At 41.7% G+C, this 121,896-nt stretch overlaps 5 protein-coding genes and 2 long non-coding RNA genes across 14 annotated transcripts; 3 read left to right on the top strand and 4 right to left on the bottom strand.

Moving 5' to 3' along the window:
* The first annotated feature begins 8,090 nt into the window (after positions 1 to 8,090).
* zgc:114130 (uncharacterized protein LOC570332 homolog) lies at positions 8,091 to 13,376 on the top strand. Of its 2 annotated transcripts, none has more exons than XM_037082628.1 (2): positions 8,091 to 8,405; positions 10,386 to 13,376. In XM_037082628.1, the coding sequence occupies exons 1-2, from the start codon at positions 8,352 to 8,354 to the stop codon at positions 11,628 to 11,630; spliced, it is 1,299 nt and encodes a 432-aa protein (XP_036938523.1). In that variant the 5' UTR covers positions 8,091 to 8,351; the 3' UTR covers positions 11,631 to 13,376. The 2 variants fall into 2 exon arrangements, with proteins under 2 accessions (XP_036938523.1, XP_036938524.1); XM_037082629.1 differs by lacking the exon at positions 8,091 to 8,405 and adding an exon at positions 8,526 to 8,791.
* A 4,841-nt stretch (positions 13,377 to 18,217) lies between these two features.
* trappc6bl (trafficking protein particle complex 6b-like) lies at positions 18,218 to 22,295 on the bottom strand. 2 transcript variants are annotated; one of them, XR_005071772.1, is made up of 8 exons: positions 22,134 to 22,295; positions 21,736 to 21,833; positions 21,438 to 21,505; positions 21,236 to 21,353; positions 20,857 to 20,940; positions 20,589 to 20,682; positions 20,043 to 20,240; positions 18,218 to 19,869 (listed from the first exon to the last, which is right to left on the bottom strand). XR_005071772.1 is itself a non-coding variant. In XM_037081042.1 (7 exons), exons 2-7 carry the CDS (start codon positions 21,829 to 21,831, stop codon positions 20,209 to 20,211), a joined length of 492 nt encoding a protein of 163 aa, XP_036936937.1. In that variant the 5' UTR covers positions 21,832 to 21,833; positions 22,134 to 22,295; the 3' UTR covers positions 18,218 to 20,208. The 2 variants fall into 2 exon arrangements, 1 of the variants encoding a protein (XP_036936937.1); XM_037081042.1 differs by having other exon boundaries at positions 18,218 to 20,240.
* Positions 22,296 to 22,454: 159 nt separating this feature from the next.
* On the top strand, positions 22,455 to 24,916 carry bloc1s3 (biogenesis of lysosomal organelles complex-1, subunit 3). The gene is made up of 5 exons (XM_037081028.1): positions 22,455 to 22,584; positions 22,780 to 22,895; positions 23,066 to 23,252; positions 23,433 to 23,533; positions 24,084 to 24,916. The coding sequence occupies exons 2-5, from the start codon at positions 22,782 to 22,784 to the stop codon at positions 24,267 to 24,269; spliced, it is 588 nt and encodes a 195-aa protein (XP_036936923.1). The 5' UTR covers positions 22,455 to 22,584; positions 22,780 to 22,781; the 3' UTR covers positions 24,270 to 24,916.
* An 18,358-nt stretch (positions 24,917 to 43,274) lies between these two features.
* Positions 43,275 to 91,836, top strand: LOC119007300. Of its 4 annotated transcripts, XR_005071091.1 has the most exons (8): positions 43,275 to 43,564; positions 60,783 to 60,850; positions 85,252 to 85,385; positions 87,517 to 87,703; positions 87,856 to 87,959; positions 89,319 to 89,391; positions 90,529 to 90,601; positions 91,022 to 91,836. It is a non-coding gene; the product is annotated as an uncharacterized LOC119007300 (long non-coding RNA). The 4 variants fall into 4 exon arrangements; XR_005071090.1 differs by lacking the exon at positions 89,319 to 89,391 and having other exon boundaries at positions 85,252 to 85,479; XR_005071092.1 differs by lacking the exon at positions 89,319 to 89,391 and having other exon boundaries at positions 90,483 to 90,601.
* si:ch211-136a13.1 (HHIP-like protein 1) lies at positions 66,019 to 86,400 on the bottom strand. Its single transcript, XM_037076843.1, has 14 exons — positions 85,137 to 86,400; positions 77,896 to 78,160; positions 76,909 to 77,188; positions 76,695 to 76,820; positions 76,469 to 76,612; positions 74,341 to 74,453; positions 73,727 to 73,867; positions 73,231 to 73,305; positions 72,895 to 73,021; positions 72,151 to 72,296; positions 71,333 to 71,414; positions 70,445 to 70,527; positions 69,835 to 70,203; positions 66,019 to 67,990 (listed from the first exon to the last, which is right to left on the bottom strand). The coding sequence occupies exons 1-14, from the start codon at positions 85,419 to 85,421 to the stop codon at positions 67,323 to 67,325; spliced, it is 2,904 nt and encodes a 967-aa protein (XP_036932738.1). The 5' UTR covers positions 85,422 to 86,400; the 3' UTR covers positions 66,019 to 67,322.
* A 1,406-nt stretch (positions 91,837 to 93,242) lies between the features above and the next one.
* On the bottom strand, positions 93,243 to 97,178 carry LOC119007309. 2 transcript variants are annotated; one of them, XR_005071093.1, is made up of 2 exons: positions 95,514 to 97,178; positions 93,243 to 93,643 (listed from the first exon to the last, which is right to left on the bottom strand). It is a non-coding gene; the product is annotated as an uncharacterized LOC119007309 (long non-coding RNA). The 2 variants fall into 2 exon arrangements; XR_005071094.1 differs by lacking the exon at positions 95,514 to 97,178 and adding an exon at positions 95,104 to 95,323.
* A 2,617-nt stretch (positions 97,179 to 99,795) lies between these two features.
* Positions 99,796 to 121,390, bottom strand: LOC119007291 (uncharacterized protein C14orf132). 2 transcript variants are annotated; one of them, XM_037076854.1, is made up of 2 exons: positions 121,312 to 121,390; positions 99,796 to 100,875 (listed from the first exon to the last, which is right to left on the bottom strand). In XM_037076854.1, exons 1-2 carry the CDS (start codon positions 121,336 to 121,338, stop codon positions 100,657 to 100,659), a joined length of 246 nt encoding a protein of 81 aa, XP_036932749.1. In that variant the 5' UTR covers positions 121,339 to 121,390; the 3' UTR covers positions 99,796 to 100,656. The 2 variants fall into 2 exon arrangements, 1 of the variants encoding a protein (XP_036932749.1); XR_005071087.1 differs by lacking the exon at positions 121,312 to 121,390 and adding an exon at positions 108,348 to 108,436 and having other exon boundaries at positions 100,744 to 100,875.
* Positions 121,391 to 121,896: the final 506 nt, after the last annotated feature.

A 121,896-nucleotide genomic window follows, 5' to 3' on the forward strand; every position in this document is an offset into this window, starting at 1 on the left:
GACTGAGGAGCAGATTAAGGGTAATCAGCTCCAATTATTTTTGACATTTGACTTAAGTAAAGTCCCTTATGATCAGGATTTTCTGCTCAGATAAGCCATGAGGAAACAAGGTCAGACCGTTCTAATGACAAATTCATTCTCCTAATTTATTCCAAGGTGCAATATCGGGAAGGAAAACAGCCCACTCCTCTGTCGGGACACTTTTTCCTGCTTTTTCCTCACCTCTGCCCTCTCTCTGTCCTGCAAGCTCAGCATTTGAAACATCAAAACTTAATATTTTCCTCTCATAAAAATTAATTACCCATTACCCATTTCTTTAGAACTCATCACACGCTGGAAAAACCTCAGTTTGAGGTTGGTGATCTTTCAGTGGAAATCTTTGATCCCATTCCTTGGATGTGTGAGTGTATTTTTGTCCTGTTTCCTGAATCAAATACACACTGAAGCTTTGCTGTTCCTTCTGGTTAGCATGTGTCCTATCTCTTATCTGAGGCTGTCAAAAAACACTAAGCGATAAAGTTTTTTGTCATTGGGACAAAGATTTGGGGGTTTGTTTTGGGTTCAGGAGGATCTCCAGGAACTGTTGCTTAACACACACACACGCACACACACAAACACACACACACACACTGTTTTGGGCTCTCTTCCAGGGACTGGGGTTGTGTAAGTTCCCCTGCCTACCAGGCTCTGTGTTTGCTCACAGGCTCTGGCTCCCTGCCTTTGCCTCTTCCTCTTAAAATGTGTTTAATGCGCAGACATGAAAAATAAATAAATACACATATACAGCGTAAGGTAGCGGATCCGGTTGGTGTTTCTAATTTCTTTATACATAAACTGAAATTCATTTCATCCTCTCAGTGAAGTCTACCAAAACACTGTGGAAGTGGTGCTACAGCTCCCCCTGCTGGTGGATCAGTCGCACAGAACAATTGAAAATGATGGCGAGTTTGTTTTGCATACATGTCTACAAAATTCATTCTAAGGCACTGTTAGGAATCACTTCTCATGTTCATGTAAACAGTCGCAAGCCTCATATGAGACCGTTCTCGCGTGTGATTTGTGAAAAGTTGGCTGTGCTGTAAAACAACCTGTCACATGGATGTTTAAAGGAGCAATATGTAAAAAGTTGCCACCAGTTGAATTCATAATCCAAACAGATGGGGGGCAGCAGACCACCAGAATGACAGCTAACTGTTGCTAACTGTAATCTCTTCATACATCCATGAGTGTTGCTGCCCAGTTAGCAAAACAAACTCATGGCAAGCACAGAAACGTTGGGACTGCCAGGAGGAGGTTTTCCGGCCCGTGGCATGGGGGACCCAGCAGGGAATGCCAGCGAGGAGCAGCAGCGTTGGAATGGAGACCAGAATCAGAACTGGAGACAAACCGGGCTCAGCAGAGATCGAGACGCCAGTTTGACGACAGGGAATTCAGCACCAAGGTGATTCACAGTGGCTCTGACCAGAGCTCTGACTCCTCGGATGAGTAAGACGCAGCAGGCTGAGGCGTTGAGAGGAGAGACAGGAGGTGGGAGAGAAGCGAGAGGGAGGTTGGTCATCACAGAGGCAGGCAGCAGGGAAACAGTGTGTGCAGCCAAAAAGTTTTCACTGTGGGTTACGGTTTCATTTTGACCAAAGTTGGAGATTGTCGGAACAGTGCTGAACATCGCAAAGGTGGTGCTGTGTGATTACAGTGGATTAACAAGGCAATTAAACTCGTATTAGTTTGGTTAAAAAAAAAATTTTAAAAAAAAACAAAAACATCAATTTTAATTCAAACAGTTCACTTAGGAAAGGAGACCTGAGCTACACAATCGCCTCCTGAGGGGCAAAGCAGTGAATTTAAAACTGTCATCTCTTCACAGTCTGTTGATAATCTGGGTCTTTTTACTGAATTTGTGAATATGTCATGTCATGGTCCGTAACCGCTTATCCCTTTCCATGGGGTCACGGGGTGTTGCTGCTGGAGCCAATCCCAGCCTTGTCTCAGGGCGAGGGCAGGGTGCTCCCTGGATAAGTCGCCAGCTCATCGCAGGGCCCTCACTGATGAGCAATGTGGGGTTCAGTATCTTGCTCAAGGACACTTCGACATGCAGCTCAGCCTTGCCCGGTGCCGGGATTTGAACTAGAGACCTTTCGATCACTAGTCGACCTGCTCTACCCGCTGAGCTACAGCTGCCCCGAATTTGTGAATGTTTTAAACAAAAATTCTTACATTCTAACATTGCATTAAAACTATCAACACAGTAGCCTCACTGCGATTATCACACATCAAAAGCAGCCTTTATTTCTTAACCCATATAATCTGATTTTTGAAAAAGCTGAGCTCAGGGGCTCACGCTTCTGATTTGTAATCATACTTCAATCCAGCAGATGGCAGCAGAATAGAGCAAATCCCAGCAACATCCAGGATGTAAATATTCAGCTCCTCTTCCGTCACACACTTTTAAAGAAACTGTATGTAGTTATTTTAGTCTTTTCTATTAAATTACACAACAAAGCGGCTATACATCTGAACATTTAGGTCTACATGTGATTGCTGGACATCTTATTTCCTAACCACGGGCATTACTATGTTACTATAACCATCATTACCATCTGAGAAGACTTTAATGTTGGATGATATAGTCGGTGTTAAAATGCATCCCAGTGACGATGAATAGGTGTGAAATCAGGACAGTAAAGTCCTTCCACACCAAACTCAAGATGCTGTCATGTTGAGACAGAAAAAAATGAATTCTCATCTCTGAGTATGAAGCGTGCTTTTGTCGAAAAATATCAAGGCAAGACAAAGTCCTTCCCAAAAGACACAGAAGGCGTACCAAGTAAAAAGATTTCAAGAATAAACAAAATATGATAATAAGAGTTCCTTATTTTGGAACTAAAGGAACACACATTGTCACTATGGGCCACATACGGTAGCTCAGTATGTCTATTGTACACAGCTGGTTCCTTCTTGGCCAAAACGAATGGTTTAAAGGAACTGATGCCTCAACTCTCCCATCACCCTCACACTCTGAATCATTGTCTCTTTTCTTCATGCTCAATCCTCTGCAGACATTTGTCACTGTTATCTTGTTTTTAAACCCTTCCATGCCCTCCTTCTCTCTCACTCTCCTGCTCTCCTTTCTAATTGAATCCACAGGAGTGAATTCCAGTGGGCAGGAGGGGAGGAGAGGGGAGGGAGAGTGATGTCAGAGGTCAAAGGTTGGGTTGTGACCTTTGGCCTGTGAGTAGAACCCTACTGTGCAACGTTTCTGGATGTGTGTTCGTGGGAGGGGTGTGTGTGTGTGTGTGTGTGTGTGTGTTGATACGAGAGTAAGAGTCATATACTTGTTATGTATATATGCATAAACGAACATTCCAGTGTAGTCACTCTGGTTATCATGTCTATTCATGAGATAGCCGCCGTGCCTTTTTGCTAATGCTAAATTAAATTTTTGTATCCTCTCTGCAGTGGTGGAATGTAACTGAGTACATTGACTCAAATACTGTACTGTTTGAGGTACTTCCAATATGTATGCTGCTTTATACTCTCACTCCACTACACCTCAAAGGGAAATATTGCATCGATAATTATAATCCCCTGATATAATGGCCTATATATAATTCTAACGCTAATACTTTTGTACGTAAAGGTGCAGTATGTAAGAAACTCATACCCCAAACAAACAAAGAGTGACCGCAAACTGCTGCTTACTGTAGCTGCTATAAGCTCATCTAACTGTGCAGCCAGCGTTAGGGTATTAGCTGATTCTTTCCTCACTGGGAGCTCAGAGCACCGGGTGATTGTTTGTGTTGTTTACCATCAGACTGCCATCTCTTGAGGTAAAATGTGGCTAGGAGCTAGCTGATTAGCACGCTAACTTCAGTAGATAGATGTAAAAACTGTGATTTCTTCACATTCTGATGATTATATTAGTGTTTTGTTTTGATGTTTTAGACCCTAATCTTTAAATAGAGTATTTCTACAATGTGGTATTACTACTTTTACATGACAAAGAGATGATAAATAATCTGTTAAAATCAGAAAAAAATGTTTGATTTTACAAAAAAAAAAATTTTACTTTTTCTTCTCATTGACTAACATTTAACGTTCATTTTTGGATCACAGTGTCACAAAGATTGTGAGAAGCAGTGGCGTTAGCTCACTAATGATAAGCTCCCATAGTAATTACACTGATGGTTAACAACTGTGGCTTTCCTAAAGTTTCCCTATCAAGGAATCTCCCTTCGTAATTCCCAAACTCTCTCTGTAAGCACAAGCCAATGGAGGGGGGGCGGTGGGCTTACATTGTGAAAGAAGGAAGGTTGTGAGGGGCATCAGAGGTGGGAGGAGGTTTAAGAAAGGGGAGGAAAAGAGGAGCAGATGTTCATCAGGTCTACAGACCCCTCCTCCCCTCTCTTTAATATGTCACTGGCAAAAGTAGCCTCTTATCTGGAGACGCCCGCGTGGGGCTGTGGAGGAATGACTTCACTTAATCATGAGTGCTTCAATAGGCTGAGTGTGCAACAAATGAGGCTGCAACACAATTGTTTCACTGTTGACAGTGTCGATGATCGTTGTGTGGATTAGCGAGCTCTCCTTACACATCCCTGCTGTTCTCCCTGATGGTGGAAACACGCCGCAGTGTTTGTTCACCAGGAATTCTGTTAAATATGTCTCAGAATAAAAACAACTTTCATCCCATTTCTTCACAACCACCATGTCAGATCAGGCAACGCCTACTGCCAGCCAGCCATCCATGGCAACCCCACTGTGCAGTGTCACCTCTGTGAATCTCTTGTTACATCAAACAGATGTTGGATGGGCGAATTCCAATTAAACGGCTAATTATTTTAGCTGCGGGAGGATGATGCGACGAAGCAAGGGGATGCGTCCCGTGACACACATCATTTTGCGTCTGGTTGATTAATCCCAAATCTATAGTTAAACCATGTTGCAGATCAAAAGAGTCTGTTGCCTGTTATCTTCTTTTTAATGCCTTCCTCTCATCCTCCCTGTTTCTTCTTAATAACCCCCAATCCTGCCCCTTCATCCCTCTCCTCTTTCCTCCCTAACAAGCCCTCCGATCCCACCCATTCACCATCCTCAGTTATTCCCATCGCCTGTGCGTATGTGTGTGCGTGTGTGTGTGTGTGTGTGTGTATGGGGGTAGAGTCGCAGAGGGCGGGCCATTAGTTTGTTAGTTGGTTCTGCAGCTCATTGAGCTCATTGTGCTCATTGTGGCCCTCGAGCCCAGCTGGACTCAACAAGAAGCAAGAACTCTCTTTCAAATCCCTCTCCACCTTTCTCCTCCCTTTCTCCCCTCCCCCCTTTCCTCCAGAAGACTCCCCCACCCCCCCTCCACTCTCGCTAATCCCCACCTCACCCAAAAGGGATTTGTTTATAGAAGTAAACTCTAACCTCGCCAAACCCGACAGCTTGTTTATAGATAACACTTCTTTACTCAACCAAATTAGCAGCAGAGGCCTGCCTACCTCAACGCGCTCGCGTTGTTGACGTCTTGCTAATGGCTTGTTGTTTTGCAGCGGTGGGCTTCGTCTCAGGGTAGCAAACAAACACGAAACCTCTTAAGACGATGAACTAATTAGGGCAGTGTCTCACGTCTGGGTTAGCACCCGAGGGGTCAGTCGCAGCATAATTAGGCCTTGTTCACACTTGGCATTAAATGAACCTTGGGTCATATGATCAGTTAAATACAGGAGAGAACGCAGCCCCAAAAAAATGCACACGGGGATCCTCAGAGCTGTTGGAGGCGGCCTGGAAAGTTGGCCACAAGTGTGAGGGGGTTGCGGACCGGTCCGATTTTCTGACCTGCCTGGCACCATTGACGCATGTCATTCCTCCCCTCTCGTCATTCATTTTTTTGTAGCAGCCCAGGCACACCGAACAGAGGACATCAGACAACTAGTGGCAACCAAAGCCATCTGTTGCTTCACCTCCACTCACCTGAGCCCAAAAGCTGCACTTAAACACAACGCGGGGGCCTACAGCCAGTGGCCAACTCCTGTGCCTGTATTCTGTTTTCTTTTTTTTTTCACACCCCTCAAGCTCCCTCTCGAAGGTCCACATTTGAGGGTAAAGCGCCTCCAAAGGAATGACCAAGATAGCCAAGCAGATGGAAACCACCGAGAGTGAAGGAGCAGGGAAGAGAGCTGCAGCGGAGATTGCCGCAGGGTTCGAGCCTGCGAGACCCCAGCTCAGCTTCATATACACACCACACAAGTCAAAACACAGCTGGCCGAGGCAAACCTTCAGGCTGTGTGGAGTGGACCTTGTGCCATTACATCATCAGTGCTGGGGTGAGGGGGAGACCCTCTGTCAAACACACACAAGCACATATGTACACACACACACACACACACACACACACACACACACACACACACACACACACACACTCTTAATGGTGACCACTTGGCCGGACCAAGACAAAGCTTTTTCGGCAGGCTTTGTTCTCGGCTGAGCTCATCTTTCTAAAGGGGCTCAGAGCCAAGGAGCTGGTTTCAAGAACTTTCCGACGTTTTCTTGGACGTACCAGAACTTCATTTATGTACAGCCGACTTCTTTCACGTTGTAACATACTCATCAGATATGTTAAATGAACAGGAACATTGAGAGGGATAAATAACTAACTTGCAGACATGCTTTGAAGCCATAAAAGCCCCCGGGGGGAAGAAAAGGTGTAAATTGTCATCTTTAAGTGAATTTGCTTGTTGCTTTTAACCTCAGCAGACATGTTTATCCTCTCCTCTTCCCTACACGTGGTGGTATTCAAATCTCTTCATCCAAGCCACTAGAAGCACTAAACTGTACGGAACAAATTGAAAGCTGTTTTATTTCCCTGTAGTTGCAGCCAGCTGTTTGCCAAGTCGTCAGGCTACTGGGCACGCTGTCACAATCCTCTTTACAATCCCAGAGGTGTGACAACGTCACTCAGACCTGTGCGGGTGTGCTCTTTCACTTCTATCTTTGTGAGGACCAAATGTCTTAACGATGATGGTCTGAGAACGAGGCCTTTAATGTTGGTCGCTATTTTCCAGTTTCGGGGTTCACAGGTTAAGTCGCGATCAGTCTTAGATTTCAGTTTGAGGACACATGATGACATGACGTGTGTGTGTGTGTGTGTGTGTGTGTGTGTGTGTGTGTGTGTGTGTGTGTGTGTGTGTGCGTGTGTGTGTGTGTGTGAGACGAACTGTCAGATATTCTCAGGGCTCTGCAGTGGAATTTTTCACACTTCCGCCTTTGAAATCAAAGACTTCGCTCCTCCTTGTCTGTCTCACAGGGCTCGACTGTCTCCGTGCTGTTTTTTCATCCCCTGCGTTCACTGCTCCTGTTTTCTGTCTGTGCTTTTCCGTTTGTGTTTGTCTGCTCCCTGATTCTTGTTTTAGCAACTTCAGTGGCACCTCCTCTGTCCCCTCTGATGAGTTAACATTAACCGTCTTAAAATCATTTGGAACAAGCACATTTGTGCTCCAGGGGGAGTTTCATACGAAGGAGCAGATGTAATCCCAAGATATAAGGAGAATGACCTTAAAGTACAAACTGCATTAAGTCTAATCAGACTAATACAAGGAAGTATTGGCATTAGCTAAGTTGGTGTGCTGAAAAAGTTGGAAATGCAAGAAAAAAAAGCCAACTATTATGACAATCAGTTGATTATTTCAGTAATCTTTGAAGCAAAATGTCATCATATGCTGGTTCCAGCCTCTACTTCCTGTTGGACAGAAAGACGTCCCTTTGGAAATTGTGATAGGCATTTGTTTTTACAATGTTATAGACTTAATAAAAATATTATTGTGCAAATAATTGTCAGATGAATAGATAATGAAAACTGTTTGCTCAGTAAATGATCTTGGCTTAACTTGCATCCACTCATTCTTAGCATTACAAAAACAATGGCGTTAATATTGTTTGAAGATGGTCAATATTCCACTTACATCTCACTCAAACGCCATATAGTCACACAAATGTATTTTAGATGTCCTATCTTTAAGCTAACCTTTAAACACAGGATTTCTACCGTGACCTACCATCTACCTTTAACTTTTTTAAGGAGTTGAACAATACTCTCTATTAAGTTGGGTCTCCTCCTGTGGATTTGGGTCTGGAGAGAGAAGCTGAAAACAACTTGTGTCTGACTCGGAGGCGTGGGAGTGGCTAACAGCGGTGTTAGGTTTTAAATCCACACGTGGTCTGACTCTGCGGCTTGTTTAGCACCGCACTCAAAACTAGAAACTTCTGACCGACTCATGCCAGCGAGTTGCCCACGTCTATCTCTGCGGGGGCGGACGTGATCGGACGAAGACTGTTTTTGATAACACGGCTAAGAAGAAGAAGAAAAAAAAATGCCTTCTTACCCCCTCAGCCAGTTCATGGACCTGGAAGAGATGATGTGCAAGGTAAAAACGGAGCGCGACGAAAAGCTGAGCAGAAAAAAAGTTTGCTAGGTCAGGAGGCTGATGTTAGCCTGCTAGCTTAGCTAGCTAGCTGCTCTGCTAACTTTCTGGCTAACTTTGTTCGCTGTATCTTTTCTAAGTCTGTGTTAGCGGGTGCCGTTGCTGTGCCGTTTGAACAGTTTAGCTGTAAACGGTGACTTTGTCGAGCGTGTGTCTGTTTTGTATGATAAGTTAGTTGGCATGGACCTGGAAGCTAACAAGTTATCAGTAAAGTTGACACAAAGTTGTAGCGTTGTAGGGGGTTACGATTCAATGCAACGGGGGCCCATTAAACTGTCCACTAACTAGCTAACTTGAAGATTTGGTCGCAGTTGAGGTTGGATAACATGGTAAATATACGTTTCACACATATGTGAATCATCTGCCTGGCTTTTATTAGCGATAAATGACGACAGCAAGTCCAGTCACGACTTAAACTTTTTAAAAAATCTGAGCTAACTAGCTAACATAAATTAGCTCATCAAAAGTTGCTAGTTAACGTGTTAATTGTTAACTGTTAACGCGGAGAACTGTTTAAAGTGTACGTTTGTGCTCTACGTCTTACTGTAGCACACTGCACGATCTGCATAGCACCACACTGTCGCCTGTTGCAGCCTATTATCATCACAATAGTACATACAGTGTTTTGTGTGTGTGTGTGTGTGTGGGATGCCAGGTTGAATCTCTAAAAGTGGGGATGGAAAGGGGGGGAAAGACTGCTGCTCTGTTTTTACTCTGTTTATGTGAGTAATGTCAAGAAGTGGCCACCTGCTGTAAACCCACCCAGCTATCTAAAAATTGTATTCAGATGGCAGCTATTTAAATGAATGTTGGTTTTAATGTATCATGCTGTGGTCAGTCTATATTTTGTCATATATGGAAGCACATCAGAGTTTTAACAGTCGTTCGAGCCCACCACCCTGCCTCAAATGTTGCGTCACGAATCACTCTTCACCATCTCTTCAGGTTCTTAATGTTCACTTTCATTTTCGCACTTTTCGAGAGAGGAAATCTGTATCACACAAAGTAAAAATGGACTGATTGTAAAATACCCTGGAAGAGGGTGACTCATTGCTTACTGAAGAACTGCATAGCACAACAAAAACATCAATGTGCACAGTTTAACAGAAGTTTAAAAAAGTTTTGTTGGAATTTAAACATGTATGCAGTGTTGTATAAAGTACCCAGAAGTCATAGCTCAGTAAAAGTAAAGACACCGTGTTGGAATACCATTTTGGTAAAAGTAACTCTTACAAGTAGTGCTGGAGTAAAAGTCATATAGTATCATAACTAGTTGTTTAGCAAAAATGGAATATAACTGTCAAAAGTACAAGTTAAACTAAATTTTATGTATATTTACATCTTTGCATATACTGTATACTTGGGGTTTATTAATTACCGGCTGGACCAATTATCAGATCAGATATTGGGACCTTGCTGTTTATTGGAATCAGTGTTTTGTTGTTTTTTTGTTTGTTTTTTTTAAATTGATTTAAATATGCACTCATTTCATTTACTTGTAGCATTTAATCTGGAAAGTAACTGCTGATGAAGTTATAAATGTAGTCAGTAAAAAGTACATTATTTGCCTTCAGATTTTCATAGTGTAGTGTAAAGTACCAGGAAATAGAAATAAGAAAATGCACTTAGTAACATTCCATCATTGCTTGTATGTCAGTATTTAGTACCCATCACCCATGAGACTATTATTTTACTGAGTCTGAGAGACGGACAATTTTCCATTAAAACAGAAGTCTCACTTTCGGGAACCTGGTTGTTCTCATATTGTTTAGTAGCTCGCATGTGAAATGTCAACAGATGTCTGTGTATTTAAATTTTATCGAAATCACTAAAACCAAGAACCACACAACAGGGTTGTCATTACTTGATTTCAGTTGTAAAATGCATGGGCTAATGTTGTGTTCTTCTGTGATCTCTCTACAGCAGTTACTGAATCTGGATTTGAGGGAGCAGAACAGACCACCGCCTCCCCTCAGCCTGGCAATGAGAACACCAGGTTATCTCGGCCAGCCACGTAACAACACATCATTCTCCCTCTCGTCTCTCTCCTGCCTCCCTGCTGATCCTTCAGACGGCTTATTCCAGACCTCCAGCCAGTGGGGGCAGCAGCCAGAAAGCCCTCAGCCCTCTCAGCTCGCCAATTCCACCCAGTGGGGCAAGGCGGGCTTCCTGGCCCAGCGCTCCATCAGCATGGTAGAGACCGGCAGCACCACAGCAGCAAGTCTAGGCTGGCCCGGGGCTGACATGAAGCACTCCCAATGTGACATCAGCCCCACTGCACTGACCACCAGCTCCTCCTCATCCACCTCCTCTGTTTCCTCTTCCTCATCACGTTATAAGACTGAACTTTGTCGATCTTTCACTGAGAGCGGCCTCTGCAAGTATGGGGGGAAGTGTCAGTTTGCTCATGGGATGGACGAGCTGCGGGATCTCAACCGGCATCCGAAATACAAAACTGAGCCGTGTCGCACGTTTCACACCATCGGCTTCTGCCCATACGGTATGCGCTGCCACTTTGTCCATAACAATGAGGAGGAAAAGAAGCACGCCTCCTTCTCTCGTTCCTCCTCGTCCTCTTCCTCCTCCTCAAGCATTAGTCAGCAGCCACCTTCCTCCTCTCGCCTGCACAGACCTCCTCTTGTCAGACAGAGCTTCAGCTTCGCTGGGTTTCCCTCTTCTATCCAGCAGCCCATTCAGCCTGCCCTTACTGCTCATCTTCCTCCTGCCAGTGCTTCTTTCACATGTGCTCCACCAGCTTCTCCTCCTTCCTGCGCTGACATTACCGACCTCCTGTCTCATGCCTTCCTGGAGATGGACTTCGAGGCCTCCCCTGCCTACCAGCCACCCATGGGCCAGGCCGCTACAGCAGATACCCGCTCTCCATTCCTGCCCTCTCCAGACTCCGGCTGTTCTCCATGTGGGCCATCTCCGAATGCCTCCCCTTCTCTGAGACAGAGTCCCAGTGCCATCGGAGTCTTCCCAGGACCGTTAGGTGCAAGATCCCTGTCTTACACTTCTCTGTCAGATCAGGATCAGGATGGAAGCAGCTCTGCCAGCTCGCTCAGTGGCTCTGATTCCTGCGGAGGCATCATCGATGCCAGCAGCAGACGTCTGGCAGTATTCAGTCAGCTCTCCGTGCCTGAGGATGCTACTGGGTTCTGCCTTTAGACTGGAACACAGACACACACATTCGACATGCAGACCCTGAATACTCTGTCGAGACTCAATATATGCTGCACCACACAATGCTCGCACACACACGACCCTTATAAATGCACAGCTACTACACACAGCTACTGGACTGAGACCTCACACGTTCCTTGCACCTGTGTGGCGTCGAAGGAAACAAAGACTTTGTGATTGACTGTTAACGCTCAGAGAGATTGGCCTGTTAGATTCATGTGGTTAAAATGTCACTGGCATACATGCGTAAGGGAAGCCACAGTGATACCGAAACTAAAATGTGTGTTGCCACCAAAACGGCGTTCATATCAAGAGAGAAGTTTAATAGCGTTGGAAGTTATTGATGCATTATCACAACTCTACGTTGAGATGGCAAAGATAATGTAATCAGTGTGATTGGCCGATGAGTGCCTCTTGTTTTTGAAGTCCAACCACACCATTTTTATGACATCATCTTGTGACTGATCTAAAGAATGTGACAAAGCCAAAGACATCTGTTTTGTAGCTCAGTGGTACAAACACACAATGTGACCTTTTTGTTTATGAACTGTTGTTTTGCCACTAACTGTCCACAGTATTGTCTTCATAAGCTGGTGAAGTATGTCTCCCCCCCCCCTCACAACTGTACAGTCTTGAGGTCATGTTTAGATCACTGGCCTCGTACCTGAATGTTTTAAACAATTGCCCGTAGCGTTATTGAACAGGCCGTGTTACTTTGTTGAAGCTGGTTTGTTAGGAGAGATGTGACAAGGGGTGAGAGTCTGTTTTTGTTTTTTTTTGTTTTTCAAATCAAGCAAGTTAGTGTGAGTTCTCTGTTCTTTGTCTCGTGTGCCAAACGACCAAAGGTAAGCTACGATTACTCAGATTGAACCGAACAACAAAGCCCAAGTGTGCCTGATCAGACTTTTACAAATCTGATGTCCATGACATATCTCTAATTTATTAGTGTCGATATGTGTTAGCACAAACAGTTAGCATTGCGGAAAAGCGATAAAGATGGACCAAAAACGCCCTAAGTGAGATGCCGTCACGTTCTTCTGCATCTTGTTTTGTTAAACTGATTTAATTTGAACATGGCTTGAATTACAAATCACCTTATTGTGTCATGCACCTGTTTGGTGAAAGTCCTGTTTACCTCTGGCATGCTACCTAAAAACAACTTTGTGTTTGTTGTATTGTACCTTAAACATTCCCAGGAGTGGCTCCCTCCCCCCCTCATCGACAGGCAGCACCAATGTTCCATTTTTGATAATATTCATGGTTCCATGCCTCTCACCCCACTCACCTTATTTCATATCTCCTTCAGTATTGACTCCTGTTACAGTTTTGTACTGTTAGGAATGTGTAGCGTCCTGGTCACACATGAGTGAACTGTGCGCCCAGTTCTGTTGCCCTATGGAGCTAGGTCCAGCGCTCTGTAGGGTTAAGGGTATGTATGCTTAGCGTTATAGAAGTTTTACTGGGCTGTTTTGTGTGTTTATGATGTAGTCGGTTAGGAGAACAGACACCATGCTGTTACTGGTCTATTTAAAAATTGCCTTTTCATCAACATGTTTGAGGCCTGTTTAGTGTTAAAGGTGATAATCTTTAGTAAATTAATTTCTTTAATTTATTTTAACGTATTTATAGAGGACTGAGTTGTTAATGCTTGTATCAAGTTTAATATATTTGTTTTGCTTTTTGCTTTTTTTTTGTACTGGAAATAAAATTGTTGTTTTTTTTTTTACTGACTTTGTTTACTCTCAGCGTGTTTATCTTTGATCACCTTCAGGGTTTCACTCAATCTTCCACAGGTAACCGAAACCTTGTGTGGAGGTGCTGATGCAACATAAGTTACGGGACTCATGCGCATTTCCTTGAAATTTCTGCGTAGTCGTATGTATGTATTATGCTGTCTGTAGTATATTTGCAACAAAGTAGACACATGAGTGACGTTTTCAGTGCAAGGTGCAGGAAGGGAGGAAGCAAGCAGGAAACCAGTGAACTGTCATTATGGTTTTCATTGTAGATCACATTCCCCCAGTGGGCCTGCACTGTTGAGGTTAACTCGGTCTGCACGCGATGTCAAAAGTGATGATGAGCCTGGTGAATTTACTGTGAAGTTGATCATCTCAGACTGAGTGATGCTAAGATCATGTTTTCCTGGAAAGTAACAGAGCAGCTGGGGACAAAAATATATTTCGTACACCTCTTGTTTTAAGACCTGTGAAAATGAATTTTGCTCATTTCACTTAAAGGTAGGGAAGGTGATTGTTGAGAAAGATGGTGGACTGCTGAGTGTCATTTCTGGATAGTCAAATAATGACATTTTGGGTTACAACTTAACACCATATACTGACCTAAAAACGTTGGTACTGACTTTGGAGGGACACTCCGTTATTTGGTGAAGACATGCATTTACTTAGGATAAAACTGGACACGATGGGTAATTACACACATAATTGCTATGGAGCACACAATCAATAATTTAACATCTTATACATTTTATTTGTATAGTGCTTTACATAATTCTCAAAGACACCTATATGCTTCACTTTATCTGCAAACTTGAAACATCACTGCCACTCTTGGAAGAGTGATGAGAATATAATGCTTCATGCTTCTGAAAAATACAGTAAATAAAGCTTTAAAGGATACTGTATGCATTCATTCACATCATTCAGTCTAAGAGTATTTATAGACTAGAATTCACATTTCCATCCACAAGTGACACTATGCAAGAGTCAACCACCAACACAACCTTCATACTTCCTGGTGAAATTGCACCTGGGGAGCCGGAAATGAATCATACTGACAGTGAGGTGCAGCTTCTGCTTGAACAATGTGCGTACAGACCAGCGCCGCTGTTTATTTCTCAATACTGGGCTTCTTCTTTCTTTTCACCTAGAAGGAACTCTGCAGTTCTTTTTTTGTAAACTTTAAAGCATCAATAACATATGAACTGTTTCTTTATACACATTTCCATGAAGAAAATCAATTTAAGCTTCTACTGTTCTGTCATTCTGTTACAGCCAGTCTACTGTAGGACAGAAAGACACTTGAGTGTGTGTGTGTGTGTGTGTCAGTGTGTAGTCATGCCATTGAGATTTCATGTGGAGATAAGAAGTCTTTTGTTTGGGGTTTAATCTGACCAATCCTCGGCTCCCACCCATTTCCCTTATCCCTCGCTGCCTCCACTGAATCCATCCTTCCTCCCTCACTTTGTTCCTCTCCTTTCCTTAAATTAACATCCCCTCACCTCTCCGCTTTCTCCACTCCGCCCAGCAGCTGTGCAGTGGTTTAATTTGCTATAACTAAAGGGGCGAGCAACAGGCGTTTGACGCTGCTTTACGAGACTATGTTTGGTGCCACGTTCAGGGAAGTACGCTCATAACTCACTTGAAAGTTAAATTATGAAAGTGGTCTTGTACTTTAAACAAAAGTGTGTCCCAAACTACCTTAATGATTTAGAGCGGACAAATAAAGCATCATTACTTTATGAAAAGAAATGATCACAAGAAGTTTTTGTTTTTTTTCACCACCATTCAGGATGTCCAACAAAACAAGGGCCTACATGTGCGCGCTCATGGCCGACCCTCCAGGAATCCCTCTTTCATGCACACGCACACACAAGAGCTATTATCTTGTCACTGTTAACATGAGATGGGCTGGCTGCCTGGGAGTGATTAGTTGCCGTGAAGGGGTTAAAGGCATGTGTGTGCTCGTATGGTTCCTCACTGTGTGTATGTGTGTGTGTGTGCTGTATTGTATCAGATAGACATTCTCCCACACTCTTGCCCTGTGGGACATAGTAAAGGCAGGCAGATGGCTGTATTCAGGTCCACCACGGGTCAACATATGGCCCCAAGAGACAAAGTTTGTGTGTGTGTGTGTGTGTGTGTGTGTGTGTGAGAGAGAGAAAGACAGAGAATCGCACTCTTACTATGCATGAGTGGAGGAGGCTGAATGAGTGGGCAGGGAGGGAAAAAAAAGGTAATGGGTGGGGGGGCAGAAGAGAAGCTGTGAAAAAGAAGCTGTGACATAAAGACCAGTGGGAGAATTTGAGAGGATGAAAGTGGGCAGCATCCTGTGCGATCATACAGGTTGTTCAATACGGCAACTCAGCCGTCTGCAGCGATGTTAGAGGAAATTAAGATGGGCGTATTAAGTCAGTGAGACTTCAGTACACTACACCTCACTTCATTCAATAAACACCAAAGTAGATATCGTCCTTCTGTTACCATCAAGGTGGCATCAAATATTGATTCTCAGAGTACGAACAGTTACGCCAGCTTTGTTTTGACCCATTTATAAAGATGTATCCATTTATTCCTCTATATGCATCGTTTTGGATTGAAATGTAGTAATTGATGTTTATTTTGAAGGTGCAACATGTGGTTTTGGGGTAGACATTTTTAATCAGAAGAGATGTCGCTTTACAGATGTACTGCTCGAGAAAAAAAAGACAATGAAAAGAACTCCGTCAAGAACTTTTCAACAGTATTTTAGGTAAAGATTAACTATGTTTGAGTCATTATTTCTCTATTCTAGAAAATGGAGTGTTGATGAATTGGGGAGCTCCGTCATCTGGTGTCAGTTTTATGTTCAGTGTTACTGATATTGGAATTGAACATTGGGATTTGGTTAGTTTGTTTCTGTCTTCAAACCAAAGTGGGCTGCTGTGAGCTGCCTTGAGGAAACCTAACCCGGGAGCCTCTGTCAGACAACAAAAGACTTCAGCCAGCCTGTGGACACTGTTACAGAATTTTAGCAAGTCATCAATTTGAGAGAATGAATGTCGGTTTTACTTATACGCCCCCCCCAACACCTTCTTTTCTTTCTTCTATAACCCCTGAACATCCCCCTCCTCCCCCTCCTCCTCCCTCCCTCCCTCCCTCCATTCACCGCTCCTCTTTGTGAGTGTACCGGTGATATTGTGATGCAGGGTGGAGGCAGGAAGAAGGGGAGCGAAGCTGTGCAGAGAGAGGCAGCACAAGAACAGCTGTTGCTGCACTTTCTCCGTCCGAAGAGCTCCAGATTACTCCACAATGTTTCTGAGACTTGTAGGCACAGGTACAGGAGGCCCCTCACATCCTCACCCTTTCTTCTCCTTTTTCATCTTCCTCTTCTCCTACACCGCTTCCTCTCCAGCCCCCACCGCTAATAAACTTCTCTTGTCTGCCATTCTCTCCCCCCCCCCACCCCCGTCTCCTGTAGAGGCTCTCCATCTCATTTTCCTCTGGCCCGCTCTCTCCTCCTCCACTCCACCTACTTTCTACAATCCTGCCCCCCTCCCAAGGCTTTCCACTCTAATCCCTCCTTCTGTTTTTTTTCCTCCATTCTTTCCAGAGGGGATTTGGGCAAAGTGTTTAATGGGTTGCAACAAATGGGCAAAGGGGTGAGCTGTAGTCAGGTGCTACACATCTAGGCAGACGCCAAACTCAATTTTACAGACTGTTCATTTCTTTCCTGGTATTCCTATAACTGTACAGATGTTCAAAATGCACTATGCAGATCAGCAGGGGTCCAGTGGCAGTCTACTTACAGCCAGGAATCTAATTTAACTTTTTTTAAACTCTTAAGCTTGTTCAAGAACTCTTGTCTCAAGGGCTGCCATACTGAGGTAAGGACATATCTCAGCTCGAGTGCAAACATCTCAGACAAAGGGGTTCAGAATATATTAAAGGATGCTGCACTGCCATGGAGTTGGGGGTTTAGATGGTCGAATTGAATGCAGCAAACGCCAAGGTGTACTGACTTTTAGTCGTTATCATGGGTCAAGCTCCAAAAACAATGGGGCTCACACTTCCCATGATGCAACAAACGCCAACCCACTCCCCCCTACAAAACCAAGCCAAAATAACCCAGATGACCTCACGGGGGTTCTTTTCCTAGACTTTAACGCATCCCTCGAGAGCCACAGTAGCAATTTTACAAGTGTTTTCACAGTCCAACTGGACCTCCCCATGACGCGTAAGTTCTGTAAAGTTGGTGGAGTGCCTCTTTAAGGTGCAGTCCAGGTCATTCTCTTTCTCTTCTCACCTCCTCCTCTATTGTATGGCAACTATTTATGTCTCATGGTGGCTTTTGTGAACAAACACAGTAGGGTGGCTGTTGTTTCCACCTAAGTGGAAAAAAACTATACGCCTCTGAACAGATGTTGTAACAGTGTTTGAAGCAAAGAGGAATGAAGCAATCAGTGCTGAGTTTATGAACTGATACTCTGCCAGAATGTTTTTGCAGGAGTGAAAAACTTTTAAATCACATTTTATTTGCCATTTTCTAGTATATATGAATTTCAGTTACTTCTGCCAAACTTTCCAGGATGTCGGCCTGTGTATTAAAGGGGGATTATGTAGTGCATCTTTAACTGATGTTTTGTAAGTAAAAATAGCCAGTTGGCTCAATGTGTAACAGCCGTTATGTCATATGTTTGATGAAATATCAATGCTGTGGTTTCTCCTTGCATGACAATGAACAACTTCAGTGTTGTGTATAATATGGACAGTTGTCAACTGCAGCAGTAGGAGCAAATATGAAAAGAAGAAGCCACATGACCGTTGACCACTGACAGAGACACAGGGAGCACATGATATGAATAAAGTTACCTGTAACAACCTTTATTGTGTAAAACTATTACACTGATGGCAGTGGAACACTGGAACACAGTCAGGGGTACTTTATTAGAGCACAGACACAAATAAAAGCAGAGTGGGAACCATTACACATCAACTAGCGCCATGCTGTCAATGTGGTGCCAAATGTAACTACGATGAAAATACAGAGGGTTACTAACCTAAAAATATTGTGCCAGGTCTGATGGTGGATTTCACTGAACCTGGGTAAGCGTCTTGTAAAAACCAACCTATGATTTTCTTGACTTTACAGTTAAGCCTTCTGGGACAAAACACTGATACAGAGTATCTCAGGAGTGAAGTACACTCACATCCAGCACAACCTCTTAATACCAAGCTCATGATATGGATCAACAACTTGAAAGAAATATTAATAACTTAAGCAGGGGTGATGGGAAGTGGACAAGCTGTTGGCCAGTGCACACAGCGAAACGTGTTCTCAAGTAAAAGGGAGAACAACAAAAGAAAAAAGGAAACATTTAATTTACATGAGACAGCTATGACTAAAGTTTTCTTATGATGAGGGGAAACTGCTGAGGGTATGCATGCATTTTGTGTAGTCACATATTAGTTCTATCAGTAACAAAAACAACATAGGCTTTTGAATAAGGTGGAACACTTGATGAAGTGACAGACATTAAAATAATGACAGCTTTCTGTGTCCCTCTAGTGGCACAAAGAGGCAACAATATCTACCAGAGAGGTGAACTGCTTTATCACAATGTCACTATGCTGGCGTCTCTTGTTCAGCTGGCCTTGTTTTAGTGCTGCTCTTGACACAACATTATTATTCCAATTTGAGGCAATACGCTGTCGACAGTATGGAATAAATAAAACAGCACATACTTATGGCCTTGGTGTTTTCAGCTGTTATACGGCTCATATTTGAGGAGACCCAAGGCGTCATTTAAAGAAATCCACATAAAGAGATTTCAAATGCCTCGATCAGACTTGCAAAGTAAACCTAGTACTATATGTTTACATATCAATGCTGTACAAAGGACAACAAATGTACACGTTGGCACATAAAAACAATAGCCTAGTTTAAAAAAAATGATCGCCAACTCTGAAATGTGACATCGCTTCACAGAAACTGAGTGATGCTCACCAAGAAAATGTCTTTCCACTTTTAAACTGTGGAAAAGCCAAGAATTATATTATTCCTTTACCCAATGACCACCTGCACACACTGAACACTCAGCTCCTACAGCAATCTGCTACGAGGCAGAGCAAAGCACCAAGAGCTGGTTACAGCTACTCAGCGAATCTGCAGAGTAAGTGTTGAATAATGAATCTGACGTGTCAGGTGTTGTGATTTTTAAATGCTCTCTGGCTGTTATTTAGATGGAGGCTAGAAGAGCTTCATAGATCTGTGATAGCAACTAAAATGATGTCATTTATCCTAAATTCTGCTGATTTCCTTTACGATTTGCAATTATTTCCAAGTAACCACTCAGTATTTTCAATTTGAAGACTCAAAATTGCAACACATTACAAATAATTTTACATTACCATGTGTTTACTTTACATTCACATTATTGCCATTGACAGTTCAATTTTTTTCAAGCTTGGCCATGTGGGGTGAGTCAGGGCCAGGCACCACTTATTTACTGAAAACATAAGTTGAGAACATCATTCATTACTTCGCTCAAAAGCCAAAATAACCAAAATAATAATGTTAACATCAAGACACAAAAAGGAATCCAACAAATCTTGTTCTGTATCAGAGTACCAGAAGTAAAAGGTAAGCCCCAGCTAAACCTTGTCAATCTGTCAGGCGTACCTGGTTGTCATCAGAACCTGGCTTAGTCCGGTTTGACCCAGTTGTAGAAATCAGGGTGGTGTCTGATTGTCTCTGTGGTTGGACAGGGAGTACTGTCCTCTTTTAGGATTAACAGAACCCCCACAGGGCCCTGGTCATCACCATCAGGGTAGCAAAAAGGGTCAGGTCACAACTTCTGGATCACCACCTGGAACTTGCCTGGCAAAACAAAGAATAGGAGAGGTGACCACTTGTTTAGAGCTTGATAGAGACATCATTTTTAAGAAAATGTTACTCATGGATGCCTCATGAATCTGACCAATAAATCCAGACTTAACTGACCACATAATCAGTATGACTCCACGCATGGGAAAGAAACATTGTGCGATTATTGACAGCCAATGAGCATGTGACCCTTTCACATTGGACAAAAACCCACTGACACATACGAGCATCTGGCTTTTGTCAATCACCTATTCTAGTGGGCTTGCCTGTTTAAAAAAAAAAAAAAACGTGTGCTAATTTTGGTGTACAATTGTAATAGATTGGTATTCGGAGTGTACTTACAGGACGGCATAACAGAGACCTCTGCTGTCACCACGCTGTCCATACCTAGGTTAGATAGCGCTCCTCTCACCACACCGCACGAAAAAGCAAGGTACTAAAAGGAAATACACACATACACACAGAGAAATTAATTGTAGCAACAATGCAATTGATTCTGATTAAAAAAGGGGGGGAAATGCCTTGAGGGCCTCCCTCTAGTTGATTCCCATGTCATGGCATTAAGAATACATCATGGTGTGTGAGAGAGAACGGGAGAAATAATGCACACCTTAGGAGCCTGATCCAGGTACTGTTTCCCATTCGATAGTTGAGTTAGCAGAGAAAACTTGTTGTCCTGCAGAACATAGGTACCCTATGGTAGAGAATAAACAAATGTATAGTATCAATCGCTGAAAAACAGGTTTACAGTCAAGCCTTTTCTTCCATGATTTATGTGCATAACCATGTAACAGGTGATTTATAAATATATATTTTAATATATTTATTGTAACATATACACTCCAGTCAGTCAGCAGAAATGTCAGTGACTGGAGATATAGTTGTAGCTGACCAAGAGCCCCCTAAACACTACACACCCGGCCCAAAGCGTGGTGTTCCATTTTTCGTTGTACCCTGGCTAGTTCACACCCTCAATATTTTGATTGTACCTGGTGGTTTGTTCTGAGGTTGTCAACCTGCCTCCTGAACACCTTCGTCCAGAAGTCTTTACAGACAAACTTCATTACATCTAACTCGTCCTTGAAGCTGGGAGAGTCCCGGGTCAACCTGGAGAGAGCACAACAAACATTTAACAGGATGCATGTCACACAGCATTTACTGCTGCACATACAGTGTGAGGGCTTTCCCTACCTTTCAATGAGTCCTTGTCCCACCCTGAAGCCCATACTTTCAAGGACAGAAACACAGACAGCTCTGTCCTGTGAAGACATTCAAGAGGTTTAATTAGTAAGTGGGCAACAATTCGTTGTGTGTGTTTATTTTTAAGAGCTGTCCTGTAAATGGTCATGCTGAGACTGCCATGTTATAATCAGATATAATCAGTGATTATCACGGTGCAAGGTGAATCCAGACCACAGTGTAACTCATGGTTAAATCTCTCGTGTATATTATGTGTCAACTGATTGATTCATGTCTTGACTGAACACACCTTGTTGTCCATCTCTCCTTTACCGGCTTGCTGCTCCTTGTAAACATGAGACACGATCTCCATATGGAGAAAGTCAAACAGAGATTCGTCTGCCATTCCTGACAGACACACAAAGGGGATAATATAACCCAGTACAATGTTACAATGAAAAGGTTTCACTTTATCAAGCTAGCTGTGCTCAAAAACACAAAACAGAACGGCGTTGCAGGTAGCTTAGCGTTAGCTAAACAGCTAGCAGCTAACTAGTGTTTGCTAGCAACGTTCTCCGGGCGGTGATAAACATTTTTTTCTTATCTCGACATAAGAGAGGTAGTGAGGAAAAGGTATGATACATGTAACGTTGTGTATGTCATAGATTGCAGTTAATATGAAATAATAAAACGTTAACGCTACTGTACCTGTAATGACTGTTGGCTACACGACGTAAACGAGTCAGCTTCCTTGGTTGCACTTGGTATTAATGCCAGGGTACTCCTCAGGACTCATTTAGGGGGAGTTACGAGAAGTCAACCCCCTTAAATACCATGAAAAGTTCCCGTTAATGCCAGGAAATGTGTTCATTTAAAAACTTATGTCATGCAAAAAATGATTCCTCCAGTAATAAAACACATGTTCCCGAGTGGTGCCTGAAACACATTAGAAAATCACGCACAAGTTCACATCCGGCGTACGCCGATTTCATTATGAAACGAGCTCTTGTGTACATGACGCGTTTCTTCCAATCGCGTTATGAGACGTCACATCTCACATGACCGGATATGTCTGATCGGATTGGGTTGCGGGACAACAAGCTAGTTCCTTATTGCTCATGTGACTTGTGTGTTTGACATCTCAGAGGAGGTTTGACAGGTTTGTCCTTTTTAACTGTATTTTTTAGAAACTGAGCTTTAAGCAAATATTAATTTATCTTGTACTGAGAGCAGAATTGGGGCAACATTTTGTTTTCGGTGTCATTTCCGGTTGTTTACATACAGCAATAACACATATTTGTTGTGTAGCTAACGACATTTCGTTTTGTGTGTCTCTGTACGTGTGTTTGTGCAGTCATGTCAAACAGGTACCAGATAGTGGTGCAGGGCGAGGCCTCAGAGACAGACTCTGATGATGAGGTCTACATCACCTCAATGCCTGCTCCCCAGACTGCCACAGCTGGAACCAAGGTTGTCTTGCAGGCATTGCCTGTGTGTGTGTGTGTGTGTGTGTGTGTGTGTGTGTGTGTGTGTGTGTGTGTGTGATGGCAAGTGAATTAATAATAAGTAAACAATGTCTATATCTCTACTGTCATCACGGAGCTGCAATGTGCTTTGTTTGTGGTTTTGGATGCCTTCAGGTTCCTGGGGAGGCGTCTGAAACAGACAGTGAGGGTGAAGAGGAGCAGGCAGACCGAACCTCTACAGTGAGCCAGGAGAGCACTCAGATACTAAGGAGAGACCTGCCTCCACTTATAGTGGTTAGGGACCATCCTGATATACAGTCAGTAGTGGAGGACCGGCCGAGCCCGACACACAAGTCACACGGTGAGGACACAAAATTGCACGATATTTTAAAGAATATGTGACAGAATACCCTGAGCTAAATTGGCAATTTTATTATGAATGGACCTATTATGAAAGGTAAGTGGACCTTTGAGTCCACACACTGAACTGTAGGAAGGCAGTTTGGATCTCAGTCATTTCAGTATGTAACTTTGTTTCCAGGTGACACCCTCTTACAGCAGAAGCTGCAGGAGTCTAACATGCGGCTGTATACTGACGTGGGACAGACGGTACGGCAGGTTTATGGCAGTGCCAGTAAAGAGGTACGCAGATATGCTTAACGCACGACACTTCATATCACAGATGCCCTTTATACATCATATTTACTACAAAGACCACTGCACTGATTAAGAATATTTGTAACTTTCTGCTTAATAAAGCAAAAGTAATCAGACACATGAAAAAGTAGAAAAGAGAAAAAATGTATTGATCCATGAGGTAGGTAATTGAGTTATGTTACAGTTGCTCCTGTCAGAAAAGAATTGTTGATGTGTGGATCGATTTTTTAAAAAGTGTAAAACAGAGAGTAGATAACAAGAATTGAGAGTATTTTGAAACAAAAACCTATAAAATGTAAGATATGTACGTGAAACTGATATATGGTAGCTATTTAGAGATAGAAATCTAAGGATATGTGCCTCCTACTACACTACCTAGATCATTTTGAGTAATAGAAATAGTTAATACAGTAGGCCAGAATTAACAACAATCCTGTGATAAGTATCTTGTAACAGCTAATTGAATGTGAGCAGCGTTCCCTCTTTCAGTAGTTTGGATGCTGTGGTTGTTTGACTCTGACTGTTTGTGCGAAAGGTGCAAAGTGCGACAGCTCAGCTGAACGCTTCGCAGAGCGCCATCATCAACGCCTCGCACAGCATCCGATTAATCCTTGACGACCTGAAGGCCGTGTCCGAGAAGATCGACATCATCACCAGCTGTCAGATTCTGCCTGATATAAATCTCAATAATCCAAATAATAACACTGCCCCTGTACCTTAAAGAAACAAACCAGTATATGTTTTTAAATATATGTTATGGATGGATGTATTTTCTCTGAACTTTAGAGTAGGATTCAAGCTGGAAAGAACAGCATGTTGGCTTTACTTCATTGTTTACAAGCAGTGCCTTCACAAATGAACAGACATGTATATTTAACAGTCACACAATATGTATTTATTTATCTATGAGGATTCTTTGTCCTGTGTGTAAAGCTTCGGGGATATTTCTGCAAAAGAGTAGGATTCTAGGAAAAGACTGCTTCTATCATTTCATGTTTTGAGATACATTTAACATAGGAATGTGTATGTGCTGTAAATATTAATATAACTCAACACAACCTCTTAAACCACTGTACACTGTTTCACTATTTTTAAGTCACAACATTTGCTGTGTGTTGTATGCTCCTCTGTGACAGGTCAAGGAGGCAGTTCCTTTTTTTTCAGCCTTTTGTGAAATTAATTTGTCTCAGTCATATAACATTTTTTTGTCAAGAGTCTGTAAATGTGTGTGTGCTGGGACACCCTGATAGCTCACCTGGTAGAGTGGACAGCTCCTGCACTAACAACATGTCTTCCATCACCCTTTCAGCTATTTCCTGTCACTCAGCTGTCTTATCGAATAAATGCTAAAGAAGCCCCCCAAAAAAGTGTGTGCTACTGCCCTGGTGGTTATTTCACAGATGTTGCTTTGAATGATGGTAAAGGTGAAGATACTCGAAACAACTGGAAAGAACATTCTCGCTTTAAATTAATCGGTTAGAAATATACATTTATTTAAAAAAAACACAATGTAAAAAAGAAAACAAATACATACAGAAAACAAAGAGTATGAAAATAAATTCCTGTGATTGTGTATATTTTGCCACTACATCTTTGATTGTATCAAACTGAATACCAGTAAATTAACCTCAACACTAACAATATCATAGACTGCTACTGATACAATAGGCCTGATATGTTTGTATTCGTGCCCTGTAGTGCTTCAACTCTCTTCTGTGTGCAAAGCACGTTGTCTCATCCTTCTACTTGTCCTTTCCATTCATCTATCAATTAGATGATTTCCCATTTCTACATCTGTCTGTACCGTCCAACAAGCTTCATGTCCATCCATGACCGGTGTGTGTGCAGGCGTGTCATATAGGTGTGTAGATGTACACTAACACCACAACCAGCAGGTTGAGAAATGTGCCCACAATACCCACAATGCCAAGTATGTTTTCGAGGTCACCCTTGCATCTGCACGACTCAGGGGGCGTGCTGACAGGTTCGGCCACCTGGAAGAAAGAGACAGGGAGGGAGACGATCAGCTTAAGGCCGGCACTCACTCAAAGCAGGATGGTTTAGATTCAGTGTCTTGATGTGTTTCAACCACACGATGGCGCCATCGACGCAATCATGACAACACACAAAACATGACTGGAGACTATCTGCAAGCTGTTTATTCAGTGATGGAATGGAACTGAGAACATTCGCTCAATTACTGAACATTGTGCATGTGCCACTACATTTGGAGGTGCATATATTTTTTATCATGTGTATGTGTTTTATGATGCAGTGAAAGAAGTACGCTAATCTTTAACTTCAGTGAACTATCTCAGGGTAGCAATACTGTTTCAATGTCATGGCATGCATATACTCATTATGCAAAATGGCCCATATCAGAATAAAAAAGTAAGAGAATTCAATATATCATTTGTAATAATATTAGTAATATATAATATTACTTTATCAGGTTATAATATTAGTAATATATTCTTATTACTGATGCACTGATGTGTAAATCACTTTAATGCTGCTGTTTCTCAGTTAGAGCTCATTTTGATGTTTTTATAGACGAGTGTGTGATGGGTCAATAAAGCTTTTATTGAAGTCTGTAATAAAGAAACATCATGTATCTGCTTATTAATATCATATTAATCATCTGCAAAGCAATGAGTACCCAGAAGTTATACTTGAGTAAAAGTAAAGAAAAGATGTTAAAACATTACTTTGGTAGAAGAGAAAGTCATCCATACTTGTTTATAAAATTATTCAATTATCTGATATTAAATGTAATCATTAAGTCATTATCTGGTACTTAAAGCTCTGAAGTATAAAAAGTAAAAGTAAATCATGCATATTTGCATGTATGTATATACTGTATACTATTCTTCAACCAATTATTGGATCCAATATTCTGAATTTTATCATTTTTTTGTTTTCTTATCCGATTACGAACAAAGGAGGTTATTTAAAAAATGTGCTACTTTAGCTCTGATGCAGCAGGCAATCTGCAGAGTAACTTGTAACTTCAATTATCAAATAAAAGTAGTGAGTAGTAAAAAAGTACAATATTTGTCTACAACATGTGGTGGAGTAGAAGTAGCAGAAAACCTTTGTTGCTTTCCTGTACTGCTGAACGTAACCTAAATGATTGATAAATGTAGTAGAGTAAAAGAAAATACAGTACTCATATTGTGGTAGAGTTGAAGTATTATGTAGCAGAACTGAGAGAGGCTGCTAGAGTACCTCAAAATTAAGTTCCTTTCCACCTCTGATATTACTCTGATGTGATATGCAGTTAACGTTATATGTCCTTCTTTTTTAGACAGGTCTGTTATAATCATATAGCCACCATGTGCCTTGGCAGGAAGTAAAATTAAATACAAATAAATAAAACTTTCCTCTGAATTTTACCTCTCTGATGTGTCTCTTTCCTCCACCATTCCTCGCCTCAGTTGGTGCCATGGGCAGCAAGTCTCACCCTTCCAACTGGCTCAGCGCACTGAAAACTCCTCCAACCTCAATCCAACACAAAGAGTTCCAAATGTTCACGGCGCTGACGACTGGCAGTGCTTTTGCGCACCACTCGAGGATGTTGGAGTCGAAGTCTTCTTCACTCTCTCCTCCCAGGGCTCCGGAGACCCACAGGTCTGTGATAAATGAGAGGATAAATAAGAGGATAAAGGGGCGCTGTGTTGTTTGGCTAATGGCACAGACCGTCACAAAAGGCCAAGAAGCTGCTCAGCTGCCAAGCCACTCTTTCTGTGTCAGGTCATGATGAAGTTGGCTCATAGCTGCCTCTGTGTGTGTGAGTGTGTGAGTGTGTGTGTATGCGTTCATGTGTTTGTATGCTGATTCTCATCCATCATGCTTAAAGCAGACAGAGGAGCAGAGTGTTTGCTATTAGAGAACATTGATATTAGAGATCCACTGAGGCACCATTACAGGCAAAGTGCAGGGTGTTAGGTGAGGTGTCAATGAGGGTCGTATGGTGCTCCTGCAGGCCATTTGTCATCTAATACTGCAGTTGTAGTCTATAAAAAGGATGATTTGACTTAATTACTACGTGAAATGTTTAGAAAATGTAGATTTGAGGAAGAAATATCCACCCAACATTGTGGGAGACAGTGTTTGATTACTGCGACCTGAAACTGGAACATGCTGAGAGTATGTCCGCGATGACACATGTCAGATTTATATCCTTTGTGCCTGCTGCAAACAATATTAGATCCGTGAGGGTGAACATGCATACGTGTGTGTAATTGTGCTGTTTACTGCCTCTCAGCATACCCTCCCTCCCTCTGCAATGCTCTCATAACCTTGACTAAAGAGTTGACAATTACATGGACTAATAACCGTTCAGGCATCGACCTGATCTTTGCCCCTCACCGCCCACCCTGGGACAGAGGCAGCAGAGAAAAGTGGCAGAAAAAGAAGCGATTAATCAATTGATCAGGATCTCACAGGGCTGCAGAGAAGTATAGATCAGTATAATGAGACCCCAGAGACGCGAGAATCTGCTATCTTCATTTGAGGAGAACAGATTTTCAGCAAAAGAAGCATTTCTGGCATCCTCAGATATCTATTATCTTCGCACCAGTGTGTGTGTGTCTGTGAGTGTGTGTGTGTGTGTGTGTGTGTGTGTGTGTGTGTGTGTGTGTGTGTGTGTGTGTGTGTGTGTGTGTGTGTGTGTGTGTGTGTGTGTGTGTGTGTGCATGTCCCTCAGTCCCAGCTGTGCTGACTGAGCTCCAGGCTTTGTGGCCTGCATGAGTGATAAATAATTTGGAACCCTGAAAACACCATCAGGACTAAAACATCACATCAGCATTGTCACATGTTGCCAGTGACAAAGAAAAACAATCAAACAAACAAAAACACACACACAAACAAACAAACAAACCATCCCACTGATGATGATGATGATGATGATGATGATGATGATGATGATGATGATGATGATGACGATGTCTGCCTGCGTTTGCTGATAGATGAGAGAAAGTATACACCTATTGATACTGATGTCATGCAGAGTGTTGGGGAGCAGTGAACCACACAGGACCGTCTGCAGTCGCTTGCTAGTGGTCCAGCTACACTCATAATTGCATGTTGATGACTTTTTTTTTTACATTAATTTCTTTTTGGTCATTTTTGTGTGTTGATAACTAATAAAACTACAAACAACAGACTGGGTCCTAAATTCACATGTTGGCTTCACATTTCATCTCAAGTGTCAATGCTTTTTTTAAAAAAAAAAATGTATGTGTTTTCAGTGAGATAACTGAAATAAGATCTGTGGTTGACAGGCTTAAGAGACTTTCATACCCCATGTTTGAATTATACAGCGCTTACATGGCTTAAAAAAGGTTATCAGGGCCATTAAATGTCATCATGCCAAACAGAGACACTCATCTACTCACTTGTGAGTCTTTACAGGCGGACTTTAGTTGCAAACTTTTCTGAACCCTAACAACTTGCAGCCTGATCAGTAGTAGTGTGTACAGTATAGTGTAGTAAGCAGCTTACTGGTGGTGACACTGAAGCCATGCAAACGACCGCCTCAGAAATCATAGTGGCATCTTTTGGCAATCAAGTGGCATCTTTTTGTGACGTGTCGGAAACTTGTGTTTGCCACAGGCTCCCTGTCACAACAATGCTAAGCTGCCGTATTTTTGCTACTAAGCTTCCCTAACACTACATGTAAATGTAAACGTTGCCCCCCATCACTTTTTTGTTTCACGTAAAGACACTTGTGTTGTCTCGCTATTCAATAAATACCTTGTAAATATGGATACTCCATTCAATACAGGGGGGGAAAATGGAAACAACATTGAAGGTATGAATATTAGATTTTCATGCGAAGATAAATATAACAAGGCTTGCGCATCGTGTGTTTAACACAACAGCATCATGGGTGTCGTGTGTCTACCGGCTGTTTGAGAGGCCAAAGAGTATGAACATGCAGCATGTTCTGGTCTGCTGATAGTGCAGAAAATGAGAACTGGAAACATCTCCAGGAATTCAGATTTGATATGTATTGATAAATTGATATTTCTGACAACACTAAACGACACAAATATAAGTAACATCTATCGGCGTAGTTTGCAGGGAGGCAGGAGACCATTGCCCCCACCCAGTGTTATTATAAAATGTAAATGATGAATGTAAACTGAATATCTGAGATCATTTTATGTCTTGTTCACAAAATCTATTTACAATTGCATTTTACCTGAATACTGTTTTAGCTGTCAGTTACTTAGGAACATTAACTATTAGAGTATACATTATTATTACAATTTATTACCAATTTTGTCTTTGACAGTCTTTATATATTCAATCACAGGCTTACCAAACTTGTGTGATGTCTTAAGATTAGTTCCCTGATGTCTCCCTTTGGGCATGTGATTCAGTTTGAAGGTGAATTGTAACATAAATGACTTAAATCTTCCCGGACACGTTGTAGCTTGTACATTTAACAGAGACCTGGGTGCATCGGAAGTCACAGAGAAACAATAAACATGAGCAAAAAACTATGTGACTCAGTGGGTATTCTCCTTCAAGGCTGGGTGAACTTCGGAAGGGAATTGTTACACTCAACAGGCAAGTAGGACATTATATTACTGTTTACATAAAACATCTTTCCTTGTTCCAGTGACAGTGGCTCGAGGCTCCGAGCCAAGGATTGGGTTCATGCTTGAGCTGGCAAACTAACTAAAGACTAAAATAGGAGCAGAGCAAATAATGGGCCGAGGCAGTGGGGAGAGATCGTAAATGGTTGTGGTACAGGGAGTGCAGAGGGTAAGGCAGAACAGGAAGAGAGATTATTAAATCACACTGGATTATATATTTGAGCTGTGGTCAGATTTATGCTGGAGACTATAGGCTGGTGTGTATGTGTGTTTGCATTAGCGTGCACAGAGGGCAGCCTCTCATATTAGCCAGGTCAGTGGCTGTCTCATGGGGCGCCTGAGGACACACTGTTAAGTTTATCTGGCTGGCTGAACATAGTTGCACACAATAGCACAGGTCTGCCAAAGCAACTATACTACTTAAAAGAGCTCTGCTCTGTGGGTGATAACCCTGTTTTCATACTGCTTGTGCGTTCGAGACAATACGGAATTAGGATGCATCCCGGCGACAAGCCAGAAGGATAAACAAGAGCAAAAACCCCTCAGAGGAGCTAAAGGGGCCGACAGCACCAAGCACTCACGCTGATAAAAAGTGAAAGTGTGAATACACAACAAGACTAGATTTTAGCCTTAATTTAGTTATTCCAACTCATTTCAAAGATCCTCCATAAATAAGAGAACATGATTTGGGCGGGTTAGGATGGCCAGCTTGATCATCTTGTCAGCTTAAAAGACTTGCAGCGTTCAAGGCAAGAGAAATCAGGGCAGAAGGATGAAATTCTCAGCAAGTGTGAAAGTGGAGACTGGGAATATGATCTCTTTATTAAGAAAGGTGAAAGAAGCACTCATCTTTACTTAACTCATCTCTACTTAAAACCAATATCGCAGTGTAGTAATACTATTAATGTCCTGCATTTAAAATCCGACTGAAGTAAAAGCACAAAAGTATTGACATTCAGAATGGTCAATTTCTGAGAAATTGATATTATAAACATTACTTTAAAGGTGCAAAAAGCAATTCTGGTGAAAAATAGTTGAAAGGGTCTGTATTTGACTACCTGGGAATGAGGCTCTCGACATTCAAACTATCTTACAAAACATACACTTGGTTAGTGTCAGGAAAAGATCCTGTTTAGGCTTAAAACACGTTTTGGTCACCACAAACATGGCTGAAATGATGTCCAGTGTCACACTTACAAATGAGGAAACACAAATGTTGAAACGCAGTCTTGAACTCTGGTCAGAGGCTTGGCAGCCTCCTTGCCTACCGGCTCCTCCACCTCCTAATAGGAGAGTTTGGTCATAAACATGTAATGGCAATGCAATGTGACACATAGGAACGTGAACTTACGTGTTCTGGGGTCTGCAGAAACATTAGCTGCTGCCATGTTATCCTGTAATACCAACAGTTTAAGTTTTTGATTAAGTGAGAGATTTTCCAAGAGTTATACAGAGAAAACACATTGAAACTCTTTGAAATTGGTGTTTTACATTTTTATTGGCATTACTACAACTATACATCATATATATAAACAATACATGAAAGTACACCAGATCTCACAGCATTTGTTCAACAGTATCTCTCAAAGATCGCAACAAACCATTTAATTGTCAGCTTCATCAGAAATGGACGTAATGTTGATACACCATTCTAGAAGATGCAGTTCCTTTTATTTGACAAAATAACATCATCAAACATTGTTTATTAGTGGGGGAGTCTTCCCGGGATTCTCTAACATCGGATCTACAGTTTGTCTCAACTATTGCAGCTGTTGTCCTGGAATGTGTTTGTCAGTAAATCAGCCTGTGGCACAAAACTTTGGTTAAAGGATCATTTCCCCTGGCAGTTACCTGAATCATTGCTCCCGCCTGCTCAGGAAATCATTTGCAGTTTAAAGTAGAGTGAACTGCGAAACAAAACAAACAGAATGTTCTGCAGCGGTGCAGAAAATACTGGAATCCGTTATGCCCAAATTTGTGCAAAACATGGCACTAACAACTCAGCGTTCCCATGCAAACTTTTCTTTTTTTCTCCAAAGATAACTCAATATTCTTCAGCTCTGTTGCTCCGAAATAACATTAAAATATCTGAGTGATCCTCTTGTCCACATTATTTTCTTTTGTCTAGTCTCACACAGACAGTCATTTGTGTCCAGTGTGCCCTCTCAGGCTCAAAATCAATTCAGCTCATGCGCCATGAAAAAACATGAGAATCCGTCTTAGCTTTGGCTGAAGATAACACAGTCGCCGGCTGGCTCCGGCTCAGGATGAACATTAGCCTGTCTTTAAACGCTGTTGTCTTGTTTTCTGTGTTTTTTCTCCAAGCCTGGGGCAGTGGATGGAGGTCCCAGGTGTACCCAGATACACCTGTTTTTCCTCTGGCACTGAAGACTGTTTCCATAGCATACTGTTTGTGCACACGTTAGCTTATTTCCCTTGTAAAAGGATAAACCACAATACAGGCATTACATGAAACAAGTCATTTAAAATTCTGTTCTTTGAGACATATGAGGAGCACTGTTAAAGTCAGTGCTGCGTGTGTGTGTGTGTGTGTGTGTGCGCGCACGTGTGTGTATGTATGTGTGTGTGTGTGTGTACATTGAGGAGGTGACTGAATGTCTGTTGGGACAGCAGATGGCCAGGACTTGCCCTCTAGGCTCTCTCCAGTCATTGGTCAGCTTGGCAGTGAGTTTCTCATGTCAAAACGTGTCTCGACCAAAAACTTGAGCTGCATGCAGAACACACAACAACATATCTCCCGGGTTTCATCTGGTCTTTTAATATATACTGACTTTTTAATTCTAAGTTAGAAAGATTTAATATTTGTACAAAATAAATGTCTTCCAGTTGATTCAGTCTAAAAATATTAGCTTTACCACTGGCCTTTGAAACCCTCACACTGGTTAGCTTGGTACAAATGTGCCCGTGGAAAGGGTTTATAGGCCGAGTAGTTACCAACTGTGTCAGCAGTTGTTTATAAATAATTTGCTTTCTAGAAGAATAAGAAATCTTTATGAGGAAGTTTAATATCTAAATGGTAAAAGTACAGTTATTGATGTTGGTAATTACTTGAAGAATAAGTTCAACCAGTTGAAAGCTCAGTTATTGTCTACTTGCCGCCCACAATTGGTTTGAAAGATGTTGTTTAGTTTTTAAAGCAGAAATATTCACTGTAGCAGCTAAGCTAAAAGAGCGCTACCCATCTCAAATGGATGCACAAGCTTGGCCGTGCATCAAGGGAGTAAAAATCTTCTATTAGATAAGTTCAGGTCTCCTGGAGATTGGGATAAGAGTCATGGAACCATTTCAAGTTTTTCTTTCAGCTCCAGGAATGTTTTGTGGACTACGAAACTTCATCCAACTTTCCATTAGCGCGGGGATGGGTAGATAATGACTGAATTTTTGGGTGAACTTGTCCTTTAATAAATGATAATACATGATAGTAGATTGTTTGCTACATCATTATCTATGTCATCAGTGACAACCCATAAAACCTTTATAAACGTGTGCCTCATAACAAAGTGGATAAGCATCATTCAAAGGGGAACCCAGAGTTTGTTTGTATAAATGGCTTCTAAATGATCTATAGAGCATTTGTCAAGAATTTAACAACCACTGATAAAGCTGTTAGTAACAGCTTATAAACCCTTTATAAAGGGGGCTTTAGTAGAAAATGCTACCCTAAAACCCATATTAGGGAAGCACGATATAGGATTTTTTTGCTGATATTTTGGTCGATTGCTGTTATACGCATATATTTCTTCTACCTAGCTGCAGAGACTGTAGTGGAATCAATATCTAATATGCCTACTCTTATCATGATGGCTGACTGGTAGATGCTTTTCAAATATATATAAATCCTGGACAAAACAGAAAAAGTACCTTGCCAAAAATTTGCATTGCATATGCATAATTGAAGGACCATTTTATTGACCTGAATATTAGCAGAAGTGTTTATTTTGGGCCCATTTTATCGTATCCCTAACCAGTATCTAAGTAAACCTGAGCTTAACAGTTGCTTGGTCATTTTGTTAGTGGCCCTTTCAAAGGCAGCACAAAATGAACCGATAATATCTCCACTACTTTAAGGTATTTCAGTCTTTTCGAGTGCGTTTCTGCACAGCTGTGGCTTCGACTGTCACGGTCTGACAGCAGACATCTGGCAAACCAAAGGTGGCTTATTGGTGCACACTTAAAACAGATTTAGCTCTACAAACTCAACTGTACCATTATAAGATGTGACAGGAAGTAAATGTGCGAGTCACATCGATCTCAGCACGTTGACGGTCAAATCTCCTGGTGTGCGCTGAAAGATGGTGTAAAATTAAACTTATGAGGACAGAGCCAAGTAGCATGTGTGTGTGTGTGTGTGTGTGTGTGTGTGTGTGTGTGTGTGTGTGTGTGTGTGTGTGTGTGTGTGGGCCTTTTATATCTGTCTCTGCGAGGACAGTTTTAAGCATCAGCAGAGTGCTTCTTCAAAGGGCTTTTCCAGGTCATAAGTCTGGTTTTAAAGTCTTTAAAGTTAAAGGAATCATTTAGTCAAATTTTCATAGATGAGTTATTCTGAATGAAATGCTGAAAATCTCAGAACATGGCAACGCTATGCATAAGGAGAAGGAAGCAGCTATGGTCAAATTAGCATAAAAGTTGTTTAACATTTTTGCTCCTGCATCACCAGATCTCAGAATTTTCTTCGTTGAGTACAATGTTGATTGAATCGATGGGCTGAGCAATGAAAACGAACCCTCCACAGTTAGGTTCAGGTTCATCTTAATGTTACAAAAGGTTTTGGGACTAAGCATGTTGTTTCAAGGTTGTTGTTATTTGGTCTTTTTCTTCTGCCGCGCAGGTAGTTAAAATGATCAATTCAAAGGACGGAAGACTTTTTTTAAAAAGTCAGAACTTGGGAAAATGATGTGTCCATACACTGTTGTCCAAGTTTCTGTGCAATCTTTGTGCCCTGAAGCCACAACTCCACCAACTGGTCACTGCTTGTATCATCAAGCACATTGTATGTCATCCCCGACTAGAGGACGACAGGACGCCGTGAGTCTCGAGCTCTGCAGTGCACACCCTGTTGTAGCGGTAGAGTAACTGACTCACAATTGTCTGATTGACACTCATAACCGGTTGATAAATATATAAAGAACACTAAATGAAGTTATTTTCCCCATCTGTTGTGATGCGATATACTGTTCAGAGTGTGCACCGGCTGTTTTATTTTGAAAACTGACTGGATGCTGCGTACCCTTGGTGCTGACTGACTCCCTGCCCTGCTCAATCTGTTACAGCTTGATCCGGCTTCTATCAAAAATAGACCTGGCGGGTTATTCTAAGTGGAGCAGGGGAGCTGGGATGCTGCAGCACGTCTGGTGGAATCACAAAGCGCGGGCTAGAGTGACTGTGATCAACTCCGGCGTCTGTGTCGCAGCCAGAACACAGCACGGCCCTCGCCTGTTGGAATCGAGCTTTAAGGCATGTTGCATATGCATTACAGGTAATTGAAATATGAACCGTGCTGATTCGTCCCCATTGCTATTTTGTAGCCCAGCGAGGCAACAGATAGAAATTGTGGAAATGCTTGAACACTCTGAACCTCCTGAGCGTTCTGAAAATAAAGTGTGGCCATCGCAACCAGAGATATTGGTCGAACGTTTTCCAGCAGGTTTGTCCAACAGTCACCCGTCTAAACAAAACGCTCGATGATAAGTCGGCACTAAAACTAAGAGCATACACACACAATGTAACAAGGGGTATTATATGCAATGATTATCAAAATTTCAACACTTCTTCATACAAGCCAACATGTAAAATTGCGAAAGGTTAAGTGAGCAGTCAGAGTTTCTGGGGTCCTGAAGGTCTGACTGACTGTGTATGACGTATGAAATAAAGTCTGCTTCAGCTCACAGGTGTATGTGTGTGTTCGTGTGTACAGTATATATATATTTATATAAATGCATTGTGCCATGTGAAAGGACAACAGAGAGTCGCGTGGGTCCTCTCAGTACTATGTCTTCTCTGGCGTTAGCTTGTTGGTGGAGAAGAGGATGACGAGGATTAAGTGAAGATTCAGGCCAGTCCTCGCTGCTCGCACGTCAGCTGCGTTTAGGCTCGCTCCGCCGTTAGAGTGCTTCAACCTAAAATCACATCCACAGTGACGTGCAGCCTCGTCGGAAGGGCTGTAACCCAATCCCGGGGAGTTTTTTGTGTCGCCTTCACGACCTCCGAGACAGATGGCGAGGCCTCGCGCGGAGGTTTTGTGCCCTCTTTTTTCACACCTGATTCTTGTGTTCCTGTTGCGTGCCTTTGTGTGCGATCGAAGGCTGTCTTGATTTATGTGACACTGTCTCAGTCCCACGCTCTGCCCTCTCCGGTGCTGCTCCGTGCCTGGCTTACAGATCCAATCACAGAAACATGACAGCAGAAAATAGACCATTATTCTGCAGCAGCGACCTTCCACAAAGGGATCTCTGACGGCGCGCAGAGCTGCCGCACAGACTGAAACACTAATACCTTCTGGTTCCATGTTTAGTTGTTTTTAACATCAATAAGCATGTAGAACAGACAGGATTACTGTTAGAAACGACAGTCCTTACAGCAGGTATTGTGGTCGAAAGCGTGGTAAAGATTATAGGAATGCAAGATTTAACATGTCGACATGCACAAAAACACTAACCGCAGGGCACAAATTCATACAAAAAAATGTAAAGTGTATTTCTATTATTAATGAGTGTGAGCAAATCTCCTTCTCTCAAGCTCTAAATTCTCTTGTATTAGGCACAGAAACCCACCTAGAGTATCATATAATCCCCAGGATCTGCTTATGCGTGTGTGAGGAGCAGGATATGATTACTGCTCCGCCTGGCTGTTAGGCATAGGTGTCCTCAGACGTCATCTCATAGCCAACACCGTGTTCAGGTGGAGGTGTATATGTACACAAAGACGAGCAGAAGGAGGTTGAGCACAATGCCGATGACCCCCAGCACGGCCAGGAACCTCTCCTCTGGTGTGCTCAGGTGTGGACACGTGAGGTCCATGAAAAACCTTGTCAGTGACTCGACTAACTTCAAAAAAGAGTGATTATTATTCGTATCGAGGGTGCTCAGGAGTTCATAGGCCTGCAAGTTTTTTTTCCTACTACTAGCAAGTTAACTCAAAGGTGCCTTTTTTTAGATTTAACTGGCAGTGACAATATCTTCAGTCTCACTGAAGGAGCTCAATTGCTGAGGGAAAGAGAAACCACACACGTCAAACACGATTAAAGTCAGATCAGAGAGCTATGCCATCGTGGATCAGTGTAAATACACAGATACATCGGCGTTACCAGACAGGAAACAGCAGTCTTTTGCGAGTGAAAATGTCTTGAAAAAAAGAGTAGACACAGTTTAAAAGTGAACAACTCCACCTGTAGTTTCCTCTCTGTGATTGGCAGCAGTCTTTGGCCAACAGAGTGAAGCTGTCTCATGGTATAAGCGGTCGAAGCGGGAGGAGATATACATTGGCCACCATCCAGCTGAACACGCTGCCAATGGTCCTCACATCTCACTTGCAATACACAAACCCTCTCAGTGCTTGAATACTTAAAGGGAAGAGTCCGTGACAGTCGCCAATGTCTCTCGCTCACAGCAGAGCCCTTAGGTGACGGAGGTGTAGATGTAGACAAATATGACCACTAAAAGATTGAGGATGGTTCCGATGATGCCAAGCACGGCTAGAATCCGCTCCTCGCGGTCATTCCCAGAGTCGTCCTCTCTCGCATGAGCGCTGCAGACATAGCGGCCGCCGGGGACCATGGTTACCATCACAGAACCCCACCCCCACAGGGCGCGACGCCTGGATGTGAAGTGGGGGTGGGGTGGGGTGGGGGGGTGTTGGAGGACAGAGTTGAAATTAAATAGAGGAGAGGGGCAAATGGAGATAAGAGGGAGAAAGAAAAGAAACTGGTTAATTGTTTCTGACACAGAGTAGCTGAAAATTGTCGCTCTCGTTCCCTAGAATATGAGCACACACGCACACACACAGACACTCTTTCTTATGACTGAAAACCTTTTCCTGCATGCATTTGGGTATTGAATATTAATCACATAACTGCAAGAACTTTAAAACCAGTGAAGAATGAAATGAGATTTTGTCTTTGTTTGTCCTCCATTTTCCTCATTGTTCCAGAACTTTTTGTCCTCTTTTCCCCTCTTCTTGGCAAACATCCTGTTTACTTTCGCTCTTTGCCTCCACTTCTCACCCATGTTCACTACTTGTTTCTACTTTCACGTCTCATTGACTCAAGACGAGGCCAACTTGAAAAGGCAGCATCCTACACAATGCCAACAGCCTGCGCTGTTTTTACATTCACACTCATCAGAGTGTGACCTGCAGGCCAATGGCTGTGCTCAGATAGGCTTTGTGCAGCCCCCAAACTGAAGAAAACAAGAGACATGAAAAGCATGAAGTACATCTTACAGTAATCATTCCATTTCAGCACTTTCCCTTTGAAAAACCTCCATTCACTACTCTACTAATTCATCAAACAAGCAACGATATACAAAATCAGGGAAGTAGCTAACGAAGAGAAGTTACCATTGCTGTGGTGGCATCTCTTGCAAGCTGTGCAAAAAAGTGAACAGTGTTCTGCTTTTTTATTTATGTGTCCAGTTACTTTTGAGAAAAATGCCATTCCGGAAGGACCCGTGCAGTTCCCAGCTTCTCCAGAAGTCGTTGCAAACTTTAATTTGAGGACTATCTTGCAGAAAACTGTAAGTTACTTCAGAACAGTAGAAGAGATACCGCATCAATGAGGGAGTGATCTGTTCATAAATTTCTGGGAATCACCATTAGAGGTAAGATCTTAAGCCCAAGCCCGAGTCTGAGCCCGACCCGACCCGAATTTCGGGCCGGGTCGGGCCTAAAATGTCAATCATTATGTTCGGGTCGGGTCGGGCCGGGCTCTCTCGCTGACTTTTTTTTAAAATAAATATATGTTTATAAAAATGTATACTAAAACGATGTGTAGATACTAAACTAAGGAATACTTGTTATAAAATAAATAATTTGGATAAAACAGAGAAGGCGCTGTAAGGTAATTGCTATTTAACTACTAAACAGGAGCTGCAGAGCCAGAGCATGCTCCGCGTACGTGAACGCCGCCCTCTTAATAATCTTCCCCTCCGCAAGTCTGCATCTATTTTGACCTGGTATCCCCGATATGGAGCAGCAAGAAGTCAAGGAAAAACTAAAGACAGGGGAACTGAAAAGGCAAACACGCACCGGTAAGAGTGAGGTGTGGAAAAGCTTCAAATTGATTGTTGAAAATGCTACAGAAACTTGCATTGGCTTCGCTGAATGTAGTCAATGTGGCGCTTTGCTTTCATTCGAGAGCAAAAAGACTGGCACCTCGACGCTGAGCAGTCAACTCTTAAAAAAATCCGTCAATGATGGAAAATTGTCGGTTAATGTAACCTCTGCAGACACAGAAATATAAAAGATGTCAATGTTTATACAGTCTTGTTTAATTTAGATTTCGTTACAAAAGACAGGCTTTAATTTGTTATCATAAATCACCCCTCCTCCTCCCGAGTCCTCACAAATAAAATATGAAATTTCGGGTTTGCTTCGGGCTCGGGCCTGCAAATTGGTCGGGCTCGGGCTGGGTCGGGCTTTAATACCCGCGGGCCTGGGTCGGGTCGGGCTGGATTTTTTAGGCCCGATCTTACCTCTAATCACCATACTGACCACTGCTCTCATGAGTTATTGATATTGACTTTGTGTGCACCTTCAGGTCAAGTGAAACATAATACTGAGTAGTTACCAAGTAAACAAATTACTGAATCCGTAGTCCTCAATCACAGTTATTCAATTATTACTCATTAACAAAACATGAATCATCAAGTCATTCCTGATTAATTCCTTACCTGCTCATCAATAACTACTCACATTTTGTGTTCCTAAAGCATTGTCAATAATCTTAATTTAAAAAATAGTATGATAATCATTTTGTATGTTTAAAATGTTTTATTAATGTAACTGCTCTGTGATGATCAAAGCAACTTTTGATTGATGATGCTAACTGGCTAGTGCACTTACACTGAAAACTTGAATTGTGGCAGAAGGTCAAGTTCTTTTTCTCTCTTTCTCAATTATCTATTCTATATTATTGCATAACCAATACCCACTCTGTGAAATCCAAAATGTTAACATCGCCATCCACAAAAGGCACCATCATTAGTTATTGGGGGCCACTGCCTAACATTGTCAATCCAGCTACCCATGCTGTTGTCACTGTCAGTAGATAGCAGCAGAGTCACTACACCTTGCCATCTCAGGCATCTCTAGATGTGACTAACCAGCTTACAGTCCTTAGGGTATGAGGATGGTTGGGGAAAATGGATCCGTGCTTAATTTCAACGGATCTGAGGTGAGAGATAACATGAGCTTCCTGTGAATTCAGTGCTCAAAGAATTTAATGTCAAAGCATGAGATCGATAATGAATTATATGACAAGTTGATGGGTTTTCCTGTGCGGCCCTCAATCATATTCTGGCTACTTCAGTTGACACTCAGTCATCAAAACTCTTAGACCCGCTGCTCTTGTGTCATATTTCCAGCTGTCACTTCTTCTCTCGTTCCTTTAAGAACGGTGCTAAAATCATATTTTATGATCAACTGATATCCCCTGAACAATCAATACACTGGATGAAGTAATTTGGCACAACATTTCACAAAATTCAATCTGGTGTTAAAATCCCTCAGGGTCCTTCGTCTGCCGCCCCCCCCTGCCCTTCACTGAGCATTAGCGCTGATGTGGGATCAATGGTGTCCGTTAAAAATGAATGAGGTCGAACACTGATGAGGGAATTATCTGCAGTCCTCCGAGACAGTTTAGCAGCACAGAGAGACAGGGGGCTGGGATGAGGACAGTGTGTGTGTGCGTGTGTGCGTGTGTGCGTGCGCGCTGAAATGAAAATGACTCCTAGGCTTAACACAGGAAGTGCGATTTCCACTACATTGAACTGTCCACAATTAGGTTCACTGGTCAGTTATATCAGCCAATACAAATAAGAACAAGTAGCTTCAATCAATTAAATAATTAAATGTTTTTCTTATGGTTTTCTTATCACAACTTGTTGACATCAAAGAATCTACTGTAAGTACAGACAGAAACGAGATGAAGATGGATTCTGAAAACTTTCTCTCCTCTTGTTTCCTCTTCTTTACCCTCCACTTGTTCCATCTTTTTTTGTTGGTGCGCTAAGGAAACCTCTCCACATCCAGCAGCTGTTCTGGCAGCCCACGGGTGTGTGTATGTGTGTGTGTGTGTGTGTGTGTGTGGTTGTGCACGTGCGCTTAAGCATGTGCACGTGAATGTAAAGTAAGGACAGGGACGAGGCACTATCTTTTGATGCAGCTTAGCCATTCAGCAGTGTAATGTCATTATTTCCAGCCCAATTAGAGGGAATGCATGGCACACCTCAGGGCCATAAAGCACACGGATAAAAGAGAAAGAAAAACGGGAAATGACAAAAAACGGGGAAGCCAAGATTAGGAAGTATAATAGATGAAAGGAAACACAAATCAGTGATCATTTGTTACACCAACACAGATGAGTTTTCTTTTCTGACAACATCCAGACATTTTGGCCTTGATTTGCTCATACACGTGTCAACTTGAACAGGTGGTGTTGTTGTTTAAAGTGACAACAAAGCACTGAAATGAGTAAACTGTAAACTGCAAAAACATTGAAATGTATATGTCCACTTCATGGAGCTGTGAGAGAGAACTGGCCACCTGGCAGAGTGTCTAAATTTTTTTAACCTGAATTATCAGTCTACACAAACTGTGTTTATGCAGGTTTTATGTCACATAATTATACTGTAATAGTGTATGTGCAGTGCATTACATAGAAATACTCTCCCATGGTTTTGGTAAATGAAATACATGCTATTAAAGCAATGTGTTGTATTTTACTGCAAGTTAGGGCAGCTGCTCTAAATGTGCTAGTGATGTGGGTGTACATGTCTGTCTCACTGTCCTCTTGTTTTCTTACATTTGATTTGCAGATGATGTATTGCAGTTTAGTGCTCTAAGTTGTCAGCGTTACGCAAAAGGGAACCCAAACATAGAGGAGGAGTTGGTGGGGTGGGAAAACAGACAAAGAGAGGAAGTAGAAATTGAAATATGACAAATGGATGTCCCTACAAAATAAAACAGGAAATCAACAAACCAAAACAGCCCAAACCATGATGTAAGTTATCCTGTACTTCTTTGATAAGGTTTGGATTTTACTTGATTTTACACATCCTATTTAGTTTTTATCTATAATTTATTACAACTATTATTAAAGGGTTTTATTTCCCATCTGTTGTGTGCCTGTGTGTCTGTGTGAGTGTGTCATGGCAATTTTGAGTATTTTGCTTGTTGGTAACATGTCTGTCCCACATTTGTTTTTATTTGCAGATACAGTGTAAACCAGTTCTGGATCATTACTGTTCACTCTGGCACCACAACCATGCAAGACCCCGTCAGGAAACTCTTCAGCCATGCAGCTGTGACCGAAATGAAGGCTGAATTTGAAAATGGAGGTGGTCTCGTATAATAACATAGTAATCTCTACTGAATAATCAAGGGTCAGAACTGGAACATGCTGATGGGCACTGCAGCTGGTCTGATTCCACTCCAAGATGGTCTCTAGTTTTTAGTATTATTAACAGGTTTTTATTCTCCATCTTATTTACAGTAATTATTGCAAGCCATCCTTATTGGTATGATTATTATTTTTGTTGTTGTTGTTGTTGTTGTTGTGCAAAGCATATGTGTTTTGTTATAATGCACTTTGTGTTGAATTTCATATATGATAGGTGCTATATCATTTTTAATAGCATCATTAGTAGTAGTTTTTTTAGTAATAGTTTTTTTTTCTTTTTTCTTCTTCTCTAAATTCCTTCCAATCGACCGGCCAATCGGCTACAGAGGGCTAGCAGTGTCTTGCCAGCATCGCCACATATAATTGGTCTATTGTCTGTCATTGTCAATCAATCCTGGGCTGACAGGCTCAGAGAGCCCTGACAGTGCTGTCAATCACTACACGAACCAGGGTGGGGCCGGGGCGGGACCTTGATGGGCGGGCGGGACGGGCTGCTGCTGAGCCAGTAGTAATGCTAGTGAGTAGTAGTGTTGAGCGTCTTCGAAACTGTCCTGTCCGCAATTGAAAATGGATAAGAGGAAGAAATGCCCGGGTGGTGCTGAGAAACAGCTATTAAAAAAGTTGAAGTCTCTGGAGGTGGAGGCTTCTAAATGTGCGAAGTTGACGGACCTTTTTGGTGTCGAGACCACCAACCCGCCAGCAGCCACAGGTGCTGCTGCACCGGGAGACGAGGGAGGAGGACCTATTGATGATGAGCGAGTGGAGGCAGACATGGTAAGTAACGTTAGCCTGGGGCTGGCTGGGGTAACTTTTTGAGACATGTCCAAAACAAAGTAAAACACGTTTTTACATTGAATGTGATGTGACCTAAATAACTGCATACTGATGAATGCAGCTGCTGCTAATGCTAACGTAGCTCCTCAGGGATTGAAGCCGCTATTTTTCTGACTTTGACAATCTAACATGTGACAGCATATTAGCCCAGTGTTGAAGGGCTGTGACTGTTGGAAGTTGTGGTTGATTTTGTTCAAATATGCCAAATTGTGATATTATGGGTTTTTATTGTTCAGATGATTTAACTAAGCTAGCTAACAGACGCTAACATCAGCGGTCTCTTGTTGCCATAGCAACAGTAAACATTCACGTGAACTGATGAGCTGTAACTAGCGATGCAGAATCAAGTTGAGATACTTTGAATTTTAGCACAAAATACAAGTAAACCTATAGGAAATAATAAGTTTAATTTCCAATATTTACCATTGAATTTATTGTAATCTTTTAATTCATTTATTGTTTACTTAGGTGATAACTATTTAATAGGTATAATTTATGTGTAACTTTAATCTATGTGTAAATGTGTTACTTTTACTGTAGTTTTCAAATGGCTGTGTATAGTGTTGTCTTGAGCAGTTTCAGGTCATAAAGATCTGGCTTTTTTGCATTGGAAAACACAAGTAAAGTTACCTAATGAAAAGACAACAAAGCCATTTAACTATCTTGTTCATAAATGATGGTGTCAGGCCTTTGTTTTTATGACACACACACTTTCAGTGTTATGAATACTTGGTTTTGAGGAATGACCTCTATTTTGAGCATGTGACATGCTTTTGTTTGTGTTGATTGCTATAGCTGTCAGTTTTAGTCCTTGTGTTCATAGCTACGTGCTTTATTTGTTAACTGCTATCAAGGAATATGACTCTCCTTTGTACTATGTGTGAGAGAAGACGCCGCGAGATGTGTGGACTTCTACGTGGTGTCTGCTGATAATGTAGTGGGCTGGTCTGGACGGAAAATGCCAGGGCTGAATTTTTGTCCCAGTCCATCCCTGGTCTCCATATATGTGAGGGCATTAAAGTTAGACAGCGATGTGAGAGGACACTTGTTTGTGCTAGCGAGCACCTCTTTTTCCTCCTTCTTTTATTATTATTTTTATTTTTATTTTTTTCTTGGTGATAAAGTTTCCAAACCAAGTCAGTGTCCAGAGGGAGTGATTGTAGTGATATACAGTGAGTATCCAGTGTGTGTTTAAGTATGTTTGGGTATGAGTGGCAGTGTCATGTATTAGTAGGTGCAGTCAGGAGTATGGCTTCTGAGTGGTGGGAAGAATGAAGGAGAAAAGGGATGAGAGAGAAAGAGAGAGAGAGAGAGCGAGAGAAGGGAGAGTGGGAGAAAAAAGTGAAAAAAAATACACACATATATATGTATACATATACACATACATACATACATGGATGCACAAAAACACATATATAAAGCCTGGGGTGATTATAGTCATATTCAGTCATACTGCTATAGCATAATAATGATCACAATAATACTACAGATGATATAATAGTGTATCCTTCTGTTGGTATTCACAGGATTCAGATCTGTCACAGTGTATGTGTTCATTGTGAATGTGCATACAAGCAAGCAGTCAGAGTGAGTCAGTGCTTGGCTCGCAGCCCCCCTCCACAGATAAAGAATAATCATGATTTATCACACATACATATGCTGCATATTTAAGCATGCACATTATTATGCCATTATGCATATTCTCCTTCACCTCAGCTCCCTCCTTCCCCTCCCTTCAGGAGCACGGAGTCTTAATGAGGCGCAGCAGCTCAAGCATTTAGTCATTCAAATTTAGTCATCCAAATTAATATTTGAATATACCCATTGTGTTTCAGCCACTCAATCCTCTGCATGACTGTAACAAAGCAGGAGGAGTAATCAGATGTGATTGTCTGACTTTTTAACCTTATCAATGATACCAAAAAGCTAATATAAACTACTAAAATATGATTTGATATTCCTCACAAGTCTCCGTCACAGTTAGTTTTTAAATTAAAGCTTGTGTTTGTCAATTCCAGCCTGAGGGATTAGTTCAAAAAGTTCTCCCTGCTGTGTCGGGCAGCTGTGTAATTAAACCTGCGCATTGCAAAAGCTGCACAAATATGATAGTCAACTTGTTTTGGAAGCGAAACATTGAGGACACCGTGCTGCACAGGGACAAATGGCAAGCAACACTGGGGAATTCACCGACGGCTTTCCCCGCCGAATGAGCAATGCACGGCAGTCTGCCCTGCGAAACTCATACATAATATTCCCAACAATTGGTGCAGATAGATGCTCTGCTTATTTCAATGTCAAATTAATTCATGTAGGGTCTGATATGAATTCCCAGCAGACGGTCCATCTGCGGTGCAGCGTGCATTACCGTGGGAGTCTTACATTGCAATCCACAACCAAGGTAATCTTGTGGAATCATCTAGAAGGGAAAGAGACGGTGAGATGCGTATTCTAAATTACTCCAGGAGAGAAAAAAGAGATTGCTTTAGTAGAAGTAGTCTCTAATAAAGTAAAATAGTCCTGAAATAGCCTGTAACCACCTCTGTGTGCAGACATAACCACGAGGTGCTCTTGAAGGAATGTTTTCCCCGTCATTACACAGGTAGTGTTTCCTCTTCACGAGCTTCAGGGACCAAATGTTCCCTTCGAGGCTTTTTAGAAAGCTTTCAATAGGTGGAGTCTGTTGAGGATGAGGCACGATTGTATCTGACATGTGCTCATCACTTAGGATTTGAACTGCATTATTACGTGAGGAAAATTGTTTTCCAGCAGCATTGCAGAGATGGAGCATAATTACAGTCTCTTACTGATGATATGGGGATTGGTTTAATCACAGGACTGAAGATTTGTGGAGGGACTGATAAAAATAGTTTTGCCTCGAGCCTTCATAAGTCTTTTTATGTGGCTTGATTACAGCTTGAGTCGGATAGGTGTTCCCATGTTCTTATAGAAAGTGAGCTGTGATGTGTTCCAAGTTGGCATGCTTTCTGTCAAATGATCCATACGACATTAATGTCCACAGTAAAATGTATAAAATGTAAAGTATAATTGTGCTGTTATTTGCACTCATTTTTGTTTTGATTTTTCAAGAAATTCAGAACACATCGGGCATGATAAATACGTGTAATCAAACATTTTCAATTTGCTGTGTGCAGCCGTGTGTCTTTCCACAAGCAAATTTTATGTTTCCACCTCTAACAGAAAAAAAAAAGTTCTGTGGAGCTTACCCTTATCATACTAAAACCAATTGTTAGTCATTAAAAATGCCTGAAAGGACCAGAGTGAGAGTGAGAGGTAAGGAGACAAAGACAGAGAGACTGAGCAGCAAGGTGACAAAGGGTATTAAGTGTTATGTGAGATGACAACCTTCAAAAATGTTCAGGCGGAAATCAAACTGTAACATTAACAAGGTTCAGTATAAAATAAGAGGGAAAGCGTACAAGCAGACATACAGACATTCAGGTGAAGTTATACTACTGCACTCTCTCTGAGTTCATCTCACTGACAAAAGGAATATACATTATGAAAATACACATGCACTTGTGTGAACCTAGTTTGGCAACTGCTACAGTTATAGTACAGTAGAGCCAGCACTGAGCTCTCGAAAGTTTTTACTTGGACTGATTGGCACTGACTCCAATGCTGTTAATGAGCAACTGAGAATGCATGAAGAGCTTTATCGTCTTCATCATCTCTGGTTCCCATTGGACACTAATGATTCAGAGACCTTTAGTCTTACTAATGTATGTGCCCGCTGTCCAGACTCAGCAACACGTCCCGGGAAGGTATGTGATCGACAATCTTTTTGCGTTATTGTCAAACGATTTAACATAAAATGAACATCAAACATGCTGGATGGTTCAATTACTTTCTCAGTGTAGGGCTGATGGTAGTTCTGATAAAAGCAAATTTCATTCTGTTTCCCCCTGGAGAGGACGTTTTGATGGCAGTGAATCTCATTTCCTTTCCCACAGCCACCGGCTCGTCACCTGTGCCACACGGCCGGCAGCTGTTAGTTATCATCGAGCAAGCAGAAAGAGAGCATTTGAATGAATGTTTCATTGCTCGTCCCCACATGTTCTTTCAGGAACATGATAACTAATTTGACTCACTGTCAGTTGTGTCTGCGTGTAAACAGCAGTTAAAGGGTATAAAAATCATGATGTCCCTAACGTGGGCCCGAAAAGTTGCAGACAAATATTTGTACCTTTATCATTGAAGATATGGTTTGTAGCATGTTAGTTTTATAGCCAGCATTTGGCCAACAATTTCGCCGTGTTGTCAAAATCCCTGTCTCTATGGAAAACAACAACTACAACCTCCAGGCGATTTTAATGCCAGGACTCCCCTCTCCACGTGCAAAACAAGCTCCTATCATGGGTATATTTTTTCATAGCGGTGCAATATGTCACAATTTTTGTCCACACTATTGAAACGTTATTAACCTACATGTATCAGGCAGCCATCGGGACGTCCACACTTAAACCTCAGTCACAAAATCATATTTGTTACCATCTCTTCGGTAATGTGCACCCATGATCTTCTCTGACTCCCAAGCCTGTAATTTCTTGTTTGTTCTGACACCTCTGCACTTGTTTCTCAAGGTCCACCCTCAGCTCGATATTTATTCTAATGAAGACATTCAGCTCCTGGCTTTTCTTCTCCATGTCCTTAAGCTCCATATTCAAGCTTGTGTGTTTCTGGGCACAAAAGCTCTATGCGTTGGAGACAGCACTCTCTGTCTCCCTTGCAGGACGCAATTATTCTGTCCTTTTGTTCCTCCAGATCACCTAAAGATTCTGTTAGCACTTATGTCTGCCTTGTTGATGACACTGTCTCAATGACTGTGTGCTCTGTGTATCACTTCTTTGGTGCAAGTCACTGTTTTCACTATTTTTTTTTTTTTCACTATTTTCTTGTAAGGGAGTAGGTCAAAATCACCTCCGAGCGGTAACATCTAGCAACTGTGTCCAACCCGTAACAAAGACCCTTCAAATATTCAACTCATGTCTGTGCAGGAGACCTGAGATGTTTTAAAAGTCAGTGTGTTCGGCTCTCTGTGCTTTTGTAGCTTTTAATTGAATCTCTTTAGTTTCTCTGGTCCTGTTTGTACTTACATCTACTTTGTTTCGCTGTTTCATCGTGTTCACTTTCAGCTGTTTCTGGAGTGAGGCTTAGGTGCTGCTGGTGAAAAACAATGTCTCCTGTGATGCTGCCTCATAAGAAAAGTGGTTGATTGATGTAGGCACCTTCATTTTTCAGCAGTTGGACCTCTACTTTCAGCTGTGGAGGCTTTAAAGAGAAAAGAGGTCCAGCCAACTCGTTCATGAGCACCGATGTTATTGTTGAGCCTAAAAGAGCAGATAGTCAGTTTTGTAAATCGCCTTCATTTGCTCATTTGTGACACTACAAAAATAGAATAGACGTGTACTCGTCTGGCTACACATATTTTACATACGCAATGGCAGTAAAAAATAGCAGTCATTTTCCTGCTTTTTTAAGCTCTCCCCCCAATTCTCTCTCAGTGATACAGCAATTTCAAGAGTTAGACTGATCCTCCTATCAGAGCATTCCTCTCTCTGATTGGTCGACTGATGTTATGCTCTTTCTGTTCGGTTCAACTGTTAATTAATTCAAACCTTCATCTGCTCCAGGTTCAAACTCTCTCTGTTTGTCTGACACAGCACTTTCAAGTGATAAACTGATCCTCCAATCATGTTGTTCCTTGGTTCTGATTGGTGGACTGATTAACTGCTTATAAAGTCAAACCTTGATCTGTTTCAGGTTGAATTTACATTTCAGTCATTTCTTCATCTGTCCTTTTTTTTCTCTTTCTGACTTTCTTTCTCTCTACCACTTTTCTCTCTCTCTTACACATACGCGCACATTTTGCCTTTAATAAACTTAAACTTGCCTCTCTCCTCCTTGTCCTGTCCTAATTTACTTTGTCCTATTCCTTCATCCTGTTCCTTTGTCCTCCCTGCATCCCCTTCTTCTTCCACCTTTTCCCCATTATTTCACTTCTTCATCTGTCTCTTTCTCTCTGTACATATTTAAATCTTCATCAACTTAATTCACTTAGGGTTATTGAGCTTTTCCAACTTAGTGTTCATTTCTTCATTATAGTATTGAACCTTTTGAGGAAACTCGTTTGAACTTCCAGCTTTGACAGTATGTTGCCTCTCAGCTCTTAAAGCGACGCTTGTTCATCTCTTGTCATACTAAGCTAATGCAGTTTGACCTTACTTTTGGCAGCAGTGTAGTGCAATGCATTACAATTTTATGACATTTCTGTCAATTGATTTCACATTTCTCCATATTCAGCAGTTCTTTCACTTCAGCTGTAAGCATTCACACTGTACTTTCACAGGAAATACACATTATCTAGTTATTATTCTTCAGCAAAACTTTGCCATTTAACTAGACCTGCGATTTTCTTGCAGCCTGATGGAGAATAGTGTGCTATGGCTTTAGGTAATAATTCCCAAAATATTTTTTCTGCAAAAATCACGAAGCACACCAAAAATTCTGGAATAAATGGAATAAAGTTGTGGGTGGAAAAAAAAACAAAAAAAACACCACTACTTCCTTGTTGCTTTGCTATGCCTCAACACAGACACATGATTCGAAGTTTCTATGGGTCCCTTCTTTGTTAGTCATTTTATCTCCCCCTCTCTCTTTCACTGACACACACCATGCATGATGCCTATGAACATCAGTCATTGTCCAAGCCCGAAACACCTTTTAAATGTTAATGTTCCTTGTTGTCTGTACCAACTTGATATTAGGTAGTAAATGAGTACAAAAAAATACCATTCAGTGTCAGTCTAATATCCATGCCTGCCAAAGCATTGGCTGATCTTTTTGTCCAATATTTCATCTTATTTTCTCCCTCTCTTACTGACACACACCTCTATGTCTGTCAGTAGTTACTGACTTACAAAGCATCAGGCACATGCACATTTTCTAGTTGCTGTTTGTAATGCAGCCAATGGTGGTGATTTTGTGTTTGTGAGACAGTGCAGATTAGTAGTCACACCTCCTCTGATTTTTAGACCCCATGCCGTGTGCTCAGCCCCCTCCTGTTCACACTGTACACCTATGACTTCCAGACATTAAATAAGCTTTATTGTGTTGTACGTGAAAGACACCACAATCATTAAACACACACACACACACACACACACACACACACACACACACACACACACACACTCTCTCACACACACACACACACCACATTACATATAACAATGAGAGTTCATATTGGGAGGGCACACAGAGAGCAATTTACCTTTACCTTAAATTAATGAACCTTTAAATAGAATTACAACACTGAAAACACCCATTTATTGATGGTTTGAGTACACAGATGGCGGTCAACTACCATGCAAGTTGCTGGTCTGACCATCGGGAGCAATTTGGGGTTTAGTGTCTTGCCCAAGGATGCTTTGACATGAGGACAGGCTCTGTGACTCTCATCTGCTTTGGCCCTTTTGTCTCCATAACAACAGCCTTAGAGACCTTCTTCAGACGCTGTGCTTTCCTCCAAACTCAGCAGGTTTTCTGGCTTCGCCACTCCCTACAAGCTCTTATCTTCCCACTCTGCCATTCAGTGCAAGTTAATCTGTGTCGGGGTGTCCCTATGGGGGTCTTATGGGGGATTTTAAGCCGCTAACCATATAATCGCAATATTCCAGGAGTCCAGCTGGAGACCTCTGCTGCATCCCCCACCTCCGCTCATCTCTCTGTTCATTTCCTGTCTGTTCCCTATCTAATAAAAGCAAGAAATGCCTTCGAGTACTTATAAATAAAAGTAATCTAGCTCATATCTCTGTCTGTCACAGGCAGGAAAATAACCACCAGCTGTCACTTAGACTATTGACACTTTAAAATAACCACAAATGATGCCTGTTGTAGAGTGAAATGCAGGTAAATGAAAGGGGACAACTCTCACTGGATACTTTGACCCCTTTAACCCAAATGATTCTCCAGGGTGTCTGATTATTGATAAGTAAGACAAAATACTAATAATGTCAAATGCAATCCAAACAAATTGAGATCTATGTGGTGCACTTTGTCTGTCGGGTAGTGAGCAAGGAGCCGAGGAACAACAGGTATAGATTGGAGTCATTGATCGGTAGAGTTATTGACTTCACTGAAAGTCTCAATCAATGGTCTCACAGCTTCAGTGTTAGCAACAATACAGACTATCTGTTCAGTGTACGCGGAGATCAATTAAACACACACTCATAAACACATAAACACATAAAGGGGAGCGTGTGTGGGCTGAGATTAAGCTGTTAAGACCAACTGTGGGCTGCCAAAAGATATCTCGGTCCTCGAGGGCTACAGGTTAATACACACATGCTGTATGATGTATTCACAAAGCCTCTTGTTTCTGTTTCTCACAGAAACACACAATGAGCCGATGCCACAGACTGATGGTGTGAGAACCAGAGCCACTTGAACGTTCCACAGGCTCATTATGAGCTCGGCCGGCCAGCGCTGCTAAAAAACAAGGGGGCCGGCAGCCATGACGCGGCTGTCACTTCGCCTCAGCCGTGGCCCCGCTTCCTCCTCGTTTGTGCACGTGTGTTTTCATAGTCTGTGTGTCGGTTGTGTGTGAGGAAGAGCCAGAGAGGCGAAGAGAGCATGAGCGTGCTTTACTGTAAGATGGAGTGGCTCCATGTATGTGATGTTTTCATGAGCGTGATGGAGAATATGTGACCAAAGTGTGGGTGGAGATCATCGGAAAACAACAGAGATGACACTTTTAACACTAAGCATTACGCGCTCGATAAACTACATTGGTGTCTGAAGCTTTGAGAGGTTCCCAACTGTGAAACTCTCGCAAAACAACAAGAAAGTAAAGCATTGCCCTGCAGGATGTGATGCGTTCGCTGCTGTGATATCAAACACATTTCTCACACAAGACACAAGCACCGAGCCGAACAGAAACATTCACAACAAGTAAGAGCCGTCCTCCCTCTCATCCAGAGGCATGAGAGACATCCGTCATCTCGGATTTCAGCTTCAGACTTTCACATCTTGGGAATCATGAGTGTGTTCCGACGACAATTTTCATCATCATTTTATCAGCTGTTTATTTTCAGCGATAATCAATGCTTAGTCTGTTAAATGCAACCAAAAAAAGGTAAAAAGTGCTCATCACAATTTCCCAGAACCCAGAGTGACATCTCCAAATTGTTTTCTTTTGACAACGCTTCATATCAAAATCACAATTTAAAAAAAAAAAAAGAAAGAAGAATAATTTAGGAAGCTGGAACCAGCAAGTGTTGATAATTTTTTCTTGAAAAAAATCACTGGAACGAAGAATAAATCATCAGAATATGCCTGCCTCACATACATTTTTCACCTACACACAAGCATCAGGCTGAACAGAAACACAGTTTGCCTGACAATAAATTCACAACGAGTAAAAGCTTTACTCCCATCCATCCAGAGGACTGAGAGGCGTCAGCCGGCTCTGATTTCAGCCCCTGACTTTATGTCTCATGGAGTGAGAGTGTTGTCCAGTTTTTCTTGTCCACATATTGATAAGCCATTTGTTTACTTAGGCTGCGACTAATGATTATTTTCACAGTTGATTAATCTTAAGTCTATTAAAAGTCCAACCAAGAGTCTGAAGCCTAAAGACTCTTCATTAATGCCAGTGAGCAGCACATCTTTACATTTTTTCTTCGACACATCATTTTAATCAAACGATTCAAGCAGCTCTAACGTTAACATGCTTTACAGAACAGGTACGTCAGTGCGTTCCCTGGCCATTGAATATTATAATGTGATTTAACGACCATCTGTTAATGTTATTACATTATTACCCAGAATCTGCTGATGGAAACAGAGAGATACATTCATGATTGCAGCGTGCAGGGCTGTAACACTCTACTAAAACAAATGTGTGTATATTGACGTCAACATTGTAAGCAGCCTGTGTGGTTGCACGCGTCTTGGTGTAGGGGGTTGGCTCAGTTCACATTTAGGTGCCAGGCTGGATGTCACATGACTCAGTGGCCACCATGTCATGTGACCCACCCACCCCCCATTGATTTGTGTGTAACAGTGGATGGAGACATTATGTGACCCCGCTGGACCTGCCGATCACATGACCTACATCCAATACCTGTCTTAATAGTTTTGAGTCCTCTGATGGACCTCTCACCTCTGACCTTGGCCAATCGATGCTCATTGGTGGACACACACATCCACACACACACACACACACACATACACACATGCACGGACACTCGCCATGAAAGTGTAAATGTAGAGACGTGTACTCACCACACATTGCACCAGGGGGGCAGCCGAAAGCTCCTCTCTTTCTTCTCTTTATCCGAGCATGTTGTCAGTTTTTTCTTCTCCACCGTCCTGCTGGTTTCTCTCGCCTCCTCCTTCTCCTCCTCCTCCTCCTCCTCGTTCTTCTCCTTCTTCTCCCCCTCCCTGTCCCCCCTCTCACCACTGCTGTTCAGGTCCAGCTCTGTCGCTGGTGGGGAGAATCCAGTCGACACACACACACAAACACACACACACACACACACACACACAGAGCTTGGGGCGATGCTTTGAAAACACACTCAGACACAGCTGGGTTCAAAGCTCTGCACACACACAGAGCGAAGCTCCTCGACAGCCGTTACGCCCCCACGCAGCCACACACACATAAACATGCAGCCGGTCTGTTCGCAGCTGAATGGAGACCATGGCGTTGTGTCTCTCTGCGTTATTTTCTGATGGAAGTCTCTCTTGGCGACATCAAGTTGGAGAATCACCCATCACAAAAAACTAAAGTGTTGATCTCGATCCAGTTCTTGTTCTCGTTGATGCACGTCACCGCATTTCTCCACATTTATATCTCCTCGAGCCACAACAACAATCCTCCGGGGGCTCTCTGTAAAGAGGACGTTTTCAGAGCCAGTTGGAACAGTTCCAATCAGTCCAGGACAGAAATAAAAACAGGAAACATTTATGAGTGCCTCAGCAGCGTCTGGCTTCTGTCATCTGTCTGTCTGCGTCTCAGAGTGCCTGTCAGCGCAGGGACAGCATGTCATCCAAAACAGAAATCTGTATCACCGGCCAGGTTCTTGATCTCACAGAAAGGTCCAGTTCTTCTCCACTCTTCCCAAGAAGCTGCAGAGCTGGCTGATGAAAGAGTCAAAGAAATTCTCCTGGCTAATTTGTGTGCCTTGTCTACATTTGTAGCAACATCTTGACTTAAGCACACTCGGCTTCAGTCATCTGACGCACTTAACAGCTTGTCTGTTCCTGTGTAAAAATGCCTTAGAATAAAAAATCAGCTGTGTTTCTTCCTTCTGTATTTCCGCCCTCTGCGGTGCAAGGAGCGAGCTCTTTGCAGAGTGGGCTGTCAGCATCAATATTTAACAGGAACTCCTTGCTGTGTTGCTGTCACAGCTAAAGTTTTCCATGTCCCTGTCGCTGCACGTTGACGTGTTCGCTGCTCCTCAGTGTTCGTCTCTCGGACGCTAAGTGTTCCTCTGATCTGGCCTGATTTCTTCCTTACCCCGGTCTTCCTGTTTTCACACCTCTACGGTCCACCATCCTCCTTCTTCTCCTTGGTCAACCTTCTTGAAGCTCGTCCTCCCACAGTCATGTTCCCGCCTGGTGGCAAGACACACTCACTCACTTTTTTCTTCCCCTGTAGCTGCTCTAGCAGTTTTTCATTAAGCCTGTCCTTCACTGCTTCCTATCCACTGTCCACCCCCTGCAGCAAACCTTCATTCAACCTTCCCTCAACACCCCTCCGTCACACCAAACCTTCCACTTTCTGAACTCAACCTCTTTCTCGCCTTCCCGTCCCTCTGGCGAGCTGATTCACTCGGCCTATTTCTCACTCTCACTCAGCCTGTCCTCCCTCTGTCTAATGACTGCTCAATTCTGCTCCAGCCCTCTCTGATTTCCCCCCTATATTGCTCTTATTGTTCCTCTGACTCCCTCCACCTCTCCTCTTGCATGCAGAACGCACGGTATTCTAGCTGCTGTGCTCTGACTCATGCTGCTCTCTCCTCCCTCTTCCTTCCAGAAGCTTGCAAGTGTTCCTCTGTTTTCTCTCCAACCACACCTCAGGATCCGTTCAGGATCCTTTCTCAAAACAATGAGAAACGATGGAGGGACAGTCAAGGCAGAAAGAGAGAGACTCACTTTCCCTCAGCCGAGGCAGGAGTCTTGCGTGCTTGCGAGCTGCTTACAGTCTGGATTACAGGTGCTTTCAGGTGTCTGTGGTCAGGGATGCAAGTTTACCCCCTTTTCTTTTCCTCCCCTCTCTTTCTGCCGCTTCCTCCACAAACGTTTGTAACAGTCTGGAGAAGAAGACAAAAAGAAACGAGAAATGCTAAAGCAGCAGTAAACGTTTCCCTGAAAACGCACGAGTACAGTAGAGAGCAACAGAAGAAGGATATGAGGAGATGGATAAAAAAGAAGATGAGATGCCCTCAGGATGTGTGGAAGTGACAGCAGAGGAGATATGGAGGAGGAGGAGGAGGAGGAGGAGATGATGGGGGGAGGTTGTGGAGAAGAGAAGCTTGTGTGGGTGGGTGGAATGGGGAGATGATTGTTAGATGGATATGGAGTGAAGTGAGAGGAGGAGCTTGGCGGATGAAGGAGAAGGATGGACATGTGCATGGATTTAGGGACGGATGGTTGGACGTGGTCGACTGCTCCTCTGTGGTGACATCCAGGAAATGTTTGATGCAGCTGCTGTGGAAGAAGAAAGGCCTCTCCCAGCCTCTGATCACTCACAGCTATCAGTATTTCAAACACCTCCAATCGATATTTTGGAATAAGTTGATCGCTGTTTGATATTGTTTACCTTTGTGGGAATCCTGTCGTCGCCTCTCCTTTTCTCCTAATTTCTACCTCTCTCATCGATTCTCTCCATCCCTCTGTCTGCTCCAGCAGCCTCAGTCTGTGCTATCACTGAAATGCAGCATCCCTCATCCCTCCTCCTCCTCCTCCCTCTGTCTCTACCACAGTGTTTCCCTCATTTTCCTCCCTCCCGCTCCCCACCTCCACTCCCCACTTCTCTCTATATTTGTCCATCTCCCCCTCCATCTCCTCTCCACCTTCTTCTCCCTCCTCACCCTTATTCCATCCCCACCTCTCCTCTCCTCTCCTCTCTCCCCACCTCTCCCACTCTCTCCCTCTCTTTCGCTTCTTTCACTCCTCGCTCACTGAGAGAAGCTTCGAGAACCCAGCGGACTTGGCTCTCAGGACATGTAAACGCCATTCATAACCCCACCACATGAATAATACACCAACAATGCATTCATATTTTCTCACATGTATGCATGTGTGGAAAGACGCACACACGCGCACACACACACACACACACACACACACAAGTCCTCCCTCTCCCTCTCTCTCCATCTGGCAGACAGAAAAGAAAGATATGTCCTGCCAAAACATAAGCACACATAGAGGTTTGTGTTATGCATGCATACCTGAGCAGGGTGCACAGTGCAGCCACACAACACACAATATGAAGCACAACACACTGAGGGGACAGCGAAAGAGACCACAGCTGCAAATCGAATGAAAGATTGAACAGAGAATATGCATCATATGTCAAGCATGTTCATGTAACTGCGGCCACACACAAATGTACATGTTAGAAAAAGAACACTTTCATCCAAAATGGAAATTGAGTTTGACAAACGGCGACCGAGTTGCGGAACAAATAAATGAAACATCAGCCCCATTAGGTTTGTGTGAGCAGGGATGGAGCGAAAGAGGGAGAGAAGAGCCGGCAGAGAGCGAGAGAGAGTCCGGATGTGTCTGTTGCCACATATTGAACATTTGTGCATACATGTGTGAACTATGACATGTAAGAATATCACATTGTCCTTTGTGCGTGTGTAGCTGATTAGCGCTGTCCTTTTGGCCTCTAGCATCACCCAGTGCCACCATCTGTGCTGCCAGCCAGATGGGAAGGATGTGTGTCTGCATGAATGTTTGTGTGTGTAATATTTGTTTGGGTGAACTGGCTAAAGAAGATCATCATGGGTGGTTCTAGAAATTATGTTTCTGCATTTCCTTCCCTCGAAGATTTATGGATAAGTACTAATCCAGGTTACTGGATACATCTTAGAGTCTCAGATTCGTCCTATTATTCCAACCCCTGTTGTCTTTGAGTCATTGTTTCTTGATGTGTTTAAATATAATGTCTATGTATATTTAAAAGCCAGTTTCATTATTATACATTTTGTATTTGTATTGGTTTTTGACTCCCAAGCATTATTATCCTATTAGCTACTGAAAATAGCATTGTTGGCCAACTTAGTTAGCATCACTTCAGTAAGCATCACTCTTGTTCCCTAAACAAGATTTTGGATTGTTGAAAATAAAATCTAAGTTTATGATACTTAGATATTTTGACAAGCGAGATAATTTTCACAGATGAACACCTTGCTCTAATGAGGTAGTGTTGCCGTTTGCGGCTGTGGAGGATTATATTACAACACAATGTTAGAATTATATAACATTACTGCTCACACACCTAAATTACTTAGGGCCTAATTATACATCTGGCTTTGGCTGCCAATGGTAATTTTGTTACAAAAACTAAAGTTATTGTAAAATTTTGATAATGATAAGCCAACGGCAAGATATAGTTCAGTAGCAAGACAGTCAGTTGCTCTGCTGCCAGCTGGCCATACAGAAGTTGCCTCTGCTGTACCGCCAGACTACAGAGTAGCTTCTTTCCTCAGACTGCTCGACACTTCAGTTCATCCTCATGGAAACTGTCTGGATTTTGGTGTTCATTATTTTGCATTAAATAGTCAGTCCTCTTGCTGATGGACTGGATATAGGTATCAGTATTACATCAAGGCTTTTTCACAGCTGGTTAAAAATTCCTTGTAGTACGTTTAAGCTACACAGATTTACAGCAGAGGCGTATGCTGACAAATCTGATTGTGTTGTCTAGAAGGACGAGCAGTGGCGAAGTGATGAGACCTTTTTATTTTTGTATGATTCCATTTTCCTTGTCCCTCTTTTCAGTCGATATCCAAATAAGAGACTCGAAGATTCAATCACCGTTTTGACCTATGAATCACCTTCTGTTAAATTCAGCAAACATACTATAGTCCAGTCATTATTCATTCAAATAACTGCCAGTATCTGATGTTTTCCATGCATCTCATACCGCAAATTTGATTTGTTGCTAAACATATGCTTTGTGAGTCATCTCTAATGATGCCTACAGGATACTGATACACCCAAGTGTTTGTGCTCTTGACATGCGAGTGAATTTGGCAGCACAGACAGAGAGACTGGAAGTGAGCCATATGTCTCTGCTTTGCTTTGCCACAAATGTTTTGCTTCCACTCTTCTTTCCTTCCAGCGCAAGACAGTGTCTTTGGAGTGCCAATATTCTGCCCGGCCCAGAGGTTTTCACTGCACTTTTTAGTCTCGACTCTATGAGCGTGACAGTTAGAAAATACTGGTTCTAGTAAGGATATGGCATTGGACTGACTGTAATAAACCTTATTTCATACAGTTTACTTCACTGTTGTATATCTCTGTTTTAAACAATAAATCTGAGACACGTTTGAGTCTGGAGACAGGAAAAAACAGCTGGAAAGATGTGTGGGCAATGAGAGTGAGGCAAATTAGCTTTAAGTCCTTCCAACACCAGTAAGCCTTCATCTGTGGCCGGGTGAGGATCCTTCCGTAGCCAGCTTCCTTCAAAGACTTGCACAGTGACAAGGACATTATTCTTGGCTTCATTTCTAAGTCTGGAGGAGCCTTGCCTCCACCCTGGTAAAAAACAAGCTGCCACCAATTCCCAGCCATCAACAGCATTAAACCCTCTACGAACAACTACCTTTATCCAAGGAGGAGCTACATCGACCTGGAAATGACAGTGGAGAAGCTAACACTAACATTAGCCTCTTGGCTTTGCTGACCGATAAAATTGATTTGCCGGCGTTTGTGTCCATCATAATACCAATCACTATGTTTGTTTGCAATTATGTACAATTTATTTATCTTCCTCATTATTATCTCTCTCCACCTTTTTGTTTTCTTAGACTGCTTTAAGAGAACTTGACTCCAGTTAGAAGACACTGGTTGAGCTTTTACCTTTTGTTTGACAAGTCAAGTGATCATGACCGCTGGTTTGAATTTATGGGAGAGCAGATCAAGCGTCCATAGTTTATAGTGCTGTCCCTCTCATGAGTCACTGTGTGAATGGGCTCATCACTCTGCTATATGTTGAGTGAACAGTTTTAACATGTGTACAGATGTGTCAGGAACATTCACATCACGAATTGCTGACCATTTCACTGTGACAAAGTCGGCAGTGGAGACATGAACAGGAAGTGGACCATAACCCAGCAATGCTTGCTCTAATGACATGCTCAGTGGTTAGAGAAGCCCTGATTTTGCTTTGCCCCTGGAACTGTTTCTTGAAGTAGATGTCTGATGGAGGCAGCTGCACTGTAGCACTGGGAATACCTTTTGATAGTCCACTGTTGACTCTGCATAACATGTGAATTGACCGTCACGAAGATTAGTCCGAACAGATGCTGTCATGGCGATGTTCACTCTACCTCTCTACCATGCCTTACAGTAAAACCTCTGTCTCTCTAGTCGCTGTTGCAACATACATCCATTTACAGCATTCAGTGCCAAATGTATTGCATCACCTCAACAACATGACAGCACTTTTTATGCAAAAGGTTCTTCCGAATCCGACAGAGGAATACTTTTTACATCACTGCCTATCTGTACCTTTGCTTTCTAACTTGCTATCTGTGGCGGAAATTCTGCTTGACTGCTGATGCCTTGACTAATTTGGCCTGGTCATTATCCACTGTATGCCTGACTGACTACACAGGAGATTGCATTTGAACTCCACCTGCCTTGTCTTTCTAAGATTTTTCATTTACAGTGGACATTAAGTTCGCAAAAAACTGACAAAAGAGCATCGGAATTTCCAGTCAGATATTCTCTTAAATCAGTAAATGTTCTTGAGACCGGTGATAACAGATATTCTTGGTCACACACATACAGATCATCACCTTTTAAGTGTATATGTTGAACACATCTAGCACTTACAGAACAACATTATGGAATCTGGATGGGCGTTTCTGTAACTCCAATATTTCTTCTCTTTTAGCTCTGTTTTTGGTCTCCACCTGCTACTAAGGAAAATATCTGACTCTCGAGCTAGTATGTATTCCCAAGGTGAGTCTGTCTGCTTTTTTGGGCTTATCAGTGTTTTTGCTGTGGCCGACAACAACACTATGAGATGGTTAGGACTGAACTAAATTAGCTGTGGAGTTTCCACTGAACAATTAGCTGAAACTCACTATAAGGCTCTGTAAAGTCGATAGAAGCTGCAGATTTGCGCAATATTTCCCTGTACGTTCATCACTACAAGCAACCCTCTCACATAGTAACACTGTTTTCACATTGTCATTGGATGCATGGCATTGCACACTGTTCCATTCAAAGCCTTAAGTCCAATGCCAACGTGCACTGTCAGTGCAGTGTGAGTGTGTTAAGGTCACCGTGGTCAACAGGCGTTGTGGCAAGTCTGACTTTCAGCCAGCAGACCTGAGTTTGCATTTTATTAATTAACGCCGGCAGATACATTGACCTCAAAAGTAACTCAGCACCATCTAAAAAAATCCTGTAGTCTGACTTTGTAAAGGTGAACTTCAGCCCTCAATTACATCACTGCAGTCTGTAGTGTGCTGACAGGTGCAACATCCGCCAGCATCCATTCTCGGTGCTGGGTGATGTCAAGAGGTGAAATAGGCTTGAACTCAGAGAGGGCAGTGAAATACTGCTTTTTGGCCTGTTATGTTACTCTTCAACCAATTGTTCCCTAACCTGTTATTTTGATTGCCCTAGGTTAACCACAATTCATTTGACATAACTCCATTCATTCATTTACCTAAACCACACTGTAGAAAGTCAGATTGTTTTGTGGAAATGTCTAATGTCTGCATTCTTGTTCACTGCAATACATTCTCACCCCCCAATTCATAAAATTTAGCAGCTCAGTGGTCAGTGGCCTTATGTTTTGAACCATGATGCTCTACCCATCCTCTTGTGTCTCTTTTGCATTTTAATGGCTCTGTGATCAAGTTTGCAATAAAACATATAAGGCTTTCAAAAAAGATTAATGACCAACAGTTCACATATTATGGGATACAATGACTTTTGGACTTTTATTAACGTTGTCAAAGGATTACTGTTTTTTTTAGGTTAAGGCACAACAAATAGTTAGGTTTAGGAAAAAAAATCATGGTTTCGGTTAAAATTATTACTCTCACTCTCACAACTTACATGACTAACATAACGTAATTGGGATGACCAGGCTGCTGTATTTGAGTCTGTTAGGTAATAGGGTTGCAGTATGGTACTGACTATGACATTTAATGCAAAACAGGGTCAGGAAAAACAACTGAACACACCCAACCAATGTGAAACACAACTGCATGCATTCACACCAGTATTTTTTTTTTCATTCTGGGCCACTGTAGTGGTGGCGCCACATGACGGTTCACATAAAGGCTCATTCTAAGGTAAAGAAAACAAATTATTAGGTCATTTTTGTTGATTATATGCTAATGAAAACATATTTCCGAGTGTTATATTCAATTTCTGCTGATAGATCCCTTAAAAAACACTACTTTAAGTGTCTACAGAAAACACGATAAAGTATGCAGAGTGACTATGTTAGTGACCTGCATGAATGTCCCACATGACAGGCACTGTACATATTGTACAAGGTACAGAAGAGCAGAATGAATGCAGTGGTTAATCCTACTAAATACTTTAGAGATGTGGTGACTCCCGTCTCTTTTATGTGATGTGAATTTTCTGTTCTGCTTGCAAAGAGAGGCAGAGGCAGACTGAGCAGACAGGAAGATAATGAGAAAAATACTGACACATGCAAATCTGGCAGCCGACACACACACACACACACACACACACACACACACACACACACACACACACACACACACAGAGAGTGGCAGAAGAGCAGCAGGATCTACATCTTTTTGTTCATTCCAAAGTTTGCTGCGTCATTCTTTCTTCCATATTTCTCTCTCTCTCTCTCTCTCTCTCTCTCTCTCTCTCATCAATTCATGCAGCCAAACCTGCGTCTGGACAAAAAGAAAGTTGAAACATCAGAACAGTGTGATGCAGGGAGGAGAAAGATGGAGAGAGTGATTAAGACAGGAATAACGAGACAGTGTGAGAGAGGGAGAGCTAAATTAGGAACAAAAGACAAGACACCGGGGGGAAGTATCTGTGCCTGTGTGTGTGCTCATGCATGCACACCATGTGCGTATGTGTGCATCTTTACAAAACCCTTGTGAAACCGCAGGCTACTTAATTCAGTTTTTCTGGTTCAGTCCTCCTCCGCCTCTTGTCTAACTCTCACTTCTGTTCTGTTTTGAGGATCTGTTGGGATGTAATGTTCTTATGGAGAGAGCTATAACAGTATTTCTTATAGAAATTGAATTTTACAACAGTTTTCTTAACAGAGTCACATATATAAGACATCACGGCAAGTTCAGCTGGTGAGGCTCATGATTTTGCTGTGAATATGATTTGTGACCGAGCAAATCTGCCAAAAGTATCATGTCAGTAAAAACAATGCAAAACATTAGACAAATAAAATAATTATGGAACCACTTCTTGTTCCTTTTATAGTCTAGAGCAGAACATTGTCCCCACAGTGGTCCTGCAGAAGCGATTTAATGTGGATCAATAGGACATCCTATCCACTCCTTTTGACTCCGATCCAGTTCAGAGATATTCATCGTCTTAACCAGACACAGATCCATTAGATGTAATTAATGTCACCATTAACACTCTGCCGGCAAAGATTACCGCCACAGCGATCATTTACTGCTCCCTGTCTCTTATCATGTATCAGTGTCTGTCTCATATTTGTCCTCTTAATATTCAATATAGCTGTTCTGACAGAAATAAAGTCAAAGCCGAAAGATCCTGTGCACACATACGTGCTGCGACTGACCACCGTCTTGCCAAAAAACATTCTGTTTATGTGCGTGTTCAAAAATCTAAAATTGCAACATACATACACAGATGTGCATGAGTTTTTTTAACCATAAATCTGGGTCAGCAGCAGACCACCAGACTGAGTAAATGTGCAGTCAAAACAAGCTGCACAGGGTTGTGGCTCCCCCTGGTGTTGATGTTTGGGACTGCAGGAAGTTCTGTAACAACGTGTATACTGTTGAAATCAATAACATTCAATAAGCCTGGGTGACAATGTTATATTTGCTTATTACATCCAGTGGGAACAAACTGAGCTATGGTTGACCCACAATTAGGATTTTACATAATTTTTGCTGCTGTTAATAACATGCCCTGGTCCTCAGCTCAGGCATCAGCTGCTCAGGTGTGAGTGCATATATAGATGTGCATCCAAACCTCCATCCCCAGGCCGTCGCTGAGGTTGGAATGTGTTTTTACGGTCGTCTTGCTTGGTTAAATAATAACAATCCGGTCTGAAACGAGTCTCCCCTGAGGCTTCAGTGAACACAGTATGGAACATCACGAACAGCTGTGGCCAGCTCACCTAAAGCAAACTTAAAACATGAATTTGGCTGACTCCATCGAGAAAAAGTGAGCACAACATGCAGTTTATGAAAATACAGCAATATGAGCTTACTGACAGGATGCTGATAATTAAGAAAAAGCAAGTCCCTTTACAGGTCAGTGTGACAAAAAAAAATATGTATTATTAGTTATAATTAGTAAATACTTATTTTGTATTGCCTAACTGTAAATGAATTTGCATTCCAGTCCATCTATGAGCTTTTACACAGTCTTAATTGTTGCCACACAAATGATTTGGATGTCAGTTGCTTTCCTGCCCTCACACACCTTGTTTTAGTTTTTGTATTTGTAGTTAAGGTGGTAGTATTTGTCTTTGTTGCAAGAATGGTTTGATCATAAATTATACAGTATACATTCCCCTTGGCAGTCACTTTCATGTGTAATCAGCACCAGGTTATTTCACAGAATATGCTGTTGTTTGTATTTTTATTTTTATAGACTAAGCGAAGACAAGAGCAGTAAAAACTTACCAACAGGTTATCTAGATTCATGAAAGCTGCTTGAAGTCATGATATATATATATATACATTCTTTTCCTGCTGGATTGCAGCCCAAGGTGAATAATAACATTTTGGTCCGTTCACTTAATGTTAAGTTGTTAAAGTCTGAGTTCTGAAGTTCTGTTTAGTTGACTGGTTATTTTGCAAATGTTTTTTTTTCTTCTTAAGTCAAGGCTAAGACTTAAGGTTATATTAATTCATGTTCTGTTACAGTGTCAGTTTACTGTGTGATGACAAAGCTCTGACACTGAATAATGTTTACTGATCGGTCAACCATAAACTGATGCAAACACTGTCTCTTACCACTCATGTGAAGATCCTTTTGTGATTTTCCTGTAACATATAAAATCTGATACATGACTGCCTCCCTCTGGTTTGGAAGTGGAAGCTAAAATTAAAACAGACTATGGTAAAATTACATATAGAGCCTAAAACAGCCCTGCACTACAGACCATATGTTTTGATTATTCAATATCTCCTGTTCATTCGCTCTAATGTAATTTTAAAGAAATCATTATGAAAATGTTGTGTGCTGCCTTTCACCTCGCTCAGCTGTGGCACAACAGTATAACCACTCATCCCTGGTCTGTTTTCCCTACATCTATAGATTGAAAACATCGAATGTAAGGAGGCAGGGAAGCTCGACCTTCTCACCCCCAAAACAAATTCTCTTTCAGGTCACGAGATGTTGCTGAATACTTTGAATGCCTAAAAGAAATCTTCACCCTCCCCCCCAAAAGAGAGTAACACAGGCAGAATACCTGACTTGGGAGTAAAGTCATCTTTTTCATTTTAAAATGTAATTCATCACAACCCAGGGAGAAGTTTCCTTTCTTTCCATCTGGTCACCTCATGTGCATGTGTGTATGTTGAGAACTGTACAGTGTCTGGCTAACACATGGTGGCTGGATATTGGCTCGCTCAGTGCTGATTGGGATTATACAGCTGCTGTTTGATCACACTTTTTTCCTGCTTGACCACAGTGACAAGGTGAGAAAAGATGGGATGTTAAAAACTCCCAGATGGTTTCCCCAGATCTGTTAAACAGTTTTGATAAATCTGTGGGAAACAAGGAGCAATCTTCTTCACAGTGCCACATAACAAGAACAGTTTGGGTTTCACAGTGTGTGTGTGTGTGTGTGTGTGTGTGTGTGTGTGTGTGTGTGTGTGTGTGTGTGTGTGTGTGTGTAGAAAAATCAATGTGAGTCACCTTTCTTGTAAGAGAATAATAGAGAATAACAGAAGTCATTTTGCAGTAAAACTTTATTCATATCACGAGCACTCTGTGCCCTCAAATACCTGTGTATGAAACTGGAAACATTTTATTACATTCATCGTACCGAATGTCCTGCATTTCCTTGTTAAAGTTCTTTTATTTTTCATCTTAAAACTACATTCAAGAATGTATCAAAATTCTATATATGTAAACTGCTTTAGAAAATAGACCTGCTGAAATTATACAATACAAAAATACAGATATCTTTATAGAACACACTCGACTGTTTTAACAAGATATACTTTCTTGTTGCTTCATGGATGTCTAGGTACAGTATGTAAACACAACACACAGTAAGAATATGATTCAAGGTTTTCCAATACTCACTCAGTCCATGCTGATCAAAATGTGTAAAAACCATTAAAAAAAACAAAAACAAGTCAGGTTTAAAAGTTGTTAAAGGTGCAGTGTGTAGGATTTAGGGCTACCTATGGGCAGAAATGGAATTTAATATTCATAAGTTTTCTTTGATGTAAATTGACCTTCAAATAAGAATCTTTATGTTTTTGCCAAATCAGAATGAGCCTTCTATATGTACAGAGGGAGCAGTCCACCATGTTGTACCGCCCATGTTCCAACAGTAGCCCAGAATGGACAAACACTGGAAACTGAGGGTTATTCAGTTGGCTGGAGTCTGCAACCTCACTGCTCATTGCCACTATGGCCTGCACACTGGACCATTAAACAAACAATGCACAAAGCTTGGTGACTACTTGTATTCTTGGTCACTAACAAGACAGTTAGCATAGTTAGCCTCAGCAGCTTCAATACGCTTCCACAAGTAAGTGCGCTGAACTGAACCAAACTATTGTAAATATCGATATTAGAGGTTAAAATTAGCTGACAAGTCGGCAAGATCACCATAGCTACGTAAACCAAAGAAGTGTGACTGAAACTGAGTTTAATCATTCGTTTGCTGATACACATCACTCTGAGCGTGGTTAGGTTTTACAAAGCAGTGGACTGAGTGAGTTTAAGTTTAAAAGAAACTCTTATCTTCTGTTCTTGGATCTGAAATAAACACAGAAAGTGTTAAAAGTGATAAACATGGGCATTCTTTTTTTCATTTAGCGGAGGATAAGAAAATAAAAGAAGAACAAACAAAACCGGTAAACATGGAGAAATACAATTCGTGGAAATGGTAAACTGGCATCACCAACATTGCAGAAATGCACAGTCTTCTTCAGATAATCTCTTCCTATAGTATATGTGACGAACTTCTATCCGCTGTCTCTTCGTTTACTTCTGATACTTTTACTTCTCGGGCCTCGTGTTAACCACAGATCACCCCGACATCTTCCCCATGTGAGCAGTTATGTTTCCCAACCTTGGACCTCTTGCACTCCAGCAGTGACCTCTCCCCTCCCTCGCACTCCACGTCATCCAATAGAATCCTGATGCTTTTGTCCGCCTCCCCCAGCGCCGCCCTCTTCATCACGGCCAGCACCGTCCTGAAGCCAAGCTGTCGGCACACTACGGTACCCGCCTTGGAGGTGAAAAGGTCGTCGCACACTGTCCCCCACTCGCCTCGGAGGAAGATCTCCACTCTGCCTCGATCCAGTAAACCATCAGGGCTCACCAGTCGCACTGAGCCACCCCGCAGCCTTCTTCCTCTCTTGCGACCTCTTCCTCGAGGACTCTTAAATACTTGGTTACCCTCCACAGTGACATCCAGCTTCTCTCCAAGCCGTAGCTTCTCCTCTTGAGATTTAAGCAGTGTTGTGTTGATCTGGGGCTTGTAGCCTGTTGCTGTAGGTTTCTGGCTCCAGTATGGCGACTGTGGTGTGGTGGATGGAGAAGGATAAACTTGGTGTAAAGGTTGGGATGTGGAAGAAGGAGGATACTGAAGGGGTCTCCCGTGTCTCCTGGTTGGGGATGTGGTGTCGATTGGGGTTTGAGCAATCCTAGAGAGGGCTGCAGTCATGACGGTTGTACGATAACCTGAGGGAGAGACAGAATCACCCTCTTTATTCGAAGATATGTAGTTACAATGGGTTAAAGATATGTTTTTTCTTTAAAATGATTTTGGGAAATACGCTTGTTTGTTTTCTTGCAGAGTTAGAGGTAAGAAGTTTAATACCACCATAATACTGTAGCTATACTTCCTGCAGCTGGTTAGCTTAACCTAGCATAAAGACTGTGGGAAAGGGGCATAAACGTTAACCTGGTACCATCCAAAGTTAATAAAATCCATCAGTTAGCACCTCCAGCAGCAACGGAAACATTTATTATCTTGTTCTTAATTTGTTTGTACATAAACCAAAGTGTAAAAACACAAATTTGTGGCCTTACATTGGCTGTCTCCAACAACTTTTTGATGCAGTTACATTCTGGTCACTTCTGCACTTTTGTTTAAATGTGTTCACATTCTAAAGACATGTTAATTAGAAAGAGTGTAGTTGGATTTTGTTATCTCTGAATGGACTCAGGTCAGCCTCTACTCCCCGTCTCCAGTTGTTATGCTAGGCGGCTAACTGTTGCTTCATATTGGACACTCAGACATGAGAGTGGTATCGATCTTCTCAACCACATCTGTACAAAAAAAAATGTATTTCCCAAAATTTCACTGAACATGAACTGAACTGAGAACTGAATCTGTTTCACAAAGCTCAGATTTCACTGCAGTTATATGAACTAATGTTATTTTTGAAGACAGGCAAAGACAAGACATAAACACAGACACACAAAGATGAATGTCCAAACTGAGGCTGATGCAGAACCATTTATTCAAAATGAATAATGCAAAAGTACCTGATTTAAATTAAAGTAGTGCAAATACCCAAAACATAAATAACACCAATTACCCTGTGTTAGATTCTTGTACCAGCCGGAGAACACATGCTAACATGCTAGCAGGAATTAAGGTGGGAATGAATGCCAGTTAAGCTAACTACCCTGCAGCTTAACCCAAGCTAGTGCAAAAGGCCCACCAACGCCAATGTTAAGTTTCTAACATCTTGATTGCAGTGATTAACAGTATTAAGGCCACTTGTGGTTTTTTTGTTGTTTTTTTTTGGTGTGTTTTTTTTTATTTTCAAGTGCAGAGATGCTGCAAATGTAGTGCAAAGGCTGGTTATTAGTATCAGTAAGAGAACAGAATGGTATCAAAGAATAACCTGGGTTGATGCATTTTGGATTTCAGATTTATGATATCAAAATACCTACTTACTAACAACATAAAACAATAAAAATGATAAGTTTAATAAATTTAGTGGATTGTGAAGTGGTTTTTTTTTTATTTTTTGTATAGCCCACAGAATAATTTAAGATAAATATTTTGTGTTTCTAAGCAGGAAACGTGATTATTGAGTTGTATATAACCAGAAGTCAGCAAAATATGTCCCACTCAATATTTACAGTGAACCAACTAAGACTTAGCTGCCAAACTAATTACATTATTACACATTTTGTCTGGTATTATTTACATACTATTAGTTTGAGCTGATTTGGAATCATGCTTTTTTATGCATAAAATTATTAATTTCATAATCATCACAGGAAAATTATTTATGTGAATCTGTCATTCGAGAATTTTGCATGGGGAGTCAGAAAATGTTCATTTAGCGATTAACAAGTGAAAATGTAAAACAAAAGTAGAGCGCAGTAGAAGAAAACACCCGCTTTGATGTCAGTGGCTTCTGCTCGCACCAGCGTGTGCGATTGTCTACTGGTTGGTCTAATATTAGTCCTAACAGTGGACCTAGTGGTTGTGTAAATGGAGGACCTAGTGGTGAATGGGTAATCAGTAGAGCTGGCTGGGTAAACAGGTGCACCAGTAGGCCTACCAGTGGGTGTGGTCGGGGCGGGGGTTGTTGCCATCTGGACAGTTGTTGGTGTGGTTGTTGGTTTTATTGTTGTTGCTGTAGTTGTTTTTATTGTTGCTTTTATAGTTGGTGGTGGTGGAGGTGTTTTTCTTGTTGTTTTCCTTGTTGTTGGTGGCGACGTTTCTCTCGTTGTTGCTTTTCTTGCTATTGCTTCTGTTGTTGCCGGTGGTGGTGGTGCCGGCTTTCTTATTGTTCTTCTTGTTGGCATCGGTGGTTTTATTATTATAATAGGTGACTTTCTCCTTGTGGGTGTCTTTGTCGTGGTTGTAGTTCTTCTTGTGGTTGTCGTGGGTACAGCTGTGGTGGTCGGTTTCTTGTTGATTACAAACTCTGCGAACAAGAAAATGCAGAAAAGACATTTGAGCAGCGTTGACAAAATCTATCCAGACTTTGATACATGTGTCGATATTATTAAACTACGTGTTGCACACTGATAAGACAATGACAATAACTGGCATACTTAGTTTCTGAGAATTGAACAGATAAAGCATTGATGAGGTTTTGGTATAGTACTGGAGTATAATGTTTCTACTGTATCTTGGAAGACACATTATATGAAGATCTCCCTTACCTTCTTTGGGGTGGAAATGAATAAGTTTTCCTTTAATCTTAACAGGTGAAGGCTTGATGGTGCATTTTCTTGGTGGTGCTCGCCTTGGAGGACAGGAGAGAAAAAAGTTAGCACATGCATTCAGTTTATTAAATCCTGTTCTGTAGCTAAAGTACTTTAATTACTATGTTAAATACTCGTCTGGACTCAGGTCTTCAAACACTGGCCGCTCCCCAGGTGAAGACGAATAACTACGGTGAGGCAGCATTTAGTGTCTGTAGTCCTTGTTGAGGACATCCCCATCAACCAGATTCATCTTTTTAGTTTAGCTTTTTTGTAATTCAGTTAATTTTAATCTAATTGTATCCACTATAACAGTCCAATTCTTCTTATCAATTGTTTATTTTTATACACAGTTTGTTTTGTGGTAATATATGAAGAACTGGCAGGAGAGAGTGTTAACAAGTTTATTTACTGAATTGAAAGTCCTGCTCTTTCTTAAGTTACAGAACTTCAGGTGCTTGTTTAAGTCATGCTCTCATGTAAAAAAGAAAAATTCCATGTCTTCACCATCAGAAGGGATCAAATCAATCTCAAATTTCATTATCGATATATAGATTTGTTTTTGGAAATGTGCCTTGTTAAGAGATCTGACAGAAAGCTGAATTAGTGTCCTCATAGAATGGGATAAGAATGGTTTTTCAAGAGTTTTTAAAATAAGTATTCCTCCTGGAGTAAAACGTATGAAATATTTAGTGTAGACAAGGTTACCCAAAGCAGCTAATGTCACCATTAGTTGGGACCATCAGTTAACACCCCGAACATGAACCTAAGCTTCTATAGCACACACTCCTACTCTATATGTGTGTATTTCTTACTGAGGTGATATGCTTTTGAAGTGATGGTTACCTGGAAGGGTCCACGATCTTATAGATGACACCTGCTCTGGCTGTGGCACTCGGGGCTCCAGTGGCTAAGAAATACAGTTCACCTAGAGCAGATGGACAGAGGATAAAGAGAGAGAGAGAGGGGTCGGGAGAGTAAGAGAGAGAGAGAAAGTGCGGCGGACAGAGATGAGTACAGAGTAAAAGACAAAGGGGATGATTTGTTGTCAAAACAGAGCGAAGAAGTTTGGCAAGAATGACAGGGGAGGGATAGCGAATGGCAGGGAGACAGGAAGGAGGTGGGAGGGAGGGAGGTATTTACAGCGAGTATGGATGGGATGAAGAAAAATGGAGGGGAAAAAAAGAAAGATGAGCAGACACATAAGAAGCTACAGAATGTGTGTACACAGAAGGGATTTGGACTTTGTTTGAACTTTTCTACTAAAGTCTCCTCAGAGGATCTTTCAAAGGGAGGGGAGAGATTATCTAAGAGCAGCAGCATGTGTCCAATACTCTTCCTCGTAAATCCGACGTCCCTTTGATTCAAACCAGATTTACAGTCAAATAAGACCCTCTGGGTCCCCTTAACGCCTCAGAAACGGAGGCAGTTTCCCTGTAATTGAATATTACAGCATATCAATATTTCAATAAATATAATTCTTTAAAGAAAGAAAGCTTTTAACCGTTTACATAAGCTTTTAACACAATCACACACTACTTCACTGACCTCATTCATGTTTTCCTTTGAATTATGCACGAGAATGTGAAGGTGACAATGAGGCCACGTCTACATAAGGTTTGTGATACATGAGAAGTAAACACACAAACACACAAAGTCCATACCTGCTTCATCCTCAGCAAAGGAGATGATGTATTTATAGTAGCTGTTGATGAGTCTGGGGAATCTGCACGTCTGGTCGGTCCCCATGCAGATCTCATTATACTGCCATTCACCTGAGTTGACGTCCTCCTTCAGAGACATCAGACGCCTAAAACATACAAATACAGCACATAAACACAAACATGCATATCTATGTTTTGACTGTAAACATGAATATAAGTGTAGCTTATTTCACTCCTTATTTAGTGTGTCTTTCTCCAGTCTCACTTGGGTCTAGGGACAATACTGGGTTTGTCGCTAGAGAGTAAATCAATAAATTCCATTGAACCTTTTGCCCTGGCTTGGTGTTTTTTGTTTTTTTTTTGTTTTGTTTTTTTGTTTTTTTTTTTAAATTAACGTTAACTTTAATCAATTTGTGGTTTAAAACACCAAATTATTTTCCCGTTAAAATCTAGGTAATTACTCCTTTGGTCATCCGCTTAGGTAGGTGGCGCTGTCGTGAAACACTAGGGTCCCAGAACTGCCCTTAAACTGCAAATTCCTCCCCTGCAGGAATGTAATAGCGGCAGCTCAGGCTGGATAAAGACAGATCTATGTAATTTTGAATTAGGCCTCTTACTGTGATAAATGTTGCAATCACAGCTACCACAAATTGGACCCTGCTTTTCTCTCTGGTGGTGGGAGGGAACTTGTTCAAATAAAAATGTTCCAAAACTCTGATCTGAGAATGAAGAAGAAACACTTACCCGCTCATGAAGTCCCCAAAGATGTAGAGTCCGTTGAGGTTGGGCATCTGACAGCCTCTGTAGATGTAGCCTCCTGTCACCGATTTGCCCAACTTGTGCGGGTAGGCAAAGATTGGCAAGATGTCATCTAGATGGAGAACAACACATCAGTTTACACTGTTCACAACAAGAAAGCACCAAAGCAACTTGAGCCCACAAATTGACCATAACAGTGAAATAAAGCAAGATTAAATTCAGCTTATACTAGTCTTCAGAAGCTTTGATGGCCTTTAAAGTAATAGTATATAAACATTATAATGATTTAATCCCTCACAGATCATTAGTTCATGGACTCACCCAGCGAGGAGTTCTGGCAGAGTTTTCGATCGTAGCAGCTGAAACCTTCTTTGGCCCTCCATCCGTAGTTGCCTCCTTTAGACATGAACGACAAGTTAGTTGCAAAATGTCAGGGAGGAAGCTATTGTACCAGTCCATCTAAATGTAATTTTAATTATATAACTATTGTTTGGCTGAAAAGAAAAACGCAGATTATGCTCCACCAGCTGTAATTAGATGTTTATTTCTTACCCTTTTTGGATAACCAGATCCCATTCACCTTAATTGCTAGGGAGAGGATGGAGGTTAAACTATAGAGTCTGACTCACTGTCTGTGTGGTCTCTGTGGGAACGGTTTCACTGTATGCCACATGGTGACGAGTCGAAAGTGACAACCCTCTCATGCAAGAGTGAACCACTTCTTTGGGAGTAAACAAAGACTTGAAAGCTGTCAGTGTGATAACCTAAGCTGAGGGATTTGTACTGGAAAAAAAAAAGAAATATCTCTCCAAAGCACCTTTCACAATGAGATCCACCTCTTCATACTTGTTCTGGCCTACATCACCGCAAAACATCCTGCCCCGGCCTAGGCCTGTCACGGGGTCACCGCGGTCGATGGAGCAGCGCCACATGTTGCGAACTCCATAGGCATAAATCTCTGCAAAAGGAAGAAAGACTTAGACTTTGGCACAAAAGGGGACGTCATTTTTGAGGCTGTATGCAGAACCCAAAGGCATTTATCTCTGGAATGAGCGGTGACTTTGTATTCGTCACGGCCTCAAGATGTGTATAAAAATGTCAATGTTTAGTGAGACATTCACTTTTGATTTCTTGAGTCATGCTTTCCACTGCAGTCCCACATGATGACAACTAAAATAAACTATAGATTCATGTTTAAAATGGTGCCTTGAAGCAACATTATGTGACTATTCTACCTTTAAATAACCATTTCAAATTCATGCTGATGGAAAAGTGCAACTGACATGAAGGGTCTGTTTATATTTGCATTAAAAGTGACAAGTGACAGCAACAACACAAACTTGGAGAGAAGTAGCAGCGTCCCAAGTGCTGCAGAATGCACACAGCACGTGTGGATTGTGCAGACACTACAGGATATTTTAAGGGATTTACCAGGTCGTGCTTCTTTTTCGGACAAGAACGGGTTGTCTGAGGGAATGGTGTACGGGGGTCCATCATCGTTGTTCTCGATATCAACACGTAGCGCCTTGCCGAGCAGCGTTGACCTGTCCGACACAGAGAGAGAAGGTGGGAGTGTGAGAAAGATTTAGATAGGCTTCAACTCTATTTTTCTTTTTAACTAACATTTAATATTTTTTTAACTCCAAATCTCTTCACGCTGTTCCATCAGTGTCTATTCTACGAATTGCATTTCCCTTTGCATTTAACTTCCCTACTTTTTGACTTCCACAAATATTTTCTCTTTCCCATCTTTGTCTTTATTGCTGTTGAACCAGGCAGCTTGGAAACCAAATCGTTCTTCCTCTACATCCAGCACCTCCCATTCCATTTTCAGCTTTCACTCTGTCCAGCCATATGAGCTAAATGTCCTCTTCCCTTTTTTGTCAATTCATTTACTTTGCACCTTTCTCCTCCCTCTGCCCTGATTGCTCTCGCCTCATGTCCCCTTTTCCAAACCCAACTTTCACTCTCTCTCCCCTCCAAACACCAGTGCGTGGCGGTCCGCAATGTGTAGTGTCAATATTAGACTTGGCAGGGTGCAGCCTCCCTCATTCCCAGAACGGCTAATGCAGCATGTCAACAGAAGCCCTCAGAAAAACTGCCTCAGAGCTAGACGCTAACTGTCTGGAGAAACGGTGTCAGCATCTCACGTAAACCTCACTAAATGATGCGTAAACCATTTGTAACCAGCTGCTGATAACTGAATGCTTCATGAATGTTTTCATCGGAGGGTATCCCCGGGTTCTGCTCTGAATTTGGACGAACAATACCTTAAATATTCGAGTTTAGTTTTCGCCTCCAAGTGAACTTAAAACATCAGAAGGAATTTTTTATTTTGGCATGAAGCTGCAACAGTATTTTTTGCAACACTGACTGAGTCGGTCCAGGAATTTCTCAACCCGACAATTCACACTGTTGTAATGATTACCCTCTTGGAGTATTGCGCAATGTGTATCCTGTGGATGAGCAACAGTAAAGTGACATTTGAGTCAACGTGGGTTTCACCAAATGAAAATGAAGAGTGACAGTTGTAGTTTATAGCTGAAAGAGATTCATGAAATACACCCATCCACATGCCAACATATACGTCACATCTGTACAATATACATAAACATACGCCTAAAGATACAGCTGACCTATCTGTTTAACAGATTGAATGACATATAACATAAAGGTCATGTGGTTTGAGAGGAGAGTAATGTTTACCAACACAGTGAAAGGCAATTATTCCCTGCAGCCCCTTTAATGAAAGCTCATTTTAGAATCTACGCTCCCATCAAACAATGATGTGCTTCATTCTTTTATTTTTCCGTTGGTCTAAAGAGTATTAACAACAGGTCATCCCTGCCTTGTTAATCCAGCGGTAAGGTGTAAGATGATATTTGATATCTATAAGGGATGAGATCTCAATCAAACCTGGACTAGAGTGACTATTGCTCTGCAGGCTCAGGCGTGTCTCTAGGTTACATGTTGATGATATTTGTGTAAACAGATCCTCGGTTTATGGGAGTTTTCATAAGTGGAAGATAACAAGTCTTCACAAAGCTATCATTTATTGTTGCCACTGATTACCTTAAGAGTCTGCACAGTGAGGATTTGAACCTTTTCATTAGACTTAATTTAACTGGAATTTAGTCTTAGATGGGATCTCACTTTTGGCAGAACCGGCGGGTTCTAACTGGGCAAGTTAGTTTTATGATGAGCACCTGTATCATTTTAAAACTTAACAACCCCTTTGAGCAATCTGAAGGGATGTGTTTATCTTATTTTGCCATATTACGTTAAATTACATTTAAGGCTAAAACTTTGCAAGGAGAGAGATTGTTCGAACAGTTCAGAGCCGAGGTTTTACCAGACTCGTGTCCTGGATAAATGGCTTTTTTTTTTTTTTTCAGGTTAGCTGTTGTAGCAAGAAAACATTTTACAACAGCAGTATGCTGCTTGTGGAATTTGATGCAAGGTGTTAGAAAATATTTGAATCAACATAATCACGCACCTCCTTCAATCATCTTTGTTCAAGGGACAGCTGGTGTTGACTGTCCGTTTAAATAATACCTACTTGTTCTGTGAATTGCCGAACTTGCCAAATGGGTCCCCGGCACGGCCACCATCCCCGATGAAGATGTACAGATACCCGTCATGGCCAAATAGAAGCTGTCCTCCATTGTGATTGGATGCCGGCTCTACCACCTCAAGGATGGTTCTGAGGCAAGACACACAACAGATGGATGAGACAAACACTAACTGGCAAACACATTGCATCACAACTAAAAGTCTGGTCTCACCTCTCGGAGGAGTGGTCCAGCTGGTTGTCATCGTGTGCTGACAGTGTGAACTCGCTGATTCTTATCCTCTCCTCCTTCTTGACAGACACAGAGTAGTACACATAGGCTTTTCTGACCGTGGTGAACCTAAGCACAGAAGAGAAACAGACGTCACACTACACATAAGAACACTGAGTATGATGCAAAGCAGTACTGTTAACACAAAAGTATGGACCTCGGGTGTAGGGCTATGCAGAGGAACCCCCTCTCGTCTCCAGCCCACGGCGAAGTGAGCACAGCGCGGGTGAGGTTGAGGAAAGGACGGTCGATCCTGGATCCGTTTGCCAGATACACCCACACGTAGCCCAGCTGCTCCGCCACAAAGAACCGGTGGGTTCCATCGTCTGCGTGGATCATGGCCACAGGGTTACGGAGCCCGTTGGCAACCTCCTCCAAGCATAACTCCAGACATCCTTTAGGATCCTCGCGGACAATGCCAAGGTTAGCATTGAGCTCTGGGGAGAGAAAAGAGGACACCGGACACAGAAACCAGGAGTAAAAGGACACGATTAATGGATCATTATCAGAACACAAAAATAGGAAATTGTTACATCATCTTTTCTGCTTGTTTCTTCCAACCTTGCTAAAGTAACATTCAGCCCACTAACGTACACATTACTCCATCAGTTGTGTCTTTTTTTTCTATATTTTTTGATAATGTTATCACTGGGCTGACTGACATGGCATTGTTTGATTGCATATGGATGATTGTTACTTGTACAGTGTTAGACATGTTTAAATTTAATTGACTCGGTCGCAGCTAGGCTATGCCCTTTTGTTATGCCATCTTGCTGTTAGTTTCCATATAAAATACTGATGGGCTAGCATCACTGTCCATGCAGCCACAATCAAATCTCCATGAATTTGCTGACCAAGTTTCTGCTATTTGACATATTCGCGTACTGTAGCTGTAACTACGAGGGCAAATTCTACTTATGTCTTAAAAACTATGCTTTTCATCATCATGTGCAGACTTAGGAGTGGCAGCGTCGTCTCATAAATCATAATTAGACTTTCCAGTTAGTGCAAGTTTCTGTCTATGACATCCTGTTGGTTCATGTTGGATGTTTGTGCAACTAAAAATATTAATCTTCCAACTTTTAAGACAAGTTCAAGCGTCCATTGGTGTTTGTGTTCCTGCTGCCGACGTGTAACGACATACCTGCATTGGAAACTACGTTAGGATAGCAGTACTGCCTGTCCTTCAGCTCCAGGAAGTCGCAGAACCTTCTGCGATCTTCTTCTATGGTTGCCGTCAGGTTCGAGAATTGCTGCGGGCCACCCAAGTCTTCCAACAGGAGACTGAGTGTGTAGCGACACTGGTGCCAGTAGTCGGAGCAGTAATCACCGCACAGGCCGGGCAGCATCCGCATAGGTGTGTTGGCATCTTCGGCGTCGTACAGGTGAGCGGCGTACGGTGAACACTCCTGCAAAGAGGAAAGATGACTCAACAATTAGAAAGTGGAAAATTGTCTTATATATACTTCTGGTTCCATCTACATAGATCTTCACCAGTATTTATACGCATTAACTCTACTTTAAGGCGATGTGTTTATTTCAGAGGCACCTAGAGTTTAAGGACATTTGTGTGTGGATCACTATAAATACAGGATTTATGCACTTATTCCACCGCAGCTCCTCCCTGCCTCACTATGACTGGTCAGGCCTGGGTTATATACAGGCTGTCTGTCTGAGTGCAGCCTGGTATAAATGGATCCCTGGAAGGTCCAGTCATAGATTAAGTCACAACCACACTGTCCACACCCAAAATGGTGAGCTTAAGGCACAGGGAGCCACGACACCCAAACCATCATGTGGTCGACTGGTGCTCTTTAACTCAGCGCCAGATCAGCCTGAAGGATCATCACCAGGAAACAGAGCTAAAAGCACAAAACGCTCACTTAGTTAATCAGAAATTGTTTCCCGTGCTTTTGCTTAAACGCAACATCCGTCATGTTTTGTGTTCCAGATTAAATAGTGACATATCATTTTGTAGTAGATGAATGGTAAGATGAGTGCATTTTCAAAAGAGTGTTTTGGGAATTTAGGGAAGGGAAGGGCCGCAAGCAAAAAAAGTCTGAATAATTTAGCACGTCAGAAGAACTTAGACTGACTCAAACTGATTAATAGTACACAGTTGTAAGGCCAAATGTTGTCTCCTAGATCAATATGCGTGGTGCTGTTATTGTTCAAAATAACTTTGCATTTAGTCTTGGGGACGCATAAGAATAAGGTCACTATGGACAAGTTGTTTTTTTTTTGTTTGTTTGTTTTCTGTTTTTCTTTGTATATTTTTGAAAAACATTAACAAACAGAAGTAACAGAAAATGCCAAAAAAAATGCCAGCCACAGACTGGCCTGGACAGCAAACCCCGGTCACTTGTGTGACCGTCTGGCCCTTTGTATGTCCGCCATCCACCACAACCACCAGTGCATTTTATTCACCAGAAGAAATCTCTGAGCACAATCCAGGCAGCGATTATGTTGACAGCACAATATAGTTCAAAAAACATTTTAGTCATAGTCAGATCACTTTGTAAACGAAAGGGTTGAAAATGCCCAAATACACAAGAAGATTTGACTTTATTTGTACACCTTCACAGTCAGACTCTGCTGCATGTGTGTCTGTGCTTGTGGCTGGATCTCCTAAATAATTTCTGCCTTTATTTCTTTGTACGTGTCAAACTCAAAATACCCTATTAATCATGACACATTATTAATTATGAATATAATACAGAGAGGGATGAAAAAAGTAGAGTCTGTGCGTCTGTGTGTGCATGTGCTGCTGTGAGTATTAAGTTATTAATCTATTGTTCTATGTGCCTCCAGGTGATACATGTCTGTGTTTCTGCATGTGCATCTATTATTCAGTTATCTTAGTAGTCCTATCTCAATTTAGCCTACATTTTAAAGGAGTCCTTTTATGCCCATTTTCAGGTTTATCATTCATATGTGCCAAACTTGCCACGAAGCATACGTAATGCAAATGTGTGACATGTGACACAGTGTAATGTCACAAAGCCACTGATTTAAAGGAAAGAGCACTGGCGAGGCGTTTCAGGAGCAGTCTTTTCTGTGGAAGGGGGGAGCTTCTGTCGGCATAAACTGTGGCATTTTTAACTTTCAAGATCTTTTCATTTGCACAAGAGCCTATATAACAGACTAAGAAACAAATGAAAAGCATGATAAGTCTCCCATGGAGCTCCTGTGCAGAAGGAGGTCCAATTTGCAAAATATGCTTGTGTGCACCAATTCCCTCAACTTCTGTGGTGCAAGTAATCGTGTAATGGCCACATGCTGGCTATGATAGCATGTAAATATTTTCCACATGATAATATACTGTATAATGAATCAAATGTTTTGTCTAATAAACTTCCGCTGCTCTACAGCCTCTGTGGAACCCTAAAATGAATTATTATTGATGAAAAAAGAGAAGGGGAAGCTAATTGTGACAGGGAGTCTTTTGTGAAATTACATGAAAGTACATTTCTGGGCAGAGATCAGAGCCTTCCCGTGAAGCAGCTTTTAAAGGCCGAAACAAAAGCCAGTCTGAGCTGCCGGTTCTGTCGATGGAAGTAGTTCCTGCAGCACACTGGGCTGTGGAGCAGATGTGACTGCATTTTTATGGTATTGAAAGCCAGAATCATTCAGATGTTTCACATAAAGGTGTCTGAATTTTCTCCCACTGAATTTGAAAAAAACACAGGCTCTCTCTCATTTGGGCTCCTACTATCATAGGGTAGGATAAATGCATGTTACTACTAACATCTGTTCCCTAACAATGCCACCACTTCAAACTGCCATAATTTGGTGTTTACGCTGTACAGTTTAGAATAGACCGAGATTCAAACTTCAACAGGAAAATAAAACCCTTTCTTTCCGTCTTTTTTTTCTTTTAGTCACTGACTCCCCATACTGCACTGAAAGGTCTGCTTGGTTTTAGTTATTATATTGAAGGAGAAGAATCATGGCAAACAGATGGCTGATGTGTGTGAACCTGGACCCCCAGAGAGAAAGAGAGGGCTAGGAGGGTGACTTCAGGGAAAAATGGACAGAGAGGAATTTTCGTACAAGTAGTAGAGTAGACATAATCCAAGACAAAGTAGACATAATCCAATCAGATTAAATTAGTACAATGAGAGTAAAATGGGTGTGGGAACTGAGCACCAAAATGTATGATTGTGGGCAGATGAGAAAATGAAATACACAGCAGCGTGTGTTCAAGATTTGTTGTGGTTTCAGGCATTTTCATGTTGTTTGGAAACTCTAGCATACAACATGCAACTTTTTTGCTGCTGCGAAGACAGTCTAAAACATGCAGAAACACACCACTGAGAAGTGCTTATTAAAAATGCAACAGAGGAGACAGCTGAACCAGAGTTTTGTTGTTCTGTTAATGTTCACTAAATGGTTTTGAAGATGCCTTAGGTGAGTTTTGTTGTTATTCTTTATTTTGCTCAGTCAAGATGTTGTGATTAAAAGAAACTGAGCAATAACTGCAGTTGTAACACACAAATACATACTTTGTAGTGATATTTATCCATCTAGGTTGTTTTTGTCACAAGTTTCACAGTTTTGGAGAAATCAGCCATGGAAAAGTCAAATGTAATAGAATTAGGTGGCATTTGGCTACTGGTGGTCAAAGCATTATTTGAAAAACTCAACAGTAATGGCTCTTTCAAGAAATCGTGATTTGGGTACTCAAGCTAATCCACAGATGTTGTGAGCAAAACTATTTTCTTTCCCTGTCACCACATAGAATGAAGCATACATCTATCCACAGAGGAGAGGTCTGCTAACTAAGCTAACTAATGTTACAGCTCAGTGACAGAGGACGCCATTAAGTCGTACATTTCACAGCTGCCCTGCCACTCGTCCACTAACCAGCCCAGAGACATTGCAGTGATGACAGCAGAGGAGGTTGGTGTGTTTACCAGGGAGACTACAGCTCATAATCTGCTGTTGGCTGTTTGTTATACAAACTAACAAGAAGACAAAACTTTTACACCAGAGTAGTTCCAGAGCACCCAGGGGTGCGTGGACACGGAAAGACATCCGAGAACATGCACGTGGCCACAGGCATAGGTCCCACCAAAATGTCCCTTCCTCTTGTCTGTGCAGCAGGCTGCAGGTTCCTCCCATCGAAAAACGTGTTGGTTGTATTTAACACACTGAGTGCAATCTAATTCCAAAGCTAAGAAAGCAGTCATCCAAACAGACGATATCTCCAAACTCGGCCTCTCACGGCTAAAGAATCGATGGATAAATTAAACTAAAGAGGAACCGTCCCTTTAATGTTTTAATTAAAGGTCCCTTAAATCTTCATGTGCCTGTCATGAGTTTATTGATTGTTTTTCTGGTTCATCTAGCTATGCTTCGTTATATCTTTATCTCGCTACCCTGCTTTTCTTCCTCCTCTCTTTCTGTCCTGCAGGAACTTGATATATCCTGTATCCCTGGCCAGCGGAGGAAATGGTTGTTTGTTTGGTTAGTTAAGCTCGGGGATGATGACAATCTCCCTCCTGTCTCCCTCAAAAACTCATTTTCCCTTGTGTTTGTCTGGCCGTCTCTCCATCTGCCTGTCGCACTCTTCACTGTCTCATTGATATCAGTGCCAGGAAGCTCCAGCAGTGCAGTCGGAACAGAGGGCCTCAGTGTGTTGGGGTTTACCCAGTGTAAGTACCCTGGCAGTGGGATAACATGACCACCATCAGGGCATCTTTTATCTCGAAACCATCGAGCTGGGAGCGAACAACCACAGACGGGGTCTTCCTTCAAAGCTCAAAGAAAGAACATAGCTCAGTGCTGTAGTGCACTTTAACTTTTTTTTTTTTAAATGGACAACATAAGAAGTTTTGTTGTAAGATTACTTTTTAATGCCTGCAAAATAACAGTTTCATTCAAACAGTTCCTATAAAAAAGCTTGGTTAAGTATAGGTCTCCGTGTGACGTCAAAGAAGAGGAACCCCTTTCTAAGTTTATCATATGAACTCCGGCTGTATATTCCTCAAACCTAAACGAAGTGCTCAGGCGTACGTGTGCTGCAGCGCTGTTATTAAACCCAAGACACAGCTTGCTCTGCTTAGAGAGAACCACTGAAGGCTGTAATTACCACAATGATAGAAACCTATATTTTGGAAGTCGGATAATTTGTAACAGTCTTTACATAGCATATGATGTAATAAACTGCCAAGAAGTATGTTTTTTCCACTATTTTTGGTGCTGGTATGAAAGATGAAAGTGTTATTCATAGGGCACCCTGTTTGTTCTGGCATCTGAAGAATGAAGATCTTATCTGAAGTGAATGTGCCAGGCTAAATTTGTGCTGCACCTATCCTTCATTTTGCACACACCATCTGCACGTAGCGTAGTTTCTGAGCTAAGTTAGCACCTAATTATGCAATCAGTGTGTGCGACACATTCTGCCAGTGATTTAGAGGTGGGAGTCTAGCGCTGGGATCTGTTTAAGATTAGAAAACTCAAAATAGGAACCAAAACATGGCAACTCTAAAATAGAGATGTCCATTAGATGACATAATATTCCCAAACAGACCACAATCTTACTCAGGAAATGGCAGTTTCTGCTGTATTACTGATAAAATTGTCATAGTAACATTTAACTTTAGAAAGTTTTTTTCAGGCTAATGTAGAATGAGTCGGTGCTGAAGTTTTTTTGGGCTTAAAGATGTTATTTGTAATATCTGACCAGAATTCAAAGGTTGCTCCAAAATTTAATGGGGCAGCCAAACTACTTACTGATGCTCAATATACGTTTTGAAAGTAGCTACCAACAATTAGCTATTTTACTCAGTTAGCGTTAGGGTTAGTGGCGAAATTAGCTGACTGAAGTTTGCCAGGGCTACGACCTCGGATCACAGGGCAAGTCTGTTAAGATAGGCAGACTGTGCCCAGCCTCTAAGACCAACAGTTGGCAGTTTAGAAGACAGGGCACACAGTACAGAGGTGATTTACAGCAGCTCAGAACCTGGCATCACCAGCTTGTAAATACAGCTTGTAGCGCTGAAATATCGAACTCTGTGAATTAAGGACTTATTTCAACTGGTGAACAAGACTGTTATGGTGAGTTTGAATGAAGACAGCCTTTTTCTGTTCAGTAAGAAAATACATGTAAAAATATCTCCTTTCTTGACATTTTATTTTGTTTATTTATGAAACACAGTAGAAATACCAAATTCAAACTATGGTATTACAGGATGGGCCGGGGCAAAACATCGAGACTGACTGTATCTTCAAAATGTCATTTCTTTATTGATTGTTTCAAGTAAAATTTTGGCCATATCGTACAGATTGCCCCTTTAATTAAATTTAAAACAAATTCAGAGTAGTTAAACCCTTGAAGGGTTTTTTTTTTGTTGTTTTTTTTTTTCTGGGAGGGGGAAAAGTAAATGCGCATTTGAATCTTTTCTCATAGAGTCATTCTGCCTCAGGGTCTGGAGACCAGTGAACTCATTATGTCTGTCTCATGTCTCAAGACAAGATGCTAGACAACTTCTGGGAATATTCAAAGTTATGAATCATGGGTACCTCTTTGTGAATTACACAAGGAAATGTGAGTCAGGTCGTCGTTTGACCATTTCAAGTAAATAACTTGATTTGCTGAAACATTTTATTATCTCATAGTGAGCTACTATGTCAAAAATGTGCTTTCAGAGTTTTGGCTCAAAGGATTTAGCCACAACTTTCCCATCAATCTGTCCCTTCACCACAAGTTGGAGAGTTTCCTTGCACTCTGTTATTCGGTTTGTTTAGTTTGGTAAAGCCCAATTACAAGTTTACCTATCAAAGACACATAAAAGCTAGTTAAAGCTGCGGCTTAGCTCTACAAGCATGAGTAAGCACCTTCTAACAGATGTCCACAACACTGTGCAGCCAATAAAGCACATGTTTTGTTGGTTACTGCTCTTTGTTGAGACCGGGTTCTCAACAAACCATACCACAGTTTTCACAGACTGGCTTGGTGTGGTTATTTGTCATCCGCTGAAATATAAATGGCATTGTTAGTACTATTTTTATTATTATTCCTCTTCCACTCAATATGCAGACTGTGCTCACAGGGGTGTAAATACACTGGCTGCCAAAACCAAGTTTCCGAGTTCGGACTGCAAACATCCGCAGTCAGACAAATTTGCACCTTGCAGAAGAGACACATTTAGGTTTACAAACTCTATGACTGTACAGTCACAGCAACACAAACTGTACTTTCATGGGGATTCCACAGTGAAAATTACTGTATGTCAGGTATTTCTTTACTTTATCAAGTGAAATCTTGAGGAGTCACAAAATCAAATAAGACTGATAACAAAGCTACAACATTTGGATGCCAAGTAAGACGAGAGCTTGGCGATGATAATAAGTATTGGAGTAATTAAATGTTTCTCTGACCTGGCAGAGGATGCTTCGTATGTACTTGGCACAGGTTGCGTAGCCTGAGCTGTCAAAGTTTTCCATGATGCTGTAAAAGCGGACTGATATCTCCTCGTCTTTCTCCACATCGCAGCATCCGAACTTGGAATACTCCTTACAGAAGAGCAGTGGCTGCTGGGGCTCGAATGGAGGCTTGTAGTCCAAACACTGGGGGTGACAGCTACCCCACCAGGCCTGGAGGAGCAACGGCAGGACGAGGAGAAGGAGGTGAGGGAAGAGGGCGTGCTGCAAATTAGAGGTCATGGTGCGGAAGATGCTGTCCTTCAGACCAGGATTGTTCAATTCTTGATCCAGTTGCGCAGTGAGTCGAAGCAGCTCGTCTGTGGTTTTTTTTCACTATAATGAGTTGACTTGTTGAATGACAATTTAAATGTTACATCTCCACCAGCATCTGTCAAGCACAAGTGTGAGACTCAAAGTAAGATTTTCTGAAAAGGTTTGAAGCAATGGTCGTCCTCATTTGCTCTCTTTAGGCAACTGTGTCTGTGTGTGTGTGTGTGTGTGTGTCAAACACACTGAGCCAGCATCACGTGTGCGTGCAAGTTGGCCATAGACCAACAAAGTACAACAGATTGCTCTGTGTACATATAGTAAAGTGAGGCGAAACTGATCCGGATCTTTTGATGGTGAGTCCAGGTGGTGTGTGGCGCTGCAAACACAGAGTATCTTCAGAAACACCTGTGGATCACAATATATTCTAGAAAGAGAGAAAGTCTCCAAATACAGAAAATGTCTGGATGCCAAGCAATCCTCCAAAAACAAGCAGTCAGATAGCTAAGAAGAAATCCAGCTTCTTAGAAAAAGGGCTAAATTAAGAAGGCATTTTGAAATTTTGAAGCTGCACCCTCAGGCGTTGTTTCTGCAAAATATTTACGTCCCGCTCGGCGTCACTTGGAGAGTCTCGCTGTGTTTGCTCCGGACATGTGCTCATTTGCTGCAGCAGACGTGAGCCGTGCATACAGACAGCAGGAGAGAGTCGGAGAGAGAGGCTCTTTCATTCAGACACAGAGCCACGCTGCAGCCTCTGCCTAGATCCCTCCCCTCCTCGCTTCTTTCCTCCGCCTCCTCTTCTTTTCATTTGCTCCTTCACTCTCCTACAAAGGCACATGCATTCCTTCCCATAGCATGCGGTCCATATTGCCCTGAAGTTGCAACTTTCCACCTCTCTCCTCCCTTGCGGCTCTCCCCCGCTTCAGCATTCCCAGACCCTCCTCTCTCTGTCTCTGCCGTTTCCAGACAGACTCACTCACACTGGTGTGTGTGTGCGCGCGTGTGTGTTTGTGTGTGTGGTCAGATGGATCAGGACGTGTGCTGGAAGTAGACACCAATGGACTCTCCAGGCATAAATCCAAATCTTATGCTGGAGAGCAGAACCAGCCAACATTGCTTGCATTCAGCAAGTCTTTGTAGCTGCATATTGTCATTTTCTCTAACGTACTAAAGGGATTGAAAACAATACTTTTATGTCAACACTGGGCCGTGTGACTGCCTGTGAATAGGGTCACTCATACTGATGAACCCATAACCCAACTCTGTAATACCCCTCAGTTCTAGGAAGTGTTTCAATATATTTCAGCTCATTGTTTTGGTTTTGTTTTTTTTCCCATCTTGTTTCACTTTCACTGCTTCATTTTTTGGCTGCCACAGACTGATAGCTGTATGCAAAGGAGTTCTAAAAACCCACTGTACACTGCCTGTTCAGCACCAAACTGCAGATAGACACATTTAGCGACCAGCTAGCGAACACAGTGCAGCGTCTAAGCCGTCAGCTGGCCCAAAAATCAGTTATTTCATGTAGAAATAAGCAGAGACAAATATTGCACAGATAGTTTGTGTCAACAAAGGCATTCAAATTGCCACTCAGGTCTCTAGTTTATGCACTGCACATCAGAAAAAAAATTGTGTATAGGTTGACTGCAAAGCAAAGTTTATCATCACCCATATTTCTATCAATTGGTCATCAGCGATGATGGCTGCAGTTATTATTACGGCTGAATGAGAGGAAGTCGGTTGAGGTAGTATAATGCACTTGGAAAAACTGCTGACTGCTTTTACAGCACAACACAGAAGTTCCACGAAGCCCCATTAACCCGATACCCAACTGATGTGACTGTTGGTTTCTTTGGGAAATTACACCTTATGAGAATATAAATCAAATCATTCTTTCTGCTTAGGTTATATTCATAACCTCTGAAAAACAATTATTCAACATAACAACAATCTTTTTTTCAAACTGCTAATGAAATGTCACAGTTAACTGAGCATATCGTGGACTAAAGGACGACCACTCTGTGTGTGCGCATATGGTTTTTGTAATGTGTGTCTGTGTGTGTTTTAGTGTGTGTGGACGTGCCTCGGCCATCTGTGTCTCATTATTGAACGGCCACCTTTCAGTACAGAGAGTGACTTCCATCTGGCCTGCTGTCTGTCAGACACTTTATCACTCAGCACTCTCCGATTGAGACACAATCTACAGTCAGACGTCCTTGGGATGAAACAGATCAACGGGCACTTTATCATGTGGTGTGAGTAACAGTTCTAACAGATTAACATGACTAAGTGTTGATAAATCGATTTTGGTGTATGATAACTGCAGTACACAACACTGACTTTGGTGTTCAAGTATTTGTTGATTTGTTGTCCATTTTTAATAGTCCAAATTCCAAAATCTTTTCAGGGCCCTATTTAGCTGTTTGCTTTGGAGAATGAATTGTTTTACAAAGCTATGAAGTCATGAGAAGATCAGATCAGCGCGGACATGATGAGACCTGTAACAGCCACGTAAGAGCGTAAAACCTTTTTCTGCAGATGTGCGTTTAAACTCAGCTTGTAAAATGTGCTAATCTTTAAAATGACTGAGTCAGTGAGTCATGCTTTACTGGAAAAGAGAGAGACACACACACACACACACAATTGTGCTATCAAGGCACCCTGACTCTCAGACTTTGTGTCTCTATCTTTGTTTTATTTTCTTTCTTACTCTTTCATACCGTGAGTGAGAAGTCGTAGCAGCAGATCTTGTGGTCGTTCTCTGGCGGCGAGTTTACGCCAAGGAAGTTTGATTACACACACACAAACGTACACAATCAAACGCACTCTCATTGTCATTGCAGGTATACTTTAGTTTATATATACTGTATTCCAGGCAAGTAATGCAAAAAGTAAAGCAAAATGAGCTTAACAAAGAAACATCAAAGAAGGATGACCCCCCCCCCGATGACCCCGTGAACCATTTACTCCCACTCTAACTCTAGGACTGAGTGCCGATTACAACAGGGGAGTAAAACCAGTCCTTTGAGCTAAACTGATTTGGTTGTCTTCTTTTATCTCAGTTAATCCTGCAAATAAATACAATTTGAATCAAATTGGCTTGTTTTCATCTTGGATCCAAGAAATCCTATCATAATGTTGTTTGTGTGTATGCGTGCATGTCTTGTGGTCTCGTTTTCTACATTTGGGGGGTCCCAAGTACCGGGTGGCCCACTCACGATGTGGGGTCCGACAGCTTTGCGGGGACCGAAATGCTGAAAACCCATAAGGTACAAAATTAAATCTCGGAGTCGATGTTGTTTGTTGTTCTCTAAACAGAAAGAAAAGCAAAATGTTGTGTTACATACAACAGGTAAGTTGAGTTTTGTAACCGCTGTACTCATTTTAATCTAAACCGAGATCTTTTCCCTAACCAAGCAATTTGATGCATTAACTCGGACAAACTGTGACGATTTCACAATTTTATCTATGTGACGACAAGTGTTTTGCATGACAAAGGTACAGCACGCCTGTTGCTGGTACCCTGTAACAGCCGTATATACAGAAGCTATGTGGGTTTTGAAAGTTTTTGGACCTATTCAGGTATGAGGCTGTGTTGCGTGTTGCCACTGGACATTGAGTTCCGCCAAACTGTCTGATATGAACGTAATTCGTCAGCTGACTTTGGCCCAGTGTTTACTACTGCAGAGACCTCGTTTGACTCTCAGAAAGGTTTGACTGTTTCGATGACAGTGGCGGTGCCAGATTGCCAAGAAAAACTGAGACTGAGAGAGCCAAGTTTACGTCATTATTTCTCTCCGCACTTCTCACACCAAATATAGACTTCTCCGAGCCTGACTGGCACAGCTGGTGTGTGTTAATGTGTTTCAGACACCAAAAGAAAGACGTACACATCTGATGAAGCACACATCTCGTGTGGCAGACATTTTGTCCATTAAAGATGGTAAAATTTCAGTTTATTTCACTAATTTAAAGTGCATTTGATACATAACAATAAATAAACACATTTCAGCCAACATGTGTTTAAAGTTGATTTCAGATCATTCTGTTTATGGTGTGCAATATTGATCAATAAGTTATTTAGAAATAAACATCATAGGATTCATTTATGTAACTTATCGTTTGGCCTCAGCGTACAGAGCATTTCAGCTGGAAATTTGTTCATATGTGTTTTTCCAAAAATGTGTTGGATCAAGCTGTAAACGTTATCTTAATTCTGGAGAAGAATGCATTCTTGTTTATCTCACAGATAAGCCAGGTTGGGTCAGGCAGCCCTTTTGTGCAGGGACTGAAGAGTTACAACATGTCAGGCCGTTTTTACGACAACAATCTGCTTCTTGAAACTCTTCTTCGTCCTGTATTGTCTTCCTGGCCCGTCTCAAATGCGACATTAAATGTACTGCCAAAGAAGAAAGCGATCACTATATTTTCACGGTCAGAAAGTCAGAAAGTTTTTTGTAATTTTCCTTACAGCTGATGGAGTGTCTTGTTTTTCTTGAAGATCTCGGCTTTCACAACCTTGAATGTAGGCCAACACTGACTGCCGAATTATATTGTGTCTTCACTGTTTTCTCGTGATGATGTACTATATCAGGTCAAGATTAGAAAAGATTAGACTCCTACCGTGTGCGTTCCTCTCAATGTCATCGTTTAATGGGTAGCTATTGCTTTTACTGTAGAAACACTTTGCAGTGTTCTCTTTCTCCATCAGGGGTTCGTCACTGTAACCATTACTGCCATATTTCATATTTCATCCATATTCACGATGATGTCTTTCTAGGAGTTGTTCCAAAAAGAATCTAAAAATAAACCTCTTCAGGAAAAAGCAAATAATCAAACTGTAATATATCGTCATTTATTATAACAATTATTTTTTTAAATAATTTTAAAAAATTAAAAAAAAAAAACTCAAGCACTGTTAGTTTGATGACTGATTTAAATATTGGGAAAAAGAAAAAAAATCTGTGAATAATAATGTAGATTTAGTGTGTGTGTGTGTGTGTGTGTGTGTGTGTGTGTGTGTGTGTGTTTCAGACAATTTTATCTACATTCATGTGAGCATGAATTCATTTGCCCGCAGGCCGTGTGTTTGAAAATCTCTCATCTCCCCAAAGGAAGACGTGCCTGGCAGGATTCCAGATGGACAGCCTCAAGTACTATCATCCAAAACACACACACACACACACACAAACTGAGTATCACTCACTTAAACAAACCTCATGAGGCTGACAAGGGGGGGGGGGGGGGGCACACACAAAGGAATATTTTGACAAATTAAGTGTTCCCTAGTACTGTTTTGTCATTAGCCTTTGACTCTGACAAAGAAATGGATCGAAGAAAAGTGAAGTAAGAAAGACAGAAAGAAAGAAAGAATTCTTCTCTCACACAGCTTCTGTCTCTGAGTCCTGTCAAGACTCTGTCTAGAAATAATTAGTCCCTTCCGTCAAATCTCCTTACACTCTTGGAACTGCAGGAAGTGGTGCATTAATGAAACTGTACTGTAGAAATTCTTCAGTTTGATGTTATCGGAGTTTAAAATGCTCTCAGCTTAAATCATACATTTGATTTTCTAGGTATGAAGATGCCAGTGATTGGTGAGAGGGTGAGAATGAAGAGGATAAACTTCATCAGCTAATTTTCTAAAACCAATGACAAGCAGGGAAAAATATGCATACAGCCACGTTGAAAAAAAAAAAATCTGGTGTTCTGCCCACATGCTTGTGTTTTCTCTTTACAATATGTTTATTTTAGTTGCATATGTGTTGTTGCTGGATGTGTTTCTTAAAGCAACATTATGTAGCCATGTTGCCTGTGATTTACCGAGTCTCCTGAAAGCAACATGTAACTGTTGCCTGCTGCAGCTTCAGCTTAGCCATGCTAGCTGACTTAGCTGTCACAGGAGCTTTGGACCACATTGAGGAGAGGGTCTTCAGTTGAGCCAGAACTGGGCTCAGCAGCTTCAACAGAGATCATGGCAGAATGAGAAAGAGAGACAAGATTAGATGTCAGACTGGCTTATAGCTGTTGGCGACAGCTTTACTAAATAAAACGCTGCACGACAGACACCAAACTGGACTTGTTGCTTTTGAATAGTGAGTAATAGTAGCTAGCATGCCAAGTTATAGAGTATGCCATGTGTCATTGCACTTGCTTGATGTTTGACCATGTTAGCAATGTTGTCACCGCTGTACTTTTTGCTCAAGCCAAGTCAGCTCACAACATGGCACGCTAAAGCTAGGTTTTATTGTCTGGTGTTCTCGTGACATTACTGTTCTGACTTTTGTGCAAAGCTTGAGCAACCTGGGATTTGTATTTAGAAGGCAAAATGTAAATTTATTGACATTTAAGTAACGGTTTGAAAAAATAAATAATGTTTAGAGTCCTTGAATTGAAAGTCCTTGAAATTAAGTGTTGAGGATGACGTCAGCAGTCTCACGTCCCGGGGAATGAAGCTGCTCTGTAGTCTGGTGGTACGGCAGCGGCTGCCTCTGTATCTTTTGCCAGATGGCAGCAGGCTGAACACACTGTGGCTGGGGTGGGCGTTTTCTATTTCTAAGTATCCTTTGGGCTCTGTGTAAATTTCATTTATGACAGAAACAGCAGCAGAGGAAATAAAAAAAATACTAAAACCATCTACAGATTCATACAAATATATATCACAATGTAATAATTCCACTCTATTATAAGATGTCAGTGCTATTCTTCTAATGTCTTTCTGATGGAGCAGCACTCATGTGAGTTGACATCAGTGTTGCGTCAGTGGTCAGTATTACATCAGAAGACACTGAATCAAGATGAAGTCACATTACGGTTAATTAAGGTTAAGTCAGCGTCAGGATGAAGTCCTGTCGCTTTCCACTCACTGATAGATATCAAGATATCACATTGAACTCGTCATTTCATTCATACAAGAGAAAAATAGCAATTATATTAATGTATCTCTATTAATGTGACTATTATGAGCACTAATTCCTTTGATTTCCTTTTCCTTCACTCTGCAGGCAACAGTGAAGGGAACACTTAATTGTGAGGTCTGAGAGATGTTACTGATGGAGCATGATCTTGCAGCAAGTTGACAAGCGCTCATAGACAAATCCAATATCCAATATTACATTCTTATTAATTTAATGAAGTTATGTTACAGAAGACTTATTGTCGTACAGTAGAAAGGTCCACCTTTACAAAAACATCCTTTGAAGATGAGGGAATATGATTCATGGCATGACTGAAAATGTACAAAGAGGATCTCCTCAAATAAAACTTATAACCAAGATAAAAACCTGGACACATTATATGACAGGTATGTGTGAAGAGGCAAACAGTTGAGGGAAAGAGAGAAATCTGCTCGTAGCCATGCATGTCGAGTGAGGTACACACAATGCGGTAATTCTGAGATAATATAATGCTATAGTGGTAGCATGTTCATATTAAACATTGCTCCTCCTGCTGCCCAAAGTGTGGCGCAGATTGTACTGTTTCATATTTGCATAGCGAGCCATCAAACCACCTGAAATGTAAAACAACACCTTCACAGTCGACATTCTGGCTTTAGCCTCCGCAGCTCACCTTATCATAAGTACAAATACATCATCCAGTCTTCAGCAGGTCGTTACGCTTCAAAACAAACAAGCAACAGTTAATTTCACGGTTGCACTATTTGTCATATAAAAAAAAAAACCAAAAAAATCCAAGACTGACGATGAGAAGTTTTGCATTAGAGGTTGCATCACAGTTTGAATGTCTGATCTGTACAATAGGGTCTTTGGTCCAGTCACAGAAAATCTTCAGTTGAAGTAAGTTCAGCTTTTTTTATTGTCTCCCCAGACGGCATTGTGTTTGTGTGGATTAGAGTCATTTGAATGGTGAAACATCTTCAACTGTACAACTACGACATTCCTCAAACATCCAGATAACACAGTAATGCAGTTGGTGTTGGATATTTGGGGAGGAATGGGATCTTGAAATTGAACTTGCCATCACGGGTTATTGTTGGTTTTCCACAGACTAGAGTCACTCTTCATGCAAATCCATTCTGTATGGTGTCCTACAAAATGATCCTCCTGACACACCTTGTATCTGTATATACACTTCTTCCTTATAATCCATTCAGCTGGATCGAAGAACAAAGCCAGTTCCACAGTGTAGTCTCTCAGGTTGTTTCTTCCAAGCTTCCTGTGAAGATCGATGCTGAGGATCTGTGCGGAGGCAAATAAAATAATAATAAATTCAGTTCATGTGTTGTGCAAGTTCAAACTTCATCTCACATCATATTATTTATCATCCAGCTTGTTCCCATCTTGCAGAATCTGCGTATATTTGTCTTCATGGTTTGATGAGTTTTCTACTTAACTACATTAACTTACTGCGTTTTACTGAAAACATACAAAACAAACGTATGTGTGTTTGTTGAGAATGCTGTATTAGTAAATGATGAGTACTTAAATAGAGAAGATTAGACAGAGGCCTGGTGAGGACAGTGTGTATGTGTGTGTGTGTGTGTGTGTGTGTGTGTGTGTGTGTGTGCAGACGAGGGGGTTTCACAATGTGGTCTTCACGGTCTGGTGCCTCACATGCATGAAAGGAGGGATGTATGAGATGACAGAGGAAGAGATGGAAGGAAAGGAACAGAGGGTGCAACGTGACACAAGAGAGCAGGAGAGCAACGGCAAAAAATGAACTTTTAAACACAAATGATACTTAAATATGCTTTAATCTTAAATTGATCTGGACTGTATGATGGGAAGGAAACACCTAAGGAAAAGATAAAGAGAGCCTAGAGTGACAAATTGGACGAACTGTTCCAAGCTGCAGCTGTTAGACAAACTTGTGTATTCAGGGTGCAGAGATGAACTCTGCTGCTCAGATCGCGTCAGTTCAGTGTGCTGGATTATTGTTATACTGCCATCTTGGGTTCATAGCTTGTGAAAGGTTTTACTCGAAGCGCAAAAGCAAAAAGGCCCACTTCTGTATGTATTATTGGGTCCTTTAAAGACCCATTTCCTGTTTAAAATATTCATTATGCAATGTCTCCGTTCATACCACTCAGATTATACAAATTACGGTGCTCTTCGTTCTGCTGTTTACTAAATTATGGCTTTTGAGAGCAACACAAGTGTGTTTTGTCATTTCTCCCATAAAATGTGGGCATGTTTGTCTCCTTTTGTTTCTATCAGAGTGGGGTGGGTCACATTCATGCATTTAATGCAAAAAAAAAAAAAAAAAAGTAAAAGCTCCCCAGGGGACGATGATCTCCTCGCTGAGTAAAAACAAAAAAAAAAAAAAGAGGCACATGGTGAGTAACATTTGCTCCAGACTGGCTCATCACTTTCGCTGAGTGATGCAACACTAATGCTGTTAATAAGCTCTTTTCAGAACTCAGTGGGTGTTCCTCCTGGAAGTATATATTTGTTTTTCAGCCCAGGAAAGTATGAGCGACCCTTGACCATTATTGAACCACAGCGGTGTGACTGGATCTTGATATTCTCGACTAGATTTGAGCTTTTATTAGCTTTTTTAAAATGTCTCCACTTTCCAATGCAGATATCTGTTCATGAAGATCAGCTGAAATGTCGCCTCGTGTCAATTTCTCGCGTCTCAATTTGCTAATCTAATTGTAATTGAGGAATGAAATGAAACAGAAGAGATATTTACATACCCATTATCTAGTTATCCCCAAAACAATGGCCGTTGCCCCGGCAGGCTGAATAGTCATCAGACCACCCGAGATTGTTGCCATTACTCTGCACTTGACACTGAAACAGAAAACCTGCGCATCCTCAGGTTTTGACGCTAAGCCTCCAATTTCTTTCGCAAATGACAGATGTTATCTCTGCCTCTTCCTATGGTTTCCCCCCTTATTTACAAAACATGTATTTCAAACATAACAACATCTATTGTTAGAGAGAACTTTCTGAAACATAAAAGCATGAAAAGACATTTAAAAATCTCAAGTCTTAAAGCAGATGATTCCAGACTTCTGAACACTGATGTAAGTAAATTTAAAGAGTGACCACAAACTTTGTTTACACCACCAACACCAGTAGCTATGGTACTTCCAGTTCTCACCTCCTGCCTGGGCGGTCGAGTCACAGGTGGCGCTGGGCTGGTAATCGGGGCCTGGAGGTGGACATCGGGTCAGAGATGTTATCCTTCACGTCTACAGTACGTGACTGTGCAGGCAGGCTGGTTGGAGGATGCTGCTGATCGTCGTGTCTATGGCAACAGACGCTCAAGCTCTTGTTTACATGCATTCTTCTTTGTGGAGGCGACTGAGTCAGCTCCAAAAGTTTGAGATCGCTGAGTAGAAACACGTCGACGGTATCTAATTAGTTGATATAGGTCCATGCTTGCAGAGAAACTGGCTGCTGATTGGACGTTGCAGAGAGCAGGATGAGGTAAAGTGTATGTGGTGGTGAACAGTGGACAGCTGAGTTCTACCGACCAAACGAAGACCACAACAGAGTGTAACTCTTGCTGTTATGTTAAGAGGGTGCTGTTGGTGGTTATATACCAGCTTTTCTAACGGGTTCTTCTCATTTGTGTTTTAATCCCAAGTGCAGCAAATAAATCAAAGTGACAGAGTTTAGATATATAGAGAAATAAAATGTTTGAACCTCTAGTTTTAAGGTTTGCCATGTATGTTCAAAACGGTATAATATGGGTAGAAAAAAGGAGGTGAAGACCAGATGTTTAGTTTTTTTCTTTCTGACATAAAAATCAGCCACACAAAGTGTCAATGATGCTCTTTCCCTTCCTTTACACCTGCACGCTTTACTTATCTTTCCTCATTGATTCATCTTGTTATGTACTACTACTGCTTTCGCTCTCTGCTACATCCTCCTCCTTTACTCTCGAGTCTTCCCTTGTCCCGTCTCACCGGTCCACTCATTTCCCCACTCCCGTCTCTTACACAACGTCTCTTTTCCCGTCACTTGTCTGAAGCGCTAATGGCGGAAATGAAAATGAGCATTTCCTGCCTCATTAGCTTCCCTCGCGCTTCCACATCTTCCTTTTTCACTTCATGTGTCACTCATCGCCACTCTTTATCTCAGATGACTAACGTTACAAATTCTTCCTCTATCCGCTCCTTTAGACTCCATCTCCATCTCTGATGGCTGAAGTTAGCTCTATTCTGTCCGTAGAATCGTCTTCTAATAAACTCAGCCACGGAGATACGATCCGCTCTGACCGCTCTAATAGCCGCCAGGGGCACGCTTCCCTCTGGTATATCGAGCGAGGGAGGGGAAAGTGGAAGTGAGCTCTAGAGGCGCATTACAGCTCATTACTCTGCCCAGCACTGACAGGAGGATGAAGCGGTTTCACAAAGGCTGGATCACAACTCAGAGTAAGAGCGATACATATGCAAACACATGTATAAGTGTAAACATGTTCCATTGCATTGGAGGACACTGACTGCATGATCGAGTCTGACTGGACTGGGTTAAAACTACGTGATGCAGGAAAATATGTTGAAGAATCATCTGAGACAGTGTGGTGGCATGAAGAAGGAAGATTCTGTTGTTACATATAATACTCTATGACCTGATAATGTCCCATACTTCATATAAACTGTCAAGAACAGCCATAACAATGCAAGGCAGGGGTACTGTATCTCCAACAAGTCTGACAAATGAACTGTAATTTCCGTGCACAATGTCTGATATATTTAGATGACACTCTTGGTGACAGAATGAAATGTGTGAGTGCCTCTGTTATTTCTAGAAACAGATGCCTGATTAAATGCAGAACACATCAGCCAGGGATGCGATTTCGGCATCGGAAACGCTCTGGTTTCTGTAGAGAGCTTTGGTTGCATTTCGTCTCAAGCTCAAGTGACCAGCCCACGGAAGGGGAAGTCTGGTAGCGGCGGCTGCTGGCTTCACACCAGAAGCCCCAAAACTTTAGCTGTTTGATTGGCTCCAAGATTGGTGTCACTAAGACAATTACACATCAGATACATTGCCAGAATAAAGCTTTTTTTCTGATATGAGGCTGCCATGATTAAAGTTTGGTTAGGTTAAGGGAACAATGTCCTTTAGCTAATGATGATGCACAAGAGGAGAATTTTTTCACTCATTCTCATTTACATTTAGGGCATTTAGCAAACACTTTTGTCCAATAGTTCAATAGTCCCCCATCTATTTGAAGATTTATAGCATTTTTAATCTAAATGTAAATCTAAACTGTTTTGGTTCAGTCTCGCCGCTTCCATCTACGTTGTTTTTGATCACAGCAGAACTTACTTGTCGAGACAGTTCACAACAGGCTGATGGACACGGGTATGGTTTGATTCTTCTGCTACTTTCCAGTTCTGTTACTTTTTGACCTCCGCTGACCGGATCCACCCGCATCGTTCTCATACTGTATCTCCCCTCTCTGCCTCATCTTCTTCCACTCTTGCCTTTTCCCTCTATCAGCTTTTATGAGATTTCATCTCCTCTCTAACAATCTCAGAGTGATTTGAAGGGAGCTCAAAGTAATGGCGCTATTCTTTTTAATGATGTATTTATCCTTATAATGGGGAAAATGTAACCCTGACAGAAAGAAAGGCCCCTGCGTGACCCTTCTCGCTTGTTAAATTTCAACATATCACTGCTCTCTCACAGCTGAGCCCTGCTTCTTCTAGATCCAGTTTGTTTCCTCTGGGCTTTTTTAGGATGCTACGGTTTCTCCAAATGCAAGGCATGCATGTCAAATGAACTGGAGCTTTTAAATTAGCTAACAGCGTGGATGCTTGTGGACACTAGGAAGAAGTACACAAGTCACATCAAGGGATTGCTGTAATAATTAGCCAAACCACTCCCCCGTGCAGCATTCGTCCAATCACAGTGTAGTAACTATAAATAGATACAGCAGGCCTCTTTAGGGTTTCTCCACATGCCGAAACAGTGTACATGGGGCTGTAGGAAAATAGATATACATATGAAGAGTTCAGGGTTGCGTAGACAGATCAGACATGTACAGAACACATATAATAGCCTCTAGGTCTTCTCTAACGTTAGCTCAACATTTTTAGCATGTCTCCCCAATTAGCTTACTGTCATGAATGAATAATACACCTCTAAGAAAAAGGATCAGCATCCTGTTGCCATGGAAAACACTAGTTCCGGTTAAGTGACTGGATGTGTAAATCGTGCCAGTAATTAGTGAAAGGTGTCGTAGGGGTTCGGAACAAGGTGTCCCATTCCTTACTTGGGAAACTTTACACTCCAGCAGCCCAGCCTGATCGTGCTGAATGGCCCAGACCTTTGAATAGTCTTTCATGTTATATCTCTCGTGTCATTTCATGCAGCAAATGTCATAAAGTATACGTCCGATGGCGTAGTATAAGTAGCGAGAAAGTTGGGTCAAATACAGTCAAACTTAAATACGTCACATTTGTGAATGTTAGATAACTTGTGTCATTTCGGCCTCCGTGACATAAGCTGACTTATGTTTCTCCAACCATGGTCTCTTCCGAAAACTAACCAGGTAGATTTGATGCCTAAATGTCACCAAAGAGCAACAATTTCATGATGACCGTATGTTTATTATTATTACGACTGTGTAGTGAAGGTCACCTTACTTCGTCTTCTGCCATACATCCAAAACGCATAAAATGTGGATGGCGTCAAAGACATGCAAAAAGTTTAAAATGACACGAAGCTTTAACCAATAAGTGTGTTTTAAGACACTTGAAGTTGTCCTTATGAAACAAGGTCGATTCAAGTGTGAGAGAGGCAAAAACTCAACTAAGCCAACAGTAGCTTAATTAGCTAGCTGGCTCCAGTCACTAAAATCAGCGAGCGACACGTTCAGTCAGCTGCTAGAAAGAAAAAAAAAGCTGCTTCTTCTACCTCTGTTTGAAATCAGATGCATTTTTTAAAGATAAAGTATTGACAGGGGCAGCAACAGTAACTCAGCGGGAAAATTGGGGGTTAATCCCTCCCATTCAGAATCAGTCAAGGAAGTATACTACATGCTTGAAATGCAAGAATAAAACCAACAGAAGAGAAAAGAACAGTATAGACAGCACAGGTTGGAGTTCAGTACTTTGTTCGAGCATCGTCAGGATGTCAGAGGCCGTCGTAGGGCTCAATCCTCATGTGCAGCGTCAACAGTACATCTCATCCTGGCTTCTGATCTAACCCAGGGATCAAGCTATGATCTTGTCTAATCCTTGTAGTTCGGAGTGACCTCTGAGCTTGTGATGAATGGGTTTATATAACATCAGCGTGGCTTGCATAACCAACTGACCATTGGCAAGCATAGTACTATCATGTTAAGGCCACAACTTTATTTTAGCCTGGAATCCAAAATGAATAATTTTAGTGTGTTTTTTTTTTGTTTTTTTTTTTGCCCAGGGGTGCTAATGAAATATGTTAATATGGTGTTCACGTGGAGGCTGGAATAAACATCCCTGTGACTCATTTAGACTCTCAAACTACAAAGGGCAAACCTGGGGGCAAGTTTTTTTCTGAACGTAGTTTCACTCCTCTTGAGTTTTTAAGAAAGCACGTGTTAATTTCACAGATAATTAAAACGCATATGAGCTGCTTATGTAATAGCGATGATAAGCCATGGTGTCTTCATAATGCTGAGTTTTAAGCTAGTGCATTAATCACAAATGATTGAGTGGTTGCTGATACTGATGGATGGAACATCTATTGTTTTAGTGTTCTGTCGGCTCGATTTGGTTGATCCAGATGTGTGCAGAGTAGCTTTCTTGCTGGTTACAAAAAGGGTTCAACAAAGGATAATCATGCATGATATCAGTCTCGCTGTGGTCTTGTTTGGTCAGTGTGAAGTTTTCCAGCTTTTTAAGTGAGATTAGTCTCAGTAGCAGTTCTCAAAGTCGCTCATTGTGACTCCAAGTCATGTTCAAACTTAATTTTGAAGCTTGTCTTAAATGTTTTGCACTTGAGAACTGAATAGATAGTGTTTGACATTGTCTCTCTTTCTCTCCCTCTCTCTCTCTGTCAGATCATCATGTCATTTAAATGAATTAATAAAGTTTTGTGTTCCTGATTTTTAATTTATTTTCATTTAATTTGGTGAGAAAAATGCCAAAAATAATTGAATTAAAAATCCCATGTAAATTCCCTTTCAAACCAAAGCTCACCCTCGTCGATCTAAAAGTAAGGCTATTTACATCATATCTGAAGAAAAATATATTTATCAGGCTATACAAGATTTCCCATTATCTGACAGTACTTTTGCTTCCATCTCGTCAGAAGGCACAGGCGCAAACCACAGCCACCACCACAATGTTGCCAATGGTTGCCAGCACAGCAATCCACAGCCAAATGGTGTCACTGGACACTTTCCCATCATCCTCTGCTTCTGAGGGTCGAGAGTAGCCGGCGTTGAGGTTGGAGGTGGACGTCTGCAAGGACGTGTTGCCATTGTATGGAGAATCCATGAAGGCCCCGCTCACAGCCGGGAAATGCTGTCAGGAGAAAGGGAGAGGAACTCGGTTAAAGTCTGTAAAGATTCATCCCAGTCACTTTTGTACAGAGTCTGCATTGAAATCCACGTCGACGTCAAAACTGCAGTTCAGTGATTTGGATTCAACTTTCTCCGGACTTCAGAAATTAAGACAGATTCTGAAATTCTCATATTGGATTTCGCTCTGATCTGGAGGTAACAACAGTCTCCGGTGAGTGCTGAGTTCACTCAGAGGCTCGACTGAAATCACTCACACCAACATATTCACTTCACCCTCAGTTTGAAGGTATTTTTTTAGTATCAAAGGGCTAAAAAACTGGATGCTTTCAAACCTCAGTGAATCTTACAATGATAGGGATGGCATGGCTGAACAATAACATGTTCTGTTCAGGAGGTTAAGGCCACAGCTGTGTCTGGTCCCAGTACAGCTGTACAGTACAGCGGCGAGGAATCAGCATCTCAGAGGGGTTAACTCTCAGACGTATTAAGTCTGACACATGCTTCGTGTATACTGAAAGAGACAAACACACATAGACAGAGTATGGAAGAGAAAGGCAGAAAAAAAAAAAATAGCGATGTGGATAATGAATACAAATGTTTGCCTCAGCTGGATGTATTGTGTCCCTGATGGGTTTGCATAGCACTGTCTGTGGTATTGTAACTATCTCAGGTCATTAATAACCTGGAAAGTAGAAGAACCACACACACACAGGCTACTTCCTTTCTTTATTTATTTGTCTCACACACATAAACACACACATTTATACATTTAACCCTAGTTTGAGTGGCTTGTGTTGCTGCCAACTCTTTATTCCGAAGATGCGACACCTGCGCTACAGACACACAGATGGTACGCTCAGGTGTGTGAGCATAATCTGCTGACACTTTTCACACAAGCTCGCGGCACGCCACAAAAAAGACAGTAAGACAAGCACACAGGCTGTCTCGGACGCTCACATGTAAAACTACAGCCCGATCAGTGTGATAGAAACAGACAGCTTAGTGACCATTAATAATTCCAGCTGTTCCCTGACAGCTAAAAGGTTCAAGTGAGTTTGACCCTTTAACTTGCGGGTGTTCCAGCACCTAAAAGCACTACGCTGTTATTGCTGAACTGCGTCACTTCTGCTCTGAGCATGCAAAAATAGAAGTCAACAAGAGGAAGAAGTTAAGTAACTGGACAAGTCTTCACATAATCTGACATGCAGAAGATCACCATTTCTTTGAGGATTTAAAGTTTGATCTGCAGGATTAAAAAAAAAAACTACAGAAGGATGACAAGGCATTTCTGGAGGGGGAGTAATAGTGTTCCACTACCATAGTCTTGGATTAACCGATTCACTATAAAACCTTTTTTCTATCATTCAAAACACATTTTTATCGTCATCTTCCTTACATTTTGAGTTAAGCTTTGTCTGGAAAAAAAACAACTGAAAAAAACGCTTTTTGCTGCAAAAACTGCTCTTTGTCTAACCAGAGCTATCACGCCTTCCAAACTGGGAGCATTTGCAACACTTCAGGGCTAACTTAGGTGAAAAGTAGACATAAGAAAGTTAAGGACACCATGTTGAAGGCAGCAACTTAAAGGAACAACATACCCAGAAAGACCAGACAGGAGGGAGAGAGAATGTGAACCTATTGGAAGAATTTTTGTCTTTGTTTGACGAACGGAGTTTGGCGCATTAAGCGATGGACTTCACAGGACAATATTCACAATTTGGATTAATTTGATGAAACCCCTTTTGATTATTTTGATCAGTGGACCCTTACAGACTAAAGGAATATATATTATCAGGGAATGAACACGAATTAGGACTTTATGACTGCTACAAATGTAGGGAATCAGCACTTTTTTCTGTCTCCTTTGCTGAGCATGCCAGCAAATCTGGATGAATTATTCATCAATTCGCATGGTTTCTGTTAAATAAGCTAAACCACTGAGTTGTGTCAAAAGTCAAAACATTTATATCGTTATGTGTCGAGCAAACCGGTGGGTCCTGGGGATGGTAATGCATTACCAGACTTAGTAACTTTGATAACATTACAGTTATGTGACTTTTGTAGCGTGTTACCACCAACAATGAGTTCATAGTATTAGTACTTATATTTATATAAATAATAAGAAATAATAAGGTCCTCGAACACACCTGAATGGCATGAGCAGGTGCAAACATTTAATACGCAGATGTCAAATAGCTGATGTTGCTGACTCTCTGCGCCAGTGTGACTGTGCAGCTGAGGTCAATTGTCATTGTGAATAGCTTTGTTTTTTCTTTCCCGTCTGGTTCGCTTTGAACCCCAAGTGCTTCTCAGTCTGCTCCCCTGTCCTCATCCACCCCATCCCTGTGCCCCGACTGCAGATGTGACTTCAGGACAAATCATCACAGAGAAAAACATTTCGTTTTATTGGTCTCATACGAGAAAAAAAAAAAAAAAAAAAAAACTAAAACCAAGGGCTACAAGGGAAAACCATGTTGAGACATGGAGGTAATTAGCCTAAAATACTTCCCCACAGATTTTAGATAAGTATCTGAATGACATTAGTTTGCCACTGGCTTTGGTGAAGTTCAGCCAACCACTCTGAGTGAGGGGTCAAGGAATCACTCAGGGGCCTGACCCGAGGTTATCGGACACCACTTGTCCGTGTGGAGGTGATGGCCAATCATACGTGCTCCAAATGTCTGCTGGTTTTAGCCACATCAGCTTCAACTGTCTGTCCTTACATCAGCTAGGGTCCACATGAGTGGAGTTTGAAATAGTTTGTGGACAAGTCAGAGAGACACTGAAGCTATTCCCGGCAGCCTATTCAGATAGTGTGGACATAAAGATATTCATCATACTGTTGAGTGAGGACAAAGATATAGGACAAACAATATACTGCTGGAAGTGTGGCAACTTAGAAAACACATTTATATGAAAGATTAATGTTTTTGGGGATATATAGATATGAAAGTATGTCTCATCTAATAAGTATGCATATTAGACCTTACATGTTATACATTAGGCCGAAATCCTACTGATGTACAGGACGGTGATTTTCCCTCATGCATCATTTCCTTCATGCGTGTACAACTGTCTCATCTCATCCCTTTAAAACAGATAACCATCTTCTGTGTGTGTGTGTGTGTGTGTGTGTGTGTGTGTGTGTGTGTGTCTCAGAAGTGAAAAAAAAAGAGTCTAAAATGTTACAACCGTTAATATATGGCAGCATAATTTATGAAGAAACTTTAAGAGCTCTCACATAAGCCACTTAATATCTATATTTAATTAAAGTTGCCTCCCAGGGTTTTTCATGAGTATGGAAAGCGGATGGTTTACTGCTCTCATGCTGCTTTTTAGAACGCGTCCCAGTACCTAAACTAAAGACAATAGAATAGGTTGTTGTCATTGTTTTAGTTAACTTTCAGTCCATTCTACAGTTCAGAGTTCCCTTCCTTCTTTCTCGTCACCACATGAAGTGGTAGTTGCCTGACATGGCAGCAAACACAGTTAGCAAAATTGCTGCGGCCCAGATCTGGCCCTCACCATGAACGTTCATCTGGCCCACATACCAGATGGAATGATGTGGAACATTGGCGGTCCGCTCCTGTTTGCCAGACCTGAGCTACAAGCAGGCCGTAGCCAGACATCAGCAAAGAGCGAACCAAATTAACCAGAACTGGCTAAAATCTGAGCTACAGTTCATTCTATGGCTGCTGCGGCTCAGGTCCGGTGAGCAAGAATGGACCGCCCAAGTGCCATCATTCCATGTGATTATGTGTTTCGGATGAGGGTGTCTGAGTTTTGCTATCAGGGAAGAGGGGGATCCTGTCCTCAGGAGCAGACAGGACCGCCTATTTATGGAGCTCTCTGCCTTGATTGGATGATGTTGTAGGGAATACCAGAAAATGTTATTTCCTCTTTTACTGCATGAGCAGAGAGAGGAAAGACTGCAGTTACCGACCAAACACTGTATAATAGCGATTAGTGTTGGAATATAGAGCTATTTAATACTTATTTTAATAAGCACATGCGTATAAAAAAATTAATACTGTTAACATTAGCTAGCTCACACCTCTCCTAATTTACTTTCTGTGAAAATGTTGTGGAGATACATGAGTTTATCAGGACACACAGCAATCACTTCATCAAGTAACTGTTGCCTTTTTTAGATTTTAGTATAAAAAGTGTGCCCAGGTGTGGCCGGGGATTGTCATCACAAAAAGTATTTGTTCCTTAAAGAAATATCTATTTCAGCTACATGTGTAACTTGTAATTTACCCACCCCTGGTTGCCAACAAAAGGTAAATGTAAGTTTGGATCGTAATAAAATGCTTGTGCCCTATACGCAGCTTTCTTGGTTCATAAAAAGGAAAATCAAGGCATCTAAAACATATATCTGACTTTATAAAAGACAGAATCCAAAAATTTAGATAAACATTTTCTATTAAGGGGAGCACTGAACTTATTCACATCCTCATTAAAAAAGTCTCTGCCTAGAAGCTATGTCTCATTCTGTGAGTAAAACAGCACAGAAAGGTCATCCACAAAAAACAGCAGTGAGTGTGTGTGATCATGTGTGAGTTTCATTACAGCACATGCCTGGAAGACAAACTACCTACCCAAAGATTTCATGAGTTTTTAGGAACACACTGTCTAAAACCCTGCGTAGTCAAGTGAAAGGTGTCAATTTAAGTGTGTTCTGGATCAGGAAGATATTGTAATCTCACCTTTCCATTTACAGGAGGAGAATTGATAATGTGATGTAAAAGCTGATGTGAGAATTGTTCTTGTTCCAGATGGGAGATATTTGGTTGGACCAAGAGGTTGTCAGACAAGTTACGCCTATCTGAATATACAGATCAGAAGAGCAGGTCAACATGGTGATCGGGTGGATCACGCTGTTTGTGATTCTGTTTGTGGCCTTTCCCCATTGAAACTCAGTACTTGAAGTGACTCATTTGACTTTTTGGCATACTGTGGCACTTTTCCCAAGCTGCAGGTTCTTTGGTTTATTCTCTCTCGGTATCAGGCGGTCTGGGAGAGTCATAATAGCCTTAAATAAACTACATTACCAGAGGGCATGACATGACATTTTCCATCCCATTCTTGCCTGTCGCTCTTCTTTGATGCTACATTTGTTTGACACATACACAGCAACATAGTTGGATTGGCCATCATGCGAACCAGTGGTGCCACCGATGGTGATTCTGTGGGCCACTTGTGCCACTGTGGGCAACCTGGACACCAACATGTCAATAAATTTGAATAAATGTATGTGATGTAAGTTAACTTGTATTCATGAGCTAAAGAAGTGTTGACTCTTGGTGTCATATACAGAATGGAACAGTGGACAAATCCATCTACCACAGTCTCTGCCCTTCCTGGACTTTCTTGTTCTTTATACTACCTCAGCTGACTTCCTCCTTTGCTCCTGTTAAAATGCCTGTAGCCACTAGAGGTCATTTAAGCTCTTTAAACAATCAAAAAAAGGGGAGGATGCGGTTAAGGATGCTAGGAGCATCATGTAGTTATTTGCCATTGTTACTCACCTACAACAGGAATATATTCTGTATCTCAAACAAAATATTTTTTAGGGAATTTCATTGTGGGTTTCCAACACTACAGACAAAAGAATGCCTCTTACTGGTTTGAGCATTTAAATTGCACACCTCAAATTCAGATCACGTTCTGGCAGCATTATAATCTAATTTAAGGATGTTTCCAAATGTGTTTTGTGATGCTAAATAAACAGTAACTTAATTTGTATATAAATCTGCTGCTGTGACTACCACTATGTCTTAACTTCAACCTAAATTGTCCAGATATTGCTGGTAAATCCTACAAGTTTATCTGCGTTTCACACTAAACGCTTCACAGCCCTGGATTGTATTAATGATTTGTAAGGAGGATTCAGCGAGCTAATATGTAAACCAGCCCCAAGAAATTTTGATACTAGAGTTAGATGTTACAAATACTGTACATTTATTAATTAAGAATCAGTGTCATAGATACTATAGAATATTAAATGAGTGGTGGGAACTGGAACGCTCCCAGACATACAGACCCCCACACACACAGACACACTCACTTACACCCACTGCACTAAGTAACAAGCTGTGTAGAAATACGGCAATCTGTTCGTTCAGACTATACAGTTATATAAGGAACTGACCTTTCTACCACCACTTCACAGTTCCGTCTAATCTACTGTTAAATTATGTTTGTAATTTACTGAAAGGGAGCGAAAAAGACCCTTGTTTTTGCAGTTGTACTGAACCGTCACATACATTTATACTTTTTTCTTGTACATCAACATTTAAATTGATGAAAACGCCTACAAAGACACACACACACACACACACACACACACAATCAAAACCCACAAGTGCGTGTGTCAGAACAATAGTGGAACATCTCCATTGTTTTGTACTGCAATAATCACCAATATGATACTATTTGAAGATATTTAAGAACCTCACACATATGCTTGGATATGTATGGTGACAAAGTAAAATCTACATGCAGAAGAGGTGGCATGATGATGATGATGATGATGATGATGATGATGATGATGATGATGAAGTAAGGTTACTCCTCATTTAACACACGGGTGCTATTTCAACAACGTGTCAGGTACAGTTACAGAAAACTGACACCCGCTGAGATGGTAGTTCAGTTCAGGACCCACATAGTGATCGGTGATTTTATAAAGTTGCTGAGACACAGTCAGTCAACAAGGAGAGATGATGAAGCTCTAAAGAAACAGCATAAACAAGGTGACTGCTTAAGAAAAAAAAAATCGAGATTTTACTCCCCAAAAAGGAAAAACACACGTGCAAAAATATTAGTTTGCAAGGCACGTCTGGTGCCAAAAACTAGGTTTTCATTCTGAAACACACTCGAGCATCACAGCAGCGGTACAGATGTAAGTGCTAGGCTGCAGGTGTTATGTCAGATCATACAAGCTCGTACAAGACTCCACCTTGTGCACATCCCAACGTACAATGTGGAAATAAAAGCTCACCCACTGCTGCCACTTTTGACAGAATAAAATATGTTCGATATGTCTCTCTCTGGCAGAATTTTTCTTGCATCGTGAGCAGCAGGGCATCACGGGACCAGTGAAGCCTACTTAGTAACTTCAGAAACATGCCCGGTAATTGCAGCCAAAGAATTTCCATCACGTATACGATACCATATGATACGATGTGACTTTCTTGTCAGTTTACACAGAAATTCATTTAGCGTCCTCAGGCAGCTCTGCTCAAGAAGTGTGACACACAGATACACGTAAGGTACATACTCATAAAGCACATCATGACCATGAGTCACATCACATAGCTTAATAAATAAGGTTCCCTGCTGCCCTTTTTTTGTTGCTGTTACAATTTAAGCTCAGACAAACAGAAAGGCGAGATGCGTTCATAGTTTGTGTTCCGTTTGAAGAGGTGGGTGAGAGGAGGAAGAGAGAGAAGATAGCGTTGTACCTACTGCCGGCTCTATGTGAAGAAAGAGATCAGATCTGCCCGTCCTGTCCTACACTCAGACTGAGTGCATCCAAAGAGAAGAGATGAGCAGAGCTTAATGAGACTGAACTCCATGTGGGAGAGAGAGAGACAGAGAGAGACAGAGAGAGAGAGAGTGGGAGTGTTCACTGAGAGAAAGAGAGAGAGAGATCCCTCCCAGTGAAAGAGAGAGTCGAACACACACACACACACACACACACACTGTGATAGCATGTGTGTGAGACAGATTTAGACATCCTGCTGCGAGAGTGAGTATAAAACAAGCGTGGCTGACACAGACAGAGAGAGACAGAGAGCAGGATGGAGGTGTGGGTGGTAAAAACAAGAGTGTGTCGTGTGTGTATGAGGTGACAGAGGACAAGTGGACGTTTGCAGCCTCACACTGCCCGACTAAAAATTCACGTCTTAAAAAGTAATTCTGGCAGGTAATCTAACAATGTTTACTGCATGTCCTCTCCAGATTTATCGTGTAAAAAGATCAACTACAAGCCCAGCGGCTGACGCTTTTTTGCAGTCAGGTGTGAGAAGTCAGTCAGACAGTCAGGAGACTAACAACTGCACTCGAAACATCACCAATTTTATCCAGACGGGAGTGAGCCAAGAGGAAACAGAAACAACACAATGACAAACGCTTGGAGCGACGGGGTGACTGGACACATGGCGTGACAGAAATCTAGACTCACATTTGAACCAACAGCACTGTGAGCGCATGGGTGGTGGCGTCACCCTGAGTCACCGGGGAGGATCAGTCTCCCTGCCTCTACATCAGACACTGTGTGGACACGCAGGTAACAACAAGTAATCTCAATCAAAAAAATCAGGCCTCCGATGTGTGTTTGTGTGTTTTACATGCACGCATGGATGTACATATGCCATGCACCTGCGCATCTGCGTGTACATCGGGACAGGATGTGTGTATATTGTTGTCTGCGTGTGCTTGTACAAATGTTAATAGCGTGAATCTGTATGCACGGGTGAATGCACATGCACAGGTTAGAGAAGTCTCAGCACTTGTGTGCTTTGTGTTCTGTGTGCGGATCAACACAGAGAACATCCGTCTCAACGGGTCATTTCCGTCATATAAATACACACAAATATTAATCAGATAATCTGGCCAACAGGGAAGAGTCTTTTTTTTTTCTTTGTAATGGTACAAGACAGAAAAGGTGTTTTTTGCTTGAAATCAGTTAATAAGTGTGACAAAAATAAACTCCTCTTTCTCTTTTCTCTTGCCCTCTAGCCGGCACTTGGGTGTCCACTGCCACTACTTCCTGTCTTATGTTATTCTACTCTGAAAAGACAAGAACATTGGAGGCGGGAATAAAGACGGAGCGAGACAGTAAACAGAAAGAGTAAGACGGGGTCATCAGAGGGTGGACGTGACTAAACAGCAGTGACTCCACAATGTGTCACTGTGTCTTTCCTCCTCCTCCGTCTATATGTTCATACATTCAGTCATCTTTAGCTTACATTGCAGCTGCTTTTTGTCTGTTCTTAGTCTCCCCTCTTTTTTTGTCACTCTGTCTTAAATCAAACAGACACATCGCATGACACGAGCTATTACAAACTTTCATTCAACTCTCCTTCTACCTCTTTCTGTCCACATCTCTCTGCCTCTACAAACCTAAATGTCCTTGATGTAATCGCTCCTTCCTCTCTGTCATCACATTTATCCTCTTTGTCATCACTGCTGAAGTCGTTGTGTTACACTCGCCTCTGATGTCCTTCATCCTCTGTTATTTCTCCTCTATACCATCCCTTTCTGTTCACTCACGCGTCCTCCCTAGATCCTATCCCTTTGTAGTGACTGAATCCTAGTCTTGCATTCATATACAATTAATTAATAATAACAGTTTTAAAGGAATCACTGCCTGGATTATTTTCAGAGACAATGTATTTTTGACCGAATTTAAAGGGATAGTTCGTGTTTTTTGAAGTGGGGTCATATAAAGTACATATCTATAGTCAATCTGTTCCCTACAGTAATCACCGATCAGCGCAGCCTAAGTTTGGAGAGGAAGAGAGCCGCTTCAGCCCAGACGCTCAGCTTTGTACTGCAGTGAACAGGGTCCAGCGAAAAAGCGAGATGAAACACCTAAAACAAGGCTCACCTTAAAAAATCTATAACAGTTCAAGTGTACACTGTATAGGGAAAAGTCACACCGCTTTACGTCGCCGTCAGACTGCCTTTTCTTTGGCCCTACATTTTCTCAACTGCAGAACCTCCGTATCCCTACTCATTAGTGCAACTGGGCAACAGGTGATCTGCAAGCGGCGAAACACAGCGCGAGGCCCAGCTGCTGGACGAGAGGTTTACTTTCGATAAAAACGAAACTTAACAGACCGTCGAACCTCCGTATCCCTACGCATTGGCGCAACTGCGTAGGAATACAGAGGTTCTACGGTTTGTTTCAAGTTTAACAAACCAGTTTAACAATGCCTGCAAACATGCGACCACTCAATATCTTTACGCCTGTGGAAGTGCAATACAAGTAAAAACACATCTAAGCAAAATCTTTGAATGACTTTCTAAGGACTCTGAAACTCAGAGCTCACATGTTTCCTTAACACCTATGTGTTAGGACACTCCCACACAGGGTTTAAAAGCCTGCAAGTCCCCTCCAGTTAGTTAAAAGTGAAGAAGCCTCTTGGCTGAGGGGTTTAATGTCTTGACAACAATACAGCACCTAGTATGGATGACTGGGAACCTTCATCAAGATAATTTGGTTGAATTTCCCTCAAAATGCATTTGCCGTTGCAAAAAATAATTTACAGGAAACAGATCTGCTGATTGGACACAGACGGGACATCCTGGTATAGTGCACACCCAGGGCTGCAGTGACTGTTGGATTAGAAACAAACAGCTTCAATCCTCCACATTTCTGAGAACTCTCAGCTGCTTGACGTATCAAGTGCACAACATAACTTTTCTGTATAATAAGTGGGCATATGAGCCTGCCTCCTGCTCCCATCTGTGAGTGTGAGTCCTGTGGGAGCTCGGAGGGAGGAAGCGCATGTTGGTAGTCTATATACAGAAAGTGTATGTTTGCATGATTGTGCACGGCCCTGCTCTACATACACAGGTGCATGTGTCGCCTGCCTGCATAAACATCCATCCTGTGTGACTGTGTAGTGACACGTACATTGTGTGTCTGTGCGCGTTTGTCGAGGAACGTGGCGGTTTATAAAGTTACGTAATCTGCCTCTACATTGAGAAGAGATTCAGTAACTGCCCCTGGTGATCACACACACACACACACACATGCCCACACAAGGCACAGATGAATGCGAACACATATGCAGCGGGAACACACATTCATTAATCACAGGAAGTGCGCATACACACACACACACACACACAATGACGCGCAGGAGGCTGGGGGTTATTTGAAATGAGGGGGAATTTGAGCGGAATAAGGAGATTTTGGGTGGAGAAGAAAAAACAAACTCTTCCATAATTAGCCATGGGTGTGGGGGAGAACAATAGCGGCCAGAGCTCACTCATCATTTATGAGGCATTTGTCTCACAAGCTATTTGTTTCACAAGCTATTAGTGCGGCCCCACGACGTGAAATTTGCTCCTGGGCACGGCGAATATTTCAGGCCCGTGCTACACTGTCTCAGATGCAAAACTTTACCAAATGGAGGAGGAGATTATATTTGCATTTTATATTGGAATTTTTAATTCCACTACACATTTTCTGGGGACCTAAAAATGTGGGTCTCAATCTGTGACCACTTCAACAGAAAAACAGCGATGAAAGAAATGGGGGGGAGGACAGAAGAGAAAGAAATTAAAGGGTGAATAAACAGCCCCACAGCAGCCAGCTGTTCCTCTTCTTTCCGAAACATCTGTCATAGAGAACAGAAAGAAATGGAGAGAATGTGAAGAAAGAAACTACAGAGCAGCTGAAGAGGGAGGAGGGAGAGGGCTGGAAACTTTCGAGAAAAACACTGTATGAGTCATTATTTTCTCTAATGTGTGCTGTCTACCTGTGTGAGGTTTGAACAGAACAAGTGCAACCAGGTAGGTTCAGGCGTCCGTGCACTTGTGTATTCATATGCACAGAACCTCACAAACACTTGACCTCCAGGGCAAATTTCAGCTTCATGTTCAGTCAGGGATCATGTGTGTGAATTGTGTAGAGGTGATCTATCAGACAACACTTTTTGTTTTTTGGTCTTAGGCCCTTCCCATTGACAGGCAGCATCTGACCCCGACTGGCATGACACAAACATACACACACACACACACACACACACACACACACACACACACTTAACCTCCATGCCAAATTTCAGCCTCCTTTGCAAATACTGTGGTTGCTAAAAAGAACAACCTATAGAGCTGCAGGCCGCAGCTAGAAAGGATTTGGTCATACAAAGTATGTGTTTGTGTGGGTAAATTATGCGTGTAGGCCATTTTTGTGTATTTGATGTGTGTTTGTGCATGTAGGTGTACAAGTTCTCTTACCCTGACATGTATTAAACAGCATATTTATTAAATTGTTTTATCATTTCTGAAATGTATTGAAATCCCTGAAGGTTACTTGCTCCGTCTCTCCTCTCTAACAAGAGCTGACAGCCGTGCTAGCAGCTCTGTTAGGCCGTACTTTGGAAGAGCGGTAATAAATGGGAAAGTCAACATCCTGAAATGCTAATGGGGACAGTTTTAATGGTAATGTTTTGTATGTCTTTGTCTTTTCAATGGAAGCCAGCAATATGAACTTTCAAACCGAAGCACGACACTGAAGCCCAATTTACAGAGGCTGAGACCTCATCAGCCCAGTTTAAATTCCAACCTGTGGTCTTTCCTGTCAAACTAAGCTGTCCAGCCATGGTGTAGCATGAACACAGCACAACATAAAACATCTGATTTTTAGCATGTTGACATGCCAACATCTGCAAATTAGGACATATACAACATACTATACACAAGTCAACCTCTGGGGACCACAAACAGCTGTACCAAATGTCATGGCATTCCTGGTCAATATCACCATCAATACAACCATTCAGTTTAGTTTTAAAAGTACTTATCAGTATATTACAAAATGAATTTAAAGTGTTTTATTAAGTCAATGCATTTACATAGTTAATTTTATCAAGACTTCTGAAAGCTCTGCAGACTGTCTCCTGCTGGCGGTAGCTGAATAAAAGGTCATTCCATTGAGTTCATGTCAAGCGACTCACGCAGGGGCGATGATTTTGCTTTCAAATAACACCAAGCATACTAAAATCAAAAAGCAGAAGAAGCTGAAAATAATTATTGAGCTCTGTGATGAAAAGAAAAATCACCGCCACTGGGGTCTGTCCGGAGGGGGTCTGAGCTGAATCAGTTCAGGAGAAAGAACGGACAGAGCGAGAGGAAATGAGAGAAAGGAAGACAGAGAGGAGGAGACAGACGGTGGAGGTGTCTGGTCTGTAGGTTATGATGAGTGAAAAAAAGACTACAGTATAGAGAGAGACAGCAAAGTTTGAGAGGGAGAGGCGGGCGGGGGGGGGTTGTTCTCATGGCTGGTTGAACCTTTGCTCAGTTTTCGCTGGAGGCCTCAGAGCCTGACAGTCGAGCGAAGAACAGCATTCACTGACATCATTAAATGACCTTATTCAGCTTTCATAAGACCCTTCACGCTTCAAACACACACACACACACACACACACACACACACACACACACATGCTCCTACACGCACACTGCGCTGGACTGGAAGATGCAAATGTGCGTACACAGCAGTCACATACAGCTGCCCATACGATTGTTTGGGGAATTTCGAACTTTATAACTCCCAAAAGCAGCATCAGGCGCTTCAGGAAACTAATGATGTGGGGGGCTTGGGCTCCTTGAGCACCTTTTCAAGTATGACCATAATTGTTCCCTCATCAACCACTTTCTCCCTGAGATCCCAGATTTTAACGCAGTAGTCATTTTATACCGGGCCGTTGTGTTTTTCTAACCCTAGAGTTTACACACACACACATTCATGTTCACGCTCCAGACGGGAACGAGGCTTCACACTATTCCAGTGATCTACAGGTGAAAGTAGGATGTCAAGAAACACACTAATGCTTGCAAAGGTGACTCACAGGGCTTCCACACAACAGGAAGCTGTTACAGGAGAGTGGTGAGTTGTGTTCTCTTTACAATAGCAATCAGGCTAAGCCAGCGGAGATTTGATGCCTCAAACTATGTGCTGCGATACTATTTGTACTGTTGCCGAAGTTTGGTGCTGTTCTGAGCATTATTTGTGGCTTTTTGATAGCGGTTTCTTGTTTGAGGCATAGACTGCAATGTATTGTTATTGTGCAGTCATTTCTGAGGTTGCTAAAACTACATAAACTAGTAGTCTGCAAACTGTAGTCTGTCACGGTGTGTTAGACCATGGATTTAATTTAAGTTAATAGCTACAAAATGTACTTTAAATAAAATATGTACAGTACTTACTATGCAAATGTTATATTACCTGTTATATTATTACACTGTGATTGTAACAACTTGTATTTTATTCTACTACAATGGCATTTCCACCCAAAATATCACCTTTGTTGCATCATTCCTCATGTTTCCTGCCTAACTACTTTTTAAAGTTAAAAAAAAAATGTTCCTCCTCTTTATAACAGTCTAGACCACAACACATACAGTCATCTAGTGTAAAAACACAATCAAGCCCAGTGAAGACACATCAGAAAAGCATAAATCCAGTCAAACACACACATTTTTTGCTTGTGCAAGATAAAAAATACAAAGATCAAACTACAAATGAGGAAGATTATTTCAGTGTGCTGCAGAAGATTAAGTCCTTGGGGATCTGAGCTGCACGTCACGCCAATCTTGTCTATCGACGATCTGATATAGACAAAAAAATAATGATAATTTGTTTTTTACTTACCAAGTTCTTAAAACAAAGCAATATCAAATTGTAATGGATCAAAAAGTAGTACCATAAATAACAATTTATTTTTTATGTAGGCATCATATTAATATATAATGAAAATGCAAAGGTCAGTGAATAAGCAAGTAAATCTGCAGTACAGTGAGCACCGCAGTGTGCAAACGCACATAACAGTGACACAAAGGTAGAGTACGCGTGCAGAGGCTGCACACACACACACACACACACACACACTGCTTTTCCAATTACTCTCACCATACAGTACGCTTCATGTTCACGCTCTGTTAAGCTCCATTTCATTAACTCTGAGCTTTGCAGAACAGACATACTAGCTCTATTACTGTCGCATGCACTGAGATGTGAAGTCTACGAAGTGCGTCTCATGAAACCTGGACGCTTGTAATCACCTACAAAGGGAGGTCCCATCACTCCTCACATGATTAGTGAAATGAGACAGCAGAAGGAGGAGCTGATCCCTCTTTTTATAATCAGGATAGAGTGAGTCGTTTTAGTTATAAATGCATGCTGATATCCCTGAGATGATCCCTCAAGTGAGTGAAGGTGCACGTAAACCAAGTCCATGGCAAGTGCTCTGTATGTCAGACTGCTGAACACAACTACTTTTAATCCGCTGCCCGTAAGATTTCAGGGTTATAGTTATAATATCAAGGATTACAGTGCATGGGGTTTACATGCACTCTGCCATTTGAGCACAATGTTACTGACATTATCTATGATAATCCAGTGTTCAGAATTCCCTGTCCCTCTCAGAGTAGTCTTTATTTATAGTTACGGAGAAGGCATGTTGAAATTCAAATTCCTACTCACACACATTCGAAGTAAATCAGGCAGCATGTGTCTGTTATCCTCACTGTTCACTTCACGCTGTCGTAAATAACCGCTAATACAAACAGCACACCATACTGCTGCTGTTTCACATTAAAAGTGGTTAGCTGAAACATGTAGCTTTTGTAGTCACTCATAATACTTGATTAAAACAACGTGTTTGTTCAGCTGGACTGTAAACACATGCATGCATTTTCTTGTTCAAGCAGGACTGAAATCTTCAGGATCTGGATGTCTCTGTAACACTAGCAACATTCACAGTAACCAAATGTAAAGTCGCAATGAAAAATCCTGAATTGCAAATTAATAAGAGTTTAACTTTTTGTGTCCTGTTCAGCTACTTTTTTTTTAACATGCGTCGCGAGAGCATACAAGCACAAAGCCATCTCTCACAACTTTCTTGTAGGACCTCATTACTTATCAGGTGCTGACACACTGTAAATTGTCCAAGTGTTTGGCTCCAGCAGATTTCAAATCAATCATGTTACATGCACACACATTTTCTATAGGTCACTCACACAGGCACAAGATAAGATAAATTACACAGGGACCTGTACACAGCGCACAGTTTTTATGTTGTGTAAATGTGAAACACTGTAACTTACAGAAAATGTTTCCTTTGTCTTGCAGGCTGTGTATGTATATACTGGTGTATGTACTGGTATATGTATTGGTGTATGTAAAGGTGTATTTACTGGGGTGTTTCTGTGGGTTGTGTCGAGTCAGTTGTAATTCAATATAATTCAGGAGATGCATGCTGTGTGAGAGAGATTATTCTAATCCTCTAATAAAACGTAAAAGTAAGACAACCGGCTTAATACCATACTGCAGAGGTATCCCACAACGTATATGCACTGTTTGCTACATTTTTTATTATACACTCTATGAAAATAAGCTTCCACTGACACACACGGTACACTTTCATGCAATGAGGCCACAAGGTGCACAGGCTCAAGGCAGCATATAATGTTCTACTCGTGGTATTCCAGCATAAAAAAATTGTGGAAGATGTCTTTTTTTTATCCTATTCTGACTCTGTGAATGGTGCTGGACAAGAAAATTACACTTCTTTTTGAAATCAAACCTGAGCCACAGGTCGATATACTGTAGATATCCAATGTCATTAACAAATAATCAACCAACTATGATTGTGATTGGCGATAATACAAAGTTTCTCGGCACAATCTCAACACAAAGGGAGAGACTAACCTCTGAGGTGTGGTGTCTGTTGACAGCTGACTCATTTATGTAACAAAAGTGCATTTGCGTCCAACCCCATAAGTGTCTGACGTGTGTGTTTGTATCTAATCCATCGTGCTATCCTTCTGAATGAATAAACCATTACACGGCTTACACTTTGCGTGCCATGGGTGACTCATCTGTCTGTACGCTTAATATACTCAACCAAGTCAAAAACCTCGGCTTCTCACTGGAGTTCATCCAAGCTCTCTGTGCTGACACAACAAAGGAAATCACAATATATAGACGCTTTTGCATAAAGACGCCTTTTTGCCACATTCTTCATAACTGGATGACTCCTGTATTTGTTCTGTAAAGTGAAAAAAAAAAAAGACGCTAAGAATGCAAAACAAACCGTATGTAGCTGTCTGAACAACGTCGGGGCAGATAAACATATTTAAACATATCCACAATATGACAGCGAGTTAGCGTCCCTGCAGCGAAAGGGAAACGAAACACAGCGGACAAGAAGCTGTGAAAGGAGGTAAGAAATTGAGTAGTCGAGCAAAAAAGCTGTGCCAGACACCTCAGATTCAATTTATCCAAGGTTTGGGTCTTGAGGGAGTGTGTCACCTCGCCGTTACAGCAGTTTCTGGACTCCAGTTGCTTTTAATGAGACTGAAAGCATATGAATACAGACAATAAGATGTCTTCTCAGTTTATGCACAAGAATGGGCGTTTTATGGTTTGGAAAAATGTCATGGTTTGAGTTCCTATAGTACTGTTTGGTAACTTTACTGTATATTTACGTTAAGACTACAATGCTAAAATAATTAGGAATATAAGAAAACCTTCTGAAAGTTTCTCAAACAAACACTCTTTTTGGATGAAGTGAAGGGAGGAGCTCCTCATGATGGATCCGATCTGCTGTCTTTCTCAAAGCAATGCCCCCCCTCGAAGTACCCGATAAACTCTTCAGCAGATGGTAATCTGACCTAACTCTCCATCACACACACTTTGATAGACACCACTTAATTAGGACCAGTCTCACATTCACTCCCAGCAAGAAAAAAAAAAAAAAAAAAGAAGTTGGCTCGGGATAAAAAGAGAGATCAACAGTCAGAAACACAAGGTCGGCTATCATTCCCTTCTTGCTCAAGGACCCTTCAGCATCAGTTGAAACAAGAATGTCATGTTGATGACTGACAGGACAAAAGCACTGAAAGATGTAGTCTGTTGACTTTCTACCACATAAAAACATAGCTTAATTATCATGACGCCTTCCACTGATCCTCCCGTGAGCTGCAGAGTTTGCGGAGGTGTGTGGTTGTTCTTTGGCTTTGAGCTGCAGAGCGTTGGGAGACAGGTAGCCTGGGTTGATTAAGGACCACACATTGAGCACACCTGATTAACTATCAGAGAACAGATGGCTATCAGATGAGGCTTTCCATCAAACTCCTTCAGCCAGACAGGGTTCAAGTCTGGGGCAGGCTTAGTGACAACAGTCGGGGAATTAAAGGGGAATACCGCTCAATCCAGACAACAGAAAATGTGGACCCTGCCTCTGCTTTTCTTCGCGGGAATATTTAGACAGAGACACAGTTTTACCCCACAGTTTAGAAGAGTGCATCTGGTTGTGTGGGAATGTTTTGGAAAGACAGCAACATCCCTGAGGTGTTGGTTGATTTAATGCCTTTGAGCAGATGGTTATGATGGGAGACTTTCCATCAAGTATGCACAGCTGGACAGAGTACACTGCAGGAAACAGGTAACTCATCCACACAACAGGACAACTGCAGGTGCCGTGCTTTAAGGCATCTTCCAGGTTCCCTATTTGTTATGTAACTGAACTCCCGATGCCACAAAGTGTCACAAAATGTTTGATATGCGACAGCTCATGCTGTTAGGAGTCTACAAAAAATGGGAAATTATTGTATTATTATTCTGTTTTCTGTAATGCAGCCAGCAGATGGCGTCATTTCACACCAAGGCAGGAAGCTCATGTCCAAGCTGAGTGACATGTATTGACAAAAGACAGATGTGAAGAAAACATTTCACAATTATGTCATTAAATGACACATCAAAACACAAAATTATCACGACTAAATAATTAAACATTTTAGAGACACGTTTTCAGTCGTACAAGCGTTTCCTTTCTGTTCAGGTTTCATTTTCAATGCCAGTTTTTTATTATTAATGCTAGAAGTCATTGCACACTGCAGTGAAATCTACTGTAATCTAATCCAGTTAAACATGTCTTACCTGTCAAAAATTACAGTGGCATTTTGTTTTTTTCTGGTTATGTAAATAACTTGGCCTCAGTAACACCATCTAGTAAACTCTTGGCCATCACACTTGCTTGAAAAATTGCTCTTCAGTGAAAAGTAATATTAAGGTTGTTAATGTAATTTGTTGTGTGTCTCAGTGACAATCCTCAAGGTTAGTGTAGTTTTGAAATAATATCATATCAGTATTTGACATGGGCTTGAAAATGATCCCTGTAGTTTGCCTCATGAATTCATCGAAAGTCTTTGCTCCTGTCCTGCAGAAATTGAACATTTGAACATTTTGTTTACTTCAAGTTTGACGTGAAACATCCTCGTGCCTCCCAAACAGACGACCATCCAGACCTTTTCGTGACGAGAAAGGATAAACTTTGTACGGGCCTCCCTTTTGCGAATGGAGCAACAAAATTGCAGCGATTCAATTCAGTGAATGCAGGGCCTTCACTGTGTCTGCACTTAAAAAGCCATAGCACGGTAATTGCTTTCAAAACATATCCATAGGCTACACAGCTCTTAACCTCGCAGAGGGATGCCAATCGTAGCATAAAGCTCTGCCCTCAGGCTGGTTAGAGCTCGACACCAAAGGTCAGAGCAGACACAGAGAGAGGGAAAAAAGAGAACAGGCGGAAAATGGGACGAGAGCGGTTTACCAAGCGGACAGATGAGTCTGCTGTAATGACTGATGAGAGGAAACCAACACGCCATCAAACACAGACTCGCTTCATCTACCTTATAAGTATACGCTGTGACAGATAGCTGTCGTTGTTCAACTTTAAAGATGCTGATGTTTAGTTAACGCACACGCACACTGTAAACACTGTATTTATGTATGCATCCAACCTTCCTCAAGGCAATACACTTGTATATAATGCACATAAGGTATAGTCCTTTCTATGTTTTTTTTAATATTATTTTTGCATCTTTTCTCTCTTATCTAAATCTTTTTTAGTATTTTTAAGTCTTGTACTTATTGTATGTCTGTATGTCTGTCTACCTGCTACTGTCACAAGTGAATTTCCCCGATGTGGGATGAATAAAAGTCTTAAGTCCAAAAAAAGTAGACCATAACCAAAGTAGTAGATCTCATCTACTACAGACGCTTAACTCCACTCAGTTTTGAGAAGACTGCTCAACAGCAGCCTCACAGTGACTCAGTTGTTTGAATAAAGCTTGTGCCCTCGCCTGGGTGCTTCTTTTGGCCACTTGAGTCATCCTCCGTCTAAAATCCTATATCTGCGATGAAAATCTGCTTTACAGATGAGCAAAAATCTTTTCCGCTGCTGCCGCGACTCAGTGCTCGCAGCTACGTTTCGTTTCCTAACTCGCTTTCTTTGCATTCTCTGGCTGATAAAAATAAACCGTGCAGCATCTGCATGCAGTGTTCAATACATAGTGTTTAATCTGGCGTAACCTCGGTGAAGTTTCCTGATTGCTCTGAGGATACGGCTGTGGGTTATGAAATTGCGAAAACATACTGATACTGTCACAAATGTTTGGAAAAAAACAACAACTTTTAAACAAAGCTAAAGCAGCATAGAAAAAAAATAAAAGCAAGTACTTGTCCTTTAAATTAATTACAGGGTTTTCTTATGGTGAATAATGATGAAAACCATGAAGAACAGTGTAAACCAGTACATCACTCTTCCTCACTAGTCAAGAGTTTAGATGTAATTGCCCTTAAAGTCTTAAAGGTGCTAACTTGAATGGATAATTGTGCTTTTCTTACCTGTGCTGCCATCAGTGATAACTCCATTAGCCCTGGATCAAAGGTTGCCAGCCTGAGCGTGCAAAGAAAACACGTTATGTTGGGAAAAGAGAACGAAGAAGGTCTGTACAAACTGCAGCGCCGTGCTTCGCTGGAGGAGTGCAGTTCTGGATGTGCTACACAATGACATAAAGCAATGCTTTTCATGCTTCATGGAAGAGTTTATTCACTCAGCATCTCTCTCTCTCTCTCTCCCTCTCTCTCTCTCTTTCTGAATGGATGTTGGGGGGCAGGAGTGAACCTGCTCCTGAAGCATGCCTGGCAGGCAGACCTCGCAGAATTATTGATGCTGGTGTGGCTTTTGCATGCGATCCGATTCGACAATGCTACCTTGAGCTTCTCCCTGCCACCACTTTGAGATTTTCAGGACTTCATAATCCCATTACATCCTTGAATTATTCAGCTCCATCTGAAAGTTTACATCAAGATGAACTTTGTGTATGTGTTTGTTTCACATCCTTTCTCTCCCTTGCATCCATCGCAGTCTTATAAAGGGTAAATAAGCTGTGTTGTGACTGATAAGTCGGCTCATAATACTTTGTAAAG

The sequence above is a fragment of the Acanthopagrus latus genome, chromosome 2 (genome assembly GCF_904848185.1).
Source record: "Acanthopagrus latus isolate v.2019 chromosome 2, fAcaLat1.1, whole genome shotgun sequence".
Classification (NCBI taxonomy): Eukaryota; Metazoa; Chordata; class Actinopteri; order Spariformes; family Sparidae; genus Acanthopagrus; species Acanthopagrus latus.

Excerpts from the sequence above, each read along its gene's own strand:
- bloc1s3 (XM_037081028.1), top strand. The coding sequence starts at position 22,782 with ATGTCAAACAGGTACCAGATAGTGGTGCAGGGCGAGGCCTCAGAGACA. Across the intron at positions 22,896-23,065 it reads CTGCCACAGCTGGAACCAAG|GTTCCTGGGGAGGCGTCTGA; the intron begins GTTGTCTTGCAG and ends GGATGCCTTCAG. Across the intron at positions 23,534-24,083 it reads ATGGCAGTGCCAGTAAAGAG|GTGCAAAGTGCGACAGCTCA; the intron begins GTACGCAGATAT and ends TTTGTGCGAAAG.
- zgc:114130 (XM_037082628.1), top strand. The coding sequence starts at position 8,352 with ATGCCTTCTTACCCCCTCAGCCAGTTCATGGACCTGGAAGAGATGATG. Across the intron at positions 8,406-10,385 it reads TGGAAGAGATGATGTGCAAG|CAGTTACTGAATCTGGATTT; the intron begins GTAAAAACGGAG and ends ATCTCTCTACAG.
- LOC119007291 (XM_037076854.1), bottom strand. The coding sequence starts at position 121,338 with ATGGAGTTATCACTGATGGCAGCACAG. Across the intron at positions 100,876-121,311 it reads TATCACTGATGGCAGCACAG|CATTTCCCGGCTGTGAGCGG; the intron begins GTAAGAAAAGCA and ends TTCTCCTGACAG.
- si:ch211-136a13.1 (XM_037076843.1), bottom strand. The coding sequence starts at position 85,421 with ATGACCTCTAATTTGCAGCACGCCCTCTTCCCTCACCTCCTTCTCCTC. Across the intron at positions 73,306-73,726 it reads GGTGGATCTCATTGTGAAAG|GAGGCAACTACGGATGGAGG; the intron begins GTGCTTTGGAGA and ends TCATGTCTAAAG. Across the intron at positions 70,528-71,332 it reads AAGATCGTGGACCCTTCCAG|GCGAGCACCACCAAGAAAAT; the intron begins GTAACCATCACT and ends CTGTCCTCCAAG.
- trappc6bl (XM_037081042.1), bottom strand. The coding sequence starts at position 21,831 with ATGGCAGACGAATCTCTGTTTGACTTTCTCCATATGGAGATCGTGTCT. Across the intron at positions 21,354-21,437 it reads GGACAAGGACTCATTGAAAG|GTTGACCCGGGACTCTCCCA; the intron begins GTAGGGAAAGCC and ends TGCTCTCTCCAG. Across the intron at positions 20,941-21,235 it reads ACCTCAGAACAAACCACCAG|GGTACCTATGTTCTGCAGGA; the intron begins GTACAATCAAAA and ends TCTCTACCATAG.